General features: G+C 42.1%; 4 protein-coding genes and 1 pseudogene across 6 annotated transcripts; 2 read left to right on the forward strand and 3 right to left on the reverse strand.

Annotated features, from left to right (window-relative positions):
- Positions 1 to 3,343: 3,343 nt before the first annotated feature.
- On the reverse strand, positions 3,344 to 8,179 carry LOC120061575 (annotated as a pseudogene).
- Positions 8,180 to 8,623: 444 nt separating this feature from the next.
- Positions 8,624 to 12,936, reverse strand: LOC120060707 (transcription factor E2F1-like). The gene is made up of 7 exons (XM_039010110.1): positions 11,515 to 12,936; positions 11,260 to 11,362; positions 10,912 to 11,131; positions 10,570 to 10,722; positions 10,357 to 10,471; positions 9,986 to 10,214; positions 8,624 to 9,843 (listed from the first exon to the last, which is right to left on the reverse strand). Exons 1-7 carry the CDS (start codon positions 11,758 to 11,760, stop codon positions 9,608 to 9,610), a joined length of 1,302 nt encoding a protein of 433 aa, XP_038866038.1. The 5' UTR covers positions 11,761 to 12,936; the 3' UTR covers positions 8,624 to 9,607.
- Positions 12,937 to 13,400: 464 nt separating this feature from the next.
- On the forward strand, positions 13,401 to 21,968 carry LOC120061203 (zinc finger protein 341-like). The gene is made up of 15 exons (XM_039010828.1): positions 13,401 to 13,440; positions 13,899 to 14,009; positions 14,176 to 14,366; positions 14,592 to 14,741; positions 16,513 to 16,728; positions 16,971 to 17,154; positions 17,292 to 17,385; positions 17,508 to 17,746; positions 17,926 to 18,134; positions 19,770 to 19,978; positions 20,157 to 20,253; positions 20,349 to 20,481; positions 20,574 to 20,685; positions 20,844 to 20,914; positions 21,053 to 21,968. The coding sequence occupies exons 1-15, from the start codon at positions 13,410 to 13,412 to the stop codon at positions 21,430 to 21,432; spliced, it is 2,427 nt and encodes an 808-aa protein (XP_038866756.1). The 5' UTR covers positions 13,401 to 13,409; the 3' UTR covers positions 21,433 to 21,968.
- Positions 21,829 to 42,015, reverse strand: LOC120061202 (E3 ubiquitin-protein ligase Itchy-like). 3 transcript variants are annotated; one of them, XM_039010825.1, is made up of 24 exons: positions 41,852 to 42,015; positions 37,161 to 37,243; positions 36,677 to 36,818; positions 35,403 to 35,527; positions 33,173 to 33,310; positions 32,985 to 33,027; positions 32,676 to 32,878; positions 32,285 to 32,489; positions 31,880 to 31,975; positions 31,542 to 31,725; positions 30,669 to 30,738; positions 30,467 to 30,551; positions 30,112 to 30,240; positions 29,432 to 29,504; positions 29,166 to 29,237; positions 29,001 to 29,089; positions 24,711 to 24,870; positions 24,465 to 24,598; positions 24,146 to 24,286; positions 23,950 to 24,070; positions 23,718 to 23,822; positions 23,497 to 23,593; positions 23,321 to 23,393; positions 21,829 to 23,230 (listed from the first exon to the last, which is right to left on the reverse strand). In XM_039010825.1, exons 2-24 carry the CDS (start codon positions 37,228 to 37,230, stop codon positions 23,131 to 23,133), a joined length of 2,655 nt encoding a protein of 884 aa, XP_038866753.1. In that variant the 5' UTR covers positions 37,231 to 37,243; positions 41,852 to 42,015; the 3' UTR covers positions 21,829 to 23,130. The 3 variants fall into 3 exon arrangements, with proteins under 3 accessions (XP_038866753.1, XP_038866754.1, XP_038866752.1); XM_039010826.1 differs by having other exon boundaries at positions 32,285 to 32,486; positions 37,161 to 37,247; XM_039010824.1 differs by having other exon boundaries at positions 37,161 to 37,247.
- Positions 42,016 to 86,631: 44,616 nt separating this feature from the next.
- Positions 86,632 to 104,015, forward strand: LOC120061204 (calcitonin gene-related peptide type 1 receptor-like). The gene is made up of 13 exons (XM_039010829.1): positions 86,632 to 86,731; positions 96,578 to 96,632; positions 96,706 to 96,856; positions 97,483 to 97,590; positions 97,708 to 97,820; positions 100,450 to 100,541; positions 100,848 to 100,974; positions 101,157 to 101,310; positions 102,103 to 102,163; positions 102,330 to 102,396; positions 102,552 to 102,770; positions 102,955 to 102,996; positions 103,180 to 104,015. Exons 2-13 carry the CDS (start codon positions 96,582 to 96,584, stop codon positions 103,441 to 103,443), a joined length of 1,449 nt encoding a protein of 482 aa, XP_038866757.1. The 5' UTR covers positions 86,632 to 86,731; positions 96,578 to 96,581; the 3' UTR covers positions 103,444 to 104,015.
- The last annotated feature ends 40,164 nt before the right edge of the window (positions 104,016 to 144,179 follow it).

The raw sequence follows: 144,179 nt of genomic DNA on the forward strand, positions 1-144,179 counted from the left end.
TCAGGGCTGTTAGAGGACTATTATTACCACCCATGCAATAGCTTGAATAATTTCTCCCTGACTTCCCCATTATATGTCCATATTTGCAATAGGTAACACATCATTTGGCAGTGAACCTCTGCAAAGGCTTCAATAAAACAGTTTTTGGAAAGATAAGGCATACTTCAATCATACACTAGGCTACAGAATAATGAAAAGTGAAGACATATATCACTCTTTTTTATCCCAAGCTATGAAACCTAGCACCCTCTCTGCTTGTCCATTAGAGTTGTTGGACTGACATTTGACTTTGCAGCTGCGTCATTGTTAATTTTAATTAAAAAACTATCTATTTACTCTCTCACATTGTTTCCCCCCACTCCTCTGTGAAGTTCAACAACTTTACCTCTAGCCTATACAGTACCTCTTAAATCAAATTTGGTGTGACGCTCTTAAAAGCGGCAGAGGGAGGGAGAGAGAAGCCGTTAATAATTTATGATAGCCTCAGCTTTTTAAAGCACCGGAGCGGTCCTGCTCCCCAGACATTTCATTTGTCTGAAAATCAGCAACTGTGCAGTCTGATTATTGCTCGTGTCTGCCAATGTGACTGCATGTAAAAGCCCTCCACGGCACCAAAAGAGCGTTTGCAAGGATGTTCCATATATCAGTCAAACAATATGTAGGTAAGTATTGTTTTAATAGTCATCTTCTGATCCACCAGCCCCTTACTCACCATTTGGGTGAGGTTGTATTTGAAAAGCTAAATCTCAGGATCTTCATGTGTGATCTAGGTGTTACAGCTTGATGTTGACCAAAGAAGGCCCACTAGTGTTTCTTTTTATCAAGACACTCTCAGCACTGGTCAAATGTCAAGTGAAATAACTGAGGCAGATTAAATTAACTTTAGCAAAAATCATGCTTATTGTATTCTATGATACAGCAGAACATTTGTCAAAGCAATGGCAGCATTCAAAGAACTACAAACATCATAACTTGTCATATTCACACAGAAGGGATACAAGGCAAACACACACAGCTACAAGGGGGTGACATGAATTTTGAGGAACTTCAATGCTTCCATCTAGTGATGACTCAAGATCATAACAGGTAGGCCTACTACACAATAGGTGAGAGTGGGGTAAATTGAGCCATTCTTTACATTCAGCATCACTCTGTACAGGGAAATATATTATTTCCAAGATATCGACATATATTTCAGGATGTTGTGTATCCCTGGAAATAATCAGAATTAATCTAAACATTACAGTTTTGAAAATATTGCTTGTCCAAAGAAAGTGGTATCTTGGCACAATTTAAATATTAGCACTACCTTTTAAAACCATGTCCATCTTTATTTCCCAAACACAATTCAACACCATCGCGTTTTGTCTTTTAATCATTTTAAGCATCATTTAACACAGGCTTAACTCATAACAAACACTTTTACAAAAAAAAGGCCAGGCCCTGTTGTTACCTCATATGCCAGCCATAATTCTTTGCATTACGCCTGGGAAGAAAACAATTCAATTTGCTCAACTTGCCAAATTAGCACATGGCCATTGAATCAACTTACCCCAAGGCAAACATTTAGACTATATTAGCCCGCACACCTGAAAGGAAGCGCTTTCATGCTAAGTTTAGGATCTCATATTGAAGCTTATTGAGACCCCAAATGATGTACAGAACAATCTTAAAACGATCTACTTTGGTTTAGATACAAGCATCATGAAACCTCTTAACACAATAAATTATTTTGACTTGGTGAAAAGCAGTTTTTGGACCTAACTTGCCTACCACTTATTCCATGGTTCTTCCTTCACAGACTTCATGTACTGATGACCTCTTCCTAAATATTTGATCATATTGTTAATTTTGTGTATGGTTTCCTAGAAACAAGAGTGGCTCAACTTACCCCTCTCCCCTACACACAACCCAAGTCCTCTATAAGCTGATCTGTATCCCTGGTCCTTATAGGCTTGTTGAAGAGCACTGTCAAAATGTCCAATACACTCACCACCTACAAGAGCATGCCAGTGAGTTCCTCCTGCTGGAGAGCTGAATTTACAGAGCCTTCAAAAAGTATTCACACCCCTTCACTTTTTTCCTTGTTTTGTTGTGTTACAGCCTGAATTTAAAATTGATTAAATTGAGATTGGCATACACACGATACCCCATAATGTCAAAGTTAAATTATGTTTTTCATTAAAAGTGTCTTGAGTCAATAAGTATTCAACCCCTTTGTTATGGCAAGCCTAAATAAGTTCAGGAGTAAAAATTTGCTTAACAAGTCACATAATAAGTTGCATGGACTCACTTTGCGTACAATAATAGTGTCTAACATGATTTTTGAATGACTACCTCATCTCTGTACCCCACACATACAATTAATTATCTGTAAGGTCCCGCAGCTGAGCAATGAATTCAAACACAGATTCAACCACAAAGCAGGGAGGTTTTCCAATACCTCGCAAAGAAGGGCACCTATTGGTAGATGGGTAAAACAAAAAAGCAGACAACCTTTGAGCATGGTGAAGTTATTACTTATACTTTGGATGGTGTATCAACACACCCAGACACTACAAAGATACCGGGGTCCTTCCTAACTCAGTTGCCAGAGAGGAAGGACACCGCTCAGGGATTTCACCATGAAGCCAATAGTGACTTTAAAACAGTTAGAGTTATTAAATGGCTGTGATAGAAAACTGAGGATGAATTAACAACATTGTAGTTACTACACAATACTAACCTAACTGACAGAGTGAAAGTAAGAAAGCCTGTGCAGAAAAAAAATATTCCAAAACATGCATCCTGTCTGCAACAAGGCACTAAAGTAATACTGCACAAAATGCGGCAAAGCAATTGACCTTGTCCTGAATACAAAAAGTGTTATGTTTGGGGCAAATCCAATACAACACATTACTGAGTGCCACTCTCCATATTTTCAAGCATAGTGGTTGCTGCCTCATGTTATGGATATGCCTGTAATCGTTAAGGACTGGGGAAATTTTCAGGATAAAAAAGAAATGGAATGGAGCTAAGCACAGGCAAAATTCTAGAGGAAAACCTGGTTCAGTCTACTTTCCACTAGAGTCTGGAAGATAAATTCACCTTTCAGCAGGACAATAACCTAAAACATGAGGCCAAATATACACTGGAGTTGCTTACCAGGAAGACAGTGAATGTTCCAGAGTGTCCGGGATTGACACGGCCGTCAAAAGGAGGAGACCAAGGCGCAGCGTAGTATGCGTACATTCCTCTTTATTGTAAGAATGAACACTGAACAAAACGAACAAAATAACAAAACGAACCGTGAAGCTATACAAATGAGTGCTGACACAGATCTTAATGATCTAACAGAACGTGATTATTGAATAGAATGAGGTATTTGACCTCCACTTTTCTCCTGGGGAGTTGGATCCAATACCTGCCACCCATCAAACCCTGGGCCCAGGTTTGGTCGTGACATCCAGCCTTCAACCCACACATAGAAGTTCCTGGAAATAGACACAGACATCTATTTATTTATTTAGGACATAAACAATTGCACAAAATACTATAAATTGTTATGAAACCATCTCAGATGACTGAGAGAAAACAAAGTGTTCTTTGTTGCAGATCAAAACATATGACATGTAGAGATATTGAACACCAACCATATACTGTCCTTGGACATGCTGATTGTTCCCCCAGTGTTGGTGTAATATTCCTCGATGACCAGGCTTCTATTGGTGTCATGGGCGGAGTTAAAGATTGTGACAACTCTTGATGGGATCCCCAAAACTCTCATAACTGAAAAAAGAAAGAAGCACAGAAAGACAACTCAAGACAATGATATTTACTGTTGTATATTGCCACTGGAACAACCTCTAATGGTGAATAATTTTTAAATGGATAGTCAAATGTCAGTTACCTGTACACATGACTGAGGCAAAGACCCAGCACTGGCCGTACCGTACAGGGCTGAAATTGGATCAGCCCCAGAGCTTTAAGATGTCTGCGCTGCCCGTCCATTGCATCGGGTTAAATCCATATTTAAAGTTTCCTGACCAGTACCCCTTCAAGACCTCGATCATCTTCACAATTGACCTGGTTATAAACAGTTATAAACACAGACACTAAACAAAGAAAATAGGAGGGCATCACACAAAGTGATGCTGAGGGCAATTCCCTGATCCACCTCTACACAGACGACACCATTCTGTATACTTCTGGCCCTTCCTTGGACACTGTGCTAACTAACCTCCAAACGAGCTTCAATGCCATACAACACTCCTTCCGTGGCCTCCAACTGCTCTTAAACGCTAGTAAAACCAAATGCATGCTTTTCAACCGTTCGCTGCCCGCAGCCCGACTAGCATCACCACCCTGGACGGTTCCGACCTAGAATATGTAGACAACTATAAATACCTAGGTGTCTGGTTAGACTGTAAACTCTCCTTCCAGACTCATATTAAACATCTCCAATCCAAAATCAAATCTGGAATCGGCTTTCTATTTCGCAACAAAGCCTCCTTCACTCACGCCGCCAAACTTACCCTAGTAAAACTGACTATCCTACCGATCCTCGACTTCGGCGATGTCATCTACAAAATAGCTTCCAATACTCTACTCAGCAAACTGGATGCAGTCTATCACAGTGCCATCCGTTTTGTTACCAAATCACCTTATACCACCCACCACTGCGACCTGTATGCTCTCGTCGGCTAGCCATCGCTACATATTCGTCGCCAGACCCACTGGCTCCAGGTCATCTATAAGTCTATGCTAGGTAAAGCTCCGCCTTATCTCAGTTCAATGGTCACGATAACAACACCCACCCGTAGCACACGTTCCAGCAGGTATATCTCACTGATCATCCCCAAAGCCAACACCTCATTTGGCCGCCTTTCCTTCCAGTTCTCTGCTGCCAGTGACTGGAACGAATTGCAAAAATCGCTGAAGTTGGAGACTTTTATTTCCCTCACCAACTTTAAACATCAGCTATCTGAGCAGCTAACCGATCGCTGCAGCTGTACATAGCCCATCTGTAAATAGCCCATCCAATCTACCTACCTCATCTCCATATTGTTTTTATTTACTTTTCTGCTCTTTTGCACACCAGTATCTCTACTTGCACATCATCATCTGCTCATTTATCACTCCAGTGTTACTCTGCTAAATTGTAATTATTCGCTCCTATGGCCTATTTATTGCCTACCTCCTCATGCCTTTTGCACACACTGTATATAGACTTTCTTTTTTCTACTGTGTCATTGACTTGTTTATTGTGTTATTGGCTTGTTTATTGTTTATTCCATGTGTTGTTGTGTTGTTGTCTGTGTCACACTGCTTTGCTTTATCTTGGCCAGGTCGCAGTTGTAAATGAGAACTTGTTCTCAACTAGCCTACATGGTTAAATAAAGGTGAAATAAAAAATAAATCAAATTAAAAAAGTAATTGTGAGTGTGTGTGTCAAAGACAGAGGGTGGTGTGGTGAGAACACACTCAGGTATTTTGAACATAACTGACTAGTATCTGCGGATATTTGAGGTCTTGTAACTATCAAAGTGCATAAGAGTTTACACACCATGGCACACACAACTCTGCTGATGTAGACAGGGTCTGCACGGAGGAGGTAATCTCCCTGCTTGTCTTTGCTGTGCTGTGGGCTGACCTGGAGGATGTTAAGGCAAATCTCCAATATCCCCTGTTCATACTACACACAGGAGGAAGAGGTGATGGTGGGGATCGGGTTACTACTGTAAGTTCCTCAAGGAGACACAATGATTAACAATAAATGAAGGTTGGTTTTCTTTGCAGCTACTTACCTGGCCAAATGACCATGGTCTTGATATGACATTGTGAGGAGTGCCCATGTACAAAAATTCAATGTCATTTTTAACGTACTCATCTCTCTGGTCTTCAAAAGGGATGTACACTGTATCATCTGAAAAATACAAAATCCCAGTCAATGATGATAACAGTAGTGGTCATCACCATCATCACCACCACATGAACCTACACTGAAGCCAGGGGGTGCACAGCAGGACAACGCTTCCTATGGCGAAGCTGCGTTGCCCATCAAGACACACAATGTGGACTTGAAGGTCGTCGAGTCCCACAGGAGCCTTAGCAGGGGAACAGACGTGGACAGTAACCGACTGAGAATGCCTCTCCCCTGGGTGGATATGGGCACTCCACTGAGAAATAGACTCATCCTTTGACTACATGACAGGGATTTCAACAGACAGCCCACCTATACAGCAGAACAGTCAGAAAAGGTGAGAAATAGCCACAGGCAAAAACCGACAGAAAAAATATTTTCATCATATGTCCTGAACAGGTTTTAACAGAGGGGCGATAACAAACAACTGCTAGGAAAAGCGTAAAGAGTTCACATCAAATATTGGCCTGTAGCATACCTAGCAGGGCAGTAAAGATGAGTGTCTCCATCTGTGGGTTGAACACTCTTCCATGTAACAGCATGGTGACTTTGAAAGGCCTCCCGCGCCGTACCACCAGGTGCCTGGAGCTCAGGCCCAGTGTTTGGTGGGCCGTGTGTTTGTCATGGACCTCCAGATTGACATGCTTCAGCCTCAGATATGCTCATGGGAATAACCAGAGTGACACCAAGAAGATGAATCACGCAGACAAACAGTTTCTCTTATCAAACAGCATAGACATGTACACTCTGCAAGAAAATACACCGCTGGAGGGCAATGTGAGAGGGGTATGCACTGTATATTTGAAACAGAGTGTGTCCGTGTTTGTGGGAGAAAGATTATAGGCGACACTACACTGCACTTTTGATAGCTATTCCAACTTAAGACATCTTGTGACAAATGTCACATACTTCTCTGAAAACCTTTAGCTGCCTATAATTATAAAGGCCATTTAATGAATAACCTTCAGGCCTGTCAGAATAGTTTCTGGTGTAGTTAAGTTATTAGCATCTCTCAATAAGAAGAGACAGTGATGTTACCTCAAACAACAGCTGATACCTCCTTAAAAAAGTATTATTATTATTATTTTTTTAAACAGTTGCTCAATCATACTGTTGCTGAATGGCTATGACAACATTGTATGACAGGAATGCAGTACAGCCTTATCTAACAAGGAATTGTGTGTATCTGTCTGTGCTGTGTGCAATCAGAATCAAAGGACAGTAGTGTTGCTCCTACAATATGCCATTGCCAGCCCAATTTCCTTGTAAAAATTACATTTAATTGTAATCTCATGGATTTGTTATTTGTATATTGCCAAATGCTAATAGGTGAAATAAAAACAATGGCATAACAATGACATAAAGAAAATATATTACTAAATATTCAAAAGCATGGTTCCCTCATTGAACAGGATTTAACAGACTCAAAAGTGAATTAAACACAAAGCATGGATTTATGAGGATACATTTGATAAAGCACACCACGCTATCAATATATGCATTTATTTATCTACTTTACACTAAAGTTTCTGAACATATGAGAAAGACAAGTAGTATAGATGCACAGCAGGAAAATCAAAGGCAGAGTGTATTCAAGGTTTAAAGTAGCTGTCCAGTGAAAATCTCACATTAAAAGTTAATGGTCTGTTAACTCATACCTAAATAATGCTGTTGACTCGTCCTATACTCGTATTCGTGGCAAAAGCATAAATGGGAGAAAAAAAACACTTCAAAAAACCCACTTCAAACTTGTATCTCAAAGAGAAGGTTTAAAAAATCCTTGCTATTTCCTCATAGAATATGATGTCATTCTCCTGAGGATGAGCTGGCCAATCAGTGATTTAGGGGATGAGCTGGCCAATCAGCAGCCGACTTGCATTTTTAATGACCAGTATGCTTCCACACCATTCTGTTGGGGTACGCCTAGACCAATCCAACACAGAAAAGCTGCTTTTTGACACTAATTTAGCATTTTTTAAAAGGAAAACTATTTCACTTATATTGTAAGTAATAGGTAATATTTCATAGAAATTTGGAAACACTGGACAGTTAGTTTAGAAATGCTTCAACATTTTGTAATTCCACTTAAAAATGTCAGACGTGATTTGCCCTAATGAAAAATGTATCAACCTCTACAAAAATGTTGATGAATTATAATCCACATTTCCTGTTGCTGCAGGATTATTTTCCTGTTGTGAAAAACTGGTCAAATTAAGACAGTATATCTGTTAGTAAAAAAACAAACAGACCTGTTTGCTGCTGGTGTGTGTATCGCATGGTGAGCAAGTCTTAATTCCCCTCATTGCTTGAAAGTTCCAGGGACAGACTGCTCCTCCGAGAGTGAGAACCGGTCTGTGATGAGAGAGAACTATGTGCCAAGACACTGTAGGCTAATGAGACATGACCTGCTACAATCTTGGGAGGGGACAATGGCAGGGGACCAACATAGCATAGCATAGCAGAAGATAAGTTAACAGGTAGTGCACATCCCCTCATACAGATAAACATCTTTCTCAACTCTTAGAAACAGTCAACCGATGTTTGACGCATTGCTCAAGGCCTTGTGTGTTACTGATGTACATTTATGACAAGCCGTGTAGGAATGCTTGGGATGTACAGTCTTATCAGCACCTCTGCTTTGCCTCACTGAACTTCAGTCATATTTTAGTTTACATACCTATTCTCTGCAGAACTTGCTTTTAACACATTTTGTAGGGTCAAATCAAAATGTTTTTATTCTTTAAAAAACAAAGTTGAGGCAAAGAACACGCTTGAAACCATTTGTTAGATTGGTACAAGTAATTATTTTTTACCACGGAATTTGTGGCAAAAATGTTCATCTTGTAACATTGTTATAAAAATAAAGCGCCGAACAATGTGATTTTGACTGCAGCGTCAGTTTCCTTGTTTCCCTTACACGTTGTTAGCACAGTGGCTTAATTGTCAAGAACAGTAGCCTGACGCCCCCCCCAAATAGTAGTAATCCACAACTTGCCGTTAAAAAATTAAAATCTAACACTTTCATAAACATCTTAATTTTACACACAGCATAACACCTGAATTCAATCCATCCAACAGACATCCTGATTTTTTATTTTTATAAGGCACTACATGAGTCTTGCAGAAAAGAGTTGTGACGAGGTTCATGATAATGACAAAATAAACAAAACATCTCACATTAGGAACACCTTCCTAATTTTGCTTTAACCTGGATTCACCTATGTTACAGAAAGAGCAGGTGCTCTTAATGTTTTGTGCACTCAGTGTAGATCCTGCCATTACAATTTGCCAACATACTGCATGACTTTTTAAAATGCATCTGAAACCCAACTCTTACTGTAAAAGTCTGACTGTTCCTTACACCTGAGACTATGGCTAAAATGTCTAATATAACAAATTCATTATTAGCTTTACATGCTAATATTCCAGCTGATAATCACATCCATATCCCACAAATACGCCCGCACAAACCACTCAGAAAAAAAAGAAAAGCTGTACAAAAACATGATTTGTATATAAATAAATTAAATAGCCAACTAAAACAAAATTATTTTGCTAGGCAACCTAAGTGCTAGTACGGTCTGTGCTGTACAATTCTGTATTTTAACCACTTGGGTATGCTTCTTTGTTCTGAGATGGTATGGGGTGTTCCCATAGAAACAGAACCTCATTCTAGTTCTTTGGGTTTTCCTTTCCACCACATTGTCAGAACTCCAGTGGGGTCAGGTCCCCAAAGTCACAGTCAAACAGTTCGCTGATGCCCTCGTGCTCCTCTAGACCAAAGTGGTAGTCTTGGCTCTGTGGAGGGGACAGGTTGATGAAGCCATCCAGCGGGTTCCCAAAGCACTCCCCACCGAGGAAGTCAGAGGACGGCAGGGGTGAAAGGTCAAAGTCCGGCAGCACTCCCAGGTTGGGGAACGGGTCGCCTTCCAGGAATACTTCTGAAAGACAGAAATAAAGGGAATGCACTTTTAGTGACCACAGCAAATAGCCATTGGGGAATGTTAATGGATTTCTTGGCGAAATCTCAGACAATCTCCTGAATCTCAGGGTGACAGTGTGACAATAGTGAGAGCAGCTTACCCGCTTCACGACATAACGGCAGAGGGGAGGAATTCTGTTGGGACGGAGCTGTTGATGTAATTTCCTGTGTGGTGCTGCACTGTGGTTGTTCTGCATGGTGGGGCATTGTTTGGTCTGTGGCTTTAGTTGGGCTGATGCCTGTCACTGGGCTGCAGACACCAGAACTGTCCTCTGGACACAGGAAGACGTCAATGGGACCCTGAGTGCTCTTCAGGGAGACCTGATAGCCCTGCCAGAAGACGACAAAAGAATAACAGAAGACAAATCAACAGTTGTGGTTGAAGTTTAAACCACATTAACTGGAATACAGTATTTGGTCCAGAAAAAGAGTCTTGAGCAAGTGTCCATTGTTATTTTACCCTCCCACATACCTCACTGGGCTCTGAGACTTGCATCTGGGTCTCTGGAGGGGCTCTGATTACCATCACCAGCTGGTCAGGAGAGTCAAAAGACTTCCGCAGATCCTGGCACATGACATAACCCAGCGTGCCATTATGTTAAAGAAAAAACACTGCCCTATAATGCATATTCAAACACATACAGTAAAAAAAATAAAAAATAAAAAACAAGACACAAAAGGATATTTCTTGTTCTGGGTATCCTCAGTGAGGAGTCTCAGCTGAAGGTTACACTTGGTAATGAGCTCATCCAGTTTCTCCTCCGCCTGTGTGAAGTCAGAGACATCTTTCTGTAGGTCCTGGTAACGGGAAACAGACGCTCCATCAATGCGGTTCCCCCTGTGACAAATAGAATGACCTCATAGTTAGGATAATGGAAAAAAGTGTTTCTAATACAAATATCCTGTGGAATCACTGATGTATGCATTGACTCATATCTGTAGAGGCTAGCACAATAAGGATTGTAAGCCAGAAAGGCCAGAACACATATTGTCATACTGCATGTACAGTACAAGAGTTCAGACTTACAGCCATTGTATGTTGTTCTTTGATTTCTTGGAGATGAGCTGGATACCCTCCAGGACATTGGTGATGTCATAGATGCGCCTCTTCTGCACTTCCAGGACCTGCGAGGCCCAGTTGAGGTCCACGACCCCATCAGGAGACTGGGCTAGAAGGTCCAAGAAGCGCTTGGTAGTCAGGTTCAGAGACGTGTCATAGCGACACTTCTCTGTTGAAAGCTTTGGAACTGAGAGAAAGGGAGACAGGAATGAAAATACTTGTATTTATTACCTTTGGCCAAAATTATAATAGTTAAAACTGAATTAACATGAATAGTTATATTTAAATTGTGAATTGAAACAGGGGGTCTTGTACCTCTAGGAGGTGCTGGTGTGGATGTTGGGGCTCTCCCAAGAGAAGGGGGGCGAGAGGTGCTCACATATTGGTGATCACTGTCCAAGTCCAGCTTCCTCTTCACCTGAAACACAATTTATACAAGGTAAAAAGTTGGTATGGATGCACACAGATAATTATTTCTCACAGACACACTTTCTGTAGTCAGTGTACAGGGATAACCTCATCCTAGTCACACTCCGGCCAACACCCATATCAAAATGGTCAGTTAACTACCGGTGGTCGTCCCAGAGTTGGCCGTCGCTGGTCCTGGACCACATCTGCAGGGCCTTGGGGGGTGGCGAACAGAAGGATCTCCCCAGTGTTGCTGGGGACTGCAGAGTTGAAGCCCACATTGCTGGGAGTGGAGATTATGACTATTTGGTGGTCCTCTGAGGGGCCAATACTCCCAGCATTCAGAAGAGACTCAAAGTCTACCAATAGATCCTCCGACGTCTGACCTGATAGGAGCGTCTCTGACATCGCACACACAACTGGGGTGCTCTAGTCCCCTAGATTGTGTTGGGGCAGAATTCAAGTCCAATGGCTTGGTATGGTAGTATTAGCACCTTTTGACATATGTCATCTCTAATGTATGTGCATAATAGTGTAAATGTATTGAAAGAGTTGACTTTCAAATACTGAGGTTAAACATGTCTAATATTAAGAGTATCTTGCTGACAATCAAGATTCAACAAAGCTGACTCATTCGAGAATATATGGTCAAATAAAATATAGGGCGTGATTCCTACAAATTAGCCAGCTATAAAATAACGTTGAGACAGTGGTTGAGGTTTCTGACAGCTTCAGTCTAATATACAGTAGTTAGTCTGAAACCATACAATACAGCAACACTTATGGTATATTGATAGTTGAAAAAAGTGTAATAAACAAGCACCAACGTCAGCTAGCGTGCTAACTTGCTGCGAAGTTTTTCATCTTTCCAATGACTGCGGCGAGGCCACATCTAGCAACTCCTTCCCTTTGTCCATTGTTGTTAGCTAACTGGTTATTTACTGTAGCTAACGTTGATTTACATCAACGTTAGTTTAGAGCAAATTGTAAACATAATGATAATAATTTTCTTACTGTGTTGCTAGCGAAGAGTTAATTGAATACTGTATCCAACGACCTAGAAAAGTTGAGCGAGTTAGTTAACTAGTTGGCTTGCTAGTATTGTTAGCCAAGAAATTGGGTTGTGTTCACATTCAGGGTTAACTTTGAACACAACTCAGTTTCATACGAAACTCACAAGCAAAACATCAGCTACAACAAGTCAACAATCTAAATAGTTATTACTCTTCCAAACAAAATTGCACTACCCAGAACGTCTAGTTTCCCTTGGAAGAACAAATAACCGGATTTATATAATGCGTTCTTTCAAAATGACAAAATTTGGGCAAGTTAGCATGCTAGCGAGATACAGTACTAGCAAACTCAGTTCTTCACCCACTCGTTTTGGTCAACACACCCAGGAAGCAATACCGCAAAACTGAAATATTGACAAATATTCACACAAAAAATCTACATTTCCGATTAACGAATCATATGGATCGTTTCGATGAACACCTTGACTATAATCCGTGCACAAAATGTATCATCTGAGCCCCAAATCAACTATGATATTTGGTGCTATTATCCCAGCTGATCAGAACAAGAGTTGAGGTTTACCCGCCAAATCCTTTAGCCGCGAAACTGGCATATGCATGAATATCACGATTTCAATTGGCTGAGTGAATGCGTCCCGCTAAAGTCAGACTTGTCATTGGTTCCATGAAGTGCCACTCTCTGTGATACCACGCTTTTCGTTGTTTTGAATGGGAAAATATGTTTTTGTCAGATAAAATGTAAGAAAGTGTATATTCGACTATATCCTAACTCATTTGATTCACTTTATTCTTTGGTAACTATTTTGTGATGCAAATCAAGAGGGGGGCAGGAGTTACCGCCGAGTTACCATAGCCACTAACGTCTGACTTGGGATCAGCCTGTCCTACCCATATCCCAAAGTAAAAAGACAAGACAAATTCAGTTGGAACTGGTCCTGGAACAGCTGTTGGTAATCCGCCCACCTAACTTTGTCGGACACGCAGTCGTATTAATTGAGCGCCTACACACAGAAGAACTACAAGATGGCGCAGGCTATATTTGAAGTCCTGGAAGGTATCAATACATTTGATTATATTTACACTTTTATTTTAGCAAAATGCTAGTGGGTTTTAAGACAACGCTTTCTAGCAACAGTGCGGTTATTTTAGGTTATCTAGGAGGTGAAATTATGTCATTGTGGTATGATAAAGCCATTATAATCGATGCCAGACAGCTAGGTAGCTATTATTTCGTTGAGGAAATTTTTATAATTTTCCATGGATTCTTTAGATTTGCTTGTGGTAATGCATTGCTTTTCCCTTGGTTTGGTAATTCGTTGAGAATAAACAACTGCCACTTGAGCTAGCAATCATTTACCACCACCAGAAAATGGCAGGAATCGGCAGTCTTGTAGTCGGAAAGAGCAGTGGCGCACCAGTCCTATCACGCATTTTGATTTGTTCATGTCGTACTATGGTATATGCACCATGATTTGCACCGTTCTGACCCCCAGTTATATTATTCTGTTCCAGGGATGGACAACCAGACAGTCCTGGCTGTCCAGTCTCTGTTGGATGGCCAGGGAGGTGTCCCTGACCCAAACAGCCAGAACGTCTCAGGCTCATCTACCATTCAGTCAATGGGTGTGCACTTCTCTTCACTTCCCCTATATCCTCTTGATCAGTGCATGACTGCATTGTGTTGATCATAGAGAGGAACTACTCTAACACATCAAACATGCATTCTGCATCTCCATTTATTGCCATTGAAATACTGAAGTGTTGATATATCCCCAATTGTTCTCTACAGACGATGAAGATGTCTTTCTTTGTGGGAAGTGCAAGAAACAGTTCAATTCATTGCATGCCTTTATGGCCCACAAGAGAGAGCATTGCCAGTCCAATGCCCCCTCCCTGTCTACAGTATCACTGGCATCTAGTAATGCCTACACCCCTGTGCCCTCCATTAGCTCTGTGCCACAGACCCCCGCCAACAGACAGGTGGGTACTGGCTTGTTACTTATGTTTTTTATTGTTAGCTGAGATGTTTGTTATTAATTAGTCTCTTCCCAAAGTGGAGTGCCATGAGTGAGAAACTAGTTACTTATCTCCTGTATGGGCCAGTGCGTAGTACCATAGCATCCTGTCTAGAACAATAATTTGCTTGCATTGTAAATGTTAGCTAATGCAGTCTTCCTTTTTTCTTTGTTTTGCCATCCACATCAGGTATCCACATACATTACAGTGCCTCCATCTCCTCTTACTCACACACTTGTCCAAGGCAATGTTTTAGTGAGTGATGATGTTCTGATGTCTGCCATCTCCGCCTTCACGTCCATTGACCAACCCATGGCAGCTTTGCAGCCCCCTATTCAGGTAAGTGGTGTTCATTGAATTAAGCTATTCTTCTGGCTGTATTCACTATATACAGTTGAAGTCGGAAGTTTACATACACCTTAGCCAAATACATTTAAACTCAGTTTTTCACAATTCCTGACATTTAATCATAGTAAAAATTCCCTGTCTTAAGTCAGTTAGAATCACCACTTTATTTTAAGAATGTGAAATGTCAGAATAATAGTAGAGAGAATGATTTATTTCAGCTTTTATTTCTTTCATCACATTCCCAGTGGGTCAGAAGTTTACATACACTCAATTAGTATTTTATAGCATTGTCTTTAAAATTGTTTAACTTGGGTCAAACGTTTTGGGTAGCCTTCCACTAGCTTCCCACAATAAGTTGGGTGAATTTTGACCCATTCCTCCTGACAGAGTTGGTGTAACTAAGTCAGCTTTGTAGGCCTCCTTGCTCACACACACTTTCAGTTCTGCCCACAAATGTTCTATGGGATTGAGGTCAGGGCTTTGTGATGGCCACTCCAATACCTTGACTTTGTAGTCCTTAAGCCATTTTGCCACAACTTTGGAAGTATGCTGTGGGTCATTGTCCATTTGGAAGACCCATTTGCAACCAAGCTTTAACTTCCTGACTGATGTCTTGAGATGTTGCTTCAATATATCTACAGTCGTGGCCAAAAGTTTTGAGAATGACACAAATGACGCTTCAATATATCCACATAATTTTCCTCTCTCATGATGCCATTCATTTTGTGAAGTGCACCAGTCCCTCCTGCAGCAAAGCACCTCCACAACATGATGCTGCCACCCCCGTGCTTCACGGTTGAGATGATGTTCTTCGGCTTGCAAGCATCCCCCTTTTTCCTCCAAACATAACGATGGTCATTATGGCCAAACAGTTCTATTTTTGTTTCATCAGACTTGAGGACATTTCTCCAAAAAGTATGATCTTTGTCCCCATGTGCAGTTGCAATCCGTAGTCTGGGTTTTTTATAGCGGTTTTGGATCAGTGGCTTCTTCCTTGCTGAGCGGCCTTTCAGGTTATGTCGTTATGATCGTTTTACTGTGGATATAGACACTTTTGTACCGGTTTCCTCCAGCATCTTCACAAGGTCCTTTGTTGTTGTTCTGGGATTGAGTTGCACTTTTCGGCACCAAAGTACGTTCATCTCTAGGAGGCAGAATGTGTCTCCTTCCTGAGCGGTATGACGGCTGCGTGGTCCCATGGTGTTTATACTTGGTACTATTGTTTGTACAGATGAACGTGGCACCGTCAGGCATTTGGAAATTGCTCCCAAGGATGAACCAGACTTGTGGAGGTCTATAATATTTTTTTCTGAGGTCTTGGCTGATTTCTTTTGATTTTCCCATGATGTCAAGCAAAGAGGCACTGAGTTTGAAGGTAGGCCTTGAAATACATCCACAGGTACACCTCCAATTGACTCAAATGATGTCAATTAGCCTATCAGAAGCATCTAAAGCCATGACATCCTTTTCTGGAATTTTCCAAGCTGTTTAAAGGCACAGTCAGCTTAGTGTATGTAAACTTCTGACCCACTGGAATTGTGATATAATAATTCACTGTAAGTGAAATAATCTGTCTGTATACAATTGTTGGAAAAATTGCTTGTGTCATGCACAAAGTAGATGTCGTAACCGACTTGCCAAAACTATAGTTTGTTAACAAGAACTTTGTGGAGTGGTTGAAAAATGAGTTTTAATGACTCCAACCTAAGTGTATGTAAACGTCCGACTTCAACCGTAAATCTTGTTTACTTTCCCTTCTCAGAGTAACCTGAGTATGCACACAGGTGCATCCTACCTCCAGCACCATCAGCAGTCCTCCCACTCTCTCCCACCTGGACAGTCTCAGCCTCTGTCCTCCCAGGTGCTGTCCAGTATCAGCAACTCAGTGGTCCAGGTCTACAGCACAATGCCTCAAATGTCTGTGAGTGGTAGTGCAGAGATTCACACCCTGGGCTTGCAGCCGTTCCAATCTGTACAGGTGAGCTTTTACTAATGCAATCTGTAATTTGCACAGAATGAGGAGGAAGACAGAGTTGTTTATTTACATGTCTGTACTCTGCAGTGTTTGGGCAACATCCTAAAGATGTTGGACCATTAGTTCACGTTCGTGTGTTATACATGGCCAGGTTGCAGTTGTAAATGAGAACTTGTTCTCAACAGGCCTACCTGGTTAAATTAAGGTGAAATAATAAAATAAAATGTATTATTTATGCCCCACAGGTCCCCAGTCAGTGTGTGGAGAGCCAGTCATTCAACACTCCTCCAGTATACAGTCCTGGGAAGCAAGGCACCAAGACCAAAACCTGCAGCATCAATGCAAACCTAACTGAGCTTGAGGAGTTTGACAAGGTGATCATTCCTAAACAACCCAGAAATGGCAAGAAAGGCCAGGATGGAGCAGCAGGTATGATTTTAAGAAACAAATGTCAATTTACATATAGGTCTATATCCTAAGAAATGTTTCTTTATTTTTTATATTACATGTTTCTCATTATTGTCTAAATAAAATAATGTTGTCCGTTCTATGCATTGGCTTTTCAGCAGAACAAATGAAAGGAAAGTCCCAGAAGCTGAAGTGCAATTTCTGTGACAAAGTCTTCTCCAAAAACTTTGATCTCCAGCAACATATCAGAAGGTGAGTTTCACAAATCGAGTTCACCAATCAGCCCAAATAGAAAAGCACTATCCGTATGCATTGAAGCTACCCAGGATAAGAATATCACATGTTTTATATTATAATCTTGGATGTCTCCACAGTCATACAGGGGAAAAGCCTTTCCAGTGCATTGTATGCGGCCGGGCCTTTGCCCAGAAGTCTAATGTGAAGAAGCATATGCAGACACACAAAGTGTGGCCTTCGGGAGTGGCAAATTCAGTGTCCAGGCTGCCCATCACAGTCAAGGTGGTACCACTGTGTGCAGAGGAGGTCATGGAGCAACAGGAAGAACAGGAGGAACAACAACAACAGAATGAGGAGGAAGAGGAGGAGCAGCCAGGTAATCATCTCGCTGTCTAATCATGATCATTTCTCTATAGGCCACTAAGACCTTTTTAAGGATGACATAGTGCCAATAAGTAATGATTACCAAAATCCAAAGTCAATGAAATATGTAGTAATGTATAAGGGCTTAAGTATGTATTATAAATGTAGATTGTGTACTGAATGTGTGTCCAGAAGCCCCAGGTGAGCCCGAGGAGAGAGACTGTGACTCCCAGACTGATGTGGACAGCTTGGGAGATGGTTACAGCAAGCAGAAAGGCCAGCAGGCCCAGACCAAGCAGATTATCCTGATCGACAGCTCCTACCAGTGCCAGTTCTGTGCCGGCAAGTTCAGCACCTACTTCCAGCTCAAATCTCACATGACCCAGCACAAGGGGGAGCAGGTGAGTCCACATGGCCAGAGGGAAGGATCTACCGGGAACAATAATGAAGCGTTCATGCACAAGACTTATTATGCACAGGGGCAATCGGTGCTAATATTATTTGGCAAACTTTTTTTGTTCTCCGATGCACAGTTATTCAAAAATGAATCTCTCCATATCCCAGTCTGCTGTCCCCACTTGCTTCAAGATGTCCATCATTGTTGCTGTACCCAAGAAAGTGAAGGTAACTGAACTAAATGACTATCGCCCCGTAGCACTCACTTCTGTCATCATGAGGTGCTTTGAAATGCTACTTGAGGACCATATCACCACCTTACCTGACACCCTCGAGCATATCGTCCCAACATATCCACGGACGACACAATCGCCATTGCGCTGCTCTATCCCACCCGGACAAGATAAATACTTATGTAAGAATGCTGTTAATCGACTACAGCTCAGCCTTCAACACCATAGTGCCCCTCCAAGCTCATCACTAAGCTCAGGTCCCTGGGTCTGAACCACTCCCTGTGCAACTGGATCCTGGACTTCCTGACGGGCTGATCCCAAGTGGTGAAGTTGGGCAACAACTCCTCCGCCACGCTGATCCTCAACACGGGAGCCCCACCGGGTGTGCTTAGCCCCTTCTTCTACTCCCTGTTCACCCATGACTGCGTGGCCACGCACGTCTCCAACTCAATCATCAAGTTTGCTGAGAACACAATAGTGGTAGGCCTGATCACCAACAACGATGAGACAGCCTACAGGGAGGAGCTGAGAGCCCTGGTGGAGTGGTGCCAGGAAAATAACCTCTCCCTCAATGTCAACAAAACGAAGGAGCTGATCGTGGACTACAGGAGACAGCAGAGAGAGCATGCCCCCATCCACATCGACGGGTCGCAGTGGAGAGGGTCAAAAGCTTCAGGTTCCTTGGGGTGCTGACAACCTGAAATGGTCCCTTCACACAGACAGCGTAGTGAAGAATGTGCAACAATGCCTCTTCAACCTCAGGAGGCTGAAGAAATTCGGGCTTGGCCCCTAAGACCCTCACACACTTCTACAGATGCGTCTTTGAAGCTGGGCTCTCCAGAGGGTGGTGCTTTCAGCTCAACGCATCACCGAAGGCACACTGCTTGCCCTCTAGGACCTCTACAGCAACCGGTGTCACAGGAAGGCCAAGAAGATCATCAAGGACCTCAGCCACCCGAGCCACAGCCTGTTCACCCCACTACCATCTAGAAGATGGAGACATTACAGGTGCATCAAAGCTGGACCCAAGAGACTGAGGTTCTATCTCCAGGCCATCAGACTGCTAAAGAGTCACCACAAGCTGGCCTCCACCCAGTACCCGGTACTCAATGCTGCACCTTAACTGCTGCCCAATGTACATAGTCATGAACACTGGTCACTTTTTAATAATGTTTACATATTGTATTGTAATCATGGCTCATCCTATATAACTTATTTTAAAACATTTCTGGATTATGTGTGTATTGTTTAAAAAAATATATTGCTAGGTATTACTGCACTGTTGTGAGCTTGAAACCTGCGATAACATCTGTGTCCGCTACCAGTAAACTTTGATTTGTGTCAGATGTCTTAGAAGCTCTGTTCTCACCACTCATCCTTCTAATGTTCATTCCTGCTGTGTTACAGGTATATAAGTGTGTGGTGAAGACCTGTTCCCAGACGTTCCAGAAGCTGGATCTGTTCCTGGAGCACATCCGGACGCACCAGGAGCAGCTCACCTACCGCTGCCACCTGTGTGGCAAGGTGTTCCCCTCGCTGTTTGAGCTGGGGGTGCACCAGTACTCCCACTGCTTCTGTCCCCAGCAGAACCCACGCAAGGAGATCACTTTCTATAGGTCGGCTTCACCATCTCCACTCTTTTAATTAGGCCATCCTAATGCTTACAAAGTTCAGTCAGTGGCTTTGGTTAAAGCATTTTTATTTTCATTGTGATCACAACTTGACACAACTTGACTATGACCTTTAGTTTGACCCCATGGTTAGTGGTTTCACAAGTGTTTCTATCACACTCAGGTGCATGAAATGCCAAAGCCGGTACGCCACACAAGAGGCCTTGGAGCAGCATTTATTAACTGCCTCCCATAACTTCCCCTGCCCACATTGCCAAAAGGTATGGTCTAGAAGAAATGGTTGTCATTCACTGCTAGGTTAGCATCTACTTTCCATGCACAGTTAGACTCTAAAGAATGCTTTTCATTTTGTTAGGTTTTTCCTTGTGAGAGGTATTTCCGACGACACCTGCCCACACATGGTATCGGAGGGAGGTTCAAATGTCAGATATGTAAAAAGTTCTTCAAAACTGAGCACTACCTCAAACTGCACACTCGTATCCACTCAGGTAAGGCATGCAGACACATTAGCCCATGATGCAAATAACTTTCACTCAATTCTCTCTGCTGTGCTTATGGCAACACTGTCATTTCATTGCAGGAGAAAAGCCATACAAATGTTCTGTTTGTGAGGCCATGTTCAACAGGAAGGACAAGGTGAAGAGGCACATGCTCATTCATGAGCCCTTTAAGAAATACAAATGTCCATTTAGGTAAGTGAGACTTCTGTTCCAACAGGTCATAAGTGAGGCTATTTGGAAAGCTGAGCCACAAAGGATTCCAACAAAAAGCTGGGGATACCTTTGACTTCAATGTAACTAAGCTCTGCTTTATTTATTGGTGTATTCAAAACATTGTTTTGTTCTTTCAGGACACATGTTGGCTGCACTAAAGAGTTTAACAGACCAGACAAGCTGAAGGCGCACATATTGTCTCATTCTGGTGAGTGTTTCCTGTCTGTTGTTGTAAATGATTAATAGTCACAGCTGTAAACATAATAAACCCTGTTGCAAATCTTGACAGCCATTTTAAAGTTAGGGTTCAAAACAATAGAGCCATACCTTTTTCTGTCATCCCAAGGTATTAAGCCCTATAAATGTGGGTACTGCCAGAAAGCTTTCAGCAGAAGAGCCCACATGCTGGAGCACCAACGCTCGCACACAGACAACTATCGTTTCCGCTGTGCCACCTGCAACAAGGGCTTCACGCGACAGAAGTACTACAGAGACCACAAGTGCCCCGTGGCTGCGGTGGAGAAGGACAGGGCGGAAAAGAGTGCGAAGAGGCAGGGACACAGGACAGAGGGGAACCAGGAGTCGGAGATGGAACATAGCAGGGAAGAGGTGGATGAAAGGGGGGAAGAGAGGCTTGAGGACCCTCAGGCAGTGGAGTCAATTGTTCCAGTTGAGGATCAGTCGGAGGGAGGAGAGGCAGAGCAGGAGGAACACTTTGGAGACTGACTGACACTGGCTGTTTACAGCAGAGCACCCATGTTTAGAGACAATGGATTGTGGCCTGAGTTACATTCAAGCCAAATCTTGATATTGTCCTAAGACTACCTCTGCATGTGGAAGGGATTTGAATCTCACTATATCCCTCAAATTAAAAGGTGTTTTTATATGTTTTATATTAAAACATTGAAGCTTGGCACTTTTTTTCCTGTTAGTGATTGTTATTCAGAACAGTGAGTTGCCTCATCTGTGACCGGACAACAGGTGATAATGTTTTCATCCTTATAAAAGCACTTTGTTAAAAGGTATTTTTTCACCTGCCACATGTAGTCACTCTATTGTGGACATTCCTGAATACCTTAGGTACTGATTCTATTTTGTGAAACATTTTCTGTAATGTATGAATCTTAAGGCATGCACTTGATGTTTATTGAATAAATTAAGCTGCATCTATTCAAAATGGATAGTCATGACTACGGTAAGCAGTTTCACTCTACATGATTGGAACAGCCAAAGGAAACCCATTTCATTTGAGCAGAAATCTTTAGTACACAAGTTTATAAATGTACATAAATCAGAACAGCATTTCACCATAAACCCCTTTTCTAAAAGGAAATTCATTTGTTATTAACAATTTACAACTGTTTCATATACAGGGATAGCAGTTACGTTGCATAAAGATACATCTGGAGACAAAAATAAAAGGAGCTGGCTTTTTATTTGCAATGCAACAAATGATTATTTACACATTTACTTCCCTGGGATTTCCATTCATAATCTTCCAGGAAAAAAATATGTATTCCCATGCCTTTGCCACAGCCAGAAAAACATCTCCCATTAATATAAAAATCATTAAATTCATATGCTAAAAATCTCCCAGACTATTAAAAGCTACATGTATATCTAGTCTCCAATGTGGTTAAATCTCATATCACCGAAGACATCAAGGCAATATTCTAGACAAATATTTCACACTTCTTATTCCCCAGAATACTTTAAAAAATCATTTGATCATGTCACAATGCCCTATAAAACTAGGGCCATAGTAGATCCATGTACTCTTGTACCATAAATATAGGGGCCAATATTGTCCCTTGCAATATTTTATTGATTCACAGATAAATGCTAAGGAGCTTTGAACAGAAGGACTGTTCTATTTTGAAGCATGTGCATTGCAACTTCTGGATCTGGCCATTGCCTGAACAGAGGTCTTCATTTTCCTCAAAGTCAGCGTTGGGATTGTCAGAAATAGTGGTGGGTCAATCAAAGGATGATGGGACCGATGCTTCTGATGTCCCATATGTTATTGAGGGTGGGTTTCCAGCGTTCATGCATGATGTGGGGGACATTCTGAGAGAAGGGAGCAGCTTACTGTTGTGGATCAATACTCTCAAATATTCTTCCAGTATTTTAGAGCAAGTTTTCTCCCTTCAACAGCACGCAGTGTTTCCCCTAGGATTTGTTTCAGCAAAGGTGGCAGAGTTTGCAGGGGGGAGGGGTGGCGGTGAATGGGGTCTTCCTGGGGCATACATCTATACAGCCACATAAAACATTTTTTTTTTTTAAATGCAGGAGGTAGCGTCGGTGTGCCACTGCTAAATGCATATAGGGGAAACACTGGCAAGCACACACAAAAACACGCTGGTCTTCAAGAGGCTCCCTGACAAACGAAGACCACACTCCTCTGTCTATTGATCCGTTGCTGGATCACTCCTGCCCAAAGCCCTCAGTCTCTTCAATCGCAAACATCAATTTCTCCTTCAGCTGCTCGTAGCTTTTGTAAGGAGGAAGATCCAATCGATTGAAGCTAGAGAAGGGGAAAATAGAGGCATGTTAGTTATCTGTCGAGTGAAGCCTTGACTCGGTTTTAACCTTGACTCTTCCATACAGTACTCACCAGGTGTGACTTCTGGGTAGCCAGTTCTCCTTTCCCACCTTCTCGATGCAGAACTTCTGCGGGCCATTGCTCCCTACAAAACCAAATATGTAAGTCACTAACCCATCTACTTAGAGGTAAAAATGGCAAAATGTTATATTTCATGAACTTTTACCCTTACAGGTTAAATTCCTTACCCAATAGGTCAGCAAAGCCTCCGACAGGAAGGCGACAGGTTCCTGTAACGAACTGGAGGAGCCTCATCCGCTTCTCATTGTCCATCTCTTTGATGAGCTGGAAGGCAAGTCCAAGAGGGTACAGTATGTTCATAGATGTTCTTTGTTGCATGAATGTAATGATACTGAGGAGATGTGGCACCTGACTGTAGCACTGGTGAGGACAGATGTGTAACACTGACCTGCCAGAACCAGAGGACCTGCTTGCTGCTGCGTGCATAGTGTCTGTAGATGGTGTTCCTCTGCCAGTCTGCCAGGTCGATCTCCTGCATCCCACACAGCATGACCTGCAGAAAGTTGATAAGTAACAAATTGGCTCACTGGTACATGTAAGTTGGAACAACAGCTGTCATCTTTACCAGAGTGAATATGGTGAACCTGGTGTAAATAAATAGGCCAAACTAAGACTCGTACCTCAAGTTCTTTGGCATCAAAGTACTGCAGGTATTGCTGTGGGAGAACCTCGTTGAAGCCCTCAAAGAAGGCCTGGGTCTGCTCCTCCACACCTCTGGACAACCTCCACTCTGCTACAAGCCTGGGAGAGAAACATAGACCATCAAGGCACCACACACCAGGAGGGGAGGGGGGGGGGGCATATGCTGAGACAGACCTGATATACTCCTCCTTGTTCTCCTCAGTGACCAGGACCTCTCCTCCGTCCGGCTTGAGCTCATGAGTGGTGATTTCACCCAGAATCTCTTTGTCCACAGAGAAGTACATCTCCAGGCCACACTCCTCAATGTCGTTCTCCCTGAAGTGCACAACAGATGACAAAGACACGTATCAGTAACCCAAAATGGAAAACTCATGTTATCAAGGAAAGTGGGGCCATGAAGTTAAGTGTGTTCATCACAGCCACCAAAACATTAAAAAAACTATATTTACTACAACCAATGTTAATTTTAGTACAGCTTCCTCAGAAGACTCACTTAATCCAGATGAGAGAATTGTAGAATTCTGGGTCAATGGACTCTAGATCTTTCAGTGCCCATGGCTTGTTCAGCATGCGCTTGTAGAACGGTAGCGAAAAGCCTGTGTCAATGAACTTCCCGTGGAAAAGAGCCTGCGAAAAGAGATCAGGAGGTTAACATTTAAAAATGCAGAACTGCATCAGCAGATCTTTGCACTCGCAAATGTCACATTGCAGTTGAAAAACAGTGACTAAAAATAATCACCATGGCGATGAAGCGTCCGATGAATTTGAAGTACTTGAGGTGATCAGGGTTGATGTAGGAGGCAGGGTTGATCTGTAGGCAGTAGTTGTCCTTCCCAGCATACTCAAACAGGCAATACATGGGGTTCAGCACCTCGTGAGACAGCAGGAAGAACCACTCCCTACAAAGAGAGAAATATATAATATTTCATAACACTCATCACAATACAAAACCTCTCTGCAAGGATCCAGTTAACACCACACTTCATAACTGGGTAAAATATCAACTTGTAGACAAACAAACACTTATCTGGGATGTTTTAAAAGGTCATTCAAGTAGCTGAACCTTAGACCAGGGGGCACAGAAGGTTCCTTCACCACTACAATAACTTCGGTGGCGGCTCCTCAGAGGAGGACCATTTCATTAAAAAAAGTGAAACAAAGATGCACTATCCACAAATTGCTCCGCCATTTTCTGGTTGCTAAAATTCTAAAAAAGTTGACTTAATCTCAGTTTGTATGACAAAACAAGTATAGTGTAGAGCTTTCAAACTCAACTCTGGACCACGAAGTCATTTCCACTGCGTTTTTTCATTGTTCCCCTCTAATCAGGGACTGATTTAGACCTGGGATACCAGGTGTGTGCAATTAATGATCACTTAGAACAGAAATCCAGCAGCTCCGGACCTCGTAGGGTAAGAGTTGAGTACCCCTGGTGTAGAGAATAATTAAACAGCTGTCAAATATCTTTTCCATAACCAAAAATGTTGTATTTTCAGCTGTTTGAAGCTGGTGTACAAAACAAACCTTCACAATGGGAAGCATAGAAATAGCACACAGAACAGATCTACCGCTTCTTAGACATGTTTTCAATGAGAATTACAGATCTATAACGAACACTTCTATGTGAATTTTGTCAGGTTGCCCAACAAGTTACATATTGCAGCTTTAAAAAGGTATTTTTTAGGTAAAAACTATACTAAATATATTCACGTCACCACATAACTGATTAAACACAGTTTTGCAATGGTCTACAGTAGCCTCAACAGCAGTAGGGTAGCACCAAGGTTTAACCGGTGCTACCCCTGGCTACATTGACTTCAATACAAAACCTAAGAGGCTCATGGTTCTCACCCACATCTATAGACTTACACTATGACGACTTCCGGAGGACATCCCCCAACCTATCAGAGCTCTTGCAGCATGAACTGACATGTCCATCTAATCAAAGGACCAGAGAATGAATCTAGTACTGAAAGCATAAGCTACAGCTAGCTAGCACTGAAGGGCATAACATGTGGACAAAAAAAAGAATAGTGGAACAGTTTTGAACAAATTAATTTCTTAAAAAGTTATGGAGAAACAGCAGAGATATTTTGTAGTATGTTGCACTTTCACTTACGCTAGCTAATGCAGCTAATTTTGCCTACTCAACAACCTGACAAACAGAAAGGAATGGTATTCATGTTAGCTAGCTGGCTAAGGCTAGCCAACACATTCAAGGTAAGCTTTCGGTTTTATACTGTAAATGTATTGCCACTGGAGCCCGCCGGTGTAACTGCAAAACTGCTTGCTGTATGTACACTACTGCGTGATAGTAAACCCACAATCCAATCCATGTGTACAAACACATTAACTACTAGAACTATGTTGACAGCAAATATGGTGACATCGAAGTAGGTTGTGTGTAACGGTTATTGTATGAAGGTTTGGCTTGGAGAGTTTTTTTTGGTTGCCTGGTCACAGACAGCTATTGTGTTGTGCACTGAAGTCCACAAGCGAAGGGAAAATGTTTTAATGGCTGCTATGATAGGGAACTGTGGGTGCGGGTGATCAGTGGTGTATTCATTCCAGCCAATTCTGTTTCAAAACATTTCTTAAAAGAAGCAAACGGAACAAAAAGTGGATGGACTAGGGCTGTTACGGTGACCGTATTACCGCCACACCAGCGGTCACGAGTCATGACGGCAGTCATATTCCACGTGACTTTTTAGTCACGTTAATTAGGCTTCTCCAAGCTCTGATGGTCATTAGTAGCCTACCAAACTTGCTAACTGCCTGGTACTCAGCACTCTATTGTCTCTCTAATCACTCTGACATCTATGAACATTTTTCAAAAATGTAATCAAACTCTTCATGAGAGCCTATGAGCTCATGTTGCGCAACATTTCTATAGGCTATGCATTTGCGTGAGAATTGTGATGGCCTCTATTAAAAAGAGGAGTATCCCATCAGCTCTCTATAGGCTAGGCCTACTATATTTATTTCTCAACTTTCCTAATATTAAACACATTGCTTCTCTTTACAACAGGATTATAGCCCACCTGGCAGGCATGAAAACGAACCCTGCCCGTTTCGAGACAGGTGCATGATGATCCATTCTAAATTAAAACAAATTTCACACATATACTAAATAATATATGTAAAGACAAGACTAAACAAGAATAGTCTGATGGGTGACAATATTAGCCTATCACTTGTGAATTATATTATCACTTGTGAATGATGCCTAGCTTGTGTGCAGTAAGGAAAGAAACAGCGCAAACCTTTTCAAATCATAGTCGCACACCTCATGTAGCCTAGCCCAAAGCTTATATGTTTTGATAAGGTTTGTATCACAACTAAAGTGGCCAAATAACTTCTTAAAATGAAGCACATTAATCCGCTTTACAATGGGTGTAGAGCCTAACTGGCATACACACGCAGTTTGTGAATTTCAAGATTGGAGACGATCATTTCTCCCATAAAAATTCACTTTTATAATAAAATCATTACATGCATAATTGCGTTTGCGGTCACTTTTGAGAATGCCATTTTCCCGCTAACTGATTGTATTTTGGAACATTCACACCTATAGCCTACTGCCATGTGCGCATTGCTGTGCTTATAATGTGAAGAAATAACCTAATAGTTTATCGACATTTTAACCTAAACATTCTGATCGATTCTGTCTGCCTCATTGCTTGAAAAAGTTTTTGGGATGCTAGTGGTGGTATTAATTTCGGAACTATCGCATCCCACAACTGTCCCAGACTATGTTTGGAATATTTATGTCTCGCACAGAATAGGTCAACTTTCGTGCTATAGGGGACAGTAGACTGACATAAGCTAGTGCTTCTGCTGTTCGTTAGGCCTACTCATCTTGTTGAACAGTGTGGACAGTTCTTTCAATATGCGCCTCGGAATTGGATAAGGACGTACGCAGTTGCGTCCCCGATGTGTCCATCTTCACTTGTAGCCTGTGAGAAAGACCCGACCACGTGACGGCATTGGCTGATAAGAATTGAGCGACTGTATCTGAGAGCCATATGAGTGAGAGGTGCTTCGGCACGCAGCCGGGAGAAAGGAATTATAATATTCAGCCCAAGGGCACAACAGCCCTGGCCGCAAAAGGCAGGGATTTTTTTAGGGGGCCCTACAACCACACAAAGCAGATGCCGCCGGGAAATTCGAGGCATTATTAAGTAACTCTAAATTAAGCATATAGGAGGACCTGTTTCTTTGTTAACCACTCAACACAGAATAGCCGCATGTCCGCACTCCCTCAAATCGTTTGGAGAAAATATCCTTTCTATTTTATTCCTCTTTGTTCAATTGTATTCTTCATACTATAAAATAATGCCACAGAATTCTAAGAAAATCTTGCCTGCCAAATGAACTAGTGAAACCCACAGCCATATGGCATAGCCAGATCAGGGCCTAACATAAGGACAACTCAAGAGTATGCTATTCTGTTCCTCTGAAATAAACTACATTTTCTTCATATCATGTTTCTTTAGACCCTTCTAAAATAAATAATGGATTTATTGTGAAGTAGGCTATATAACATGGATTCATTTGACTTTTAAAATGTAGATGTTCCTAATATCTGCATCAGTGGCTTGTAGGCTGTGTGTCGAAGCCAGGAGATGCTAAATGTGTTTATGTTAAGTAACGGTCAATTACCATGAGTCCAGCAGTTATTTGCTCGGCAATCACCATTATTACTCCAGTTTGTCTCTCTACCGGTGCACCTACGTTGTAAACTTGAATTCGTAGGCTAGGTTATAGCAACCACATGATGGGTATAGGGAAAATTCTAGTATCATGTAGTAGCCTAAACCTATCACTGTTACATTGAACTGGGTGAATGGAAAATGAATGACAGTCATCCAATATGCTGTAATAGAAATAAGGCAATGCTCATAAAAAAATAAAAAACAATGTCCTAACCTAATCTTAAACGACACGGAATGCCACTGAATGACTTATTATTTATTGGGGTGCAATAACTGCATGGGATCACTTGGAAAAGAGTACATTATAACTTTACCTTGCCACCCCTCCATAATCAAGACCTTCTTCCCCGGGGAATATGATCCATAGTCTCCTGCGGAGGTCCTGTGCATTGAAGCTCATTATCTACAATGGAGAGTCAAATTAATATGGACAACATAGGTCAGTGTCAACATGCTCATTTGGGAGGATGTTTACTCACTTGTTGGAACGAGTCCTCGAACAGGGTTTTGCGGGTGACAGTGATCTTGACGTGCTGAGGCATTGACAATTGCTGGAGAAGAGGAAATCATAAGTGATTTTGAAGCATGTGATGTGATCCCCCCCCCCCCCCCAAACGTGCCAACAAAAATAGCAGGTCATCGTTCCTTTAATTATGTCACTGTGCATTGGAATTCATGTTGTTCTGTTGACCATAAAAACAATGTCACTGTTTAACCACTCAAACTCAGAAGGCATGAGACCTACCTGGCACCAGAATCTGAAGTACTGGACTTTGGCTTTAAAGTCTCGAACGTAAGTTATCTGGGGCCCATTTTCACTGTTGGAGAGAGAGAGGGAAGGAAAAGGCACATTCAGTCACGCATCATGGACCAAATACTGAATCAACTTTGTCAGATTACCTGGCTTTTACTATAGTGTATTAGAACTACACAAGAATGTCAAACCATAGACCCCAGACAGTCAAATGTTATGTTTTCACTACTCTGCACAGACTAAACTGACAATGATAAATGTTTAAGCCAAAGCAGGTTACAGGTGAGACAAATGAAACAGCATTCCTGTGAAAGGCACCAAACAGGTTATTCCTGTTAGTTGGGGAATAGAGCACAGCCAGAGCATAGTCACTGTTAAACAGAGAGCAGTCATGTTGACAGTACACCAATATCATCACTTAGGTGTGGCTCATTAGAATACTGAAAGATACAGACAGTACATTATCTGTTCAGCCCATATTAGTCATCCTAATTTGATGTTTTGGGTACAGAAAGAAAGCGTTATTATTAGCAACAGTTTCATTACTGGAATCAAACTAGTGCCTATGATACAGACCCGTGTTTGCTACATAGAGCCTCATTTTAGTCTATGATGCTTAGTCAGAGAGGTAGTCCAATGCTTTGATAAGTGACTGTAAAGTTGGGACGTACAGTGAGGATTTTCCAGTGCGAGGGTCGATGTACGTAGTGGCTCTCCTGTTGTGGTCCACAAAGTATGGGATGCCGTCGACTGTAAACCTCATCTCCCAGCCCTCTGGAAGAGGCTTCTCATTCAGCAGCCTGAGGGAAAGGGAGTGTCAACATAAAACAGGGACATACAGTAGGATACAGATCTGCACAATGTCTGAATTTACACAATTCCAGTGTATGGGCATGTGTAGAGTACTAGATCCAGGGGCCGCGCTAATCTTACCCTGTTCTAGGTGTTACAGGCTAGCACCCACTGATGTTAAAAGTAGCTGTTAAGATACATCTGTACTAAGAGTAGTACAGATTAACTTCTCACCCCTGAGTGCGAGGGTCCTCCCACTGTGTAGTTCGTGTGGTGTGTTGAACAAAGTACACTCTCCCGTTGCTGTCAGTTCTTTTCTCTGAGAATGTAAATGGAATGAAACAGAACAGTTTAAGTACAATCCTCAATTCATTCAAAAGTCTAGAAAACAGATTAATCTGTGACCTTTTCATGTGAGATGTGAGTGAGATCTTACCCCATCCATGTGGCAGCGGGCCCAGGGGATCAAACTGCTTATTCTCAGTGGCTGGAACCTGGTCCTGGAGCTTCAGTGCACAAGAGAAGATAAAGATAATAATTACCAAACAAAGTTAAAAATCAAATGATAAAGAGTGGTTAAATATCCCCAACTGAAAAAGGACAAACTGTTTACAGCCCAATATGTAAAACAGAGTTAAGAGAAGCAAAAAAATAAAATAAAGATGATTATATTGTCACATACACCAGATAGGTGCAGTGAACCTTTCGGGTTACTGACCAAACTCTCTAACCGCTAGGTTAACTGCATGGCCCATCTTAGAGAGAAGCTGATAAGGCTGACACCCAAATACTATAAAAGATTGTGTGGGCACTACACTAAGGCCCAATTAATTACATTTCAGAGTTATAATATAATTTTCCTACAACAGCTCTGTATGGCTTGCCAGCTAGCTAAATAAAGTGAGGGGTGAGGTAAAGTGTCCCTCTAGTTTCTTTGTTCCAAATAGACTTCCTGTAATTACCCAATCCATTTGATGGCATTATCATTTCACACAGCGCAAATAGCAGCTGACTGAGGTAGTTAGCACAATGACTGAGAGCAGTCTATGGATACCCATAGACTTCATCATTGCACTAATGCTAGTTAGCATTGGCTTGCGAAACTCTCTCTTACTTCCTTCATACTGGACACAATGGACATAAAAATTGTATCCACTAATTCATCTGACTCTGGGGAATTAAAGGGCCTCATTGCCAAAATCTCAAAGTATCCCATTAAACTCATCACCTGTTGAGTGTTTCACACCAGTTCAGTACTGTTATTTAAGGAGCTGAGCACTTGATTTGACCAGTCAGAGTTCCCACTTACCCCATTCACTCCAAATATGAAGCGCTGGTTGAACTGCTGCATGGCACCCTGTAGCTGGTTGCGTTGGTGCTGCCACTGTTCATAGTTCCGCACCGTCTCCATAGTGGGCCGTTGCCATGTGGTAGTTCTGGTGATGTGGTCTACAAAGTAGACCCTGCCCATGGGGTCCACTCGCCGCTCCCACCTACATACAGGGCAAAGAGGAACAGGGTAGACTATTAAAGAGCTTTGTCATTTAGTATCCTCTAGTAACAGACACACTATTCTCTGCTTGTCTTGTGAACTGGTGTAAATACGTGGATTGGAAAAAGACACAGGATATGTAAAGGGGGAGTTACCCAGAAGGTAGAGGCTCAGGCCGCTCCCATGTCGTCCTCTTTTCCACATGATCTACGAAATACAGCCTTCCGTTCTGATCCACCCTCTGCTCCCATCTTCACAGGAACATGTGATTCAAAGAAAATTAAAACATTTACAACATCAGTCAGCCAAATACAAAATTAAAAAATTCAAGTCACGGCAGGTAGGGTAAAGTTAAATTATAAAAGTGATGAGACTACGTAACCCTGGAGCAATAACAACAGGTCATTGCAGTCAAGACAATAGCCAAAGCCACATTCTAATCTCTTGAGTTTAACAAAGCATAACAGTAAGATGATCCTGAGGGTGGTTGTATTGACACCACAAACTGATTAACAGTGTGTTTCTGCCTGCCAGATCACCATGGACGGTTTGACCCTTACCCAGGAGGCAATGGGCCTGCGGCGACAGCGGGGGCTCTGGGGGGGCCTGGGGTTACACTGTCTGCTTGGCTGGCTGCTATTGCTTGGCTCTGGTCGTGTGTAGGGGGTGGGGCGTTGGGGTCTGGTACTGCAGGTGCACTGACTGGGGTCTCTGAGCTGGGGCCGTCGCTTTCTTCAGTTGGAATGGATCCATTAGAGGATGCTGCTGTGAACCAGTGAATGAGAAAAGAAAATTTAGTAAGTTTGAGAAAACAAAACCACCTAGTGTCATTTTCTGCCATTATCTGACAAACACTTTAATTGTGGACATATAAAGCTAAATATTATACCAATAAATCCCCAGGAGCATTGCTGTTGGTCTTAAGATGAGTTATGAGTTTGACCGCCTCACCTGGAGAGGAGGTTGGTCTGCGCGGGGTGGGTGGAGGGGGTCGGGAGGGCCTGGGGGGGCGTAGAGGATTACCCCTGGAGCCCCCTGCTGACAGAGCGGGAGACCCTTTGCAAGACTCTGTGCCATTCACTGCGACCGCACAACCATTTGGGGAAGCTCTGTGCTCCAAACCATCCACAGAAGGAGAGCTGTCTCTACTCCGCCTGCCACAATATCAACTATTAACTTTGGAGCACTGACAAGACAGTGTCCATATACAAATATAAGCAAGACTATCATTACCACAGTAACCATGAATAATATGCTTACTTCACGTCATCCCCGTTCTGTTGCGATTCCCCATTCGATGTACCTGAGATCCAGAAACACAGAGTTGGGAACTGGATGTACTGAGGGGAAGCTGGAGCTTATTTTCTGGGCAGGATGGGAAAACCATAACTCTCACTACAAATCAATACAGATAACACTGTGGATAACATCGCACAGAGCAGACTCACTTTGGGTGTTAGCAGAGGCAGCAGAGGCAAACATCTCTGGGTCCACTTGCATGCCATCCAGACAGACAGACAGGTCCCCCACAACATCGGTCTGGTCTCTGTCTGCACTCAGCTGCAGCGTCTGCACCACCTCAGAGACTGGGGGGGGGGGGGGGGGGGGGGGGGACATGGAACAAAAGCATTGGTTATGTAACAAAAGCCCTCCTTCCACTCAGCTCCTCGCCTGTCAGAAGCCGTTATCAGCCCTTTGAATCATCCTTCTCTGCCACTTTACACCAGGACTTGAACGAGTTTGGGACATGAGGGACAGTACTGCATGGATAGTACACCACAAAGACTATGACCAATGTTTCTCGCTGTTATCACCTTATCAATTATACCTTCAACAAACTAGTGGATGGAAAAAGTAATGGAGAGAGAATCCCCGTAAAAGGCAAGAAAACCAACCAATAAAAACAGAGGAGTTCTGTTAGCAAATATACAGCCATAAGAAACAGAGTAATTATCCTACTTCAAACCAAAGTTATCATTATTTACCGATCATCAAAATAGGAGAGTGATGTGATATTTTCTATCTGGTTTGGCTTAAATGTGTTTAGAAAATAAGGATAATACTGTCCCACCGTCGCGGCCCGCTAAGGACTTGGCGCCCCCCCCCCCCCCCCCCCTAGCCGACGTGAGTAAAACATTTAAATGTGTTAACCCTCACAAGGCTGCTGAACGAGACGGCATCCCTAGCCACGTCCTCAGAGTATGTGCAGACCAGCTGGCTGGTGTGTTTACGGACATATTCAATCGCTCACTATCCCAGTCTGTTGTCCCCACTTGATTCAAGATGTTCACCATTGTTCCTGTAACCAAGAGAGCAAAGGAAACTGAACTAAATGACTATCGCCCCATAGCACTCACTTATGTCATCATGAAGTGCTTTCGAGAGACTAGTCAAAGACCATATCACCTCCACCTTACCGGCCACCCTAGACCCACTTCAGTTTGCTTACCGCCCCAATATGTCCACAGACGACGCAATCACCATCACACTGCCCTATCCCATCTGGACAAAAGGAATATCTAAAGAATGCTGTTCATTGACTACAGCTCAGCATTCAACACCATAGTACCCTCCAAGCTCATCATCAAGCTGGAGGCCCTGGGTCTCAACCCTGCCCTGTGCAATTGGGTCCTGGACTTTGACGGGCCACCCCCAGGTGGTGAAGGTAGGAAACAACATCTCCACTTCGCTGACCCTCAACACTGGGGTCCCAAAAGGGTGCGTGCTCAGCCCCCTCCTGTACTTCCTGTTCACCCACGACTGTGGCCATGCACGCCTCCAACTCAATCATCAAGTTTGCAGACGACAACAGTAGTGGGCTTGATTACCAACAACGACGAGACAGCCTACAGGGAGGAGGTGAGGGCACTCGGGAGTGTGGTGTCAGGAAAATAACCTCACACTCAACGTCAACAAAACAAAGGAGATGATCGTGGACTTCAGGAAACAGCAGAAGGAGCACCCCCCTATCCACATCGAAGGGATAGCATTGGAGGTGGAAAGTTAAGTTCCTCGGTGTACACATCACAGACAAACTGAAATGGTCCACCCACATCCAGAAGGCCAGGTCAGTACAGGTGCATCAAAGCTGGGACCAAGAAACTGAAAAACAGCTTCTATCTCAAGACCATCAGACCGCTAAACAGCAATCACTAACTCAGAAAGGCTGCTGCCTACATTGAGACCCAATCAATGGCCACTTTAATAAATGGATCACTAGTCACTTTATACAATGCCACTCGAAATAATGCCACTTTAATAATGTTTACAAATCTTACATTACTCATATCACATGTATATACTGTATTTTATACCAACTATTGCACCTTGCCCATGTCGCTCGGCCATCGCTCAATCATTTAGTTATATGTACATATTCTCATTCACCACTTTAGATTTGTGTGTATTAGGTAGTTGTTGGGGAATTGTTAGATTACTTGTTAGATATTACTGCACTGTCGGAACTAGAAGCACAAGCATTTTGCTACACTCGCATTAACATCTGCTAACCATGTGTATGTGACCAATAACATTTGAAAATTGTCATTGGACTGAATTTACTCTTTATGAGGGGAAAGTGGTGCCTGTGCCGTGTGTGTGAAAGATAACTAGCACAGACAGGCCTTCATCACATAGCCAAGCAAGGTATGCATAACATGATACAAGGAAGGCACTCACTTTTCATGTCGTTGGCTTTGAGTGTTTCGCTGACCTCCAGAGTTGCCATGCCTAACAATATGTCCGACTTCAAGGTCTGGTGACTCCATACTCGGAAGATTAGCTTGCTAAAAGGAGTGACAATTCTATTGACAAGATGAAAGACAGACAATGAATATGACAGTTAATTCACTGTAAATATAGCAGATATTGTAGGTGAGAGGCAATATATGAAAGCATCTAAGATGATCGTCTATGATGAACATCTAATGATGTTATTTTTCTACATTTCTTGTATTTTTTGTTGCCTTAAAGCACTGAGATTCTTTATGTAATGAATAGCGCTATAAAGGCTGAATATATTACTATTATGATTATTATTCCATTTGAAGAAATGTTTCAACAGTGTTAGCGGGGAGACTAGAAGCAAGTGTCCATGCCTACTATAACAGCTGCTAGTTAAATCCTGAATGCTTGCAGGAAAATAGTTGTGGAAGCCCATCAGCTTACTACACCATAGTATGACTGCTTTGAATACACCACACCAAGACATACTGAAACAGGAGAGTGGCCCACTCTAAATTAAGAAGGGCCAGTAGAGTAAGAGTCCAAAGCAATAAAATGAAGGGATTGATTATGTGGATGTGTTGGCACTACTACAGGTAACTGCCAAAATAATGGAAACACTTGAGTAAATGAGGAACACAAAGTATATTGAAAGCAGGTGCATCCACACAGGTGTGGTTCCTGAGTTAATTAAGCAATGAACGTCCCATCATGCTTAGGGTCATGTATAAAAATGCTGGACATGCCATTATTTTGGCAACCATTGCTACGTCCCCAGGAGGTGACATCCACAGGGCACGAGTGGTCACTGAATGGTTTGATGAGAATGAAAATGATGCAAACCATATGCCAGTCACCAGATCTCAACCCAATTGAACACTTATGGGAGATTCTGGAGCAGTGCCCGAGACACCGTTTTCCACCACCATCAACAAAACACCAAATGATGGAATTTCTTGTGTAAGAATGGTGTGGCATCCCTCCAATAGTTCCAGACACTGTAGAATTTATGTCGAGGCGCATTGAAGCTGTTCTGGCTCGTGGTGCCCAACATCCTATTAAGACAGTATGTTGGTGTTTCCTTTATATTGGCAGTTACCTGTATATCATGAGTGGATCCTCAGTAAACCCTGTACACTTGCCACTTGTGTAAAGAATTTGTACTCAAATTAAGAGGAAGTTCCTTGTTCTCAACACTGACTGTCATCAAAAACACAACGACAACTTACACTGTGAGCGGCTGCTTCCATTTGGGACTGTGGGTGTTGTTGCATTTCTCTGTCTTTTTGGACTGTCCATCAACGGCCACTTCAACATATGGACTGGGGCCAAACCAATTCTTCCTGTTTTCTTTCAGTTTTGCTGACAGCACTGAGGGGATGTAAAAAGTGTTGTCAATTAGGGCAGAGCTAGAAGTTAGACTGTCTGGAGTTAGTTTGACAGTACTTCGGGTCAATTCTGTTTTTATGAGTGTAGACAATATAAACAGTCCACACCCTGAAAAACATAATTTACTATGGACTAAAACCTTACAATACAAAACATGGCTATGCAACGGACTTCAATACCAAAATAAAAGGGAAATATAAAATCAGACATTATTCGTGCATCCTAATTCTCCAAATGTCACCTTTTAATTTCCATTCTGAAGAAATCCAAAATATGACACGAATAGGCTACGTATTATGAAAATGACAGAGATCATAAACAAACCCATAATTTGCAGTTGTGCCTTCATGGGGTAGCCATTCCCAGGGCCTGGTTTAGCAACGCTGGAGGCCATGACATAGGGCTGGCTACCTGCAACAAACAAACACACATTCAGTAAACCATTCATTCAATGGCCCAAAGCACATTCCATACATTCCATACATAGCCTTTCCATCCTTACTTCTAGAAATTATATTTTTTGTTCAATGCATTGTGACAAACGCTTTACAATATTATAGACATTGGGCTATCTAATCTTTACAGGCGTAATGGAACAAGAACATAAAATATCATGGTCAGCATTACATTAGATAACCACCCAGCGACGAAAACACATTCACCTCTTTTGAATGGTAATAAAATTATATTGCTATAAAGCATAAAAGATTATGCAGGTACCAGGCATTATCCGACTAGTCCTCGCTATAAGATCATAGTCTGGGTGTCCAACTTATCCAGCGGAGTTAAGAAAAAATAAAAATGGATGAATAAATAATTTATATACAAAACAGTAACTAGATGTGTGATTGATACTATGATTCCTAACAACAAATAACTCTGCAGTCTGGGTTTACTTACACCTATTGACATCTACAGTGCATTTGACAAGTATTCAGACCACATCCCCCTTTTCACATTTTGTTACGTTACAGCCTTATTCTAAAATGCCGCCCCCCCCCCCAATCTACACACAATGACAAAGTGGAAAACATATATTTTTTTAAACGTTCGCAAACGTATATATATATATATATAAAAAACACTTATTTACATAAGTATTCAGACCCTTTGCTATGAAACTAGAAATTGAGCTCAGGTGCATCCCTCTTCCACTGATCATCTTTGGGATGTTTCTACAACTTGATTGGAGTCCACCTGTGGTAAATTCAATTGATTGGACATGATTTGGAAAGGCACACATCTGTTTATATAAAAAGGTCCAACAGTTGACAGTGCATGACAGAGCAAAAACCAAGCCATGAGGTTGAAGGAGTTGTCGGTGGAGCTCAGAGAGAGGATTGTCGAGGCACAGATCTGGGGAAGGTACCAAAAAATGTCTGCAGCATTGAAGGTCCCCAAGAACAACGTGTTCTCCATCAATTTTAAATGCAAGAAGTTTTTAACCACCAAGACTCTTCCTAGAGCTGGCCCCCTAGCAAAACTGAGCAATCGGGGGAGAAGGGCCTTGGTCAGGGAGGTGACCAAGAACCCGATGGTCACTGACAGAGCTCCAGAATTCCTCTGTGAAAATGGGAAAACCTTCCAGAAGGATAACCATCTCTGCAGCACGTCACCAAATCAGCCCTTTATGGTAGAGTGGCCAGAGGGAAGCCACTCCTCAGTAAAAGGTACATGACAGCCCGCTTGGAGTTGGCAAAAGTCACCTAAAGGACTGTCAGACCATGAGAAACAAGATTCTCTGGTCTGATGAAATACTTGGCACCATCCCTACGGTGAAGCGTGGTTGTAGCAGCATTATGCTGGGGTGATGTTTTTCAGCGCCAGGGACTGGGAGACTAGACAGGATCGAGGGAAAGATGAACAGAGCAAAGTACAGAGAGATCCTTGATGAAAACCTGCTCCAGAGCACTCAGGACCTCAGACTGGGGGCGAAGGTTCACCTTCCAACAGGACAACGACCCTATGCACACAGCCAAGACAACGCAGAAGTGGCTTCAGGACAAGTCTCTAAATGTTCTTGAGTGGCCGAGACAGAGCCCGGACTTGAACCCGATCGAACATCTCTGGAGAAACCTGAAAACAGCTGTACAACGATACTCCCCATCAGCTTGAGAGGATCTGCAAAGAATGGGAGAAACTCCCCAAATACTGGTGTGTCAAGCTTGAAGCGTCATACCCAAGAAGACTTGAGGCTGTAATCGCTGCCAAAGGTGCTTCAACAAATTACCGAGTACAAAATTATCAAATGTCTAAAAACCTGTTTTTGCTTTGTCATTATAGGGTATTGTGTGTATATTGATTAGAGGTCGACCGATTATGATTTTTCAACGCCAATACCAATTATTGGAATACCAAAAAAAGCCGATACCGATTAATTGGCCGATTTTTATATATATATTTGTAATAATGACAATTACAACAATACTGAATGAACATTTATTTTAACTAAAAATTAATTTAGTCTCAAATAATGAAACATGTTCAATTTGGTTTAAATAATGCAAAAACAGTGTTGGAGAAGAAAGTAAAAGTGCAATATGTGCCATGTAAAAAAGCTAACGTTTAAGTTCCTTGCTCAGAACATTTAAAGCTGGGGGTTCCTTTTAACCTTAGTCTTCAATATTCCCAGGTAAGAAGTTTTAGGTTGTAGTTATTATAGGACTATTTCTCTCTATACCATTTGTATTTCATATACCTTTGACTGTTGGATGTTCTATTAGGTACTTTAGTTGTGCCAGCCTAATCTCAGGAGTTCATAGGCTTGAAGTCATAAACAGCGCAATGCTTGAAACACAGCGAAGAGCTGCTGGCAAACGCAGGAAAGTGCTGTTTCAATGAATGCTTACGAGCCAGCTGCTGCCTACCACCGCTCAGTCAGACTGCTCTTATCAAATCATAGACTTAATTATAATATAATAACACAGAAATACGAGCCTTAGGTCATTAATATGGTCAAATCCGGAAACTATCATTTCGAAAACAAAACGTTTATTCTTTCAGTGAAATACGGAACCGTTCTGTATTTTATCTAACAGGTGGCATCCCTAAGTCTAAATATTACTGTTACATTGCACAACCTTCAATGTTATGTCATAATTACATACAATTCTGACAAATTAATTACAGTCTTAGTTAGGAAGAAATGGTCTTCACACAGTTCGCAACGAGCCAGGCGGCACAAACTGCTGCATATACCCTGACTCTGCTTGCACAGAACGCAAGAGAAGTGACACAATTTCCCTAGTTAAAAGAAATTTATGTTAGCAGGCAATACTAACTAAATATGCAGGTTTAAAAAATATATACTTGTGTATTGATTTTAAGAAAGGCATTCGTGTTTATGGTTAGGTACACATTGGTGCAACAACAGTGCTTTTTCGCGAATGGGCTTTTTAAATAATCCGTTTGGCGAAGTAGGCTGTGATTCAATGATAAATTAACAGGTACCGCATCGATTATATGCAATGCAGGACAAGCTAGATAAACTAGTAATATCATCAACCATGTGTAGTTAACTAGTGATTATGTTAAGATTGATTGTTTTTTATAAGATAAGTTTAATGCTAGCTAGCACCTTACCGTGGCGCCTTGCTGCACTCGCATAACAGGTAGTTAGCCTGCCACGCAGCCTCGTGGAGTGCAATGTAATCGGCCATAATCAGTGTCCAAAAATGCAGATTGTTATGAAAACTTGAAATCGTCCCCAATTAAATCGGCCATTCCGATTAATCGGTCGACCTCTAATATTGATGAGGGAAAAAATGATTGAATGTCAAAAAAGTCAAGGGGCCTGAATACTTTCTGAATGCACTGTATAATCATGCTTGCTCTCTGGAAAATGCCACGAGAGAATATTAAACAGGTGAAAATAGCACCAGGAAGCATAGCCTAGTCTTCTTTCCTGGTTTGTGGTTACTTCACTGTGCATAATGTATGTTCCCCCGCCTACTTCCCCTGTGCAAATGAGAGAAAGAGCTCTGGATAAACTTTCACTTTGACTGTACCCGGAGTAAATAATTTATCAGTACTGATTCTGTGGCCTACAGAGAAAGGATCTGTGACACAGATTCTGTGTGTTACTCACAGTGATGGACTGCTTTGCAAGCCAGCTAAATGACTCACAAGTCAGGAGCTCATCAGTTGAGACAAGGAAGAAAGATGCACCATCAGTCAATGACTGTGTTTTTGCGAAAGTGTTAGATATTCCATAAACGAATCAAAAGTGAATAAAATATGCTATTACACTTACACCACTGAACTGACAAAAATCTACTGATATACATACAGGCATGTTTAACTTTTAAAAACATGGAATGGTTACAGAGCAACATTAAAAAAGGAAGAGCTCTGAATCTTGAAGAATATAACTTATAAATGCTCTATGAACTAAATACTACTGTCTTAACCAACAGTGCATTCGTGAGAGGTTAACTACATTTAACCAGCCCCACCCCTCAGCTCACAAAACAAAGTGGAAAGGTCAGGCTGGTGAAATGACAGAGTATGCTGTTATTTACACAAATGTGACCAGATAACAGCAAGAGATACCCAACTGCATCTTACTCAATAACAATATTAGGGCTGGACAGTATAAACACAGAAAATAATGGCTGCAATTTGTTTGCCATCGTTAGGATTTGACGTTATCGTCAGGCGCATGACATTGGCAAAAGGCTTAGTGACGACCTGTTTGATTGACAAGGAAGGAGGCTAACGTTAGCTTAGCTAGCTGAGTAGCTAGCTCTGTCTCAAAATTAGTGAAATGACAACCATGAAACGCTCAAATCTGATAGCTAACTAAATGTTATTTACATATGCTGCATTCAACTCCGGGATGCAGAGTTTGTATTCAATATTTTTGAAACGGTGTTGTTGTTTACGTGTTAAATGTCATCTGGCACCTGATCGCAAAAAAAGCTAGCTAGCTCGTGTCATGGCTGGCTAGCCCAGTGGAAGAGTGAGTTTGCAAAATATTGTGGTTGAGGACTTTCCACCTCGGTCCTTTCGCTTACCCGAATCCAAGGGCAGAAGAAGTTCAAGACGTGACGTTACAGGCAACTTTCCCCAATATCCCTGTCTGTTTTGGGTTCTTTTGCGGCTTCACTTCAAGAAAGAAACTTCCACCATCTTCGTAATCGTCTCACGTGACCAAAACCATATCTATTCGAGGAGGACATAAATACCAGCGATAAATGAATAGAAACGTACAACGCTCCACCCGGAAAGACTGTCGACCAATCGCGTTCACGGTGTCATGCAGCGTCACGCGGTTGCTACGATAATCGTCAGGCAATCCCTTCTTAAAGTCAGGGTATGAGTCGAGAAACATGCCTATTTTCCTCGACAGTACGTAATGTCACGACTTCAAAGCTATACGATATTACAGAGAACAAGTTCATTATCTCACATTTGGGAAAACATTTGTAATGTTGTACATGTTGTTCACGTTATTCATGCTGATGTTGGGTTTTTCAACTAGCGCCCAATTGACTCCCATTCACTTCTTGAAGGACTGATCTCCTTGTCCTATATTCACCCAGAATGGACCTCGCCTCCCAATGACAACGCATTGGTAACACAATGGGCGTTATGTCACGTTCAAGTGTTAGTCGGAACTAGAAAATGTGGAAATGTCCGACTCCGACTTCCTTACTGCTTGTAATTAGTTATCCACGTGCCGCGTTAAACAAATCAGAAAGTCTGAAATGTTCGAGTTTCATAGTACCAACTAGTATATGAACGTGGCATTTATGAGATTCCAATGGAGTTCCCATCTCCTAAAAAAAAAAGGTCTTTTTTTTAAATGAACAACAAATCAATAAAGAAAGTACATGGGGGAACACAAGTATATAAACATTATATACAAAGGACAATTGGGCTAGGGGGTACAATTTCACATTACACAAGGACCTTAAGGGACCTTAAGGGATACACTTATAATTCTAACAGCTTTTTTGTTAGTAGAGTATTTAATTGTCTTAAAATATAGTTACATTTATTTTTGTAAGGTAAGAAAATGTAGTGTTTTGTTTGTAAATTTACATTTGTGAATATGAAATTTGGCCAAAAGATGAATGAAATTAATTACATAGAAATTAGTTGAAACAATTTTATTGTAGATAAAGCTTCCAAGCAGTACATCTCTCCACAATAGTGTAAAATCTTAATAAATGTGTTCAATTATAAATCTACTGATGTCTTGCCACAGTTTTCTTACATGAATACAATGCCAAAAAAAGATGCAACACTGTTTCTGGGTGGTCATTACAAAAGGAGCAATTTGAGTTGATGTTTTCCTTAAACTTCTTCATATAGTGGTTGACAGGATAATATTTATGAATAATTTTAAAGGAAACTTACTTAATTTTGTTAACAAGTAGGTATGTGTGTGGGAACATCCAAACTTTTTTCCAACAGATATTATCAATAAATCTGTTCCAATAAGGCATGACATAAGGTGTAGATACAACATCCTGCTGAAACAAGGTTCGTATCGCTCTGTTGTTGAATGGATCAAAAGAGAAGCAAATCTTTCCTACTGATGAGTCAACAGGGTCAATAGAAGGTAGGCTCTGAGGGTCAAGTCTTGACACGTTCCTGAATAATAAAGCAACACCTGAGGGAATGGCATCTATAACAATTGCAAAATCTTTAGGTGTTACAGGGACCTTGTAAATTGATAAGAATTCCTTATAACTAAGTTTTTTTTAAACTCTGCATTTACAAATTGGCTCACCAATAGGATATTATTTCGGAACCCATATTCTAAAAACAAAGAAGCATTTTTATACAATATATCCCAATTATTCCATATATAATATCTGTGTGGAGAAAAAGTATGCCTATAAATTAAGAACCATGACAAGAAAACCTGCTGATGAAAAGCAGAGAGTTTCACTGGAACTTTGTCAATATTATAATTGCAAAACAACATGAAGTTAAGGCCACCAAAAGTAGAGAAGACATGATGAGGAATAAAATTACACACAGAAGTGGGTCTTCTTAGGAATTGTTTTATCCAATTGATCTTAAAAGTATTATTGACGGTAGTAAAGTCCAGAAAACTCAGACCACCATACTCATAAGTGTTCATTGCAACAGTTTTCCTAATGTAATGTGTACGGTTTCTCCACAGAAAGTTGAAAAGCATCTGGTCTATCTCCTTGCTTATTTTACCGTCAAGATATAAAGATAGAGCGCCATATGTTAGCCTAGAGATACCTTCAGCCTTGGTTATTAGGACTCTTCCTTTTAAAGATAAGTCCCTCTGTAGCCATTGATTTAGCTTCTTCTGGGGTTTTTTAATAAGAGGGTTAAAATTTAGTAAGCCTCTAGACTTCTGCTCCTTAGTAATGGTTATGCATAAATATGTAAGTTCTTATTTCACTGAAATACCATAATATGAAGGTGTCACACAATCTTTGACAGACATTAGTTCACATTTATTAATGTTAAAATATAGACCAGATGCTTTGGAAAAGGATTGTATCACATTGATCAATACGGGAATTTGGTCTTTCAGAAAAATTGTAGTGTCGTCAACAAGCTGGCTTATAATCTTTTTTTTACCAGCTATGGAAATACCCTGTACAGGACTATTATTTAAATAATTTGTAAGAAGTTGGGTGATTAATAAAACAGATACGGAGAGATAGAGAGGAATTAGGCAAGGTTGTCCTAACTCAAATCTATGTGAAGTGCCATGTTTCAGTTTGATAGAGCTGTTACCATTTGTATAGAGTCTTAATAGCCTTACAGAAAAAATCCCCAAAGCCAAGTCTCTCAAGGGAGAGGAAGAGGAACTGATGCTCTACTGTGTCAAATTCTTTAGAAAAATCAAAAAAATAATATGAAGCTATCCTTTTATTGTTCTTTAGATGTTTTGATAGACTATAATCTCTTCAATTTTGATGGGTTCATCATACTGTTTAGATTCAGTATCACTGATAGAGTGAACATTATTCAGTGAGTCAAAAAACATCTGCGGATTCCTGAGAGTATGTAGAACTATCCAATTTTCTGTAAAAATTGCTACAGTATTTAGCGATACATTTTTGGTCATCTCTAATAACACCATTAATGTTTTACTTGTGGATAGTGTTATTTGTAGAGTGAAATTTCTCAAGTCTAAAGAAATAGGATGAATTCTGTTCTCCCTCAAGCCATTTTTTTTCATAGATCTAATAAAGGCTCCTTCTGCTTTTAATCTATCTATATATACAGTTGAAGTCGGAAGTTTACATGCACCTTAGCCAAATACATTTAAACTCAGTTTTTCACAATTCCTGACATTTAATCTTAGTAAAAATTCCCTGTCTTAGGTCAGTTAGGATCACCACTTTATTTTAAGAATGTGAAATGTCAGAATAATAGTAGAGAGAATGATTTATTTCCGCTTTTATTTATTTCATCACATTCCCAGTGGGTCAGAAGTTTACATACACTCAATTAGTATTGGGTAGAATTGCCTTTAAATTGTTTAACTTGGGTCAAACGTTTCGGGTAGCCTTCCACAAACTTCCCACAATAAGTTGCGTGAATTTTAGCCCATTCCTCCTGAAAGAGCTGGTGTAACTGAGTCAGGTTTGTAGGCCTCCTTGCTCGCACACACTTTTTCAGTTCTGCCCACAAACTTTCTATAGGATTGAGGTCAGGGCTTTGTGATGGCCACTCTAATACCTTGACTTTGTTGTCCTTAAGCCATTTTGCCACAACTTTGGAAGTATGCTTGGGGTCAATGTCCATTTGGAAGACCCATTTGCAACCAAGCTTTAACTTCCTGACTGATGTCTTGAGATGTTGCTTCAATATATCTACAGTCGTGGCCAAAAGTTTTGAGAATGACACAAATATAAATTTTCACAAAGTTTGCTGCTTCAGTGTCTTTAGATTTTTGTCAGATGTTACTATGGAATACTGAAGTATAATTACAAGTATTTCATAAGTGTCAACGGCTTTTATTGACAATTACATGAAGTTGATGCAAAGAGTCAATATTTGCAGTGTTGACCCTTCTTTTTCAAGACATCTGCAATCCGCCCTGGCATGCTGTCAATTAACTTCTGAGCCACATCCTGACTGATGGCAGCCCATTCTTGCATAATCAATGCTTGGAGTTTGTCAGAATTTGTGGGGTTTTGTTTGTCCACCCGCCTCTTGAGGATTGACCACAAGTTCTCAATGGTATTAAGGTCTGGGGAATTTCCTGGCCATGGACCCAAAATATCAATGTTCTGTTCCCCAGAGCCACATAGTTATCACTTTTGCCTTATGGCAAGGTGCTCCATCCTGCTGGAAAAGAGATTGTTCGTCACCAAACTGTTCCTGGATGGTTGGGAGAAGTTGCTCTCGGAGGATGTGTTGGTACCATTCTTTATTCATGGCTGTGTTCTTAGGCAAAACTGTGAGTGAGCCCACTCCCTTGGCTGAGAAGCAACCCCACACATGAATGGTCTCAGGATGCTTTACTGTTGGCATGACACAGGACTGATGGTAGCGCTCACCTTGTCTTCTCCGGACAAGCTTTTTTCCGGATTCCCCAAACAATAGGAAAGGGGATTCATCAGAGAAAATGACTTTACCCCAGTCCTCAGCAGTCCAATCCCTGTACCTTTTGCAGAATATCAGTCTGTCCCTGATGTTTTTCCTGGAGAGAAGTGGCTTCTTTGCTGCCCTTCTTGACACCAGGCCATCCTCCAAAAGTCTTCGCCTCACTGTGTGTGCAGATGCACTCACACCTGCCTGCTGCCATTCCTAAGCTAGCTCTGTACTGGTGGTGCCCTGATCCTGCAGCTGAATCAACTTTAGGAGACGGTCCTGACGCCTGCTGGACTTTCTTGGGCGCCCTGAAGCCTTCTTCACAACAATTGAACCGTTCTCCTTGGAAGTTCTTGATGATCCGATAAATGGTTGATTTAGGTGCAATCTTACTGGCAGCAATATCCTTGCCTGTGAAGCCCTTTTTGTGCAAAGCAATGATGACGGCACGTGTTTCCTTGCAGGTAACCATGATTGACAGAGGAAAAACAATGATTCCAAGCACCACCCTCCTTTTGAAGCTTCCAGTCTGTTATTCGAATTAAATCAGCATGACAGAGTGATCTCCAGCCTTGTCCTCGTCAACACTCACACCTGTGTTAACGAGAGAATCACTGAGATGATGTCAGCTGGTCCTTTTGTGGCAGGGCTGAAATGCAGTGGAAATGTTTTTGGGGGATTCAGTTCAGTTGCATGGCAAAGAGGGACTTTGCAATTAATTGCAATTCATCTGATTACTCTTCATATCATTCTGGAGTATATGCAAATTGCCATCATACAAACTGAGGCAGAAGACTTTGTGAAAATTAATATTTGTGTTATTCTCAAAACTTTTGGCCACGACTGTACATCATTTTCCTCCCTCATGATGCCATCTATTTTGTGAAGTGCACTAGTCCCTCCTGCAGAAAAGGATCCCCACAACATGATGTTGCCACCCCGTGCTTCACGGTTGGGATGGTGTTCTTCGGCTTGCAAGCCTCCCCCTTTTTCCTCCAAACATAACGATGGTCATTATGGCCAAACAGTTCTATTTTTGTTTCATCAGACCAGAGGACATCTCTCCAAAAAGTACGATCATTGTCCCCATGTGCAATTGCAAACCGTAGTCTGGCTTTTTTATGGCGGTTTTGGATCAGTTGCTTCTTCCTTGCTGAGCGGCCTTTCAGGTTATGTCGATATAGGACTCGTTTTACTGTGGATATAGATACTTTTGTACTCATTTCCTCCAGCATCTTCACAAGGTCCTTTGCTGTTGTTCTGGGATTGATTTGCACTTTTCGCACCAAAGTACGTTCATCTCTAGGAGACAGAACACGTCTCCTTCCTCAGCGGTGTGACGGCTGCGTGGTCCCATGGTGTTTATACTTGGTACTATTGTTTGTACAGATGAACGTTGTACCTTAGGGCGTTTGGAAATTGCTCCCAAGGATGAATCAGACTTGTGGAGGTCTACAATTTTTTTTCTGAGGTCTTGGCTGATTTCCCCATGATGTCATGCTAAGAGGCACTGAGTTTGAAGGTAGGCCTTGAAATACATCCACAGGTACACCTCCAATTGACTCAAATGATGTCAATTAGCCTATCAGAAGCTTCTAAAGCCCTGACATTTTCTGGAATTTTCCAAGCTGTTTAAAGGCACAGTCAACTTAGTGTATGTAAACTTCTGACCCACTGGAATTGTGATACAGTGAATTATAAGTGAAATGATCTGTCTGTAAACAATTGTTGGAAGAAGTACTTGTATCATGCAAAGTAGATGTCCTAACCGACTTGCCAAAACTATAGTTTGTTAACAAGAAATGTGTGGAGTGGTTGAAAAACTAGTTTTAATGACTCCAACCTAAGTGTATGTCCACTTCCGACTTCAACTGTATATATATTGTGGCAGACCAGGGGGTTTGGTCAAGACGTTTACATAGATCAGACACAGACAGAGTATGATTAGCTCGGGTTTCAAGGGTGTTTATTAAATAATAAATAAAAAAGAACAGGTCTCCCCATGAGACCCTCTCCGGGATACCTTCTCCTGGGCTCCGGTTCTTCCTGTATGGCACACAAACTCAACCCCCTCATCTTAGCTCGGGTAACCGTATCCAACCACCTGGAAGTCACTTCACTTCCCCTAGTCCTCCTTGTGTGCTGCCCTTTTGGCAGCTTTATGGGCCTCGCACAGCTGATGAGCAATCCGCCCTTGATTACTCACCAGCTCCCAATCAGCCCCAATTAGTCCTTTCTGGCGAGCCCGTCGAGACCTGGCACGTCCAGCAGATGGAGCCACCGTCTCGTTATGTATACTCCATCTGTTACCAGGCCTCGACGAGTCTTCCCCTGGTGGCTGACCTGCTGTACACCACTAAATATATATATATAATCCAGTTGATTTAATCCATATAAATTATCAAATTTATTTAATCTATATATGTTATCCAGTTTATTTTGTAACTCAATCAGTTCCATCTTCTCCTCCCCCGAAAGGCCGGCTGGGGACCTCTGAGAAAGGGAAGTTATCTTAATGATCACATTTTCCTCCTCAGCTCTTCTGGTCTTAACAAGATTACTACCATATTTTCAAAGATATATGGACTTCTCAAATTTAAATAGCTCCCAGTTCTTGCAATAAGATTTTTCTTCACAAGGCCTTTCCCAAAAGTATGAGAGCAGATCTTTAACCTCAAATTTAACTATATCATTATTTAATAATGAGCTATTTAGCTTCCAGTATCAAAATATTTACCCCTGATACTAACCTTGGTAGAGCATCCTACTGGAAGCTAAATAGCTCATTAGCTAGCTACTTCTGAAGAAGGAAAATGTTTTATTTCTACAATTTCCAAAAGCTAACCAAACAAAAACATTACTTTTATGAGACGTGTTTGTGCATTAGTAGAACAATTTCTAACTTACTTACATTCGTGTTTACTTACACTTGTATGTTGACTTTACATTTTGCCGGACTTGTTTTAGTGGATGAACAATCATCGCAAATTGAATTATGGGGCATTTCAGGCCCCGAGGTGAACATAATTGTACCCTCGCTAACTCCATTAAAAACGGGGGCTGAAGGGCTTATGTTGCAAACTTCCCTTGCTTGGCTAATCATTTGGACCGACGACAAATAAGGCCACCAATATGAAGAAAGGAATAAAGTAAAGTGAAAAGCAGTTATAGCACAAATATTATTATAGCGTAGACATTATTGTTGACAGCATTAAAAGTAATGATTACTAGATAGTTATCATGGTAACAACAGTAATACAAATAACAAAGTATTATTTATGATGCTACAATTAATAATAATAGTAATAACACTATTAATAAAATTATAATGATCAACTTTAGAAAACACTTGAATAATTATCCCATATCCCATCCCAATTATCCCGTTAATTATCCCATTTGTATTGCACAATGTTCAGTACGTTTTTCATATGGACATACTGCACCATAATACACAATTTCCTGTACATTGTGTCACCGTAAAAGTGGTGTCCATTCTACTCAGGAGCACTTCTAGTTCAAAATCCACAGAGTTTACACCCAGAGGAGCATCTCTGCACATTTGACGGCCCTTATAGGGTGGCCCATCAACTTCAATCCAATATTTTTTTCATATTGGACATACATATTGCACCGTACAAAATTATCTGTACATTGTCTCACAGTTAAAGGGGAGTCCATTCTATCAGGACTCAGGAGCACTTCTTGTTTACATATCCACAGAGTTTACGCCCAGAGGAGCGTCACTGCTCATTTGGCGGACCTTATAGTGTGGCCCATGAGATTAAATCCAATCGGTTTTCATATTGGACATACATATTGCACTGCATACTTTCCTGCACGTTGTGTTGCTGTAAAAGGGGGTCCATTCTACTCAGGAGCACTTCAGCTTTCCAAATCCACAGAGTTAACACCCAGTGTCGCTGCTCATTTTGCGGCCATATTTCATATCGGACATGCATATTGCACTATATACAATTTTCTGTATATTATGTTGCAGTTAAAGGGGGTCCATTCTACTCAGGAGCACCCGTAGTTTCCAAATCCACAAGAGTTTACACCCCCAAGGTATTCATTGCTATTATTGTTGTCCTTTAAGAGTTGGAAATCAGCTTACATCCAGATATTTGCATTTTAGATAGCTCAGTTTTATACAAATACATGTGCCATAATGTAACACTTTGGCAGTTTGCAATAAAACTGAAATGCAGTGCAGCTTACAGTGGTGTAAAGTACTTAAATGAAAATACATTAAAGTACTACTTAAGTCATTTTTGGGGGTATCTGTACTTTACTATTTGTGTTTTTGACAACTTTTCCTTTTACTTCACTACATTCATGAAGAAAATAATAATAATTCTTGCACGTTCAAGAGAAAATCCCTGGTCATCCCTACTGCCTCTGATCTGGTGGACTGACTAAACACAAATGCTTTGTTTGTAAATTATGTCTGAGTGTTGGAGTGTGCCCCTGGCTATCTGTAAATTAAAAAACAAGAAAATTGTGGATCTTTTTACTTGATATAGGGAATTTCAAATGAGTATATTTGAACAATTACTTTTGATACTTAAGTATATTTAAAACCAAATACTTTTAGACTTTTACTCCAGTTGTCACGATCGTTATGAGACGAATGAGTGGACCAAGGCGCAGCGTGGAAAAAAGACATATTCTTTTAATGAAGACAAACAAACACTACAAAACGAACAAAACAACGTGAAGCTAAAACAAACTACGTACACACATGCAACATAGACATAGACAATTACCCACAATCACCTAAAGCCTATGGCTGCCTTAAATATGGCTCCCAATCAGAGACAACAATAAACAGCTGTTTCTGATTGAGAACCAAACCAGGCAACCATAGACTTTCCTAAACCTCTATACTGAACACAACCCCATACACTATACACAACCCCCTAAACAATACACACACCCTAAACTAGACAAAACACACAAACATCCCATGTCACACCCTGACCTAACTAAACTAATAAAGAAAATCAATATAACAGAGGCCAGGGTGTGACAGTACCCCCCCCCAAAGGTGCGGACTCCGGCCGCAAAACCTGACACAGAAGGGGAGGGTCCGGGTGGGCCTTCCTATGGCGGCGGCTCGGGTGCGGGACGTGGACCCCCCTCCACCATAGTCACTACCGGCTCTGGCGGATCATGGCTGGCTGGCGACTCTGGCTGCTCATGGCTGGCTGGCTGCTCATGGCTGGCTGGCAACTCTGGCTGCTCATGGCTGGCTGGCGGCTCTGGCTGCTCATGGCTGGCTGGCGGCTCTGGCTGCTCATGGCTGGCTGGCGGCTCTGGCTGCTCATGGCTGGCTGGCGGCTCTGGCAGATCCTGGCTGGCTGGCGGCTCTGGCAGATCCTGGCTGGCTGGCGGCTCTGGCAGATCCTGGCTGGCTGGCGGCTCTGGCAGATCCTGGCTGGCTGGCGGCTCTGGAAGATCCTGGCTGGCTGGCGGCTCTGGAAGATCCTGGCTGGTTGGCGGCTCTGGCAGATCCTGGCTGGTTGGCGGCTCTGGCAGATCCTGGCTGGTTGGCGGTTCTGGCAGATCCTGGCTGACGGATGGCTCAGATGGCTCGGGACAGACGGATGGCTCAGATGGCGCTGGGCAGACGGATGGCTCAGATGGCGCTGGGCAGACGGATGGCTCAGATGGCTCAGATGGCGCTGGGCAGATGGATGGCTCAGATGGCGCTGGGCAGACGGATGGCTCAGATGGCGCTGGGCAGACGGATGGCTCAGATGGCGCTGGGCAGACGGATGGCTCAGATGGCGCTGGGCAGACGGATGGCTCAGACGGCGCTGGGCAGACGGATGGCTCAGACGGCGCTGGGCAGACGGATGGCTCAGACGGCGCTGGACAGGCAGGCGGCTCAGACGGCTCTGGGCAGACGAGCAGTGCAGGCGGCGTTGGGCAGACGGCCGACTGACCTGCTGAGGCGCACAGTAGGCCTGGTGCGTGGTGCCGGAACTGGTGGTACCGGACTGGAGACACGCACCTCAAGGCTAGTGCGGGGAGAAGGAACAGGGCATACTGGACCCTGGAGACGCACATTAGGCCTAGTGCGTGGTGCCGGAACTGGTGGTACCGGGCTGGGGACACGCACCTCAAGGCTAGTGCGGGGAGCAGCAACAGGACGCACAGGACTCTGGAGACGCACAGGAGGCTTGGTGCGTGGTGCCGGAACTGGTGGTACCGGGCTGGAGACACGCACCATAGGGCGAGTGCGTGGAGGAGGAACAGGGCTCTGGAGACACACTGGAAGCCTGGTGCGTGGTGTTGGCACTGGTGGTACTGGGCTGGGGCGGGGAGGTGGCGCCGGATATACCGGACCATGCAGGCGTACTGGCTCCCTTGAGCACTGAGCCTGCCCAACCTTACCTGGTTGTATGCTCCCCGTCGCCCGACCAATGCGGGGAGGTGGAATAACCCGCACTGGGCTGTGTAGGCGAACCGGGGACACCATGCGTAAGGCTGGTGCCATGTATGCCGGCCCGAGGAGACGCACTGGAGACCAGACGCGTTGAGCCGGCTTCATGGCACCTGGCTCAATACTCAATCTAGCCCTGCCAGTGCGGGGAGGTGGAATAACCCGCACCGGGCTATGCACACGTACAGGAGACACCATGCGCTCTACCGCATAACACGGTGTCTGCCCGTACTCTCGCACTCCACAGTAAGCATAGGGAGTTGGCGCAGGTCTCCTACCTGACTTCGCCACACTCCCTTGTAGCCCCCCCCCCCCCCAAGACATTTTTGGGTTTTACTCACGGGCTTCCAGCCTTGCTTCCGTGCTGCCTCCTCATATCGCCTCCTCTCGGCTTTAGCTGCCTCCAGCTCTTCACGAGGGAGGCGATATTCTCCCGGTTGTGCCCAAGGTCCCTTACCATCCAGTATCTCCTCCCAAGTCCAAGAATCCTGTGTATATAGCTCCTGCTGCTGCTTGACACGCTGCTTGGTCCTTTTTTGGTGGGTAATTCTGTCACGATCGTTATGAGACGAATGAGTGGACCAAGGCGCAGCGTGGAAAAAAGACATCTTTTAATGAAGACAAACAAACACTACAAAACGAACAAAACAACCGTGAAGCTAAAACAAACTACGTGCACACATGCAACATAGACATAGACAATTACCCACAATCACCTAAAGCCTATGGCTGCCTTAAATATGGCTCCCAATCAGAGACAACAATAAACAGCTGTCTCTGATTGAGAACCAAACCAGGCAACCATAGACTTTCCTAAACCTCTATACTGAACACAACCCCATACACTATACACAACCCCCTAAACAATACACACACCCTAAACTAGACAAAACACACAAACATCCCCCATGTCACACCCTGACCTAACTAAACTAATAAAGAAAATCAATATAACAGAGGCCAGGGTGTGACACAAGTAGTAATTTACTGGGTGACTTTCACTTTTACTTGAGTCATTTTCTATGAAGGTATCTTTACTTTTACTCAAGTATGAAATTTGGGTACTTTTTCCACCACTGAGCTTACATAAGACAAATAAGAAAATGAACATGGTTAAAAGAGAAACATATTCAAGAAAACGTTTCACTTTGAACAGCTACCCCATCTAGTGTCTGTTTAAAAGCCTGACTAACGATGGATATGGCCTTTTTGTAGTGTCAGTGTTACATTGAACATACACCGAGAATACCAAACATTAGGAACACTTTCCTAATGTACTCTACAAGGTGTCGAAAGAGTTCCACAGGGATGCTGGCCCGTTTTAAATCCAATGCTTCCCACAGTTGTGTCAAGTTGGCTGGATGTCCTTTGAGGGGTGGACCATTCTTGATACACACAGGAAACTGTTGAGCGTGAAAAACCCAGCACCATCGCGGTTCTTGACACAAGCCAGTGCGCCTGGCACTTACTACCATACCCCGTTCAAAGGCACTTGCATTTTTTGTCTTGCCCATTCACCCTCTGAATGGCACACATACACAATCCATTGTCTAAAGGCTTAAAAATTGTCTAAAGGCTTAAAAATATATTTTTTTTACCTGTCCCCTCCCCTTTATCTACACTGACTGAAGTGGATTTAACAAGTGACATCAATAAGGGATCATATATTTCAGCTGGATTCACCTGGTCAGTCTATGTCAAGGAAAGAGCAGGTGTCCTTAATGTTTTGTATGCTCAGTGTACATATTGCACTGTACACAATTCCTGCTATTATTGTGGCCCTTAATCTGTGGAAAAGTCATAGAAAACTGGTAATCAATGCATAGAGCTCCTTCAATGAGTTGCTGATGAAGATGAATGCAAAATGTAGGTAAGTTATGACACATGGAAACAGACATAACATCAATGCTAGTTTTTATTTGATGCTACTTTGAAATACCTATTTTCCAGAGGGAAGTTAAAAAACAGAAAACCATTTAAGCCAAAGTTGGAGAAACTAAAATAACGTCCCAAGCAAGCTCCTGGAAATACACAAATCATTAACAATAACTTAACTCTTTACACTGAAATGTGATTTAGAATACCTATAAAAATAGTGACTTACATGTATAAAAAAAAACATTTAACAGCCAAACCTACAATAATAAAATGTAGGAACTAGAACTTATTAATCAGGGCTGGTCCAGCCTGCTCTTAAGGACCCACAGGGTATGCAAGCCTTTGCTCAAGCCCTGTTCTACCACATATTTCTACTAATAAACTGATTAGTAGAATCAGGTGTGGTAGAACGGGACTTGAACATGAAGCCACCCCGATACAATTGATAGTTAATAAATCCGCATACAAACATGGTCTCTTTTTTGTTTTCTTGAGTAAGGCAGCTCCAAAATGCAGGTGTTTCAGCCTAGCTCAATGCTTTCTGTGGTGGTGGGGCAAGCCAGCAGGAAATATTGGCTCAGTGTTCAGTCACTCATGGGGACACTACGTCACCACCAAGTCTAAGGGTAGAGCTAGAAAATTCAAGCCCCTTGGATGCTGCCATAGAGTTACATTAGAAGTGCCCATCCAAGAAGGCTCAAGGTCATTGGCCACAGATAAAGTTGTGTCAAATCACATTATATCTACAGTAGCTTTGATTGGACTGATTATGTCAACATCATACTTTCAAAATCTTAGATAACAGTCATCATCATGAATCGAGTCGACAATCCACTGTCGACAATCACATGAAGATAAAGAATGAAGAGAAATTATAGATAAAACGTATTGGTGCTCATCGACCATTGGACATAAACATTACACAACAAGTTGGAAATCGCAAATTCAACAATGAGTGGTTTATAAGGAATCAGTGTCTAGCAATCATTAGCCTGCTATACAGGGGAGTGGCTGTGTGGTCCCAAGTCTAAGATTAAGGGTCTCTTTTCCTAGTTTAAAATTATAAACATTCAACATTGGCCATGCTGTCAATTAAGCATTATTTGTGCCGCGCTCAAAACAACTGTTAACTCGGAACTGCAAAATCGGACTTTAGTGAGTTCAAGACAACTGGTAACTCGGGAAAAACAAGCTACGTCTGGGAAAATACGTTTTAAACTTTCATCCAACTCGGTATTGTAAATTCGGAACTTGGGCCTCTTTCTAGAGCTACGACATGAAGATCACTGATGTCCTCATGATTCAACCTTTTTTTCCACTTGAGTTCCCAGTTGTCTTGAAAGCACCAGAGACTGCCAGACTTTGATGACAAAGTTTGATGACAAAATTTGCCCACGAAGGACCTTCCTGTTCAAGTGTGGACAAATATTGTAAGAGCTTTCATTGTCTGCTTATATGCCCCCTTAATTTATCCTACGGCACTGACTTGGTGTAGAGGGAGAACACTGTAAGAAAGGCCCATGTTCTGAATTTTGTCACTGTACATTTCAAAAGTGCTGAACAAATAGTTATATTGACTACATCCGTCCTGGCTCGCTCATTATGCCATAGTTTGTACACCTCAATTGTCAGTAGAAACCACATTTGTTTAAGCAAGTCAGCCATATCAGCTATGTTTTTTAAAAGGCAGTAAATGAGGCTGAATGAACTGTTTCGCTGCCAGACAAGGCTCTGCTGGTAGCCAGGTGTAGCAGTGGTAAGGTGTTGGGACTGCTGTTGGGACGCTGCTGTTGGGACAGCTTTATGTAGACCCAAACAGTTTGTGGGCACTATTTGTCACCTTTATAGTAAAATTAATGTATTGTTTAGTGTAGTTGCTTTGCAGGCATAAGTCCCACTTTTTTTTTGCCCCACCAAGATTTACATGCTAAAATCCCCACTGCATATGGCAACTCTGCAGGTGTAGCAGTTTTAAGAGGTGCATTTAAAGGGAAGGTCAGTAGTAAGACTGTTAATTTGAACAGTGAATTTGAACAGCAAAATGTTTTTATTGGGGAATATCTTTGCATCCAACAACAAACAAAACAATGTGATATTATTTTAAGAATTTGAAGAATAGATTAATATAGTTTAAGGTGTATTTCAGGATATCAAATTATCTTAGGTGGAGATTTTAATTCTGTATCTCAAATCAAATCAAATTGTATTTGTCACATGCGCCGAATACAACAGGTGTAGACCTTACAGTGAAATGCTTACTTACAAGCCCTTAACCAACAATGCAGTTTTTAGAAAAAGAAGTGTTAAGTAAAAAAATAGAAAATAAAGTACCAAATAATTAAACAGCAGCAGTAAAATAACAATAGCAAGGCTATATACAGGGGGTACCTGTACAGAGTCTATGTGCGGGTGCACCGGTTAGTCGAGGTAATTGAGGTAATACGTACATGTACAGTAGGTAGCGTTAAAGTGACTATGCATAGATAATAAACAGAGAGTAGCAGTGTAACAGTATAACTTTAGACCGTCCCCTCGCCCCGACCCAGGCGCGAACCAGGGACCCTCTGCACACATCAACAACTGACACCCACGAAGCGTCGTTACCCATCGCTCCACAAAAGCCACGGCCCTTGCAGAGCAAGGGGAACCACTACTTCAGGGTCTCAAACAGAGTGACGTAACCGATTGAAACGCTATTAGCGCGGACCACCGCTAACTAGCTAGCCATTTCACATCCGTTACACTCACCCCCCTTTCGACCTCCTCCTTTTCCGCAGCAACCAGTGATCCGGGTCAACAGCATCAATGTAACAGTATAACTTTAGTACGTCCCCTCGCCCTGACCTCGGGCGCGAACCAGGAACCTTCTGCACACATCAACAACAGTCACCCACGAAGCGTCATTACCCATCGCTCCACAAAAGCCGCAGCCCTTGCAGAGCAAGGGGAACCACTACTTCAGGGTCTCAAAGCGAGTGACATAACCGATTGAAACGCTATTAGTGCGGACCACCGCTAACTAGCTAGCCATTTCACATCCGTTACACTCACCCCCCTTCAATCTCCTCATTTTCCGCAGCAACCAGTGATCCGGGTCAACAGCATCAATATAACAGTATAACTTTAGACCGTCCCCTCGCCCCGATCCGTTACAGCAGCAGCGTAAAAAAAGGGGTCGGGTAGCCCTTTGATTAGCTGTTCAGGAGTTTGGGGGTAGAAGCTGTTAAGAAGTCTTTTGGACCTAGACTTGACGCTCCGGTACCACTTGCTGTGCGGTAGCAGAGAGAACAGTCTATGACTAGGGTGGCTGGAGTCTTTGACAATTTTTAGGTCCTTCCTAATGTGATCTAATGTGATGATTGACAGATATACCCCTCCTAACAGATCCAGCATTATTAATCCTGAGTTTACTAATCTATGTCTTGGTCTTGGATTTGTCGATATTTGGAGATCTAAATATCCTGATAAAAAGGACTTCACTTGGAGTAACAAGGACATGTCCAGACAGTGAAGAATTGACTTCTGGTTGATTTCTAATTCATTAGATAACACTGTTGTCAAGGTATCCATTAAACCATCAATTCTTACTGATCATAAAGTTATATTCTTATCTTTAAATATGAATAGCTCTGAAATGAATGACTCGAATTGGAGTTATTGGAAACTCAATAGTAGACTGTTGGAAGATGATAATTTCAAGATGGATGCCAAAGATATTATACAAGACAATTGGAGGAAAGCTCAACTATTTAAGTCTTATGGGAAATAAATTAAGGAGGAAATAAAACAAACAGTCACGAAGAGAGGTAAAGAAATTGCTTTACTTAAAAATTGAGGGAAGATTAACTTGTTAAGGAAATATCAGGATAAGGTAAGACCCAGATTCAGACCGTGTCGAAGTAACAATGTTTATTACAGCAACAGAGGCAAAGGTGAAGGACGGCAGGCAGGCTCAGGTCAGGCAGAGGTCGGGAATCCAGATAGGGGCAAAGGTACAGGATTGCTGTCACGGCCGTTTAAAGGAGTGGACCAAGGCCCAGCGTTTTGAGCGTACATACTTGTTTATTTACCGATGTCATCAACAAAACAATAAACAACCAACCGACACGTGAAGCCAACGTAGTGCTCACAGGCAACTAAACATGGACAACTACCCACAAAACCAAGATGGAAAATGGCAACCTAAATAGGCTCCCCAATCAGAGACAACGAAAAACAGCTGTCTCTGATTGGGAACACATTCAGGCCACCATAAACCTACATACCCCTAGACAATATAAAATCCCCTAGACAATACAAAAACTAAACAAACCACCCTTGTCACACCCTGACCTAACCAAATAATAAAGAAAGCAAATATAACTAAAGTCAGGGCGTGACAGTACCCCCCCCCCCCCCCAAAGGTGCGGACTCCCGGCCGCAAACCTAAACCTACATGGGGGGGTCTGGGTGGGCATTTCTCTGCGGTGGCGGCTCTGGTGCGGGACGTGGACCCCGCTCCACCTTAGGCTTGGCCCACTTAGGTGGCACCTCTGGAGCGGGGACCCTCACCGCCGACCCCGGACTGGGGACCCTCGCAGCGGGCCCCGGACAGGAGGGCGACTCTGGCAGCTCCGGACAGGAGGGCGACTCTGGCAGCTCCGGACAGGAGGGCGACTCTGGCAGCTCCGGACAGGAGGGCGACTCTGGCAGCTCCGGACAGGAGGGCGACTCTGGCAGCTCCGGACAGGAGGGCGACTCTGGCAGCTCCGGACAGGAGGGCGACTCTGGCAGCTCCGGACAGGAGGGCGACTCTGGCAGCTCCGGACAGGGCGCAGGCACAGGACTCACCAGGCTGGGGAGACCTACTGGAGGCCTGGTCCTTGGAGGAGGCACAGGATAGACCGGGCTGTGGGGGAGCACTGGAGATCTGGTGCGTAGCCTTGGCACCACTCTTCCAGGCTGAATGCCCAGTCTAGCCCGGCACATGCGGGGAGCTGGAACAGGCCGCACTGGGTTCTACTGGCGAACTGGGGAAACCGTGCTTAGAGCCGGCGCAGAATATCCTGGCCCGAGGAGACGCACTGGAGGTCTGGAGAGCAGGGCTGGCACAATCCTTCCTGGCTGGATCCTCACCCTAGCCCGGCAGATGCGGGGCGCACCGGGCTAAGAACGCGTACTGGAGACACCGTGCGCTCCACCGAATAACACGGTGCCTGACCAGTACGACGCCCGCCACGGTAAGCACGGGGGGTTGGTTCAGGTCTCCAACCTGACTCTGCCACACTCCCCGTGTGCCCCTCCAATTTTTTTGGGGGGGGGGCTGCCTCTCGGGCTTCCTTGCCAGCCGTGTTCCCTCGTAATGTTGCCGCTCAGCCTTAACTGCCTCCAGTTCCTCCTGTGGACGGCGATACTCCCCAGCCTGCCTCCAGGGTCCCTTCCTGTCCAGGATCACCTCCCATGTCCAGGAGTCCATTACACCGCGCTGCTTGGTCCTTTGGTGGTGGGTAGTTCTGTCACGGCCGTTTAAAGGAGTGGACCAAGGCGCAGCGTTTTGAGCGTACATACTTGTTTATTTACCGATGTCGTCAACAAAACAATAAACAACCAACCGACACGTGACGCCAACGTAGTTCTCACAGGCAACTAAACATGGACAACTACCCACAAAACCAAGATGGAAAATGGCAACCTAAATAGGCTCCCCAATCAGAGACAACGAAAAACAGCTGTCTCTGATTGGGAACCCATTCAGGCCACCATAAACCTACATACCCCTAGACAATATAAAATCCCCATAGATAACCAAAAACCCTAGACAAGACAAAAAACCTAGACAATACAAAAACTAAACAAACCACCCTTGTCACACCCTGACCTAACCAAATAATAAGGAAAGCAAATATAACTAAAGTCAGGGCGTGACAATGGCAGGCAGGCTCAGGGGCAGGCAGAGTGGTCAGGTGGGCAGGTTCAAGGTCAGGACAGGCAAGGGTCAAGAACCAGGAGGGCGGGAAAAAGAGAGACCTGGGAAAAGCAGGAGCTGACACAAAAACGCTGGTAAGCTTGACAAACAAGACGAACTGGCAACAGACAAACAGAAAACACAGGTATAAGTACACAGGGGATAATGGGGAAGATGGGCGACACCTGGAGGGGGATGGAGACAAGCACAAAGACGGGTGAAACAGATGAGGGCGTGACAGGAAATTCTTTCTCTAATCTCTATGGAGGACTTTGATGAAGAAGGAAAGGGTCAGTTATTTTCATTACAATTAGAAATGGACCGAATTTACGAAGAGAGAGCATGCGCCGAATACATACATCCTGTGGCGTACTGCATTAACATCGAATAGCCCCTGTGGTATGCAACTTTTCAGGGAAGTTAGGAACCAATATACACAGCCAGTTAGGAAAGCTAATGCTAGCTCAAAAAAGTTCTGGGACACTGTAAAGTCCATGGAGAATAAGAGTACCTCCTCCTAGCTGCCCACTACACTGAGGCTAGGAAACGCTGTCACCACCGATAAATCCACTATAATTGAGAATTTCAAGAATAATTTTTCTACGGCTGGACATGCTTTCCACCTGGCTATCCCTACGCCAGTCAACTGCCCAGCACCCCCCACAGCAACTCGCCCAAGCCTCCCCCATTTCTCCTTCACCCAAATCCAGATAGCTGATATTCCGAAAGAGCTGCAAAATCTGGACCCCTACAAATTAGCCGTGCTAGACAATCTGGACCCTCTCTTTTAAAATGATCTGCCGAAATTGTTGCAACCCCTACTACTAGCCTGTTCAACCTCTCTTTCGTATCGTCTGAGATTCCCAAAGATGGGAAAGCTTCCGCGATCATCCCCCTCTTCAAAGGGGGAGACACTCTAGACCCAACTGCTACAGACCTATATCTATCCTACCCTGCCTTTCTAAGGTCTTTCGAAAGCCAAGTTAACAAACAGATTACCGACCATTTCGAATCCCACCGTACCTTCTCCGCTATGCAATCTGGTTTCCGAGCTGGTCATGGGAGCAACTCAGCCACGCTCAAGGTCCTAAACGATATCATAAGTGCCATCGGTAAGAGACATTAGTGTGCAGCCGTATTTATTGACCTGCCTAAGGCTTTCGACTCTGTCAATCACCACATTCTTATTGGCAGACTCAACAGCCTTGGTTTCTCAAATGACTGCCTCGCCTGTTGTCCGGACCTCTGGCAGTCTCTATGGGGGTGCCACAGGGTTCAATTCTCGGGCTGACTCTCTTCTCTGTATACATCAATGATGTAGCTCTTGCTACTGGTGATTCTCTGATCCACCTCTACGCAGACGACACCATTCTGTATACTTCTGGCCCTTTTTTGGACACTGTGTTAACTAACCTCCAGACAAGCTTCAATGCCATACAACTCTCCTTCCGTGGCCTCCAACTGCTCTTAAATGCAAGTAAAACTAAATGCATGCTCTTCAACCGATCGCTGCCCGCACCTGCCCGCCCGTCCAGCATCACTACTCCGGACGGTTCTGACTTGTGGACAGAATATGTGGACAACTACAAATACCTAGGTGTTTGGCTAGACTGTCAACTCTCCTTCCAGACTCACATAAAGCATCCTTCACTCATGCTGCCAAACATACCCTCGTAAAACTGACCATCCTGACCGATCCTCGACTTCGGCGATGTCATTTACAAAATAGCCTCCAACACTCTACTCAACAAATTGGATGCAGTCTATCACAGTGCCATCCGTTATGTCATCAAAGCCCCATATACTACCCACCACTGCGACCTGTACGCTCTCGTTGGCTGGCCCTTGCTTCATACTCGTCGCCAAACCCATTGGCTCCAGGTCATCTACAAATCTCTGCTAGGTAAAGCCCCGCCTTATCTCAGCTCACTGGTCACCATAGCAGCACCCACCCATAGCACACGCTCCAGCAGGTATATCTCACTGGTCACCCCCGAAGCCAATACCTCTTTGGCCGCCTTTTCTTCCAGTTCTCTGCTGCTAATGACTGGAACAAACTGCAAAAATCACTGAAGCTGGAGACTCATATCTCCCTTACTAGCTTTAAGCACCAGCTGTCAGAGCAGCTCACAGATCACTGCACCTGGACATAGCACATCTGTAAACAGCCCATCCAACTACCTCATCCCCATACTGTATTTATTTATTTATCTTACTCCTTTGCAACCCAGTATCTCTACTTGCACATTCATCTTCTGCACATATATCACTCCAGTGTTTAATTGGTATATTGTAATTACTTCACCACCATGGTGTAATGATTCTCGTCTGGTGAAGGAGAAGAGGACCAAAATGCAGCGTGGTAAGTGTTGGTCATAATTTAATAACAACGAGGAGAAAACGAAACAGTTCTGCAAGGTGAACAGACACTAAAACAGAAAATAAACACCCACAACCAAAATGGGGATAACAGGCTATCTAAGTATGATTCTCAATCAGAGACAATGATCGACAGCTGCCTCTGATTGAGAACCATACCAGGCCAAACACAGAAATACAATAACATAGAAAAAAGAACATAGACTAACCACCCCAACTCACGCCCTGACCAACCTAACACAAAGACATAAAAAAGGAACTAAGGTCAGAACGTGACACGTGGCCTATTTATTGCCTTACCTCCCTTATCTTACCTCATTTGCACACACTGTATATAGATTTTTTCTACTGTATTATTGACTGTATGTTTGTTTATTCCATGTGTAACTCTGTGTTGTTGTATGTGTCGAACTGCTTTGCTTTATCTTGGCCAGGTCGCAGTTGTAAATGAGAACTTGTTCTCAACTAGCCTACCTGGTTAAATAAAGGTGAAATTAAAATAAAACATTTTTAAAAAGGGGCATTTGTATGATCAAGAAGGAGATGGTTGGAGGAAGGTGAAAAAAACACAAAATACTTAGAAAATTTTGAGAGAAAAAAATTCTGAATTTACCTCTATTCATAAACTTAATATAGATGGCATTGAAAATTAAAACCCCAAAGATATTTCAAAATATGTTTCAGAATTATGTGGTAATCTTTACACCGGTAATGCCTGTCCTACTAGTGACATGTCTGCCTTTCTAGACTCTGTCAAAGACTATGCAAAATTCATAGATGAAGACTTGTGATGAAATTATTTCTATCAATGAAATAAAACAATGTATCAGCAAGATAAAGAGAACAAATCTCCAGGGAATGATGGCCTTATTAGTGAATTCTATAAATATTTTCAGGAAGATATTGTTACATTTCTATTTAATGGTTTTAAGGAGGCAGTTGATTTAGGGCTCATGCCTGTTTCTATGACACAAGGCCTCATTTCTGTAATCCCCAAACCAAGCAAAGATCCTATGATGTTAGAAAATTGGAGACCAATCACATTAATGAACAATGATGGAAATCTACTTGCATCCAACTTTGCAGAAAGACTTAAACAGGTCTTGACCTTAATCATTGATGACACCCAGTCTGGTTTAATGACATATATGTAATAGTATTCGACTAGTAAGATAGCTTTATTTTATTTGTAGACTTTTACAAGGCTTTTGATACAGTTGAACATTATTTTCTGTCACACCCTGATCTGTTTCCCCCGTCTTTGTGCTTGTCTCCACCCCCCTCCAGGTGTCGCCCATTATCCCCAGTGTATTTACACCTGTGTTCTCTGTTTGTCTGTTGCCAGTTCAGTTCGTTTTGTCCGTCAAGCCTACCAGCATTTTTCCACTTGCTCCTGTCTTTTTCTATAGTTCCTGTTTTCTAGTTTTCCCGGTTTTGACTATTCTGCTTGCCCTGGCCCGGAGGCCTGCCTGCCGTTCTGTACCTTGTTACACCACCCTGGGTTATTGACCTCTGCCTGCCCTGACCCTGAGACTGCCTGCCGTTTTGTACCTTTTGACTCTGATCTGGATTACTGACCTCTGCCTGCCCCTGACCTGTCGTTTTGCCTGCCCCCTGTTCTAGTAATACACTTTTGTTACTTCAACACTGTCTGTATCTGGGTCTTCCCTAAAATGTGATATTTTATTTTTGAGACTCTTAGATTTTTTAGTTTTGGTTATTATTTTCAAAGTGTAATTAAGACACTTTACAATAATAGTAACAGCTCTGTTATCATATGGAACTTCACAGAGATTTGATATTAGATGTGGGATTAAACAAAGATGTCCAATTTCTCCTTTCTTATTTCTATTGGTCAGACAAGTTATGGCATTTCATATCAATAAGGATAGTTGTAGGTGTATTCAGATACAAGATAAAGAGATACAATTTCACAATTGGCTGAAGACGCCATCATAATGAAGTCAGGAAGGCTACTGAGTGTATTAATGCCTTCTCACATGTATCTGGTTTATCTCAGAATATTAGGAAATGTGAATTATTTGCATTGAAAAGATGTGACTAAAAACTCAGTATGTAATATCCCTGCAAAAAATGTGATCACATATCTTGGTATTAAAGTTAGCAAAGATCAGAAAGAAAGGGCCAACTTAAATTTTTCTCCTATTGTACAGAAAATTGGAAAGAGATTTCACTCCTGGTGATTAAGAGATCTTTCTTTATCTGGATGTTTACCTTTGTCAAAATCTGAAGGTCTGTCCAGATTAGTTTATACCTCCCTTGCCTTGGATGTTTCTCTGTCAGTAACTAAAATGGTTGATACTAAATTATTTAAATTCATAGGGAGGAATAAACCTAATTATTTAAGAAAAGCGGTAATACAGTGCTGTGAAAAAGTATTTGCCCCCTTCCTGATTTCTTATTTTTTTGCACATTTGTCACACTTAAATGTTTCAGGTCATCAAACACATTTTAATATTACACAAAAATAACCCAAGTAAACACAAAATGCAGTTTTTAAGTGATACTTTTATTTATTAATGGAAAAAAGCTATCCAAACCTTCATGGCCCTATGTGAAAAAGTAATTGCCCCCTAAATCTAAAAACTGGTTGTGCCACCCTCAGCAGCAACAACTGCAGTCAAGCATTTGCGGTAACTGACAATGAGTCTTTCACATCGCTGTGGAGGAATTTTGGCCCACTCTTCTTTGCAGAATTGTTTTAATTCAGCCACATTGGAGGGTTTTCGAGCATGAACCACCTTTTTAAGGTCACGCCACAGCATCTCAATCGAATTCAAGTCCGGACTTTGACTAGGCCACTCCAAAACCCTCATTTTGTTTTTTTAAGCCATTCAGAGGCGGACTTGCTGGTGTGTTTTGGATCATTGTCCTGCTGCAGAACCCAAGTGCGCTTCAGCCTGAGGTCACGAACTGATGGCCAGACATTCTCCTTCAGGATTCTTTGGTAGAGAGCAGAATTCATGGTTCCATCAATCACAGCAAGTCGTCCAGGTCCTGAAGCAGCAAAGCAGCCCCAGACCATCACACTACCACCACCATATTTGACTGTTGGTATGATGTTATTTTTCTGAAATGCTGTGTTACTTTTATGCCAGATGTAACGGGACGCACACCTTCCAAAAAGTTCTACTTTTGTCTCGTCAGTCCACAGAATATTTCCCAAAAGTCTTGGGGATCATCAAGATGTTTTTTTTGCCAAAAGTGAGACGAGCCTTTATGTTCTTTTTGGTCAGCAGTGGTTTTTGCCTTGGAACTCTGCCATGGATGCCATTTTTGCCCAGTCTCTTTCTTATGGTTGAGTCATGAACACTGACTTTAACTGAGGCAAGTGAGGCCTGCAGTTCTTTAGATGTTGTTGTGTTTTTTTGTGACCTCTTGGATGAGTCGTCGCTGCGCTCTTGGGGTAATTTTGGTAGGCCGGCCACTCCTGGGAAGGTTCACCACTGTTCCAAATGTTCTCCATTTGTGGATAATGGCTCTCACCGTGGTTCGCTGGAGTACCAAAGCTTTAGAAATGGCTTTGTAACCCTTTTCAGACTGATAGATGTCAATTACATTGTTTCTCATCTGTTCCTGAATTTCTTTGGATCGCGGCATGATGTCTTGCTTTTTGAGATCTTTTGGCCTACTTCACTTTGTCAGACAGGTTCTATTTAAGTGATTTCTTGATTCAACAGGTCTGGCAGTAATCAGGCCTGGGTGTGGCTAGTGAAATTGAACTCAGCTTTCCAAAAAATGTGATTAACCACAGTAAATTCATGATTTAACAAGGGGGGGCAATTACTTTGTCACATAGGGCCATGAATGTTCGGATAGCTTTTTTCCCTTAATAAATAAAAGTATCACTTAAAAACTGAATTTTGTGTTTACTTGGGTTATCTTTGTGTAATATTAACATTTGTTTGATGATCTGAAACATTTAAGTGTGACAAATGTGCAAAAAAATAAGAAATCAGGAAGGGGGCAAATACTTTTTCACAGCACTGTATGTAGCACCCAAAGTGAGGGAGGGTTGAATGCTTTGGATTTTAAAACCTACGGGATTGGTGACTCCTCCTAATGAGACAGCTGAGCTAACGTGCACTAATGTGATTAGCATGAAGTTTTAAGTTACAAGAAAATTTCCCAGGACATAGACATATCTGATATGGGCAGAAAGCTTAAATTCTTGTTATTCTTGTTGTTTAAAGTAAATCTCAGCACTGTTAAAAATACACTGAAGAAAAACTATTATATTTATAATATGCTCCAACAACATTAGACAACTAAGCTCAAAATGCTGAGATTAGTAAATGAAATAAATGAGAGAAAAGTGAGATTAACTGATCATTTAAACTCTAAAGGATCGGTGTGGGACTGTTGAGCTAACGTAGGCTAATGTGATTAGCATGAGATTTTAAGTAACAAGAACATTTCCCAGGACATAGACATATCTGATATGGGCAGAAAGCTTAAATTCTTGTTAATCTAACTGCACTGTCCAATTTACAGTAGCTATTACAGTGAAAGAATACCATGCTATTGTTTGAGGAGAGTGCACAGTTATGAACTTGAAAATGTATCAATAAACATTTTACATTTACATTTTAGTCATTTAGCAGACGCTCTTATCCAGAGCGACTTACAGTAGAGTGCATACATTTTTACATACTGAGACAAGGATATCCCTACCGGCCAAACCCTCCCTAACCCGGACGACGCTATGCCAATTGTGCGTCGCCCCACGGACCTCCCGGTTGCGGCCGGCTGCGACAGAGCCTGGGCGCGAACCCAGCCCAGCCTGGGCGCGAACCCAGAGACTCTGGTGGCGCAGCTAGCACTGCGATGCAGTGCCCTAGACCACTGCGCCACCCGGGAGGCCTAAACCAATTAGGCAGACTTGATACAACATTTTGAACAGTAATACAATGGTTCATTGGAGCAGTCTAAAACTTTACACAAATCTAAATTGCGCCTAAACTGGAATAATACATTGTGGCTTTTCTCTTGCATTTCAAAGATTATAAAAAATCTAATGTTATATTCTCCTACATTCATTTCACATTTCCACAAACTTCAAAGTGTTTACTTTCAAATGGTAACAAGAATATGCATATCGTGCTTCAGATCCTGAGCTACAGGCAGTTAGATTTGGGTATGTCATTTTAGGCCAAAATTGAAAAAAAGGGTCCGATCCTTTTTCAGATCAAATGGATACAAAACTATTTAAGAAATAAGGATTACATTTGGAATATAATCCCTAATTTAATATTTCAACAGATTGGTGGTCTAAAATTCTTACTCAAATGCAACTTTGATGTGGGTAAGGTCCCTATTAAGCTTGCTAACTTTCATAAACAAGTACTTCTAACGTGGAACCTCGTACAAACTTAATTTTCCCCCACATAGATATACAGTACAATCTGGAATAATGAAGAAATAAAATACAAAAACAAGTCTTTGTTTTTCCAGAACTGGTTTGACAACAGCATTATCTGGGGTAAACAATTATTGAATAATGATGGACAACTATATGATTATCCAGAATTCATGAGAACACACAATGTTACAGTCAATCCTGAGGAGATTCAAATAGTTGTTAGAGCTGTCCCTAAAGGTGCTATTCTTCTTTTAGGAGAATATAACAATACTCCAAGTGCAACTGTTGAGGATTTTGTGGCCTCAATACAGCTAGAAGGAATTGACATTTTAAACTATAAATGTAATAACATGTATATACTAAATAATGTATATAAATATATTTATATGTATATAATAAGAATAATAAGATGTTCCTATTCCCTCTCCTAGAATATACTGGAATGCAGCCCTAGGACAAGTGAACTGGAACAAAATCTTGTTGTTGTCTGGCAAATATTGTACATCTAATAAGGTGAAAGAAGTATCAAACAAACTCAGTCATAGAATCTACCCTGTAAAGACCTTTATTGAACACAGATTCAAAATAGCTATTTTGGAGTGAGTTAGAAGACTTTATTTTAAAATAAACTACTATTAATGTTAATTTGAAAGACTCTGATATTATGTTTTATTTTGATCCAAATGATATGGACCCTGATTTAACTTTCATTGTTAATTTGTTTATTTTTCATGGAAGATTCTTTATCCATAAAATGAAGGGGGTAGTGAACAAACCCCTGATCACATTGTTTAAAATAGAATTAAAATATTATTTTGAAATGATCAGTAAGTTTAAAAACAAAAAAGCAATGCCACCATAAAACTTTTTGACTAATTGAAAATGTATCTTTATTTGTAATACCCCTGTCTGTTAGGTTTATGTACTCATGTTTGTATGTTTCTGTTTTTGTATTTGTTTTATTGTTCATAATAATAATAAATAAATAAACAAAATAAATAACAAAATAAAATATATTTCTCTAAACAGGCTAAGGCTACATGTGCGCCACCAAGTCAGAACAGTCGGCTAAGTCATGAGGGGGAAAGGGACCACATTATTAGGGTGAGACACACAGGCTACTATCAGCTTACTACACAACACACACTTAGTATTACTTTCTTAGCTACAGTATACATATCTCCCTGGCATATTACATAATTTATGCAGCAGCATACAATATATTTTTGGACTCACCTTGTTGTGCTCAGGAAGGTGGCGCGGGGGTTCTTCTTGTGGGCATATTTTGTCATCAAACATCGTCATCAAAGTCTGGCATTCTCTGGATTTATAGTGCTTTCAAGACAACGTCAAATCATGACGTCAGTGATCTTCAGGTCGGAGCTCTAGATAGAGGCCCGAGTTTACCCTTCTTGGATGGGAACTTTTAATGTAAATCTATGGCAGCACTCAAGGGGCTTGAATTTTCTAGCTCTCCCCGTCGATTTTGCAGTGACGTAGTGTCCCCATGACTGACAGAACACTGAGCCAAGCCTGGTGCAACTAGAGAACATTACCAACCCCTACGCTCCATATTTTCCGCTGGCTGCCCCATCACCACAGAAAGCACTGAGCTAGGCTGAAACACCTGCATTTTGGAGCTGCCTTACTCAAGAAAGCAAAAAAGAAACCACGTTTGTATGGGACTTTATTAACTAAAATATTTTTCTTATACATTGTTTGCAAACTGATATGTGACACGTGTTAATGCCAAAATAACATGCTAAACAAGTGCGGCTCAAAACAGGTGGGACTCTGAATGACGAGTCGCCACCGTGTCCGGCTAAGAAAGAATGGGTAAAGCACAACCCTAAGCATGTTTGGAGTTGTAGGGGGTCTGAATGGAAGCAATATCTACATAACAGACCTCTTCTCCTTCAGTTTGTCCATGAGGCTCCTCTTTACTAATGTCATAAAAATAAATCACTCCATCTGTGTTTTCATTATTCTTGGGCATTTTTTAAATATGCAGGTCATCTGCCTTCAATTCAAAACCATAAAAAATCAACTGTGTGACCAGTAGTGCCCCTTTTTTGCGGCTTTGCCTGAGTGGCATATACCTGATCTCCATCTGTATGCCTGCCTGTTTTTGCCAACTGGAATGTCAATACTACGAAATTGGGATATCAGATCTCGCCTAACTGATTTACCATCTGAGGTAACACAGTTCACATGAAGGATAAGAATATCTGGATTGGCAGTCCACACTGTTTGTCTGCCTAGCACTAAATAACATTTTCTACATGTACTTGATGCATCCCCCTTGTGAATAAATGCTGGAAAGTGTCAGCAAAGGATTCTGTTATTAGACTAACTTTATAAACAGAAGTTGGAATGCCATTCTGCAAAAAACAGGTTTTACATTTCTCACAATTATCTATGTATTTGACATTGACAACAGTTTTAAGGCCCAAATCATGTAGTCACGACATTAACTTATCAATCAAATCTCGCAGATCATTACATCGATCTATTAACAAAGATGAAACAGTTGTATTGATCTCAGTCAAAACATTTCTCATCTCATCATGTTGGGCGGTGTGGCCAGGAGTCTGACTTGTAGACTGAAGTAAAAGAGCAAAGTTATCTTTTATCTGAGTTTTACTGGTAATGATCTGGTTGTCAATTTCTTTGAATGTTTTCTTCACTGCCTGGAGATGGAAAAAAGGACTGTAAAGATGAGTTTAGCCTACAGTTTAAGCTTGTTTGGTGGGATTTACGTATGTCTCATATAACCCCACTCACTGAATCCTGGGGTGATCCTAGATCATTTTGTACAGTAGGTTCATTCCTGTTCTATGCTTCTGGGTGTGTTTTGTGTAAACTCTGTGGATTTGGAAACTAGAAGTGCTCCTGAGTAGAATGGATGCCCCTTTTACTACGACACAACATACAGATAACTTTGTATGGTGCAATATGTATGTCCTATATGAAAAAACAATTGGATCTAAGTTAATGGGCCACTCTTTTGCAAAATGAGCAGTGTAGCTTCTCTGGGTGTAAGCTCCATGGATTGGGTAACTAGAAGTGGTCTTTTTACTGCGACACAATGTACAGGACATTGTGTACTACAGTGCAGCATGTCCAATGTGAAAAACGTACCAAACATCATGCAATATGAATGGGCTAATTAACAATGGGATGTAATAGTGTTTTCTAAAGTTGATTAGGCTATTATAATGATAATATTATTATTAATATTGTTATTACTATTATTATTAATAGTAGCATTATAAATAATATTTTGTTTCAGGTCGCCCTCGGCCTGTGCCGAGAGGGCAGAGTTCATTTGAGTGAGTGGTGAATGTGCTGCTAAAAAGGCAAATCCAGGAGGTAAATCCGGAGGACGCAGGCGAACATAACGAATCAAATCAAATCCAATTTGATGTCACACGCTTCATAGACCACATGTGTAGACTTAAAGCCAATTTATGCTTGATCCGCAATGTGGTCGGAGGTTTAGAATGGAGAGTGTGTGACGCAATGGCAGAGCCTCTGGAGACATGCAGAGACCAAATCGAAGGTTACGTATGTAACCACGGTCATGTGAGCTATTGGATCACTCCTATATGGTATCCTTCCGCGCGGCAGGATACATTCCAAGTAAGAATTTCTGATGTCCTGTGTACCGGGTAGTGCTGCGGCTGACCCCCATAAATAGCTACCTTCATAGATAGGTGCTTCAAAGTCATCGACTCTAGGGGCTCGAGGGCGGCTTAGCAAACGCTGACAGCACCACGTCAATGTTCCAGTTTGGTACCGAGCGAGCCATTGTTGGACACAGATGTCAAATTCCCTTCATAAATTTGGAGAGCAATGGGTAGCCAGCCATGGGTCCCTCTTGGCCACAGTCATGGAATGCCGAGATAGCAGCTAAATACACTCTCAATGTGGATGCCACTCGCCCCGTATTAAGCAGTGACTATGAAAACCGTAACTATGAAAACCGTAAAACAGGTACAGAATATGCTGCACCACATTTGATATGACGCATTGGTGGAAGAAACCATGGCACTCCGTGTTCACCACGTTGTCCTGAAGTCCTAGACTGGTCCACTAACGCCACTCAGAGGCCAAGCCCGAAGATGGAGGCAGTGCGAGTCCAAATGCTACAGTGTCCCCCCAGCCTGAAGAGAAGGTCGGGCCTCAGGGGCAGCTGCCATGGGGTCCCAGAGAAGAGAGACAACAGGAGGCTGAACCCTGGTGATCTTGGCCAGCATGGAGCTATCAAGATGACCCTGGCTAGCGTAGCTGTGATCAGGAGAAATGTTGGGAAAGCTTAAAGCGGTGTTGCCGGCCAATCGCGAGCGAAGGCGTCCAGACCTATAGGGTCCGACATTGAGAACCAGCTGGGGCAATGAGTGTTCTCCTGAAATGCAAACAGGTCCACCTGTGCTCTCCCAAACCTGTCCCAAAGCTGTAGCACCACCTGAGGGTGTAGACTCTAGTCCCCCCCCCCCCCCCCCCGAGATAGATCACCTTCCGTGAGGGGGTCAGGTGACTCTTCTCCTCATGTAGGGTGAGGCCCACTCAAATGTGGTTTAAGAGGGTCCTCGTGTCCGTTGTGGCCTGTTCCCTGGATGGTTCAAACTATCCAATCATCCAGGTAAGGCATTTACTCCTCCAGTAGAATATGCCACCACAGCAACAGACAAATGACAAAGCCCGGTGGGCCAGCTGAAATGCTGCAGTAACAGTGTCCACCATGCAACGTGAGAGTCTGGTCGGATAGGTCCTGGTCAAAAACTCTCTCACCATAGTTAACGAAAACGGATAAAACTTTCATATTGCCTGCATCTGTGAAAATTGTCAATTGCCGTAGCCTGGCACAACACACTGGGAGAAGCCCCTAGTTCACCCGCAACAGCGAGAGGGGTGTGTGTGAACAACTGTAATGGCCGGTTAACGTGTCTGTCAGACAAAACCTTTGGCCAGAATGAGGGGTTTGGATGTAGGTTGACACTCCTTCATCTGATCTCATTCGGAAACATTCAGTCAACCAGGGCGTCAGCAATAGAAGACCCTGCAACATTTGATGAGCCAGAACTATAGCATTAGCCAGCATCGGAGTTGGAGTTCATAGCCTTCCATCACTGTATTCAGTGCCCGTGGGGACTCAACTTGCCTCTTTTAGTTTGGCCTTTGGGCATGTGAGAAGCTGTCAATGCCAGCGGCAAGTACCTCAGGGTGACTGCAGAGTGCCATCCTTCTTAGACGCAGTCCGCTGCCTGTTGGCAGGGACACCTCACATTTATCAAAGCAAAAAGCTATATTGGAAAGGATAGTTTCTCTCTGTGGGAAGAAGAGATGGGTAGTATACTCTGCAGTATAACAAAATAATATGGCAACCCCAGCTACATACTGTGCAAGACCAGCAGTGTAATCTAGCTGTTATGTTCGTTTCTAAGGGAAACTAGGATAGATATCTTTACTGTAAACTAATGTAACAAAACTATAGTAAACCCAGCTATATACTGAAACCCTCAGTGTAATAGGGAGGAGGTGAGGGCCCTCGGAGTATGGTGTCAGGAAAATAACCTCTCACTCAATGTCAACAAAACAAAGGAGATGATCGTGGACTTTAGGAAACAGCAGAGGGAGCATCCCCCTATCCACATCGACAGGACCGTAGTAGAGAAGGTGGAAAGTTTTAAGTTCCTCGGCGTACACATCACGGACAAACTGAAGTGGTACACACACACAGACAGCGTCGTGAACTGCGCAATACTTTTCAATGGTATAGAATGGGACCTACAGAATCAGCCTTTGTCTCATACATTATCTGAATGAAGGAGAGGAGACATGAATGGCTGTAACTTTTCCTTGTGGAAAAATAATTAAGCCAACAGTGTAAACTGCTTGACAGTGAAGTGGCAGAGCAATCTACCTCACACACGTTTATAGCTCATTTCTTACTTTATACGTGTGGTTCGGCTGTATTTCACGCCATGTTTATAGCTTATCTCTTGCTATATATGTGGGTGTGCTAGTTGACAGGACTTAAGGGAAAGTGTGCTTAGAACCGTGCTTAGTCCTGCAATGGTCACCTCTCGTTAAGCTAGCTACTTTGCATAGCTCGTTCACAGTGGAACACACAAGAGTCTAGGCAAGATGGTTGTGCCCTGTGGGAGATGAAATGTGGTTCTCTCATTGGAGAACTGCAAGCCCGCCGGAGCTAAACATACACAGTCTCCTGATCTTGCGGGGTAGGCGTGGTCCCCGAACCCGAAGGCTATAACCGGGACGGTTCCGGTGGAAAGAAAGTCCAACAGACTATTAAGTGGAACCCTAAGCGCCGCAATACTGGTAGAGCAAACCGAGTATCGCCCAGGTTGGTACACTGTCCCAAGTAATAAAAACAAGGATGAAACCCAAACGAGATGGCACAAGCCAAACCGAGTGGGGGGACAGCAGAGCACCCTGATGGAGAAGCTAGCCAACTAGCAGCTCCAAGCTATTGAATAGCTGCGGGTATACTTCTGCGCTTATACACTCTAACATAGAGCTCTTACCAAGCAAATCCTCTCTGGAATGTACCGAGAAAAGGAAGAGGTGGAAGTTGTGTGGCGGCAGCTATTTAAGGGGGGTCAGCCGCAGCACTACCCGGTACACGGGACTAATCTGAAATTCTTACTGGCAATGTATCCTGCCGTGTGGAAGGATACCATATTGGAGTGATCTAATATAGTGCTGCATAACAAGTTGACTGTAGGTGAGGGCGGGAGGTCCTGTATAAACAGAAACTCACTTCCTTGACAACTTCCTTCACAACAGTTATGTGGCACTATATTGGATCACTCCAATATGGATACATTCCGAGTAAGAATGTCAGATTACAACACGGGAGCTTTTAGCGAGAGTGGCTGCCACCCTTGATATCAATCTGGAAGAAGCCACATCTGAGCAACTCCTTATCTCCATTCGATTTGGCTCTCCACAAATACTGGAGCAAGATGGGAGGGCGCTTCCATTGCAACAACCAGACCAGGCCGTGGACTCTCCTAATGGATGCAGAGTCCTTGGGGCTAGACCACTATCCGGTGATGGATGACATGCTGGCTGCCATGATCCTCCCTGACAAGGAGATCGTTGGCAAGGTGCCTTGCCTCAAAGCAGGACCTGAAAAAATAAGCGATGAACGGCTGCAAAGCACTTTCGGGTCCCTCTCCATCATGGTGCATCTTGTAAACGATGCTGCAATCCTACCTCTCCCTGCTTATCCCTTGCCTCCCAGGGGGTGGTGACTAACATAAGGAGGCCACAGAGGTGTCAATTGGTGACTTCACGCTGCCATCTTTGGCTGGCACAGTCTAAACTGCCACCCCCCCAGTTCAGAAAATATTCTTGGAGCTCCCCTTCACACCAGGTTTTACCTTTGAGCCAGGGGTCGACAACATCATAGAGCAAACTTCAAAACTGTGCAAAGACAGAGAGACTTTGCAGGGGTTCTTGGCAACTGCGCGTTCTACCGCCGCCCCTCAGAGGAGCTGGAAGACAGGGCAGGATGTCTCGAGGGTGCACCAGCAACTTCTTGGCCCCAGTCCTCCACCACCGAGACAGCAGGGGCAGGGAAATGGGAACCGCCGTTTTACAACCTGACAGCAGAAGGACAGGCGTCGTGATCACCCTTACAAGCAGCGGCATGCAGCTAAAAAGGATGGGCCCCGGCAGTCTTCCTGAGGTGCTGGTAGTCAGCCTTGGGCCGTCTCTCCCAGGCCCAAAAAGCAAACTGGGAGATGCAGGTGATCCCCCTGGGTACTGGGCACAGTCCTGGAGGGATACAAACTCCAGTTCTGATGCCAACCTCCATCTTACAGGGCATCTGGGTCACCTTGGTGGCAGATGGGATGAGGAAGGAGGTGCTCCAGTTGGAGATAGCCTCGCTCCTGAGCAATGATGCAATCAGGAAGGTAGAGCCGTTAGATCGGCTAAGTGGGTTCTACTCCAAGTATTTAATAGTTCCGAAAAAGGACGGTAACCTTTGGGCGATCCTGGACCTGCGCGGCCTCAACAAATGTTTAACCTTTCTAGCGCAGGCGTTCCGCTAGCGACCCACCTCGACAACATCCGGTGAAATTGCAGAGCGCCAAATTCAAACTACAGAAATATAAATATATAACATTCATATAAATACAAGTGTAATACATCAAAATAAAGCTTAACTTCTTGTTAATCCAGCCGCTGTGTCAGATTTCAAAAAGGCTTTACGCCGAAAGCACACCATGCGATTATCTGAGGACAGCGCCCCGCATACACAAACATGAAAACCATTTTTCAACCAGGCAGGTGCAACACAAAAGTCAGAAATAGCGATATAATAAATGCCTTACCTTTGAAGATCTTCATCTTTTTGCAATCCCAAATGTCTCAGTGACACAATGAATGGTCGTTTTGTTCGATAAATTCCTTCTTTATATCCCCAAAATGTCCATTTATTTGGAGCGTTTGATTCAGAAATACACCGGTTCGAACTCGCCCAACATGACTACAAAGTATCTAATAAGTTACCTGTAAACTTGGTCCAAACATTTCAAACGACGTTTCTAATCCAACCTCAGGTAACCTGAAATGTAAATAATCGGTAAAATGTAAGACGGAATAAACTGTTTCCAATACCGGAGAAAAAGTACGAGGAGCACCCTCCTGTTCACGCGCACCAAAAGACTAGAGTCCTTCTGAGTGACACATAGAAAGAATAGGACTACTTCTTCATTTTTCAAAAGAAAAACATTGAACATTTTCTACGGACTGTTGACATCTAGTGGAAGCCATAGGAACTGTAATCTGGGCCCTAATAAATCCGGTTTCCAATAGAAAGGCATTGGAAAACACAATGACCTGCAAAAAATGTTTCCCTGGATGGATTGTGCTCGGGGTTTCGCCTGCCAAATCAGTTCTGTTATACTTCACTGACATTATTTTAACAGTTTTAGGAACTTTAGAGTGTTTTCTATCCAATACTACCATGCATATGCATATCCTAGCTTTTGGACCTGAGTAACAGGCAGTTTACTTTGGGCACGCTTTCCATCCGGACATGAAAATACTTCCCCCTAGCCCAAAGAGGTTTTAAAGGAGCTCAAGTTCAAGATGCTCTCGCCAGCACGGGTGTTACAGGCAATCTCGAGCGGCCAATGGTTCACCAAGCTCGACCTGAAGGATGCGTATTTCAACGTTCCTGTTCATCGAGATCACTGGAAGTACCTCCGATTTGCCTTGGAAGGAGTGGCTTATGAATTCAAAGTCCTCCCATTCGGCCTCTCACTGGCGCCACGTACATTCACAAAGTGCATGGACGCAGTCCTAGTGCCTGTCATATCCCAGGGCATTCTAGTGCTATCTGGACAACTGGCTGGTGTGTGCTCAATCAAGAAAGCAAGCTACAGCAGACACAAGGATAATCTTGAAGCACATTCAAGACCTGGGCCTCACCCTAAACAGGGAGAAGAGCAACCTGACTCCCTCACAGATGGTGGTCTTCCTGGGGATGTTGATTGTCTCAACTCTTATGAGAGCACGTCTCCCTCAGGTGAGATTGGAGAAGATACAGACTTATCTAGACCGTTTCTGGCTTGGACGAGCCTTGTCCGTATTAGAGTTCTAGAAGTTATTCAGCCTACTCACGTTAGCTTCTCTGTTGATTCCTCTGGGCCTTCTTCACCTCAAGCCACTCCAGCGATGGTTCAACTCTCACCATCTACACCAGAGACGACACAGACATCGTCAGCTATCGGTGGCAAATGCATGTGTGAGGACATTGTTGAAATGGCACTCTCACTCATTCCTGTTGGAGGGAGTGATACCGAACAGAGTCCACCGCAGGGAGCTAGTGTGCACCAATGCCTCGCTAGCGGGTTGGGGGCGGTGTTCAGAGGCGTAGCTGTGAGCATACGCTGGAGCTCCACATGGAGTGGCAAGCACATCAATGTGCTGGAGCTCAGGGCAGTTCGCCTGGTACCACAACAGTTCCTGCCCTACTTGGAAGGGAAGCATGTCCTGGTCAGATCAGACAACACCATGGTAGTGGCGTATATCAATCACCAGAGGGGATTAAGATCACAGCACCTCCACGAAATGGCACGGGAGCTCTTGCTGTGTGCTCAGACCTGCTTAACATCACTGTGGGCAGAGCACATCCCCAGGGTCTTGAACCGGGCAGCAGAGACGCTTTCGAGAAAGGGACTGGAGTCTGCATCCTCAGGTTGTGTTACAGCTGTGGGAAAGGTTCGGGAGAGCGCAGGTGGACCTGTTTTGCATCTGTACAGATCAAACTAAATCAAGCATTATTCATACAGCACATTTCAGACATGGAATGCAACACAATGTGCTTCACAGAAAACAAAACAAAAAAACATTGAAAATAAAAACTGAAATATTTAACACGCAACAAACATGAGGATTAAAAAAAAGATTAACAACAAAAACGGAATGACTAAAAAGCACCCCAAGGAAAAGCAAAGCTAAAAAGATGTGTTTTAAGATCTCTGTTAAATATGTCCACAGTTTCAGCCCCCCTCAGGTTCTCTGGCAGGTTATTCCGGAGGCCCTGAGGGACCTACTGGGTACATAACTTAAAAGCATATCTGACATGTATTGGAGTGCACAGTTGTGGATGGATTTAAAAACCAAATGAATAATCTTAAAATTAATTCTAAAACTCACAGGCAGCCAGTGCAGAGACCTTAAAACCGGTGTAATGGGTGTTCTTCGTCTGGTCTTGGTCAGTACTCGTGCTGCAGCATTCTGTATGTTTTGCAGTTGACCAATGGCTTTCCTGGTTAGACCAGACAGGAGAGCATTACAGTAGTCTTTCTGTATCAGCCTGAGAGAGAAACGGCCGCACCTTGGCAATGTTCCTCAGGTGGTAAAAAGCTATTTTGGTCACAATCCTAGTGTACGATTCGAAATTGAGTTCAGAATCTAAAAAACACCTTGTTTTTTTTACCTGGCGTTTTATCTTTATTGCCCGTGAATTCAAATGTGCGGCCAGATTCTCTCTCTGTGCTTTGGCTCCAACAGTATGCTGGAGGAAGTTGTGAGCCATCCAAGTATTTACCTCACTACTACAGTCTAATAATTTATCTGTGGAGCTAAAATGACACAGAAATGGCAAGTTGTGTATCTTCTGCGTAGCAGTGAAAATTAATGCTGTGCTTTCTGATAACGCTGCCAAGGGATAACATGTATAAACTGAACAGTACTGTACCCTAAATCGAACCTTATGGAACGCCACATGTGATATGTATTTTCTTCTGTTCACCAAGGGTGACAAAAAACTCTACTCGTTAAATAGGTCCTAAACCAATTTAGAACTGGACCGGAGAGGCCAACCCACCTCTCAGTCCAGAAGGGTATCATGGTCAACAGTGTCGAAAGCAACATTTAAATCCAAGAGTACAAGGACAGACAGCTGTTTTGCATCTGTGTTGGCTCCAAGATCATTTATCACTTTAACTAAGGCTGTCTCTGTGCTGTGGTGGGCCCAAAAAACAGGTTAGAATTTTTCTAAAATACATTTAGCACTTCAAAAATAATTTAGCTGTTTGATAACCAGAATTTTGCTTAAGAATGGACGGTTGGAGATTAGCCGAAAATTGCTAAAAGCTGAAGAATCTAGATGACTTTTCTTCAAAAGGGGTTTGACCATAGCAGTTTTTAGTGCAGTGGGGAAAGTGCCTGTGAACAGGGAGTGATTAACAATAGCTTGCGCTTCTTTAGATATGCAATTAAAAACTGTTTTGAAGAAGGTGGTGTGGATAGGATCAAGAAGGCAGGTAGAAGGTTTAAATTGTGATATCACTTTCCTGAGCATGTCTGTGTCAAACAGGGAAAATAAATCCATAGTGCTTTTGTGTGGTAGGCTAGGGCACTGTAAGGGAATTTTTTTAATGTTTGTGCTATTCCTATTACTAATTTCTGTGTTCTATTCATGTGCTGTTCTAATAACCAATTTCTGTGTTCATGCAAGTGGCTGTGTCATACCACGCTGCGTTTTGGTCCATGCCTTCCGACGAGAGACGTTACAGAACTACCCACCACCAAATGACCAAGCAGCGTGGTCAGTAGGACTGGACCTGGGAGGAAATCCTAGACGGGAAAGGGCCCTGGAGGCAGGCCGGGGAGTATCGCCGTCCGAAGGAGGAGATAGAAGCAGCGAGAGCAGAGCGGCGACGTTACGAGGCGTTAAACCATCGAGGCAAGCACGAGAGGCAGCCCCAATTTTTTGGGGGGGGGAGGCACACGGGGAGATTGGCAGTGTCAGGGTTTAGACCTGAGCCAACTCCCCGTGCTTACCGTGGGGAGCGTGTGACTGGTCAGGCATCGTGTTATGCGGTGATGCGCACAGTGTCTCCAGTGAGCATTCACAGGCCGGTGCGCTCTGTGCCAGCACCCCGCATTTGCCGGGTGGAAGTGGGCATCCAGCCAGGACGGGTTGTGCCAGCTCTAAGCTCGAGACCTCCAGTGCGACTCCACGGCCCAGTGTATCCGGTGCCTGTTCCACGCACCAGGCTTCCAGTGCATCTCCCCAGTCCGGTGAGACCTGTTCCGGTTCCACGTACCAGGCCTCCAGTACGTCTCCTCAGTCCTGTGAGACCTGTTCCGGCTCCACGTACGAAGCCTCTAGTGATGATCCATGGCACGAAGCCTCCAGTGATGATCCATGGCACAAAGCCTCCAGTGATGATCCATTGCCCGGAGCCTGTAGTGATGATCCATGGCACGAAGCCTCCAGTGATGATCCATGGCCCGGAGCCTGTAGTGATGATCCATGGCACGAAGCCTCCAGTGATGATCCATGGCCCGGAGCCTGTAGTGATGATCCATGGCACGAAGCCTCCAGTGATAATCCATGGCACGAAGCCTCCAGTGATGATCCATGGCCCGGAGCCTGCAGTGAAAATCAAGGGCAAGGAGCCTCCAGCAACGGTCCCCAGTCCAGAGCCTCCAGCGACGGTCCCCAGTCCGGAGCTTCCAGCGACGGTCCGCAGTCCGGAGACTCCAGCAACGATCCGCAGTCCGGAGCCTCCGGCGACGATCTGTAGTCCGGAGCCTCCAGCGGTGGTCCCCAGTTCAGAGCCTCCGGCGATGATCCACGGTCCGGTTATGATCCACGGCCCGGCTCCTCCGGCAACGATTCACGGTCCGGAGTCTCCAGCGACGATCCACGGTCGGATTCCACAGAAGCGGAGGGATCAGCGTAGGGAGCGGGGGCTACGTCCCGAACCGGAGCCGCCACCGAGGGTAGATGCCCACCCGGACCCTCCCCTATAGGTTCAGGTTTGCGGCCGGGAGTCCGCACCTTTGGGGGTAGGGGTACTGTCACGCCCTGACCTTAGAAAGACATTTTATTTCTCTATTTGGTTCGGTCAGGGTGTGATTTGGGGTGGCATTCTATGTTTTCTATTTCTTTGTTTTGGCCGAGTGTGGTTCCCAATCAGAGGCAGCTGTCTATCGTTGTCTCTGATTGGGAATCATACTTAGGCAGCCTTTTTCCCACCTGTGTTTTGTGGGTAGTTATTTTCTGTTTAGTGTCTGCACCTGACAGAACTATTTCGTTTTTTCAGTTTGTTATTTTGTTCGAGTGTTTTTGAGTAACAAAGAATCATGAACACTTACCACGCTGCGTTTTGGTCCATGCCTTCCGACGAGAGACGTTACAGGCTGACTGTACAAATCACACCTATCAGTAGCTGCAATTTGGCAGTACGCCCAAACGTGGTTTTGAGATTGAACGACCGTGTTTTGAGAACAAACTAAAGATATCTCAGTTTCAAGATCTCAGCTTAGAGAGGGGAAGCCTCATGAAACAGTATTGGTCGGTCACATGAATGAAACAACACGGTAATGATTCATTAATTATGCAAAATCATGGAAATATAACTTGTCTGTGTATAGCCGTATATAAGACAACTGCTGGGTCTGCCCAGGGGGAGAGCTCCTGATTGACATGGTGCATTGAGTTGGTTGGAACCTCTCCAGCACACTGACAATAAACAATGAGTCATTTAAGATTGACTTCAAGTGTCAATGTGTAAGAATTTTTCCACAACAGCACATTTCATCAAACTTCTCATCAGGTCTTAGTTGACTGATACTTGATTGACCTCCCACCCTCACCTACCATCAACCAATCATGTCAATGCAAAGGTATACGGAGCCCTCCGCATTGTTAGAAAATTTGAGACGTGCACAGCGGAGCACAATTTGGCCTCTGCGTGCCTCTGGAGGCTCTGCATTTGCGTCACACCAGCCAGCATAAACTGTCTCTTACTGACAATGAGGGAGAGGTTGTTGTTTTGGCATCACACTGCCAGGTCTCTGACCGCATCATCTGTGGATCTGTTGGGGCAGTATACAAATTGGAGTGGATCCAAGGTGTCTGGGATGATGAGCCATGACCAGCCTTTCAAAGCATTTCATGGCTACAGATGTGAGTGCTACGGGGCGATAGTCATTTAGACAGGTTACCTGGGAACGATGGTGGTCTGCTTGAAACATGTAGGTATTACAGAATGGGTGAGGGAGAGGTTGAACATTTAAGTGAAACAGTTGCCAGCTGTCAGCGCATGCTCTGAGTACGCTTCCTGGTAATCCATCTGGCCCTGTGGCCTTGTAAATGTTAACCTGTTTAAAGGTCTTACTCACATCAGCTAAGGAGCGTGATCACACAGTCGTCAGGAACAGCTGGTGACCTCATGCATGATTCAGTGTTGCTTGCCTCGAAGCGAGCACAGAAGGTAGCTCGTCTGGTAGACTTGTGTTACTGAGCAGCTCATGGCTGGGTTTCCCTTTATAATCTTTGATAGCTTGCAAGCCCTGCTACACCCGACGAGCATCAGAGCCGGTGTAGTAGGATTCGATCTTGGTCCAGTATTGACTCTTTGCCTGTTTGTCCGAGAGTGTAGCAGGATAAGCGTCCGGGTTAATGTCTCGCTCCTTGAAAGCGGCAGCTCAAGCCTTTAGCTGAGTGCAGATGTTGCCTGTAGTCCATGGCTTCTGGTTGGGCTATGTACGTATGGTCACTGTTGCGACGACGTTGTCGATGCACTTATTAATGAAGCCGGTGACTGATGTGTTAAACTTCTCAATGCCATCAGATTAATCCCTGGAACATATTCCAGTCCAGAAGAGGTAGCGAGAGGAGTAACTCGGCGGAAAATCGGACCCCCTCCAGCAGGTGCCGTTTTTTCAGTGTTTCACCCACCAAGCAAGGAGTTTTTGTATGGAGGTCAATGAGAGAGTGTTGAATTTGGCAAAAAAAATGAATGGCTTATTCGCTACATGAGGTTTATTTGATCGAATATACGTTTTGTAATGCTTAAGTTGTTACGAGTGCAATGATATAAGAAGGACACTTGACATCCCGGCAAATGAGAAAAAACACTTTATATCGGAGTTGTCTCGAGATGGCTTTGCATATTCATGGCATGAGGCTAGTAGAATAGTATCTCTCTCCATTGAATACAAGCGGAAGATGTCAACAACCCTCATTGAATATTAAAAAAGGATTACAATAATGAGATGTATCCACTAATCCAAAGAAAGGATGGGTGGGAGCTAAAGAGCCCACCGTGCTGCTTGTAGACAACGACTCCCATTGTTAGGGCGGAGAGAAGTATCTTGTCAGTATCCATAATCTTTCGTAAAATGGATTGCAATTTTACTGAATTAAAATCACCGGCAACTAGGAGCGCTGCAGCTTGCTATTTATAATTCCACTCATTTGCAGAGGCAGGCGAGATTAGAACTCAGTCAGATCAAGAATATAATCGTTCTGAGCTTTGATCAACACTGGGAGCAATGTTTATATGTTGACCCATAATTGATTTTCTTTATTGTGTACAATATATATATGATTTTCTTTATTGTGTACATTGTATATATTCTTGATCTGACTGAATTATATATACAGTACCAGTCAAAAGTTTGGACATTGTAGAAAAATAATGAAGAGATCAAAACTATGAATAACACATATGGAATCATGTAGAAACCAAGAAAATTATATTTTAAATTCTTCAAAGTAGCCAACCTTTGCATTGATGACAGCTTTGCACCCTCTTGGCATTCCCTCAACCAGCTTCACCTAGAATGCTTTTCAGACAGTCTCGAAGTAGTTCCCACATACAGTATGCTGAGCACTTGTTGGCTGCTTTTCCTTCACTCTGCGGTCCAACTCATCCCAAATCATTTCAATTGGTTTGTGGTTGGGTGATTGTGGAGGCCAGGTCATCTGATGCAGCACTCCATCACTCTCCTTCTTGGTAAAATAGTCCTTACAGGCCTGGAGGTGTGTTTTGGGTCATTGTCCTGTTGAAATACAAATGATAGTCCCACTAAGCGCAAACCAGATGGTATGGCGTATGGCTGCAGAATGCCGTGGTAGTCATGCTGGTTAAGTGTGCCTTGAATTCTAAATAAATCACAGACAATGTCACCAGCAAAACATCGACCCACCATCAAAACTCCTCCTCCATGCTTCACGGTGGGAACTACACATGCAGAGATAATCTACTCTGCATCTCACAAAGACACGGCAGTTGGAACCAAAAATATCATATTTGGACTCATAGACCAAAGTACAAATTTGCACCGGTCTAATGTCCATTGCTCGTGCTGCTTGGCCCAAGCAAGTCTCTTCTTCTTACTGGTGTCCTTTAGTAATGGTTTCTTTGCAGCAATTCGACCATGAAGGCCTGATTCACGCAGTCTCCTCTGAACAGTTGATGTTGAGATGTGTCTGTTACTTGAACTCTGTGGAGCATTTATTTGTGCTGCAATTTCTGAGGCTGGTAACTCTAATGAACATATCCTCTGCAGCAGAGGTAACGCTGGGTCTTCCTTTCCTGTGGTGGTCCTCGTGTTAGCCAGTTTCATCATAGTGCTTGATGTTTTTTTGCGACTGCACTTGAAGAAACTTTCAAAGTTCTTGAAATTTTCCGGATTGACTGATCATCATGTCTTAATAAAGTAATGATGGACTGTCTTTTCACTTTGCTTATTTGAGCTGTTCTTGCCATAATATGGACTTGGTCTTTTGCCAAATAGGGCTATCTTCTGTATACCACCCCTACCTTGTCAGAACACAACTGATTGGCTCAAATGCATTAAGAAGGAAAGAAATTCCACAAATTAACTTTTAACAAGGAACACCTGTTAATTGAAATGCATTCCAGGTGACTACCTCATGAAGCTTGTTGAGAGAATGCCAAGAGTGTGCAAAGCTGTCATCAAGACACATGGTGGCTACTTTAAAGAATCTTAAATATAAATATATTTTGATTTGTTTAACACTTTTTTGGTTACTACGTGATTCGATATGTGTTATTTCATAGTTTTGATGTCTTCACTATAATTCTACAAAGTAAAAAATAGTAAAAACATATATTTTTTAATGGAATGAGTAGGTGTGTCCAAACGTTTGACTGGTACTGTATAGAAATATATATAGAAATGAAATGTAAAAAATGACCGAGGTCCGGACCACGGTGTCCTCAAATGTAGTTACGGACATTGGTTTTAGACAGACTAGTCTAGAATATTAATTAACGGTGGATAGTAAGACGTTGAATGAGTGACCAAAATGCGGGTTGTGCCGAGTTTGTGCCTTTTTATTAGTAGCCAATCACTAGTTACCACAGACACAAAGTCATAATTATGGCAAAACCCCGCCTATTTCTACAATTTATCTTCTTAAAATCTGATTTTAAACGTAACCCTAACCACTCTGTTAACCGTATGCTTAACCATAACCTTAAATTAAGACCAAAAATCAAATTTTTGTTTTCATGAATTTTTACAATATAGGCCTAGACAATCTTTACTCAGTGGCTGTGGTAACCAGTGACAACCAAGGCCTATATTGATGTAATTGGGAACGCATGAAATTGCTACAAAAAAATCACAGCCCCTCAGCAATAAATCATGCGTTTTCTATTTCATTTGAATGAAGCAGCAGCTTGCTAGACTAAAAGACTCATGTCATTAATGTCAACAGTCAGTTGCAGACTAACTAATTTACAGTGGTAGTAACAGTGTAAGCATTGCTTCAAAAAATGTAAACACTGATTCAATCATGGAAATAACCAATTAGGCTTTGAAATCCAAATTTCATGTTGATTATAAAAACCCTAAAACCCTGAGACGGACCGCCCCAAACAATCGCGGCTATCAATGCAATGCTTTGGTGCGGACTGGACACAGTGCCTGAGACGTTTACACTGGAACATGTGAAGGTGGGAAGATTTTGGAAAGTAGAGAGCATCCAACAAATTCTGAAGGTATGTGTATTTTTTAAACTTATTTTCCAAGAGGATGTCCATTGTAGCTGCAAATGTTTTTGCTTTAAACACTATAAGAGCATTTTTTTGTTGTTGCAAGCTACAGAATGTGACATCTAGGTTACTGTCATAGACGCGATTGTCTGTCATTAGCCTATGCATGCCCAGCGAAATAGAATTCCGTGTCATTTTAAGAAAATAAAAATGAATAGCCTATCAACTAAACAATATCAATTAGACAAATAAAATGCATTTGGTCATATGGGCACATTTTGGGCACTAATGCACGCGCAGTCTCCAAGTAACCCCACCCAAACAGGTTGCATGACAAACGCCCTGGCCAGTTGGTTGCCTTGTTTGGAGAATTTGGAGGGTATAAATTTAAGTTAAAAAAAATCTAAATGTGTGTGTGCTCGTATGTGCCTGCGTTCGTGCGGTCGTGGTTATTGCAACAAGTTGGCTTTCTAAGAACAAAGGATGGAAGTGAAATTAAATTACGAATATCCTTGACTGTTGTGCCTTCATAATTACATACTACACGTGACTGTTTTGTATGTCACTCAAATTTAACATTAAAGGCTTCACATCAAAGGCTATCAGTAAGTAAGCAACTTGAGGTGTTTCCAGGTCTGTTCTATTTGTGCATATTGTGTTGCTGGTTTTAATGGTTCTGTTCAGGAGTCCCAGCCCTCCAACATATCTTTGCCCTAGAACACACTGCCCCTGCCAGGCAGCTGTTGAGTGGTATGTGTTGTGCCTGCTACTTTAGTCCAAAACCCTTTTGCGATCATGCCAAGACCCTGTGCCGAACTAACTGCTTTTTCTGGGTAGTGGAAGGAAAGGGGACCAGGGGTTAATGTTACCTATGGATTATTTTGAGTAGCAGGATGGTATATAAACTGCCGGGGGCATGCATAAACCCTTTAAGTAATATAACCACAGGAGGTCTGAAACATGTCATACCTGCTCTGTCAGTGTTATGGATATCAGTACAGTGGGGGGATGGTTGGTGGCAAAATCTGGATCATAAAATAGGGATCATATTTTTGTATGTGTTGGAGTGGGTGCAGTATGTCCACCCAGTCCTACTGGCACCACGGCCAGTGGGAGAGTGTGTTTGTTTGGAGTATCACAGTGATGGGACAGTGTGGTTGTGGACGGTCTAATCTCTCTGTCTCTGTCTCTCTCTTTCTCTCTCTCTGGCAAAACAGTATGGCATGGCTCCAAGCTTCAAACTATTTCTGGATCCAGCTATGGGAAAAGTCCATAATCACTCACCAATAGAAAGCTTTATGAAAATTCCTGGAAAACAAAAGTTGACTGAGATTTATGGAATCAGAGTAAAAGTAAAGAATACTCTACCTACCGTATGTCATAGTAGACTTTTGACTGTGGTCCATACATTAGTTGAGGTTGGCCTACACACAGTATGTTGTTGACGTGTATAACATAACTGTTCTAGTTTTATCAAAGTCACATTTCCTGGCAGTTATATGTTTAAAAAAAGTTAAACGATATTACTGACGTCTAATGATGGAAGTTCAAAGTTTACTTCCCTCTAAAACCCTAGGCCTTGGTGTAAGCTAACAATGGCTTATTTTTAACCTGTGGTTGTTGGGCGAGGGGGGTGGAAGTGAGAGAGGCCTCCTCATACTTCATCCTTCCTGGGATTCGGAGAGGCTCTCCACAGCCCCTTTTGTAATACAAATAAACAGGCTTCTCCTCAGTGAGTTAGTCAGTGAGCTATGACAGCCTGACCTACAGTAAGCAAAAGAGGGGGGGAAATGATGTGGGGGGGGCCTAGGACCGGGTTTGGGAAACCCTGCTCTAAAGGACAGAAAGATGCATTGCTCTCAGGGGTCATGGGGTTGTCAGAAAGGAGCTGGGAAATCCAAATAATTTTCATAAAATATGGAATGCATGATTAGCATCTCTTCAAGTTAAATGGTTAAAGATGCTTCTAATGTGTGGGTGGAGATTCAGTACCCAAGTAGTCATCAAGGTCTGTCTCAGAGGAATTAATACATCTGAATGAAAGTTAGAAGAAAAAAACTGGAAAAGGAAACAGCAAACTGCTCAGGGAAATGTTGTTGACTGGTAGTTAAGTTGGAGACTAACAGTGAAATGCTTACTTACGGGTCCTTAAAGATATAGAAATAGTGACACAGGGAATAAATACACAGTGAATAACACTAATGAGTAAAAATAACATGGCTATGTACAGGGAGTACCAATACCGAGTCGATGTGCAGGGGTACAAGGTAATTGAGGTAGATATTCACATATACTGTAGATAGGGGTAAAGTGACTAGGCAACAGGATAGATAATAGACATCTGTAACAGCAGCATATGTGGAGCAGCAGCGTGTGTGTGGCGTCAGTATCCATGTGTGCGTATGTTGGGGTGTGTGTGCATAGTCAGTGCAAGAGTTTGTTAAAAAAAGGGTCAATGCAGATGGTCCGTGTAGCTATTTGATTAGCTATCTAGCCGCCTTGTTTAGCAGTCTTGTGGCTTGGGGTTAGAAGCTGTTCAGGGTCCTATTGGTTCCAGACTTGGTGCACTGGTACCACTTGCCGTGCGGTACCAGAGAGAACGGTCTATGGCTTGATTGGCTGGAGTTGGACAATTTTTTGGGGGGGCCTTCCTCTGACACCGTTTAATATATAGGTCCTGGATGGCAGGGAGCTCGACCCCGGTGGTGTACTGGGCCTTACTCACCACCCTCTGTAGTGCCTTGTGGTCGGGTGCCTTACAGTTGCCGTACCAAGCGTTGATGCAGCCAGTCAAGATGCTCTCAGTGGTGCAGCTGTAGAACTTTTTGAGGATCTGAAGGCCCATGCCAAATCTTTGTAGCCTCCCGAGGGAGAAGAGGCACTGTGTGTGTGGACCATGTTAATTCCTTAGTGATGTGGGCACCAAGCAACGTGAAGCCCTCGGCCCGCTCCACTACAGCCCCATCGTTTCCTGTTGTCCACAATCAGCTCCTTTGTCTTGCACACTGCCAGATCTCTGACCTCCTACCTATAGGCTGCCTCATCGTTCTTGGTGATCAGGCCTACCACCATCGTGTCATCAGCAAACTTAATGATGGTGTTGGAGTCGTGCACTGCCACGCAGTCGTGGGTGAACAGGGAGTACAGGAGGGGACTAATCACACACCACTGAGGGGCCCCTGTGTTGATGGTCAGCATGGCGGATGTGTTGCTTACCCTCACCGCCTGGGGACGGTCCATCAGGAAGTCCAGGATCCAGTAGCGTGGATATGTTCAGTACCAGGGTCATGAGCTTGGTGATGAGCTTGAAGGGAACTAAGGTGTTGAATGCTGAGCTGTAGTCAATGAACAGCATTCTCACATACAGTAGGTGTTCCTTTTGTCCATGTGGGAAAGGGCAGTGTGGAGTGCGATAGAGATTGTTGGGGCGGTATGTGAATTGGAGTGGCTCTAGGGTTTCTGGCATGATGGTGTTGATGTGAGCCATGACTAGCCTATCAAAGCACTTCATGGCTATAGATGTGAGTGCTATGGGACGATAGTCATTTAGGCAGGTTACCTTGATGTTCTTGGGCACGGGGACTATGGTGGTCTGCTTGAAACAAGTTGGTATTATTCAAGATGTTCAAGACACACTGTAGTCACATCTGTACTTTTCCAGTGGCAGGCCTCTTTGGTAGAAAATGATGTAAGGAAGGGTGAACTTGAAAATATCCATATACTGTAATGGTACATGGATAAAGAGGTTAGCAAAGAGCGCTTCAGTGTTACATGTAACACAAGAGGATATTTAAAACAAGTTAAAGTACTTTGATTTGATGGTCCTATATCAAAGATTAGAATAACTCTGAGTCCGCCTTAAAGAAGACTTGGACTGGAATGACAACTTCATGAATTTCCTTGAGTGGTTATGAAGAGCCTCCTGAGTGGTTGTCAAAGGACAGTTTCTAGCAGTAATTACATTTTTATATAGTCATACCTTAACTGTTTGTCCTGGTCTGCAAACCAGTGAATAAATACATCTAAATAGTGTAGAGCATTTATTTTTGCTTAACTACAGGTATTATAAGTACCAATTATATCTTGAATTAAGTGAACTACCTGGGATGCTGGTAGACCAATTATATTAATTCCTTGAAGCTAGAATCTGAAACAATAAGAAAGCTGTCACCTCATATTCATAGACGGCTAAAGATACAAGGAATGACCATGACCAATGATTGTAACCATAGCCATTTTGAGGATATACAGTGTTTGTTCCCATTCACGTTGTTTACAAACATTGGAGTAAAACAAGCTCATGTTTTAGGTTCTGATGTGGTATGACAGTTGAACTAAGCTGAGGCATTTAAGTTTATATTTTTTAAGAATCAATGGGCATACATATCATTAAATGGATGCAGCAACTAAGGAGTCGATCTTTAACACTGTCTTTTGTTTTGAGTTGACATTCTGCTGAACCTAGATTAGGGCTCAGGTTAAGGGGCCAATAGCCTCGCAAGGCGCCTGAGACGTATACTGCTAAGCTAGCCAGCTTCACTTAGCTTCCCATTCCAGCTCAGGCTTTATCCATACTACAGTACGACGGTGGATATTGTTCGTTCACCTGCCGTTAACTCTAACAGGCTTGTAACTGTATGTTGCTCATGGCTCGTCGATCCCCGAACTCTTCATTGAAACAATGCTGAAACATCAATCCGTGAACAAGTCAGTGCGACATTTTAATTTATGCCGAAATGAAAGAAAAGTTACCGCAAATTCAGCAGGCTATCGTGTGAAATAGACTTTTTGAAGTGCTGTCTTTATTTTATTAGTTTGTGCTTTGGTGTAGCTGTCAATGGACAAGCACCCCCCCCCCCCCCCCCCCCCCACTATTTTATTAAGTCATACAAACGTTTTACTGTGCGTGAAGTTTCAAATGTATTTGTCATTACTAAATGTCTCTCTCGCTCTCATGAGAAATAACAAACCACTATTACTACAAAAAGTTACGCTTCAACCACTTATATTTACACTATTACCACTACTAGCTATCATTTCTACCTACTAACACTATTACTACTATTATAATCGCCACTATATTAGTGATACAACTACCATCATTACCATTTGGGATAATAATCATGGAAATATTAATAATAGCGAGTGTTACTGTTTAATTTGGGAGGAGACTGTGGATCTGTCTCCGTCTGTACTTTCGTCACAAGCGATACCTCAGACAGCACTGTTCCGATTTTGACTCAACTTGGATGAATTATGCGTCTGGCCATAGAGATCCGGCATTTACAAAATGACACTGATTGGCCCAAGGGCGAGAGCTATAGTAATTAACTGAAATGTATTAGTCACGCGCAATATCTCAATTGGCCCAGTGTCAGGCAATGAGTGGCAAATACATATTTGGCTGCAAGAGGAGCCAACGCTCCTTCGTCATTGAGTATTTAAACATTTTCCTCTGGGTTTAATAATATATTTTTTTGAATAAATTGAGTATTTTCTTCGAAGAATGACTCTTTCTGAATAATATATTTTTAATGGCGGAGGAAATGCATCTATATCTTTACTTCCTCTGTCGTGCAGTGACGACATACACACTACTCTTTGGGTAGCCAAGTCTTTTTGTGTCTCCCTTTTTCTATAGCCAATAAAGCCCCACAGTGGAAGTGTCATAAAACCTAGCGGTCAAACAGGGAAATGGTTCCAATCTTTTTTCCACCAATAATTTTTCCCATAGGGAATTTTAGAAACACTTACAATTAGGTCTGTGTTGTGTAGGTTTACCCTGGCGTGACGTTTTGATAACCATGTAGATCTCTCTCGGACAAAGTGTCTTATCAATATATTCGGCTCTATTTACACTCAGATTTGAAAATGCTAATTAGATTAAAAGTAGACATCATGCAAGACTACAAATCCCTGCAAGCTCCTGCATGTCATCTCTAGCTGACACATTTGCTAACAGGTATTGTGTCAATTTAAAACTTGGACAAGACAGTTAAGACAATTGTCGATTTTTAAAGAAATGTTGCCAATTTATTAATGACTAAATGTAGTTAACATTAGAATCCAGAGATTCTTACATTTTCCTCGATTTGGCAGTCTCATCCAGATCATCATGGCATTTGTAGTTCTTTATGATAGCCACATTAGCAGCTAATTAGCTTTTAATTTTGGGGGGATAAATACAGACATATATATTGATAAAAGTCACCTTGTCCTAGAGATTTACAAGGTTATCAAAACATCACGCCATGGTAAGCCTACACGAAACAGCCCTTATTTGAAGTGTTTCTAAAATCTTCTATAGGAAAAATGAATGATGGAAAAACAATTGAAATCATTTCTTGTTTGACCCCTAGGTTTTATGGGTATTACTACTCATTCTGTGGTCCTGTATTGGTGGTCTCTGTTTTGTATTTCTGACAGAGTAGAGCTAATTTAGAGTAGAGTTATTTATAATCTCTTTTTGGGGCCAAATAGCAATTTAGTTTATTTTTTGTTTTTGTTTCATTTTCCCAATATGTCAAATAAGAGGTTTTAATTTCTGTAACAATCTGATTGATTTCCCTGTGTGCGTCTCACTCTCTCTCTCTAGGGCTCGACATTTTTTATATAGTGAATCAAGTCTGATTAATTGATATCATCAGGATGTAATATCCTGCTCATTACTATTCAGTTCATGATAACAACCAGACTGTAATTACAGTTCTCATTTCAGTTTGTTTTCCTTGGCATAGGAGGCAAATAGCAGTTTTACAGAGTGAAAGGGAATGGGAAGTTGCTTGATTGTGAAAAGGTGTTGTATAGCATTGAATGAGAACACTACTGAGCACTTGTGACAGGTGACAAGCCATTGAAGAGATATAGGATCCTATATATAGACTACACCAGCACACTGCCTGATGGAGAATGATTATGTAGTATTTACAGCCTTATCCATAGATTTGGTTTTACCTTCAAACATAAATGGATGTCAAATTGATACATTTGTGAAGTGAAACTATAGAAATTGACAGAGTTTAGCAGTTATCAAACTATAAACGTTAACTAGGCACTACATCATTTTGGTTCATTCGTTTTGAGCAGTTTGATTAAGTGATAGTTGTATTGTCAACAAATGACCCCAAAAATCATATTACTACTACAAATTATAAAATGTTAATACTCAGTGTGTTTGTTTTCCTTGGCATAGGAGGCAAATAGTAGTTTTACAGACTGAAAGGGAATGGGAACGTTGCTTGATTTTGAAAGGGTGTTGTATGAGAACACTACTGAACAAGTGTGACACCCGTGTCCGTCCTGGGACTTTGATCAGGTGACAAGCCATTGAAGAGAGAGGACCCTATATATAGACTACACCAGTGTATTGAGTTCGTGGGCCAACCGTGCGTCTCTGTGGATTGTCAGCCATGGGGCTTGTGTTCTGCCTCTGTCTTACCCTCTCTCTCTCTGTATTCCTCTCTCTTTTATCTCTCTATCCCACACCCATGGTCACAGATAAAAGGTCAAAGACAATTTACAAGAGATCTAGAGCAGAGCTGCAGTAAGATGCTGTGGCTCCCTTAGATTGTGATCCACACCCATCTCTGTGTGACCATTGACAGTTATGACATTTCCAAAGAACCCGGGGGTAAGGAGCGAGAGAGAGCTGGAAGTGTGTGACTCATCCTCCCTTACTAACAGTCTTCCCCAAAGCTCCAAAGCATTCCACATTCTATCCTCTTTTCCTCCTGTCTTTCTCTTCCTTTGCTCATGTTTTACACTCATCATTTTTTAATAACTCACTAAAAATATGTTTTCATGTCTCGTAGTACTCAAAGATCAATACTTCTATGTTCCTGTTCCAGCTGGAATTTGACTGTGCTTTATAATTCAAAAGGTTTCTTTTGCTGGGTTAGTGAATTAACATTTTGTAAGAAGAGTGTGGATTTCATGAGGGACAAGCTTTGTATACTTTTACATCAGATTTCAGCGATCTTCAAATAAACATCCTCGTCTTTCTTGGTATTGTAAATATGCATGTTCCCTGACCATGGGCGGAACGACTGCGGTGCTGTGACCTGTTTTGAGTGGACATCCTGTTCTGAGACCCTGCAATGTGTGTTCCGTCAGCACAAACACATAAACAAACATGTATTTTTGTTGTCTCCTCATATAGTATGGCCAATTACTGTTGAGTGGTCCATTCAAAGGGAGCTATTGCTGCAAATAATTTCTACCATGAACCAGGCCATAAAAGTATATCCCACAGTTAGAAATACAGCCGCTCCCCTCTACTATTTCCATGCTTGTGATTCCTCTCGTCATACAGTGCCTTGCAAAAGTATTCATCCCCCTTGGCGTTTTTACTACTTTGTTGCATTACAACCTGTAATTTAAATAGATTTTTATTTGTACTTCATGTAATGGACATACACAAAATAGTCCACATTGGTGTGATGGAAAAAAAGAACATGTTTAAAAAAACGGAAGTGGTGCGTGCATATGTATTCACACCCTTTGCCATGAAGCCCCTAAATAAGATCTATATATATAATCTCTCTCTGGTCTGAAAGGCCCCAGAGTCTGCAACACCACCAAGCAAGGGACACCACCAAGCAAGTGGCACCATGATGACCAAGGAGCTCGCCAAACAGGTTAGGGACAAAGTTGTGGAGAAGTACAGATCAGGGTTGGCTTATAAAAAAATATCAGACACTTTGAACATCCCACAGAGCACCATTAAATCCATTATTAAAAAATGGAAAGAATATGGCACCACAACAAACCTGCCAAGAGAGGGCCGCCCACAAACTCACAGACCAGGCAAGGAGGGCATTAATCAGAGAGGCAACAAAGAGACCAAAGATAACCCTGAAGGAGCTGCAAAGCTCCACAGCGGAGATTGGAGTATCTGTCCATAGGACCACTTTAAGCCGTACACTCCACAGAGCTGGGCTTTACGGAAGAGTGGACAGAAAAAAGACATTGCTTAAAGAAAAAAATAAGCAAACACATTTGGTGTTCGCCAAAAGGAATGTGGGAGACTCCCCAAACATTTGGAAGAAGGTACTCTGGTCAGATGAGACTAAAATGTAGTTTTTTGGCCATCAAGGAAGCCTCTGTCTGGCACAAACCCAACACCTCTCATCACCCTGAGAACACCATCCCCAAGGTGAAGCGTGCTGGTAGCATCATGCTGTGGTGATGTTTTTCATCGGCAGGGACTGAGAAACTCGTAAGGATTGACGGAATGATGGATGGTGTTAAATACAGGGAAATCCTTGAGGGGAAACCTGTTTCAGTCTTCCAGAGATTTGAGACTGGGACGGAGGTTCACCTTCCAGCAGGACAATAACCCTAAGCTTACTTCTAAAGCAACACTTGAGTGGTTTAAGGGGAACATTTAAATGTCCTAGTCAAAGCCCAGACCTCATTCCAATTGAGAATCTGTGTTAAGACTTAAAGATTGCTGTACACCAGCGGAACCCATCCAACTTGAAGGAGCTGGAGCAGTTTTGCCTTGTGGAATGGGCAAAAATCCCAGTGGCTAGATGTGCCAAGCGAGAGACATACCCCAAGAGACTTGGAGCAGTAATTGCTGCAAAAGGTGGCTCTACAAAGTATTGACTTTGGGGGGGTGAATAGTTATGCACGCTCAAGTGTTCAGGTTTTTTTTGTCTTGTTTCACAATATATATTTTGCATCTTCAAAGTGGTAGGCATGTTGTGTAAATCAAATTATACAAACCCCCCAAAAAATCAATTTTAATTCCAGGTTGTAAGGCAACAAAATAGGACAAATGCCAAAGGGGGTGACTACTTTCACAAGCCACTGTAGTTCACTGGCAACACCTTTCTTTGTCCCATATAGAACAATGTGGAGGATCCCAGCGCTATGGCTTCCGGTGCTACTACTGGCCGTTGAGGTGAGAGAGACTCCTGAATATGTGTGTTTTTGTCAGATTAGAATCTATAAAAGGGCTGTTAAACATCCAATAGGTATGCCACTGTGAAGATGTGGGGACCATGCTGTCATCCGAGGAGGTGCCCAACATCCCTTTGTCGACCACCGTGACCCGCAGCCAGATCCTCTCAGCTCAGTTTGAGTGCTACCTGAAGATCATCTATGACCCACCACGCACTGAAGCTGGTGAGGCACTACACACATGTGCGCACACATACAGTACAGCAGAGTGGAGGAGTGGTGCAGGTCAGGGGAGAAAGGTCTGAAAGGAGGGAAGTGGTCTTTGTCTCCAAGCTGCCCCTGTATCTCGACCTCACAAGGCTTTTGAAATGCTATTTTGCACTCTATTTCCGTACATACAACCTGGACACAGACTTCATTGTATTGTTCACTAGGACATCTTTGTTTGCACATGTTGCTGTTTCTCTCTGTTTTAAATGCATGTATACTATTTTCAATGTAGTAAATCATTAATTTTGAACAGACATTTTAAACATTTAACAGGTGTTTGCTTTTTTTAATCTGTTTCATTACTCTGCTTTCGCATGACATTCACAGGAAATAAGAGACCGTTTTCAGTTTGTCTTAAATGCCTCAACACTGTATTTTATGGTGACAGATTTAGCCCTAGGTTTTAGATGTTTTAGAAGTTCTAATATCACTAACAATGTCACTCTCTTTATATTATGTCCATGATATAACAAACAGTTCAGAGATAACAAAGGCAATGATCCTTAACATTTTAAACATGAAACAGTTGCATTACTATAATACACTGTACACAGCTACTCTTCTGTTGTCGCCCCTTGCAGGCACATTCTGTAACCGCACGTGGGACGGCTGGCTGTGTTGGGATGACTCTGCACCTGGCACGGCCATGCAGCTCTGCCCTGTGTACTTCCAGGACTTTGACCCCTCGGGTAAACCAGCCAGCCACACATCTAACAATCACAATTAAACTGACTTGATATTTAATAATGATGCCTAACCTGAAGTGTTTTGTGACATCCATCCTCTCCCTGTGTCCATTCAAACAGAGAAAGCGACTAAAGTATGCAACTCGGACGGACAGTGGTTTCGTCACCCTGAGAGCAACCGTATTTGGTCCAATTACACCCAGTGTCAGATGTACACTAAGGACAAACTGACGGTATACTTCTAAGCCAACTTGTTTAGTAATTTTGACAGTGGCTTAGACATTTTTGTTAGTCAATTTAGTGATTGTTTTTAAGTTCATCTCTCTCTATTGTGTTCATTTAGTTATTACCTGTTAAACACTGAGGGTTGTTTTGGGCCCACAGAGCTTAACTGCTACCCACTCTGTCAATTTCAGTCAGAAAATAGAAAGTGGCATATCTTTCGAAAGCTACAGCAGTTTTATTTTTGGAAATCTTACTGCTGGCGATGTCATAAGAATCCTCCCATAGGCCATAAATCATGTGCTATGCTATGGTCATAGTAATAGAGTATGTCATTTAGGTCAAGTCACCAGAAGTGCAAAAATGTTGTATGAATGGAAATGGTACACCCTGGTGGTCAGCGTAATGCAATTAATTTCTTATCCATCCACATTTAATATGTCATGACCTTGAATGCATCCTCCATATTCGCTGTTGATCTCTCGTTTCCAATGGGGAAAAATGAATCAGAAAATAACTTTGAAGTTCCTTCGCATGTCTGTGTGTTACATTTTTTTTTTTTATGATAACTTTTGGGTCATCTTAAGATGTCAGGCTTGAAAATCCGTTCAGCCATTTTCGCACTGTGAGGTACTACCCAAACCAGACGCCTCTAGTTTCAAGTGGTCATGTCATGTGATCTTCTAGTGGACGAACTGGGAATCTGACATGAGTTGATTACATCAGTGAAAATGTTATGACTTCAGCTTTCTCCTTATACAGTACCTTCAGCCTGAATTAAAAATAGATGAAATTGTTTTCTCACCCATTTGACACACAATACGCCATAATAACAATGTGAAAACATGTCTTTAGAAATGTTGGCAAATTTTATTTCAAATGAAATACTGAAATATCTCATTAACATAAGTATTCACACCCCTGAGTCAATACATGTTAGAATCACCTTTGGCAGTGATAACAGCTGAGTCTCTTTGGGTAAGTCTAAGAGCTTTGCACACCTGGATTGCACATTATTCTTTATAAAATTCTTCAAGCTCTGTCAAGTTGGTTGTTGATCATTGCTTGACAGCCATTTTCAAGACTTGCCATAGATTTTCAAGCTGATTTTAGGCAATTGTAACTAGGCCACAGGAACATTCAATATCCTCTTGGTGTATACTTGGCCTTGTGATTTAGGTTATTGTCCTGCTGAAAGGTACATTTGTCTACCAGTGTCTGTTGGAATGCAGACAACCAGGTTTTCCTCTATGATTTTGCCTGTGCTTAGCTGTATTTCTTTTCATCTTAAAAAACACCCTAGCCCTTGCCTATGACAAGCATACCCATAACATGATGCTGCCATCACCATGCTTGAAAATATGAAGTGTTACTCAGTGAGTTGTTGTATTTGCCCCAAACATCACGCTTTGTATTCAGGGCATAAAGTGAATTTCTTTGCCATATTTTTTCAGTTTTACTTGAGTGCCATATTCCAAACAGGATACATGTTTTGGCTTCCTCCTTTTCAATCTTTTCATTAAGTTTAGTATTGTGTAGTAACTACAATGTTGATCCATCCTCAGTTTTCTCCTATCACAGCCATTCAACTCTGTTTTTAACTGTTTTTAACTGTTTTAAAGTCACTATTGGCCTCATGGTGAAATTCCTGAGTGTTTTCCGTCCTCTCCGGCAACTGAGTTAGGAAGGACACCTGTATCTTTGTAGTGACTGGGTGTATTGATACACCATACAAAGTGTAACTAATAACTTCACCATGCTCAAAGATATTCAATGCCTGCTTTTTTTACCCATCTAGCAATAGGTGCCCTTTACGAGGCATTGAAAAACCTCCCTGGTCTTTGTGGTTGACTAAGTTTTAAATTCACTGCTCAACTGAGGGACCTTACAGATAATTGTATGTGTGGGGTACAGAGATGAGGTAGTCATTCAAGACTCCATGCAACTTATGTGACTTGTTAAGCAAATTTTTACTCCTGAACATATTTAGGCTTGCCATAACAAAGGGGTTGAAAGTTATTGACTAAAGACATTTCCGCACTTCATTTTTCATTAATTTGTAAACATTTCTAAACAACATAATTCCCCTTTGACATTATAGGGTAATGCCGTGTAGGCCAGTGACACAATCTCTATTTAATACATTTTAAATTCAGGTTGTAACACAACAAAATGTGGAAAAAGTCAAGGGGTGTGAATAACTTCTGAATGCACTGTATGCATAGCATTCCTGTAAGAAGGCATGGCATGTTGAATAAGGCCTGCACTTTTAAAATGGCTGTCTTACTATAGGAATTTGCACATGTTTTGAGTGCCAGCATTAGGAAAAAGATATGACAAAAAATGTATCCTTTTGGAATAGTAAGTGTAACATATTTTATTTCAAACCTAGACTTTCAAATCTCTTATTCCCTAACATGGGGACAATTTTGGGAACGTTGTTGCTGTACACCTGTATCAGAATCCCACGGTTCTTACCTTTTCTAACAATACTAGGCATGCGTTTCTTGGACTTTTTGAAGTCTAAATGTATCTAATGAAGGGATTTTACATGTTATGTGTCATTTAGAAAATACCACCAGATGGTGTCTGAGTTTACCAGGTTAAAGAAGGGAATTAATGCTTTCCCTTCTTGCCCAGTTTGCGTTTAGCTTGTACTACTTGGCCATTGTGGGACATGGATTGTCTGTGGTATCTCTCATCATCTCACTCTGCATCTTCTCCTACTTCAAGTGAGTCATGCATCGTTTCCTCTATGGACCCACCAGATAGACTGTGCTCTGAATGTCACTTTAGTGTACCTTTTCACTTTACACCCTCTAATCAAAGTGATTCTGTTTGTATTGCTCTTCCTACACCAGAGCCCTCTATTCTAAACAGAGGTCTTTGGTTGTTCCCTACATTGCCAACATTCATTCACATAGTCAAATGAAAGACTGAGCTTTCCTATGACCCTATACGAGCCAGTGTAGATACAGTTACACACTTGTTTGTTTCCTAAGTGTGCGCCTCCCTTTCTGTTCTAATCCTCCCATTAGGAGTCTGAGCTGCCAGAGGATCTCCCTCCATAAGAACATGTTCCTGTCCTTTATCTTCAACTCCATCTGCACCGTCATCTGGCTCTCTGCTGTAGCCAACAACCAGCAGCTGGGGGCCAGCAACCCTGTAAGTACTGTGCATCTCTGCCATCAGGGTGAATAGCTACTGGTTGAACTCGGTTGGTGAACCTCTTGAGGTGCTACACTCCACAATGTGTGGAAATGAGTGCCAGTGACAATTTAAAGTTAGCATTTTATATGTGCAAAAACAACCCCTGTCCTGAGGCTTCTCCCTGTGTTCTCTCTCAGATTGGATGCAAGATTCTGACAGTCTTGAACCAGTATACGTTTGGATCCAACTACTTCTGGATGCTGTGTGAGGGGATCTACCTGCACACTCTTATCATCGTGGCTGTGTTTGTGGGAGAGCAGCAGCTGGGCTGGTACTATGTCCTGGGTTGGGGTGAGTGACTGCATCTTTATTTTTCACTGTTCAAATTGCTGTGTCCTGCTCTGCTGTCTGATATTCATTGTTTGACCATCCTTTTCCCCTAGCACGTAATTTACTTACAATGCCATTTTAGTAAATGATCAGATGTCCGGGGTGCCGTGAGTTATCTAAGATACTAGAGGTAGGGTTTCAGACGTTTTCGCAAGATGGGCAGGGACTCCTCTGTCCTGACTTAAGGGGGAAGCTTGTTCCACCATTGGGCTGCCAGGACCGAGAATAGCTTTGACTGGGCGGGAGCCGCCTTCCCGTAGGGGTGGGAGGGGTAAGAGACCAGAGGTGGCAGAATGGTTGGGATGTAGTGTTTGGGCATAGCCTGAAGGTAAGGAGGTACAGTTCCCCTTACATAATGTGCAATGAGTCTTCTATGCTTTCATATCTCTATCACATTGAGTGAATGGATTGGTATCTAACACATGGAAACTGCGTGTTTGATATACCACTTATTCAGTTCCAGTCATTACCATGAGTCCGTCCTCCCCAAATAAGGTGCCACCAGCCGCCTGTGCGTTATCAGTTCTTGAACCTCTCCTCGGGTACCCCCAGTCGATCTATACCAGAGCTAGCACACCTGATTCAACTTGTCAACTAATCAAGCCCTTGAAAAGGTGAATCAGGTGAGCTAGTTCAGAGCTACAACAAAATTGTGAAATGTCTGGGGGTCCCCGATGAGAGCTCTATTTGTTATGTCATATCTATGAAGGCCTTATAGAAGCTCAACAGTCATGAACTCCGTCTCTCTCCCAGGCTTCCCCATCATTCCTGCCATCACACATGCTGTGGCCCGTGGGCTCTTCTATGATGACAGGTAATGTGTCACAACTCCCTCTGAATACAGTGCATATTAGTGGCAGAGATTGACATTTTGCACTGTATACTGCATTAGAACATTGTCAGTTACTGATATCTCAGTTAAACTCAGAATCAGATGTTTCTGTCTCAGTTGAGCTCAGGTTTGTCTCTTTGTCTCCCAGATGCTGGATCAGTTCTGACACACACCTGCTCTACATCATCCATGGGCCTGTCCATGCTGCCCTGCTGGTGATTCTGCACTACCAAAACAAACAAACATTTAGCAGAAATAGCAACCAAAGTGTTCTCAAACGCCAATTGCTCATGGAAAACAATCGATCACTGAATGCAATCACTCAATTCACTCACTCTATTCCTCTTCCTCTTCTACACTCTTTCTCCAGGTGAACCTGTTCTTCCTGCTCAATATAGTGCGTGTGTTGATCACCAAGCTGCAGGTGACCCACAGTGCAGAGTCTAATGCCTATATGAAGGTGGTGAGAGCTACTCTCATCCTGATCCCTCTGCTGGGAGCCCAGTTCATCCTGGTTCCCTGGAGGCCAGAGGGACGTAAGGCCAGGGCCATCTACGAGTTCATCATGAACATTTTTGCACATTTCCAGGTATGGATTGGATGGTGCTGCTCCCAGTTCCATTCTATACAAACCTAAATCGATGTTTGGTAGCATAGACAGTGCCTTACAAATGAATATAACTAGCCTACATACAGTATGTATCATGTATTCAAAACATTGTTATAACCTTTCCACACTCAATATTCACTGAATTACTTTTATTTTTATATAGGGACTGCTGGTCGCAATTATATTCTGCTTTTACAATGCAGAGGTAAGTGCCAGTATCTTAAATATGATTATTAAGCTCAGTATACCTATTACAATTTACATTTCTATTTAATAATATAATCATTATCATTCAGAAATTCTTATATATTTGTTTGCCAGTATTTACTGAGAATGTTCAAGCTAGCATTTATGTTGCTCTTAAACCACTCAGTGTCTGGTTCCATAGGTGCAGGCATGTCTTAGGAGGAAATGGTTACAGACTAAGCTGGTGTGGAAATGGACAGATTCCTACTCCCACTACCACACCAACTCCTCTGTGACCGAGACGAGTCGTGCTACAGTTAGCCTGGAGCTCACCGCTCCTGAGGGGAACACCATCATTAAGCCAGGTGGTAGTGTGCACTACCGAGCCAATGGACAGAGCAACGGCAAACGCTGCACCAACGGGGAGATGGACACGCCCAGGATCCTGGAGACCACGGACATCTGATAGCACAGCACTGTCACTTCCCATAGGCACCATCACATGATGCTGTGACAAACAGGCTCACTAAACTCACAGATTGGCCGCAGACAATTGATCAATGCAGAAAATGGGGTGCCATGACCTTTTGTGTTATTGTAAATGTTGGATCACACACGTGGTAAGAATATACACACACAAATGTGTACAAGATACACAAGATACACATGCAAACACAGACAAAAACACATATACAGACATCTGATAATGAATGAGCAGCTTACAGGGTCCAGTTGAAACCTTACAGACAATTATTTGCCACCAGATGTATATACATTTCATGGTAGCTTTTCATTGTTGCTGACTTTGGCCTTAGGCACGAGATATTATGGAACAATCCCAGTGATAACATGACCCAATAAAGAGGGTTATCTCTGGCAATGTTTATTGGCCTTCAGTGCCAATCAGTGTCTGATGTAATCAATTCCTGTGGGCCTATTGGACAGTATATACAGTGGCAAGAAAGTATGTGAACCCTATACGTTTGTCTTTATTTTACACACTGTGTAAACATTCACAGTGCAGGGTGGGAAAAGTATGTGATCCCTTGGATTTAATAACTGGTTTACCCTCCTTTGGCAGCAATAACCTCAACCAAACGTTTTCTGTAGTTGCGGATCAGATCTGCACAACAGTCAGAAGGAATTTTGGCCCATTCTTTACAGAACTGTTTCAGTTCAGCAATATTCTTGATGTCTGGTGTGAACTGCTCGAAGTCATGCCACAGCATCTCAATCGTGTTGAGGTCAGGACTTCTGTTGAAACCATTCTATTGCTGATTTACTTATGTTTTGGGTCAATGTCCTGTTTCATCACCCAACTTCTTCTATTGAGCTTCAATTGGCAGACATTTAGCTTTACATTCTCTGGCAAAATGTCTTGATAAACTTGGGAATACATTCTTCCGTCGACTATAGCAAGCTTTCCAGGCCCTGAGGCAGCAAAGCAGCCCCAACCATGATGCTCCCTCCACCATACTTTACAGTTGGGATGAGGTGTTGGTGTGCTGTGCCTTTATTTTCTCTCGACACAGTGGTGCATGTGTGTTCCTTCCAAACAACTCAACTGTAGTTTCATCTGTCCACAGAATATTTTGTCAGTAGCGCTGTGGAACATCCAGGTGCACTTTTGCAAACTTCAGACTTGCAGCAATGTTTTTTTTGGACAGCAGTGGCTTCTGCTGTGGTGTCCTCCCATGAACACCATCCTTGTTTAGTGTTTTACGTATCGTAGACTCGTCAACAGAGATGTTAGAGTATTCCAGAGATTTTTGTAAATCTTTAGCTGACTCTAGGATTCTTCTTAACCTCATTGAGCATTCTGTGGTGTGCTCTTGCAGTCATCTTTGCAGGATGGCCATTCCTAGGGAGAGTAGCAACAGTGCTGAACTTTCTCCATTTATAGACAATTTGTCTTACCGTGGACTGATGAACATCAAGGCTTTTAGAGATACTTTTGTAACCCTTTCCAACTTTATGTAAGTCAACAATTCTTAATATTAGGTCTTCTGAGATCTCTTTTGTTCGAGACATGGTTCACATCAGGCAATGCTTCTTTTGAGTAGCAAACTCAAAACACTATGTATGTATATTGTTAGGACTTAGATGAAGATCAGATCAAATTTGATGGCCAATTTATGGTGAAATCCAGGTAATTCCGAAGGGTTCACATACTTTTTCTTGCCACTGTAAGTGTTGGTATATTAGGCATTTTTGGTGTCGTTGAATTTTTTTATTTTATTACTCTGACACTGCTAAGGCTATATTGTAAAGGTTTGGATCAGTATTTTCTATGTCACTTTAATGATGTTGAACTTATTATATAAATGTGTTACATAATCTTGCCTTTTTAAAAACATGAAATGACTACTTAACTTGGCATAGTTCTGACTGCTGAATGTTAAGTTCTCTGAGGCAAGTAAGATGACAGTGTATAAGGAATACAACACAATGAGGAAAAGTCTGGCTGTGTCCTTTCAATCTCTAATAGGGCATCCCTCATCACAGGTTCTACTATGTCTGACACAACACTTTTTATCCAGTGTTACTTTCTTATGCTTTAGCAGATCTTGTATATTGAGTTGCTACACACAATCTTTGAAAAATCAAAGAGGATACATGTATTATACCGCTGAGCTGCAGTTGAACTGTGCATACTCTGTATGGGTGTAGTGGGGAGAATTTACTATGCAGTGTATGAAAAACATTCCACTTTAACTTCCAAATGACTTATGTTGTGTTTTAAGTGTAAAAAAATTTAAATAATAATTTAATAAATGTTTATTATTTTGGTTTGTGCCTGAGTTTTCTTGTCCATAGAATTATGGTTTTGGGGTTATTTTTTAATAATGTAGGTCTGACTCCCTCAGAATGTATTAAAATAAATACGACCACCAGGAGTGAAAAGCTTTAGATAAAAACGGACACTCATTAACTTTAGTTAACTTCTTATGGCTGAAGGGGCAGTATTGAGTAGCTTGGATGAAAGGTGCCCATATCAAACGGCCTGCTCCTCAGTCATAGTTGCTAATATTTGCATATTAGTATTGGATAGAAAACACTCTAAAGTTTCTAAAACTGTTTGAATTATGTCTGAGATTAACAGAACTCATATTGGCAGGCAAAATCCTGAGTTGAAATCAAAACAGGAAGTCAAAAATCTGAGCTTGTATGTATGAGTCCCTAATGAAATCCCCTTGAGATATGAATGATTGTGCACTGCCTAGGGGTTCCACTAGATGTCAACCATCAATATAAATTATGATGAGACTTCTATGATGTTGTGGGAGAGAATGATAGCAGAATCAGTCAGGTGTCCATCAAGCAGCCATTTTCTGATCATGCTTTTTCCTCATGGAAGTCACTTACGTTCCATTGCTCACGAAGACAAGAAAGAATACTCCGGTTGGAACTTTATTGAAGCTATATGTTAAAAACATCCTAATGATTGATTCTGTACTTAGTTTGAAATGTTTCTTCGACCGGTAATATCACTTTTTGAAGTTTTTGTCCGATATAACGGATATGTAAACCAGACGCGCTAACAAAAGAAGGTATTTGGACATAAATAACGGATTTTTTCTAACAAAACAAACATTTATTGTGGACATGGGATTCCTGGTGTGCTTTCTGATGTAGATCATCAAAGGTAAGGGAATATTTATCATATATTTTCTTGTTTATGCTGACGCCATCTTTGCGGCTGTGGTGTTTTACTTTTGAGCGCCGTCTCAGATTATAGCGTGGGTTTCTTTTTCCGTAAAGTTTTTTTGTAATCTGACACAGCGGTTGCATTAAGGAGAGGTATATCTATAATTCCATGTGTATAACTTGTATTATCATCTATATGAGTATTTCTGTTGAAACGATGTGGCTATGCAAAGTCACTTGATATTTTTGCCACTAGTGAATCTAGTCGCCTCAATGTAAACTCAGATTATTTTATATAAATATGAATTTAATCAAACAAAACATGCATGTATTGTGTAACATGAAGTCCTATGAGTGTCATCTGATGAAAATAATCGAAGGTTGGTGATTCATTTTATCTCTATTCTGGTTTTTGTGAAGCTATCTTTAGCTGGAAAAAATGGCTGTGATTATTGTGGTTTTGTGGTGACCTAACATAATCGTTTGTAGTGCTTTCGCTGAAAAGCCTATTTGAAATCGGACACTTTGGTGGGATTAACAACAAGATTACCTTTAAAATGATATACAGTGGGGCAAAAAAGTATTTAGTCAGCCACCAATTGTGCAAGTTCTCACAAAGTTCTCACAAAGTTCTCGCAACTTGCACAATTGGTGGCTGACTAAATACTTTTTTGCCCCACTGTAAGACACATGAATGTCTGAGGAATTTTAATTATGAGATTTGTTTTTTGAATTTGGCGCCCTGCACTTCGACTGGCTGTTGTCATATCGATCCCGTTAACGGGACTTCAGCCATAAGAAGTTTTAAACTTGCAAGTCGAAAGGGGATATTTCTTGCAAACCATAAAGATTGCTATTAAAAATGGGCTGGTGTATTTTCCAGACTCCTTTCATCTTAGGTGGATAAGGGACTGTGTCAATTCTGTATTGCTAGAAATTTTTTAGGGGTTACTTTTTAGGGGCTGGTGTTACTGCTCTGTGTCTTAGATTAGGCTTCTCTCCACATTAAAAAAAGCTACCTAAAGTAAATACTTGATCACATGAACCTTACATCCAATTTAGGCCAGCATTATTTGTAATGGCAATTCCCTATGATACGCTATTGGTACAGGTTGAGAGCAGTTCATGATGAGTCCACATAATGTAGGTAATTGACGTTCCAGACGTAGGTCTTTAGTTGGGTGATGTTCCATTTATTGCAGATATTGAAGATGATGAACATAAGGCCTACCGTGCAACGTGAAGAGTTGCACTCCATAATTGTTTGTGGGAATATTGTCACATCCTCTTCTGCTCCTCCCCTCAGGCGTACAACATCGCCAGAATACTAACCACCGGTCCTTGGATTCATCATTACGCACACCTGGCACTCATCATTATGCACACCTGTTCATCATGATTCACACCTGGACTTCATTACTGTCATAATTTCCTCCCCTTTATATGTCACTCCCTTATGTTTTCTCACCAGTTGTTATTGTTCTTGTTTACCGGCGTGTAGCCTTATGGAATTGTCTTGTTACTGGTTTCGCTGTTTTATTAAGTGTTTCACCTGCACGTGCTTCCCGACTCACAGCTCCGTTATTACAAATATTCTCTGAAAGTCGATTGACCAAAAACTTAGATTCTCTATTTAAATAAATTACCATCTGACTGTTTCTCCAGCTTAGCATTTTGCATCCAGCACCTTAGCTAATTGGTTTTGGTGTACAGTAGATTCTACCCATATATACAGTTGAAGTCGGAAGTTTACTTACACTTAGAAAAACACTCGTTTTTCAACCACTCCACAAATTTCTTGTTAACAAACTATAGTTTTGGCAAGTCGTTTAGGACATCTACTTTGTGCATGACACAAGCAATTTTTCCAACAATTGTTTATGGACAGATTATTTCACTTATAATTCACTGTATCACAATTCCAATGGGTCAGAAGTTTACATACACTAAGTTGACTGTGCCTTTAAACAGCTTGGAAAATTCCAGAAAATTATGTCATGGCTTTAGAAGCTTCTGATAGGCTAATTTACATCATTTGAGTCAATTGGAGGTGTACCTGTGGATGTATTTCAAGGCCTACCTTCAAACTCAGTGCCTCTTAGCATGACATCATGGGAAAATCAAAAGAAATCAGCCAAGACCTCAGAAAAAAAATTGTAGCCCTCCACAAGTCTGGTTCATCCTTGGGAGCAATTTCCAAATGCCTGAAGGTACCACGCTCATCTGTACAAACAATAGTACGCAAGTATAAACACAATGGTACCACGCAGCCGTCCTACCGCTCAGGAAGAGATTAACGTACTTTGGTGCGAAAAGTGCAAATCAATCCCAGAACAACAGCAAAGGACTTTGTGAAGATGCTGGAGGAAATGAGTACAAAAGTATCTATATCCACAGTAAAACGAGTCCTAATTCGACATAACCTGAAAGGCCGCTCAGCAAGGAAGAAGCCACTGCTCCAAAACTGCCATAAAAAAGCCAGACTACGGTTTGCAACTGCACATGGGGACAAAGATCATACTTTGGAGAGATGGGGATGGTCCTCTGGTCTGATGAAATAAAAATAGAACTGTTTGGCCATAATGACCATCGTTATGTTTGGAGGAAAAAGGGGGATGCTTGCAAGCCGAAGTACACCATCCCAACCATGAAGCACGGGGGTGGCAACATCATGTTGTGGGGATGCTTTGCTGCAGGAGGGACTGGAGCACTTCACAAAATAGATGGCATCATGAGGAGTAAAATTATGTGGATATATTGAAGCAACATCTCAAGACATTAGTCAGGGAGTTAAAGCTTGGTCGCAAATGGGTCTTCCAAATGGACAATGACCCCAAGCATACTTCCAAAGTTGTGGCAAAATGGCTTAAGGACAACAAAGTCAAGGTATTGGAGTGGCCATCACAAAGCCCTGACCTCAATCCTATAGAAAATTTGTGGGCTGAACTGAAAAAGCGTGTGCGAGCAAGGAGTCCTACAAACCTGACTCCGTTACACCAGCTCTGTCAGGAGGAATGGGCCAATATTCACCCAACTTATTGTGGGAAGTTTGTGGAAGGCTCCCCAAAACGTTTGACCAAAGTTAAACAATTTAAAGGCAATTCTACCAAATACTAATTGAGTGTATGTAAACTTCTGACCCACTGGGAATGTGATGAAAGAAATAAAAGCGGAAATAAATAATTCTCTCTACTATTATTCTGACATTTCACATTCTTAAAATAAAGTGGTGATCCTAAGTGACCTAAAACAGGGAATTTTTACCAGGATTAAATGTCCGAAATTGTGAAAAACTGAGGTTAAATGTATTTGGCTAAGGTGTATGTAAACTTCCGAATTCAACTGTCTATATATATATATATATTGAATTACAACGCTGTAAAACATTTTCCTAAATATAACACTTCAACTTAGCAAATACCATTGGTTTAATAAAAGGATTTCAGCATGAAAACTACTTTATATTTGTATGCACTTTTATTTATTTTACTATGTCAATGTCTATTGTAAATGTTTTTGCACAAAACTGGTGGCAGTGTTGAAAAAAAGTAAATAGTTGGTTGAGTTGCAGAGTTAATTGTTGAGATGCTTTTTGAATTAATTTGGCTATTTTCTTCTGATCCATATGGTCTAGAAACTCATGGATAGTATGGACACAGACACAGAATATAAAAAAAGTAAAACATTGTTTTTGTAATTACCAAAGTTACCATTTACCAAAATGACTGAATTCCTCTAACTTTTAATTACTGGCTTCTTCTACATTGTGGCTAGATGGAGAATTAAAAGATAGACTCAGCTCTGTGACATAGGCAAAGATATTTATAACTAAACTGAGAGTTTATCTGTTTTCTATGGGAGCAAATGAAGCATAGTGGGCATAACAAGCAAGGAGGTGGGCAGAGCTCAGCACAAGCTAGTGATAGCCTATTGGCGTTAGGGAACGCCTTCTCTGTAAAGTGTTCGTGAGCAATCATTCAATTATCCCTTGCACTCATTGCAAACGACACCATTGTTTTGAAACTGGCAAATTGTCAAGTCTACAAAACTTAGTGCACTCTGTTCATAAAATATTATAGTTTTGGGAACCGAGAACTGTATTGAGAACGGGCTTTTCTTCGAACAGAAAATCAGCAGAATGTCTGCCTGGCTCCATCTCCCTCCCTACTATCACAAGGCCAGCCACTGGGCTTCATATCCTTGCCATATTTGGTGGGGAGAGGAAATTCCAACCGGATGCTTCAGATTTATAAATCCGGTGACACATCAGGCTACTTGTTCCATCTGTGACGTAGGTGAGAAATAAACAACATAGTGGGTCAATTACCACAACTAAGAGCTTTGAAGCGCAAGCCTAAACTTCACTGTTTTGGTCCTGTACCTACCACAGTGGGAGCGAAGACTTGCATCTTGCTCATCGCAATGGGCTTGTTCGACATTGCCTCCGACAGTGCAGGCGACTGCCGACTGACTGATCTACAAATCACCTTGTATCATAAATAACGAATAATTATTATTTGTAGTTCAGTCAGTCAGCCACAATTTACCCATGATACATCACGGTTTTGATGCTCTCGAATATGGCTATCATCTGTGGTACTGCTATTTTCTGTGGTGCTGCTCGCAGCAACGTAATTTAGCTGAGTCTACCTTTAATGTAGCAGCTGGTTAGGAGAATGATCCTTGCTATCCGGTATACTTGGGACTTCCCAACTCTGACACTACCCCATTGAAGTTGAAATGTAAAGTGGTTAAAGTAAGGGTTAGGTTTAGGGTAACGGTAGGGGTTAAGGTTAGGGTTTAGGTTAGTGGCGTCCCAAGGATCATGTATAGCACTGACCTTTGGAGAATTAAAGTAGCAGGTTAGGATAATTAGGAAAAGGGTTAAGCTTAGCTGAAATGCTGTACTCCATCTAGCCACAACAGTAGAAGCCATCAGTGCAGAGAACCATCAGTATCACCACACCAGTAGTTTTGCAAACCTATGCAGGAATGAATCAATGCCGTTTGATCCACATTCACACAGTGTTAGCTTTTAGAATTTTCGCACAGTGATATCAGCACTCTGTGTGTCTCAAAAGGACAAGGTCCTACCGAGATTTGAACTCGGATCGCTGGATTCAAAGTCCAGAGTGCTATCCATTTCATCATAGGACAGGATGAAAACAGTTAAATAGGATTTTGCTGAGTAAAGGATGATCGCAGGAATATGCTATTTTCTGAATTAAATAAACTACTGACCTGCTTGACATTTTAATTAACCAGAAAAGTATTACCTCTCAAAGTACAAAGCAACGATGTACAGTAGCTCAATAGCTAAGCTATAGAATAGAATAGAATACAACTTTATTGTCCATCCAGGATGGACATTTTTCTTTGGCATCACCTTCATTAAAATAATCACATTACACATACAGTACATTCTCACATCATACACATTTAAACCAGTCAGTCCATAATTTTGCATACACTAACAACATAGAGGACATTAATACATTCACTCACAACTGATCACTGTCTCAACTGCACTAGATAGTACATATACCGCTACAATTTACTTTGCATTTAGTAGGCCAACAGCACAAGGAACGAATGAATGTTTTAACACGTTATTCTTGGCCATGAGCATTCTGAAGCGCCGGCCAGAGGGAAGCCTCTCGAACTGAGGGTGTAGAGGGTGGGAGGGGTCGCCAATGACAGCCAGTGCCTTCTTTATGGTTGCCTTGTGGAACAGAATGCTCAAATGTGCCTGTGGTCGACCAATTACTTTGCTGGCTGTGTTAACCTCACGCTCAGATTACCATACCAGACTGTCATATTGAACGTGAGGATGCTCTCCACCAAGCTGCTGTACACCCTCTCCAGAACATCCTGGCTGACCCCAAACCCCTTTAATTTCCTGAATAAGAACAGGCTTTGGCTTGCTTTAAAAAAAATACTGTCTGCATTCTCTGTAAAACTCAGCTTGTTATCAATTTGTGGCCCTAGGTATTTAAAACACTCAACCACCTCCACTGGTTGGTCATTCAGAGACAGTGGTTGGGACATTGGTAAGTTGTTGCTGTTGATGATCAGCTCCTTTGTCTTTTCCACATTGATGTGGAAGGCACTTGACCGACACCATTCTTGAAGGTTGTTGGTCTATTTAAAATAGCTGTCCACATCTGACGTAGCATCTTTAAAAAAGTGTCCTACCAGAGCCATGTCATCCACGAACTTGAAAAGGTTCACATTGTTTCCTCGGATCTTCATCTTTTTAGTGTAGATAGAGAACAACAACAGTGAAAGGACACACCCCTGGGGCGCCCCTGTGTTCAGGGTCAGTTCATCAGAGAGGGCCCCATTCATGAGGACCCTCTGTGGGCGTTCAGTTAAAAAGTCCTTGATCCAACCTGTGAGACCTCTGTTGACATTCAGGTCCATTAGTCGTTTCAGCAGTATGTGTATTTGCATTGTTTGAAAGCTGGAGGTACGGCAGGTGGAGCTGGATCAGCATGTGAACACACTCCAGTCAGCACAAAAAATAGTCCAGCTCAACAACACCCTCTCAACCAGACCCGGAGAGCTGGAGGTGGAGAGAGACATATCTTCACTGGACTGTGGTGAGACAACATGAACTGGAGAAAGAGCAGGAGCAGTAGAAGAACAAAGCACTAGAGGAGAAGGTGAAAGTGCTTGAGTAGAAGGTGAGAACGATGATGTGTGACAGAGGACAACCAATTAGAGAGCTGGCCACCCTCGCAGAGAAGCCAGTAGAACAGCTCACCTCAGACCCTGACCAAAGTCTCGACACCACAGCAGAACAGTCTACCCCAGACCATGACCATAGCCTCGACATCACAGCAGGACAGACAAATGAAGAACCCCAAGCCTTGGGGATCCCACCCCCTCTGAGCAGCCCCCCTGTCAGCCATCCTGATAGCGCTCCTGATAACCCACCCACTGAGGACATACACAAGCCACAGATTGTAATACTTATGGACTCAAATGGGAAATATATACAAGAAAATACACTTTTTCCCCAAACACAGTGTCTAAACTCTGGTGTCCAAAAACCTAACCTAAAAATGTCAAACAGAAAACCAAAGAAAATTAACACCAATGACAAATGGTTTGATGAAGAATGCAAAAACCTTAGAAAGAAATTGAGAAACTTATCCAACCAAAAACAAAGGGACCCAGAAAACCAGAGCCTACGCCTTCACTATTATTATTTGACCCTACTGGTCATCTATGAACATTTGAACATCTTGGCCATGTTCTGTTATAATCTCCACCCCGCACAGCCAGAAGAGGACTGGCCACCCCTCATAGCTTGGTTCCTCTCCAGGTTTCTTCCTAGGTTCTGGCCTTTCTAGGGAGTTTTTCCTAGCCACCGTGCTTCTACACCTACATTGCTTGCTGTTTGGGGTATTAGGCTGGGTTCCTGTACAGAACTTTGTGACATCAGCTGATGTAAGAAGGGCTTTATAAATACATTTGATTGATTGATTGATTGACTATGGTGAAACAAAGAATACAGAAATACACTACGGAAAAAGAAGGAACAGCACATCAGAAATCAGCTCAATGTCATTGAGAATCCATAGACTCTAACAACTTCTGGGAAAATTGGAAAACACCAAACAAACAACAATACGAAGAGTTATCAATCCATAATGGAGATGCATGGGTAAACCACTTATCCAATCTTTTTGGCCCTATAACAAAGAACAAACAGCAAAGACATATACATGATCAAATACAAATCTTAGAATCAACTATTAAAGACTACCAGAACCCACTGGATTCTACAATGACATTGAATGAACTACAGGACAAAATACAAACCCTCCAACCCAAAAAGGCCTGTGGTGTTGATAGTATCCTCAATGAAATTATCAAATATACAGTATCTGGCATCTTCCCCAATATTTGTAACCAAGGACTGATCACCCTAATCCACAAAAGTGGAGACAAATTTTATCCAAATAATTACCGTGGGATATGAGTCAACATCAACCTTGGGAAAATTCTCTGCATTAGCATTAACAGCAGACTCGTACATTTCCTCAGTGAAAACAATGTACTGAGGAAATGTCAAATTGGCTTTTTACCAAATTAACGTACGACAGACCACATATTCACCCTGCACACCCTAATTGACAAAAAAACAAAGACAAAGTCTTCTCAAACAAAGATAAAGTCTTCTTATTGATTTCAAAAACGCTTTTGACTCAATTTGGCATAAGGGTCTGCTATACAAATTGATGGAACGTGGTGTTTGGGGGAAAACATACAACAATATTAAACAACTTCTTCGGGATCGGTGTCCCTTCCACTGGATGGTTGAGCTAACGTAGGCTAATGCGATTAGCATGAGGTTGTAAGTAACAAGAACATTTCCCAGGACATAGACATATCTGATATTGGCAGAAAGCTTAAATTCTTGTTAATCTAACTGCACTGACCAATTTACAGTAGCTATTACAGTGAAATAATACCATGCTATTGTTTGAGAAGAGTGCACAATTTTGAACATGAAAAGTTATTAATAAACAAATTAGTCACATTTGGGCAGTCTTGATACAACGGTTTGAACTGAAATGCAATGGTTCAGTGGATCAGTCTAAAACGTTGCACATACACTGATGCCATTTAGTGGCCAAAATCTAAATTGCAACTGGGCTGGAATAACACATTATGGCCTTTCTCTTGCATTTCAAAGATTATGGTACAAAAAAAACCACAAAAGAATGGTTGTTTTTTTCTTTGTACTATCTTTTACCTGATCTATTGTGTTATATTCTACTACGTTCCTTCCACATTTTCATAAACTTCAAAGTGTTTCCTTTCAAATGGTACCAAGAATATGCATATCCTTGCTTCAGGGCCTGAGCTACAAGCAGTTAGATTTGGGTATGTCATTTTAGGCAAAAATTGAAAAAAAGGGGGTAATCATTTTAATCACATTTTTAAGCCCCACCCTATTCAACATATATATCTATGAATTGACGAGGGCACTAGAACAGTCAGCAGCATATGGCCTCACACACCTGAATCTTAAGTCAAATGTCTACTGTTTGCTGATGATCTGCTGTTTCTGTCTCCAACAGGAAGGCCTACAACAGCACCTAGATATTCTGCACAGATTCTGCCAGACCTGGGCCCTGACAGTAAATCTCATTATGACAAAAATAATGAAAAAGGTCCAGTTGCCAGGACCACAAATACAAATTTCATTTAGACCGTTGCCCTAGAGCACACAAAAAACTATACATACCTCGGCCTAAACATCAGCGCCACAGGTAACTTCCACAAAGCTGTGAACGATCTGAGAGACAAGGCAAGAAGGGCCTTCTGTGCCATCAAAAGGAACATGAAATTCGACATACCAATTAGGATCTGGCAAAAAATACTTGAATCAGTTATAGAACCCATTGCCCTTTATGGTTGTAAGGTCTGGGGTCCGCTCACCAGCCAAGAATTCACAAAATGGGACAAACACCAAATTGAGACTCTGCATGCAGAATTCTGCAAAATATCCACTGTGTACAACCTAAAACACCAAATAATGCATGCAGAGCAGAATTAGGCTGATACCCACTAATTATCAAAATCCAGAAAAGATTAGTTAAATTATACAACCACCTAAAAGGAAGTGATTCCCAAACCTTCCATAACGAAGCCATCACCTACAGAGAGATGAAGCTGGAGAATAGTCCCCGAAGCAAGTTGGTTCTGGGGCTATGTTCACAAACACAAACAGACCCCCAGGACAGAGCAAACTAGGATGCTATTTGGCCCTAAACAGAGAGTACACAGTGGCAGAATACCTGATCACTGTGACTGACCCAAACTTAAGGAAAGCTTTGACTATCAACAGACTCAGTGCGCATAGCCTTGCTATTGAGAAAGGCCGCCGTAGGCAGACCTGGCTCTCATGAGGTGGAAACTGAGCTGCACTTACTAACCTCATGCCAAATGTATGACCATATTAGAGACACTTATTTCCCTCAGATTACACAGATCCACAAAGAATTCGAAAACAAACACGAAACACGAAAACACAAGAGTCTTGGACCGCCGAGCAGGGACGTAAGTAGGACGTGGCGGACGTAAAGGTAATGGCGGACTGAGCGAAGTTATGTAGAGCACCTCAAGATAAAACGTAATATTCAATATCGGCAAGTTAGACTAAAATATTAGCACTACATAATCTGGTGGGTGATAACCTTCAATCTGGATAATAACACAAAACAAATCTTAAGACTAGAGACATTTATCGATAAATATTACGAAAACAAGCAACACCCAAACATGACGGAGTGTAAGACAGGGGAACCGATTTCAAAACGGAAACGTGACTCTTCTACAGACACAGACGATTTAATATTTTCACCACCGGGAATGGTAAAGGTCGAAACCGATCTGTTAAAATCAATAAATGACAAACTGGGTATACTTGAATTAGTTAGTAAGGATATAAATGAGTTGAAGGCAAGCCTCGAGATGAGTGATGAAAAAGCTGCGACATTTGGAGAAGGAAACACACAAGCTAAAAGGGACAGTCAATAAGATTGAAACCGAAATGAATGAAATTAAAAAGGAGAACACCGTTCTGAGGGAAGCCTTACTGGACATACAAACTAGATCAATGAGAGATAATCTGGTATTTACAGGTATCCAGGAGAAAGAAGGGGAAGTTCCTGAATCTGTAGTTAGAGAGTTCCTCCTTACAGCGCTTCAGATCCCACGCGAAGTTATCGACAAAATCCGACTTGAACGTGTACACCGCTTCGGACAGAGAGGCCAAAGGTATGAACGCCCAATCGTTGCCACATTTGCTTCATTTAAAGATCAAATAATGGTTAAAAGCCTGGGTAAAAGACTTGCTGGGACCAGAATTAGCATGAATGATCAGTTTCCGAAGGAAATTGCAGAACGGCGCAAAGTTCTGTATCCAATTTTCAAAGAAAATAGATTAAAAGCGAAATGAGTAGCTCTCGTCGTTGATAAACTATATATTGATAACCAGTTGTTCAGAGACACAAAGACTACTCCATGGTTATTTTAAAAATTACAAAGTTCTCATAGATGAGGAAAATAAACAATTCTAGCCCGGTTATGGATTGTAACAATACAATAAAAAAATATAGCTTTTCTATATATCTTCACATATAACTAATTGAACACACAAGCACTAATTCAACATAGTGAAGGTAAAAACTAAGAAAAACAGAAGGTACAGTATGTGTGGATGGTGTGGTGTGTGTTTATTTTTATTTGTTATGTTTGGAAAGTTGAGTGAGTAATGAAATGGTTGCATAGCCCAGAGCCAATGTATTGTTGTGAGCCAGGGTATGAGAGGGCTTTCAATGTTGTTCAGATGATGGATATACTTTTATAATGAATTATACGTCTTATTTATTTATTGTCCTATCATGGTGGAACAGTTTTAAAATAAATGATACATTTGATTTGTTATTGTCCTATCATGGGGAACTACATTTTTTAAATAAATTATATCTAATTATTTATTTATTATCCTATTTTAATGGTACGGTCCATGGCCCTATACCCTAGACACCCACCTGAATGACCCAGATACTAAGGAGAAGTCCCTAACTGTTTTATGTGCCTGCTGTAAGCGGTCTGTATGCAGCCAAAATGAGGTCAGAGACCAAGAGCAGCACTGCCCCCTCAAGATTCTGAGCCTGCTTGGCAGGGTTGGTCCTGCAAAGCCAAAGCCCCCTAAAGGGAGAGCATACTACACAAGGAAATTCTCAAAGCTGCTAATGAGAACCTTGACGACCTTGTACCTAGTCGGTGGGGATTCCGGTGGGGTGCCCCCACACAGGCAGTGGCAGTGCTGGCAACACTAGCTGCAGTAACCCATGGGGAGGGGGTAACACTCGGACATTCAGAGAGGGGGTATATTATTGTGACCCTGGTGGCACAAAATCAAAGTCGGACTGCATGGAATATTGGGAATATGGTCAATAGGGGTGACCGTATTGTGGGTGTTTCAGGAAGAAGGTGTACATTTGACCTCCATCATCTAGGATGTGACAATGGTAAATAAAATCTCTCAATTTTTGCCTATTTTTTGCGCGGTCTTGCAGGCCTTCTCATGCAGTTGCAACTGCAAGTGCATTTGTAAATCAAGACCTATCTTGAGTTGGGCTCTGGGTTGGTGCAATTGTTGAGTAAGTGAGCTTATGGTTGTGTGGGGGTATGGGTTGAGTGTGTGTGGGTATATGTGTGTATCCCACAACTGTTGCGAAGGAGCAAAATATGTTAGGGACAATAGAGGATGATCCACAGCTATATATAATACAAATCGAGGGGAGGGCGATGGAAATGCATTTGGCAGTTAATCTACTTCAATTCGGTAAATGGCACTGTGTGCTCTTTTCAAAGGATGGATCCCAGTCGGTTATGGGTTATGGGATACAGGGGGTCGAGGGTGGTCTGCCGGGCATTGGGATGACAACCCAACTCGGGATGAGGAGGGCTTTTAGCGGGTGGAATAGTAGGGACCAATTGAAGGTTTACTTAGTAGAAATGCAAATATCATGGTACAGCTATATAGACACTCAATCATCATGTTACTTTTTAATGGTACGTTTACAAACATATATTTTGATAAAAATAATTGAAAGTTGTGTCTCATTATGATAGGTGGTGAAATAAGTATAGCCAGTTACAATTGTAATGGCCTAGCAGATAATAAGAAAAGACAATCAGTATTTACCTGGCTAAAAGAGAAGGAATATAATATCTATTGTTTACAGGAAACCCATTCAACAGTTTTAGATGAAGTTTTGTGGAAAAAGAACTGGGGGGGGCGAAATATATTTCTCCCATGGGCAAAGAAATTCAAAAGGGGTGATGGTTTTAATTAACAATAATTTTGATCCAAATGTGCAAATTGTCCAAACAGATCCTCAAGGTAGATGGATTATTTTAAATATGTTATTGGACAATAAACAGATATGGCTTATTAACCTATACGGTCTGAATAATGATGATCCAAGCTTCTTTGAAAATATATATAAGAATTTATCAACTCTACAAGCAACACTAGACTCTATTATTATGGTGGGAGATTTTAATACGGTCTTAAACACCTCTATGGACCGGAAAGGAAATCACACTACAAACTATCACCCTCAGGCACTTAAGGAAATCATGAATGTCATGGATATATTGGAATTAGTGGATATATGGAGGCTTAAAGATCCTGACCTAGTGAGATATACATGGCCGAGGCTTAATCAAGCTAGTCGTCTTGACTACTTTCTTATACCATTCTCTCTGGCACCAAAAGTTTAAAAAGTGTTGATAGGGGACAGAATGCGGTCGGATCATCACATAATTGGCATATATATTACTCCTACAGAATTTCCACGTGGGCGAGGATATTGGAAATTTAATCAAAGCCTACTAGATGATAAATTGTTTAGAACTATGACAGAAGAATTTCTAACTGACTTTTTCAGACATAACATAGGTACAGCAGATCCCCTTATTGTATGGGACACTTTTAAATGTGCCTTTAGAGGCAATGTAATTCAGTACCCATCTATAAAACAAAAGCAATTTAGATCAAAAGAGTCCATATTAACAAAGGAAATTGAAGGACTAGCAGTACAGTTAGATAGCAATAAAAACGGTACTATAGAGGCACAGAATAAGTTAGAGGAAAAACAAAAAGAAATGGAGGAACTTATTCAAGAAAGATCCAGTGTAATATATTATACAAATAAAGCGAACTGGATGGAATATGGGGAAAAATGCACCAAATTCTTTTTCAATCTTCAATATAGAAATGCTACGAAAAATGTTTTATTAAAACTTGTTACAAATGATGGAGTCACGCATGATTCACCAAATGATATTTTGAAAGAGGAAGTACTTTAAGAATATGTTTTCGTTTCAGGCTCCTCCATCTCCACTAACTGAAACTAATTGTATGGATTTTTTCCCTAATAATAATGTAAAATTAACATCTGTACAGAAAGACTCATGTGAAAGCCAAATTACAGAGGAGGAACTGCTTGATGCAATTGGGGCCTTTAAGGATGGGAAAACTCCAGGGCTGGATGGCTGACCAGTGGAAGTATACAAAACTTTTTTTGATATACTCAAAAGGACCATTATTAGCTTGTTTTAACCACTCCTATATAAATGGTAGATTATCAGACACGCAACAAGAAGGTCTGATATCATTATTACTGAAACAGGACCCAAGTGGTATATATAAAGATCCAGTCCATTTAAAAAATTGGAGACCTCTTACACTTCAGTGTTGTGATGCAAAAATCCTAGCAAAATGCTTTGCGCATAGAATTAAAAAAGTATTGTCAGATATTATTCATCCTAATCAGACAGGTTTTTTACATGGACGATACATTGGAGATAATATAAGACAAGTACTGGAAACAATAGAACACTATGAAATATCGGGGACACCAGGCCTGGTTTTCATACAGTAGTTGATTTTGAAAAGGCTTTTGTTAAAGTACAACTGGAGTTTATATATAAATGCCTAGAACATTTCAATTTTGGGGAATCTCTTATAAACCTCCCGGGTGGCGCAGTGGTCTAGGGCACTGCATCGCAGTGCTAGCTGCGCCACCAGAGTCTCTGGGTTCGCGCCCAGGCTGGGCTGGGTTCGCGCCCAGGCTCTGTCGCAGCCGGCCGCAACCGGGAGGTCCGTGGGGCGACGCACAATTGGCATAGCGTCGTCCGGGTTAGGGAGGGTTTGGCCGGTAGGGATATCCTTGTCTCAGTATGTAAAAATGTAATAAAATGTATGCACTCTACTGTAAGTCGCTCTGGATAAGAGCGTCTGCTAAATGACTAAAATGTAAATGTAATAAAATGGGTTAAGGTTATGTATAGTAACCCTAGGTGTAAAATAGTAAATAATGGCTACATCTCAGAAAGTTTAAAACTATCTTGAGGAGTAAAACAAGGTTGTCCACTATCGGCATATCTATTTATTATTGCCATCGAAATGTTAGCTGCTAAGATTAGATCAAACAATAATATTAAGGGATTAGAAATCCGTGGCTTAAAAACGAAGGTGTCATTGTACGCTGACGATTCATGTTTTCTTTTAAAACCACAATTAGAGTCTCTCCACGGCCTCTTAGAGGATCTAGATACTTTTGCTATCCTCTCTGGATTTAAACCAAATTATGATAAATGTACCATATCACGTATTGGATCACAAAAAAATGCACATTTTACATTACCATGTAGTTTACCAATTAAATGGTCTGGCGGAGATGTGGACATACTCGGTATACAAATCCCAAAAGAAAGAAATGATCTCACTCCAATACATTTTTATAGAAAGTTAGCAAAACTAGATAAGATCTTGCTACCATGGAAAGGAAAATACCTGTCTATTTGTGGAAAAATCACCCTGATTAACGCTTTAGTTATATCACAGTTTACCTATTTGCTTATGGTTTTTCCTAAACCTAGTGACCTGCTTTTTAAATTATATAAACAAAAAATATTCACATTTATTTGGAACGGCAAGCCAGATAAAATTAAAAGGGCCTATTTATATAACGAATATGAATTCGGTGGGCAGAATTTATTAAATATTAAAGCATTAGACCTCTCACTAAAGGCAGTCATACAAAAGTTATACTAAAATCCAAACTGGTTCTCTAGTCAATTGGTACGAATGTCTCATCCTATATTCAGGAAGGGCCTTTTCCCCTTTATTCAGATTACACCTGCTCACTTTCGGTTGTTTGAAAGGGAAATAATCTCCAAAATATCTTTATTTTTTAAACAAGCTTTAGAAAGTTGGTTGCCATTTCAGTTTAATCCACCTGAAAGGACGGAACAAATAATAATATTGTGGTTAAAGTCAAATATAGTAATTGATAAAAACTGTATTTATCAAAGAAAGGTTTAAAAAATGTATAGTTTTTGTGAATATCATAAATAGGACTGGTGGAGTTATGTCACACATGCAGCTAACACAGACATATGGAAATGTCTGCTCTACCCAAAATTACAACCAATTAATTGCAGCATTACCATAAAAATGGAAGAGGCAAGTAGAAGGGGAAAAAAGGAACTTGTATGTCGAACCTATATTAAAGAACATAAATGGTTAAAGTGTGATAAATAAAAACATACACCAATTTCATTTAAAGACCAAAAAACTGACAGCTGTGCCATATAAATTGTAAAATAGTTGGGAAGAGATTTTCGATGTACCCATTCCATGGCACATGGTTTATGAATTGATACGCAAAACAACGCCGGATTCAAAACTTCGAATTTTTCAATTTAAATTACTATACAAAATTCTTCCAACTAATAGAATGTTATATACGGGGGATACAATCTTCCCAGCTCTGCAGATTCTGCTGTGAGGAGGCAGAGTCATTAGATCATTTATTTTGGTATTGTCCATATGTAGCTCCTTTTTGGTCACAGGTCCAGGAATGGCTGAAGAATTGCAACATTTGCCTAGAACTAACGCTACAGATAGCAATACTGGGGGATTTGAAAAGCCATAGTCAATCAATCAATAATATAATAATTATTTTAGCAAAAATGTTTATTTTTAATTTACAATCTGTAGAAGCTATGAGAATAGGAAGGTTCAATTCTTTTGTGAAGCATCACAGCACAGTTGAAAAATATATGGCAAATAGAAATCCGAAATGGATGATGTTGAGAGATAGATGGGAGGGGTTGAATGGGCTTGAAGGGTGGGACTAATAACAAGATAAACAATGTAAAGCATACGGGATCTGCAAAATGTATATAGGTTGGGAACTTTTGTCAAATAGCATAGTTACAAATAGTTACAAATAGAAATCAAACTGGATGGACATCAGAAATAGAGGCAGGACTAAGAACAAACAAGAGATAACTATTGTAAAGTAGACTGTGTCTGTAAAATGTGTATAAGATGTATAAATTGAAGGTAAAAGCAGAAGTGTTTATTAGTTTACTCCAATTGGGGGATTGGCGGTAGGGTTTGCGGGGAATAATAATAAAGGTATATTCTTTTTAAAAAGTATGTATGTCTATGTAGGTATGTGTATATGTGTATATGTATGCATGTGTGTATGGATATATATATTTACCCCAAAAATATGGGGGATTGGAAATGATGCAGACAATTACATTGGAAGAAACATTATTTCCGCAATATTAAGCTGATCCACCCCTTAAAAAAAAAAAAAAATTAGAAAACAAACCCAATTTTGATAAACTCCCATATCTATTGTGTGAAATACCACAGTGTGCCATCACAGTAGCAATATTTGTGACCTGTGGCCACAAGAAAAGGGCAACCAGAGAAGAACAAATACCATTGTAAATACAACCCATACTTAGGTTTATTTATCTTCCTTTTTGTACTTTAACTATTTGCACATAGTATGACATTTGAAATGTCTTTATTCTTTTGGAACTTTTGTTGAGTGCAATGTTTACTGTTCATTTGTATAGTTTATTTAACTTTTGTTAATTATCTACTTCACTTGCTTTGGCAATGTTAACATATGTTTCTCATGCCAATACAAGCCCTTAAATTGAATTGAAATTGATATTAGAGGAGATAAGAATCCCAGCGGGAACTGAATACTCATAGTCGATATAGACCCCTTTCTCTGTTTACAAACATTGCCGCACGAGGGTGATGAGCGCAAGTTGGTGGTAGAACAAAGGGGGGTTCTTATAGAACACCAGCAAAAAAAGCCTCTATTGTACAACTGAATGCCTTCAACTGAAATGTGTCTTCTGCATTGAACCCAACCCCTCTAAATCAGAGAGGTGTGGGGGGCTGGCTTAATCGACGTCTTCGGCGCCCAGTAGGTTAACTGGCTTGCTCAGGGACAGAACAACAGATTTTTACCTTGTCAGCTCGGGGATTCGATCCAGCAACCTTTCGGTTACAGGCCCAACGCTCTAACCACTATTACATGTTGCTTATGAGTACATTTCACACTACTTTTGGATTATAAATAGATTTTAAGGCTCGTATGAATGGCCTGCTTGTCCTGCTTAATATAATGTTTGTGTCATCATCACAAATAAACTGTATTATACTTAAAAAACACTTCAACTGCAAAAAGTTAAATGTCTCTTTAGCAAGATTTTGCTATAGCCTATATCAATGTGTTAGCATTCTAGCTAACAACTGCTGCATCCAAAATAGTTCATTTGCAAAGATCACAACCAAATATAATCTTAGAGACTGATCAAGCAAGAATAAAAACATAATTGTAAGTGTATGACAACCTAAAAAAGTTATTTTGTTTAGAAGTAATACAAAATTCAAAAGGCACTCGCACATCTGCGTAGACACCGGTCCTGGACAAGACAGATGTTTTTATTTCGTTTTTATTTCCTGCAGTGTCTATTAATTGCCCAAACGCTGTTTTCCCACTCTACAGTATATTGCTATAGAATTTTCCCAAATACCTTTGTATACGTCATTCCCAAACATTCTATGAATCTATAAAATGTCTAAAATGTTTGTTTAAAAAACAGACATTTTCTTGTTACTAAAATGCTGTCAGTGCCACTTCAGTGTTCCTTCACATGACTGCTAGCACCATCATAAACAGGGGCATAAAGAAAGCACTACAATATTATGTTTTTCTAAGTAGTGAGAACGTTCAGGAGCAGGCAATGTTGAAAAGTCATCTTTAGACATGTACTTTTCTGAAATCTAGTTTTGTAATTGACAAAAAAACTAAATTGCAAATGTGTGGGGCGGTAAGACACAAATGAACAAACTTAAGTCTATTGTGTGCACTTGCAATGCGAGCAGTACATCATGCACAGCGGAGGTGGATGATAAAGGACACTGGACAGTTCTGCAGGCTGCCCCTCAGGTAATTCAACTGGGGCTTTTAAATGCAAGATCCATGAACAACAAAGGCTTACTACTGAATGACATCATCAGTGATACAAGTCTAGACTTTCTCTGCCTCACTAAGCCTTGGCATCAGCCCAATGAGTATATATCAAATAAAATGTTATTGGTCACGTACACATATTTTGCAAATTTTATCGTGGGTAAGTCGAAATACTTATGTTCCTAACTCCAACAGTGTAGTAATATCTAACAAAACAACACACGCAAATACAAAAAAGAAATATAGAAGTATTAGAACAAGTAATGTCAGTCTGGAATTTACATTTATATGTATATGATGGTGTGTATAGAAATGATTGACAGTATATGAGTAGAAAATATGTGTACAGCAGTAGTTATATAGGATGAGCATTGAATAGAATACAGTATACATATTTGAAGTTGGTAAAACAGTATGTAAACATTAAAGTGACCAGTGTTCAATGAGTATGTACAGTACCGTCTTGACAGAGATGGCCAGTTTACAGAGGAGTATAGAGTGCAGTGATGTGTCCTATAAGGAGCATTGGTGTCCAATCTGATGGCTGAATGGTAAAGAACATTTAGCCACCCGAGAGCACCCTTACCTGCCAATCGATAAATTACGTCTCCGTAATCTAGCATGGGTAGGATGGTCATCTGAATCAAGGTTAATTTGGCAGCTGGGGTGAGAGAGGAATGATTACGATAGAGGAAATCAAGTCTCTGGGGAGGGGCCAGCTGAGTATAAGACTATCATCCGCATATAAATGGATGAGAGAGCTTCCTACTGCCTGAGCTATGTTGTTGACGTAATTTGAGAAGAACGTAGGACCTAGGATCGATCCTTAGAGTACTCCCTTGGTGACAGGCATTGGCTTTACAAAGTGCTCTCTTTGAGAGACGTAGTCAGCAAACCAGGCCAAAGACCCCTCAGAGACACCAATGCTCCTCAGCCGACCCACAAAAGCTTTGGCCAAGTCAATAGAAATAGCAGCACAACATTGCTTAGAATCAAGGGCAGTGGTGACATCATTTAGAACCTTTAAGGTAGTAGTGACACATCCACAACCTGAGCGGAAACCAGATTGCATACCAGAGAGAATACTATAGACATCAAGAAATCCCGTCAGTTGATTATTGACAAGATTTTCCAACACTTTTAATAAACAGGGCAAGATAGAAATTGGCCTGTAACAGTTAGGATTAGCTTGATCTCCCCCTTTAAATAAAATATGCACTGTGGCTGCCTTCCAAGCACTGGGAACCTTCCCAGAGAGGAGAGACAGGCTCGGCGATGATAGGTGCTGGGAAGGATCTAAACCATCTGACCCAGATGTTTTTTGGGGTTAAGTTTTAAGGAGCTCTTTTAGCACCTCAGACTCAGTGACTGCCTGCAGGGAGAAGCTGTGTAGCGGGGCAGGGGGAAAAGAGGCAGGCGCATCAGGGCTAGTTGCATTAGAAGGGCTGGGATAGGGGAAGTATTGGACAGGCAAGGAGGCATGGCTGAGTAAAATAGGAATTCTGACTTAGTGAAGTGGTAATTAAAGAGCTCAGCTATACACTCCTTGTCAGTAACAACCACATCATCAACATTAAGGGACATGGGTAGCTGTGAGGAGGATTGTTTATTCTTGTCACGTTCCTGACCTTATTTCCTTTGTTTAGTCTTGTTTAGTTGGTCAGGATGTGAGCTGGGTGGGCATTCTATGTTATGTGTTTCTATGTTTGGTTTAGGGTTGTCAACTAGCCTGATATGGTTCTCAATCAGGGGCAGGTGTTTTACGTTTCCTCTGATTGGGAACCATATTTAGGTAGGCTGTTCTCACTGTTTGTTTGTGGGTGATTGTTCCTGTTCATTGCGTTCTTCGTTGTCTGTATGTTCACATGTTCAGGTCTGTAGCGTCGTTAGTTTCATTTTCTGTTTATTGTTTTGTTCGTGTTGTTAAGTGTTTCCAATAAATATGGAAACATACCACGCTGCGCTTTGGTCCTCCTCTCTTCCACCTAACGACGAGCGTTACAATTCTCCAGGTCTTTCACTGTTTTCCAGAACTTCTTGGGGTTAGACCCAAAGAGAGAGAACTGCTCCTTAAAGTAAAAAAATGTGGCCTTCCATAGAGCCTGAGTGTGCTTATTTCTAATTTACCTGAACGACAGCCAGTCAGCCTAAGTATTTATGTGCCAAGTCTTTCGGAAAAACAAAGTAATATATGTGCCAAGCCTTTCGGAAAAACTAAGTAATATACACAAATTAAATATTTTATTATTTCATAGTCATTTCCTATTCTTCTATTGAGGTCTACTCAATGTGGACCTGACAGAGACAATAGAATGTTTTTCTATGTTCACTATTTTTGGCTTAGGAATTCCCATTAAAAAGCTCTAAAATCATTGTAACGTCATCCATACACTGGACATGGTCTGTACCACAGGTGTGGATCTCGCCAAAATGAAAAGAAATGTGTCAGGGCTGTCCGACCATAAACTCATCACCCTTACCTACCCACTCAGCCCAAGAAACGCTCCATTCAGTTTAGGAGTCTGAAAACAATAAACACTGCCCAGCTTACTGAATACATCTCCTACCTGCCAGCAACTGGGTGTCGTCTAGAACGACATTATAGGGAAACTGGGATAACTGTACATGCACAGATGTATGAGCAACGTCAGCAAGAATACAAACAGGCCATAAAACCAGCTCGTACATCCTACTACTCCCAACTGATCAGCAACGGCAGTGGTAACTACCTGTGAGCAAGCTCCTCCAACCTGTGAACAATTCTGCTATCTCAGCCTCTCCAGAACGGTTCAAACCCGGTGGTGGAGCTACCCAGTCCTACGCTCCCTGAGTCAAGGTTCTCCACCTTCACCACAGTCACTGCAGCTGAAGTAACCAAGCTGGTTAGGACAATGAGCCTCACGACTTGCTCACTTGATCCCATCACCAACTCCCTTGTCAAGACTTGCTTACCTGCTCTGGAGCCTTTCTTCACAGAAATGATCAAAAAGTCCCTCATCACTGGATCTGTCTCTTCTCAGCTCAAAATGGCTGCAGTCACACCAGTACTTACAAAGCCTGGATCTGACTCTGACAACCTCCAGAACTATAGGCCTATCTCCAACCTGCTCTTCCTGAGTAAGCTCCTCGTACGTGTGGTTTCTAGCCAACACCAAAACCATCTGGCCACTTACAACCTACTTGAGCCTTTCCAGTCGGGTTTCAGAACTAGACACAGCACTGAGACTGCCCTGGTGAGGGTCACCAATGACCTCCACATAAATGCTGACTCTGGGGCTGCCAGCATCCTCATACTGCTGGACCTAAGTGCTGCATTCGACACGGTCAGCCATGCCATACTGAAATTTGGGTCACGTGCAGCAACACTGCTTCTCCAATAGAAATCCCTGATCACACTTGTAACTCCACAAACTGCCGTGAAGAACTAGGATACCTCCTGCGCTCGACTTGTTGTTTCGGCCTGTTGTTTCCAAAGTTGTATTTTGTTTTATTTTTTATTTTGTTCATAAATGTTTGTGTCAACACCTGCTACCAACTAGCCAGCTAGCTAGGTTGCAATGGAGCCTGCTTAGCCTGGAATAGCTAATGAAAGTTTCCAACACTGTAGAAGCTGTGTTTATTACGCTCTTGTCCAGGTCAATATTGACAATCCAGAGTTCCAATGGGGCAATTGTTTGCTTGTGGAGGATTACAGGAATGTGCGAACTTATGGGGAAAACGCAAATGGGAACTTTGTCGTTCTCAACTCCTGTACCTGGACGCCGCTCGTGCCTGATACATGTATCCCCCCGCCTTGTCATTTGTCCCCATCCGAATGCCCTGTGCTACCTGGAACTTGCATTCCAAGAAAGTAATATCTATCTGCTTCTCCTCCATCTTGTAGTGGAGTAGACTGAGAACAGCAAGAGGATTGTTCCAATCAGCTCTGGTCCCATGTCACAAGTTGTGGAAACCGAAGGCAGCAGCATGCTGCTAAGTAGACTGGAGTGTCTGCGAGAGGTTTGGAGCAGATTGACATAAGGAATAGCTTTGTTGCACTGGTACCTGATCTACCTGCGCCTTCATCGCTGGGACTGCTTTTGTCTAAAGAGACAGAAATGTCAAAGGTGGGGGTGTTGCCGTTTATATTCAAAACCACATTCCTGTAAAGCTTAGAGATGATCTAATGTTAAATACTGTTGAAGTAATATGGCAACAGGCTCATCTGCCTCACCAAAAGCCCATGCTGGTGGGAAACTGCTATAGACCACCAACTGCTAACAGTCAGTATCTGGAGATCGTGTGAAATGCTTGATAATGTATGTGATATCAACAGAGATATCTTTTCTGGGTTATTTAAATATTGACTGGCTTTCATCAAGAAAACGCTTCAAACTGTAACTAGTGCCTGCAACCTGGTTCAGGTTATCAGTCAACCTACCTGGGTAGTTACAAACAGCACAGGAATTAAATCATCAACATGTATTGATCACATCTTTACTAATTCTGCAGATATTTGATTTAAAGCAGTATCCAAATCCATCGGATGTAGTGATCACAATATAGCCATATCTAGGAAAACCAAAGTTCCAAAGGCTGGGCCTAATATAGTGTATACATTTTGTAGTGATGTTACGTTCTGACCTTTATTTTCCTTTGTTTTGTCTTTATTTAGTATGGTCAGGGCGTGAGTTGGGGTGGGCAGTCTATGTTATTTGTTTCTATGTTTAGGTTTGTTCATTTAGCCTGATATGGTTCTCAATCAGAGGCAGGTGTTTTGCATTGTCTCTGATTGGGAGCCATATTTAGGTTGCCTGTTTTCACTGTTGGTTTGTGGGTGTTTGTCTTCCGTGTCAGTGTTTGTCGCCACACGGGACTGTTTCGGTTAGTTCTTTTGTTATTTTGTATTGTGTCTTGTTTTCGTGGATTATATTAAAACATGGAAACTTACCACTCTGCGTATTGGTCCTCCGATCCTTCTCGCCTCTCCTCGTCAGATGAGGAGGAAGAGATAGACAGCCGTTACAGAAACACCCACCAACAAAGGACCAAGCAGAGTGGTAAAGGACAGCAGCAGCAGCGGCAGAAGACACAGGACTCATGGACTTAGGAGGAGATTCTGGACGGCAAGGGACCCTGGGCTCAGCCAGGGGAATATCGCCGTCCCAAAGCAGAGTTGGAGGCAGCGAAGGCAGAGAGGCGCTGGTATGAGGAGGCAGCGCGGCGACGCGGTTGGAAGCCCGAGAGTCAGCCCCAAAGATTTCTTGGGGGGGGGGGGGCACACGGGGAGTGTGGCTAAGCCAGGTAGGAGACCTGAGCCAACTCCCCGTGCTTACCGTGGAGTGAGAGGGCGTCGTACTGGTCAGGCACCGTGTTATGCGGTGGAGCGCACGGTGTCCCCAGTATGCGTGCTTAGCCCGGTGCGATACATTCCAGCTCCTCATGTCGGCCGGGCTAGGTTGGGCATCGAGCCAGGTGCCATGAAGCCGGCTCAACGCATCTGGTCTCCAGTGCGTCTCCTCGGGCCGGCGTACATGGCACCAGCCTTACGCATGGTGTCCCCGGTTCGCCAGCACAGGCCAGTGCGGGCTATACCACCTCGCCGCACTGGTCGGGCTACGGGGAGTATTCAACCAGGTAAGGTTGGGCAGGCTCGGTGCTCAAGAGCTCCTGTACTCCTTCACGGTCCGGTATATCCGGTGCCACCTCCACGTACCAGTCCTCCGGTGGCAGCCCCCTGCACCAGGCTGTCTCTCCGGTTTCTCTCTACAGTTGCTCCCGCCTGTCCAGCGCTGCCAGAGCCTTCCTCTTCTCCAGCGCAGCCAGAGTCTCCCGTCTGTCCAGCGCCGTCTGAGCTGCCCGTCTGTCCAGCGCCGTCTGAGCTGCCCGTCTGTCCACCGCCGTCTGAGCTGCCCGTCTGTCCACCGCCGTCTGAGCTGCCCGTCTGCCCAGCGCCGTCTGAGCTGCCCGTCTGCCCAGCGCCGTCTGAGCTGCCCGTCTGCCCAGCGCCGTCTGAGCTGCCCGTCTGTCCAGCGCCATCTGAGCTGTCCGTCTGTCCCGAGCCGTCAGAGCCGCCTGTCTGTCCCGAGCCACTAGAGCCGTCCGTCAGTCAGGAGCCGCCAGAGCCGTCAGTCAGTCAGGAGCTGCCAGAGACGCCAGCCAGTCAGGAGCTGCCAGAGACGCCAGCCAGTCAGGAGCTGCCAGAGACGCCAGCCAGTCAGGAGCTGCCAGAGACGCCAGCCAGTCAGGAGCTGCCCTCCAGTCATGAGCTGCCCTTCAGTCATGAGCTGCCCTACAGTCATGAGCTGCCCTACAGTCATGAGCTGCCCTACAGTCATGAGCTGCCCTTTTGTCTGTTGTGTGTAATGAGGCGCAACCAGACGCTGCACTTGACACATTTACTGAAATTGCTTATTCCAGTTACTAATAAGCATGCACCCATTAGGAAATGACTGTAAAAACTTAAATCCCTGTGGATTTATGAGGAATTGAACAATTGTATGGTTGAGAGGGATGAGGCAAAAGGAATGGCAAATAAGTCTGGCTGCACAACTGATTGGCAAACGTACTGCAAATTGAGAAATCATGTGACTAAATTTAATAAAAAGAAGAACAAACTATACTATGAAACAAAGATATATGAGAATGAAAAAGTCTTTGGAGCTCCTTAGATGAAATTTGCGGCAAAAAGGCAAACTCAGCTCCATCATTCATTGAATCAGATGGCTCATTCATCACAAAACCCATGGATATTGCCAATTACTTTAATGATTTTTTCATTGGCAAGATTAGATCATTTAGGCATGACATGCCAGCAACAAACTCTGACACAACACATTCAAGTATAACTGATCAAATTCTGAAAGACAAGCATTGTAATTTTGAATTCTGTAAAGTGAGTGTGGAAGAAGTGAAAATATTATTGTTGTTTTTCAACAATGACAGGCTACGAGGGTCTGACATCCTGGATGGAAAATTACTGAGGATAATAGTGGACGATACAATGCTATTTTACTGTAAACAAATTGACAGACTTTCAGCAGGCTTACAGGGAAGGACGTTCAACAAGCTCAGCACTGAAATGACTGATGATTGGCTGAGAGAAATTGATGATAAAAAGATTGTGGGAGCTGTCTTGTTAGACTTCAGTGTGGCTTTTGACATTATCGATCATAGTCTGCTGATGGAAAAACATATGTGTAATGGCTTTACACCCCCTGCTATATTGGGGATAAAAAGGTACCTGTCTAACAGAACACAGATGGTGTTCTTTAATGGAAGTTTCTCCAATATAATCCAGGTAGAATCAGGAATTCCCCAGGGTAGCTGTCTAGGCCCCTTACTTTTTTCAATTTTTACTAATGACATGCCACTGGCCTTGAGTAAAGTCAGTGTGTCTTTGTATGCTGATGACCCAACACTATACACGTCAGCACTACAGCGAGTGAAATCACTGCAACACTCAACAAAGTGCTGGAGTTAGTTTCAGAATGGGTGACAAGGAATAAGTTAGTCCTAAATATTTCAATTTTTTTTAAGACAAATCATTAACTAAACCCTAAACCTCAACTAAATCTTGTAATAAATAATGTGGAAATTGAGGAAGTTGAGATGACTAAACTGTTTGGAGTAACCCTGGATTGTAACCTTGTGTTCAAAACATGTTGATACAACAGTAGCTAAGATAGGGAGAAGTCTGTCTATAACAAAGTGTTGCTCTGCCTTTTTTACAACACTATCAACAAGGCAGGTCCTACAGGCCCTAGTTTTGTCGCACCTGGACTACTGTTCAGTCGTGTGGTCAGGTGCCACAAAGAGGGACCTCAGAAAATTGCATTTGGCTCAGAACAGGGCAGCACGGCTGGCCATTACATGTACACAGAGAGCTAACATTAATAACATGCATGTAAATCTCTCATGGCTCAAAGTAAAGGAGAGATTGACTTCATCAGTACTTGCTTTTGTAAGAAGTGTTGACATGCTGAATGCACCAAGGTGTCTGTTTAAACTACAAGCATACAGCTCGGACACCCACGCATACCCCACAAGACATGCCACCAGAGGTCTCTTCACAGTCCCCAAGTCCAGAACAGACTATGGGAGGCACTGTCACGTTCCTGACCTGTTTTCTGTTGTTTTGTATGTGTTTAGTTGGTCAGGACGTGAGCTGGGTGGGAATTCTATGTTGTGTGTCTAGTTTGTCTGTTTCTATGTCCAGCCTAATATGGTTCTCAATCAGAGGCAGATGGTAATCGTTGTCCCTGATTGAGAATCATATATAGGAGGCTTGTTTTGTGTTGGGATTTTGTGGGTGGTTGTTTCCTGTCTCTGTGTTTGTGTTCTGCTCCAGATAGGACTGTATCGGTTTTCACGGTTTGTTGTTTTGTATTGTTGTAAGTGTTCACTGTTTACCGTCAAATTAAACATGTTGAACACTAACCGCGCTGCACTTTGGTCCTCTCCTTCACCCCTGGAAGAAAGGCGTTACAGGCACACAGTACTACATAGAGCCATGACTACATATAACTCTATTCCACATCAGGTAACTGATGCAAGCAGTAGAATCAGATTTAAAAAAACAGAGAAAAATACACCTTATGGAACAGCGGGGTCTGTGAAGAAACACACAGGTACAGACACAAATACACATGATAAGACACGCACTCTACACACACGTACACATGGATGTTGTATTATTAATATGTGATAGTGGAGTAGTGGCCTGAGGGAACACACTAAAATGTATTGGATAAAGTGTTATGAAATGTAATGTCATGTAATATTTTAAATTGTATATAACTGCCTTAATATTGCTGGACCCCAGGAAGAGTAGCTGCTGCCTTGGGGATCCTTAATCAATCCAAATCAAAATCCTGCTGCATCACATGGAGAAGCTCCTGGGCCTGTCAGACCCTGTCCAGGACAGTTTCAGGTCCTATTTCACTGATCGCTACTAGTTTGGAGCCATCGGTCCTAGTAGGTCAAACACACTTGTGGACCAACAGGAGATCACTCAAGGCTCGGTCCTGGGGCCACTACTCTTTTGTATCTACATGCTGCCACTGGGTAACATCTTGAGGAAATACAGACTGGGCTTTCACTTTTATGCTGATGACACTCAGGTGTATGTCTCCACAAACACTGACACAGCCAATGTCACTGCACTCCTGGTCACCTGCCTGCAGGACATCAAAGCGTGGATGCAGTTGTGTTTCCTGCAGTTAGACTGCAAAAAGACAGAGGTCGTCCTGATTGGCAGTAGCACCATCATAAACAACGTCAGCAGCTACAACCTCAATATTAATGGTGTCAAGGTCCTCCCCTCCAGTGAGGTTCGCAACCTGGGTGTGATATTTGACAGTCAGCTCTCATTTGATGTCCACGTCAAGAGTGTGACCAAAGTCACGTTTTCTACGGAACATTGTCAGGTTTCGACCTATGCTATCACAACCTGCAGCTGTCCGACTGATCCACACCTTTATTTCATCCCGTCCAGACTATTCTAACTCCCTTTTTGTTGGCGCATCTGCCAAGTGACTAAACAGGCTACAATATGTCCGTAACTTTGCTGCACGTGTTCTCATCCAGACCTCCCCCCGTGAGCACATCACTCCAGTGCTGTTCAACCTCCACTGGCTCCCCATATGCTCACGCATTGACTACAACTCTGGACCCAACAAAAAGGCAGAAACTGCTCATTTGGTCGAAAATGAGTTAATGTCATTTTTGCAACATTAGATAGATGTTTAATCATGTGGACAAGTATCCTGCCTCTATTGTATTGTGTTTTAGAGAAAATAGGGGTCATGTTAGCAGTAACTGCATAAAGTTACTGTGAAACCAAGGTAAATAAAAGCACATTTTCTCAGTTCCACACTATGAGCAGTTACTGCCTTTTTGCTTGGTAGGGCAGTGTACCTGTCTGACCTCAGTCTACCCCCCCTGCCCCGCACGCACCCTTTGCTCTTCTAGGTCTGTCTCCCTTCAGCAGCCCCGCAGCAGACTAAAAACTATGGGTGACAGGGCTTTCAGTTGCGCTGCTTCGCCGCTGTGGAACACACTTCCAGACACAATTAGGGCTGCAGAGTCTCTGTCCTCGTTGAAGGCACAGCTCAAGACCGTGCTATTCAGAAAAGCTTTCAAGGACCTCTGCCAATTCTGTTCTCCTGTCCTGGCGATACCTGTATATAGCTTTAATTGTTGTCTGTGTTCTGTGTTTTGGATTGTTTTTATTCTTTTATATATTTTTGGGGCGCCTTGGGTGTGAGAAAAGCTCTTTATAAATTAAATGAATTATTATTTATTTAAATAGGCCTACTGTTCACCTGTTTCTATAATAAATAAAAATAATCCTGCCATGAGGCCAGTGCAATGGATGCATGCCATTCATCATGGATAATTAACATTGGTTTCTGCATGCGTATTTTAACCAGTACAATGGCATAAATACTGTAAACCCAAAGCTTCATGTTTGAAGTGAGGTGTGAAAGTGATTGAATCCATTATTCATCATCCCTATTCCCTCTCAAGGAAATGTGTGCACACATAAGTGCCATTGCTCCTTTATTTGGCAAGCATTGCTGTAGACAATGTAAATATTATATCAGCTTTGAAGCAAACGTTAGCAATGGGAGAGAACAGAACTCAAACAGAAAACATCTTGTGTTTCCCTTATGGATTTATCTTAAGAAATAATGTCCCCTTACATAAGGGAATTGTTTAAGGGTGTTGCATAGAGCCCCACAAATGTTTTAAGTAAGGGTATACTTTAGGGTTTTTATGGTAGTTTGAAGGCATGTGTGCAGGCAGAAAGAGTCTCTGGTTACCATGGAGACCTGATTCACTGACTGAACAGCTCATCAAAGAGATTGCATTTATTTTGTGAGATTGCAAAATATTTATTCTACATTCAAGACAGGAGAAACACTTTTATTTTAGTTACTTGTTTTTTATTATAGCATGTCAAGTTAACTTACAGAGAAGGTAGCTAGCTAGCTTTGTAGCCATGGATTGTGCACAATTATGTATATATTGATTTTGCACCTTCTATTGTTTAGACAGTTAGCTAGCTGGTTGATGTTTTCCTTTTGCAAAAAGGACAGAGGAAAGCATCATTCACCTCCACAAATGCTGTTTACATTGATATCCATACTGAATGAAGCACATAAGGGACCTCATGGATACCCTTAACTTTTTCACTTCATTTAAGTGGGAAATTCGCCTTAAAATATTTAGTGTAACTGACTTTAAGTTAAGGAAACTTGAAGGAAAATGATAAGGGGAAAATGTACTTAAGTTGTTTTATGGAACCAGGCCCTGGGCATTATGAATGTATGTATACTTCTCTCCATAATGAGGCTTGCGTTATATGTAGTAAGTAGCTTGTTTGAAAATAATATCTATCAGTTTTCATGTTTTGCTTTACTCAATCGTACAGCCTAAACTGTAGAACAGTTACTGCCACTAGAGAGTGCTAGAGCATTACAGATCTGCTCTCAGCTTCCATACATAGCATGCTCTTGTCATCATGACAGGAATGATTGTCCACCTCCCCATATGGTACTACTTTGGGGCTTCTGCTGCATCAGTATGAAGATGTACCAGCTGATGGTACCTATGTCATGTGTGATAGTAGAAACCAGACAGTTTTGTCCATTTAGAGGTATATAATAGCATCATTTTGTCACTATATCCACATAAATTAGAAGAGGAACATGTTTTTCTAAAATTGTGACACAGACTGCCGGATGAGCACGGCTCTAAAGTGGACTAAGGATACAAATGACCTTGATGGATGAGGGCTTACCACCAGAGCCTTACTAGTTACCCCGTCATGAAAATCGTCTTATAGGAACAGCACCCGATGGTATGCAACTACGCGTGTCCATACCACCCAAACACATATGACATCTTCCATCATCCAGGTCAACCACATGGATGTAGCAACATGTGACAATTACTACAGTCTTCATAACTTTTTGGTCTTCACTATCTCCTGTGCATCAGGAATATAACTTTTTAGATGGAACATATTAGCATGTAAAATGTATCAAAACTGAGGAGGTCAATTTAAGGAATGACGCCGTTTACCTGGGACAATCCTTAATCCAGACTACCCCGTTTCAACTAAAACACTGATGTGTTAATCTCTTATTTTTAAAATATTTTTTGGGAGGGGGGTGGGGGCACCTACTACTAGACCCTTTGCTAGTCTAGATTTCCAACCACAGTCACCAGGATGCTGGACATGTAGCTTGCTAAGTGTGTATTGGTACTGATTAACCGGAACAGAGCTGTCTTGATCTGCCCCCACAGCCGACCTCTCGGAATCCCAGAGCTGTCCCTTACAAATCCCTCAGCCTCACAATAAGACAATCATACAAGGGCAAACCAATTCCACAATGGACCATAAGCAGACGACATAGAAAGACAGTTTTAGCATGTGCAGGATGAATGGCTTTCTGTCAGAAAACTTCAGGTCTAAGGTATACATTTATTTGTAGTGAAGAGTTGTATATCTATTGAACGTACTTAGACAAACACTTACTGTACATTAATCACATCAGTAAACTTCCAGTGATTAACAATGTCCTTAGACATGGCAATGAGGCCTCACGAGTGGCAAACCGCCGTTAAACTCCATAGAAGGAGGTCTCAACCATACAGAAAAGCAACAGCTATAGACCAGCACCCCTATCATACATTTATTTTGACAGTGTGCACATCCTGCACAGACTTATTCTGCATCTGCCACTAGAGTTTCTGGGTTCGAGTCCAGGCTCTGTCGCAGCCGGCCGCGACCGGGAGACCCATGGGGCGGCGCACAATTGGCCCAGATGTCCTTGTCCCATTGCGCACTAGTGCCTCCTGTGGCAGGCCGGGCACAGTGCACGCTCACACAGTTGCCAGGTGTACGATGTTTCCTCCGAAACATTAGAGCGGTTGGCTTCCGGGTTAAGTGGGCATAGTGTCAAGAAGCAGTGTGGCTTGGTTGGGTTGTTTCGGAGACGCACGGCTCTCGACCTTTGCCTCTCCCGAGTCCGTACGGGAGATGCAGTGATGAGACAAGACTGTAACTACCAATTGGATACCACGAAATTAGGGACAAAAAGGGTATAAAAAAAATGCAATAATAAAAAATACAATAAAAAGACATGGCAATGGAATTGTAGTTGCTGTCAGGAGAGATACATAAAGATTTAATATTAAAAATGTGGAAATTAATCTCGCTCTCTCTAAATTAAGTAATTTCTTCAAAGAATGACTTTCTGAAGAATATTTTTTGAAATGGAGGAGGAAGTGCATTTCTGTCATGCACTGACCACATGCATGTTTGCATGTTCCTCTTTGGGTAGCCAAGTCTTTTTGTCTCCCTTTTTCTGTAGCCAATTGGTGTTAACTGAGCCTGCATTTGGTCAGGTTCTGTCTCTGTTTTGTATCTTTGACAGAGTAGAGATATTCTGCCAATTGGTAATCTCTATTTAAGGCCAAATGGCAATTTAGTTTATCTTTGATTTTGTTTTCCCAATATGTCAATTAGGTTTTAATTTCTGTAACAATCTGATTGATTTCCCTGTGTGTTTGATTTCCCTCAGTTCACAAGTCTACAAACTATATCAAGTCAGGTCAAGAGCAAACCCAACAGCTTTACAGATTTAGTGCAAGCCCGGGCTTCATGAATGATTATTGGTCTCAATAGTGCTCTTGTCTAATGTATCAAGCCTATGTGGCCAGCAGGGACTACATACAGTATGAACCATTTCTAGCTTCTGTGGATAAGGGTGGTATGGTATCAGATTGTTTGTTTGTTGTTGACACTGTTATCTGATCCTTTGCGTAAGTGGCCATTGTGCATTTGGCTCTTGTTTCATCTAGTCTGTTGTAAATAGTGATCTGCAACAAGAGAGAGACTAGAGAATCAAAAGCATAGAACAAGAAAGAAAGAGAACCATTTCACACGCAAGTTAAAAAAAAGTTGTTTTATGTACAGGATACACATGGTATACACACTCCAAATAAATGCTTACTTGCAGGTTTCTCCTCAACAATGCAACAACAATACAAAATAATACAAGATATGGCTCAGTAGAATAGATTAAACATTTTAGCACAAGTATAATACAGGAAGGTACTATTTATAGTACAATATTTACACATGTATCAGGGTAGGGGGAATTGGGGGACAAGTGCTTAAATTGTGCAGTATTTGCAATAGTAAATAAGGGTGTGGTAGCAGCAGTTGTGATGTGTGTGTGTGTAGCATGAGTGTGTGTGTGTGTGTGTGTGTGTGTGTGTGTGTGTGTGTGTGTGTGTGTGTGTGTGTGTGTGTGTGTGTGTGTGTGTGTGTGTGTGTGTGTGTGTGTGTGTGATAACAGATGTATGTCTACCAAGGAACTCAACTATTACAAAACATTACTAGCAATCACTGTAAAAGGGAGGTTGTCAGAAGATGAGAAAGAGAGAGACGCGGAGGAAGAAAAGCCAATGGCCACCTGGGGGAGGAAGGGGGAGGGTAAAGGGAGAGCTAATCTGCAGGGTCTGTTACATAAGACCTACTGTAGTACTTGGGCACTGTAAATTATGCCAGAACTCTGGTAGATAGCAGTCATAAGGCGGCCACATCCAAAGGTCCCCCTGTGACACAATTAGCAATGAGCGACACACAATTAGTCAAACATTTACTCATCTCGGGCAAGAAGATAATAGCGTTGCCTGGAGAGTTTCACACAATGATTTATATTTACGCACTAGATGACAGCACGTGGCTGTTGAAGCCACCGTGCCTCCATCTTGGCGCTCCCCCACCATTGTAATTTTTTGGGGGAAGCTATAGAAATGCATTTCTTAATGTCTATATTCATTTTCCCCACATTTTATTCTATTAGACACTTTATTGCATACTTTTAAATTATATTATGTGAGCCAAACATGAAAATAAATAAATATATAAAAACATTTTCCTTGAAGTATCATTTTTAGAGATGACTAATGTTACTGTCCCCACTCCAACAACAAAAATACATGTAATTTTGTCCTTGAAACATTTCATTGAAATACTGTAGAATTCCATTCATTCCCATGGAGGACTGGAGTGCCAATATGGCCGACTGGCAGCTTCAAAGCCTCTCAATGGCCAAAACATAGCATAACCACCCCAGGGTTTATATACATCATTGGTTTCACAAGGCCTGTTCGCTCATTTTACAAACCGCAATTTAAAGACTGAATGAGCCGACATTTTATCACTGGTTTGGCAAAGAGGCCATCTCTCTCTACTGCACTGTAAACAACAGGGTAAAGTAAATAAGACAGCAGAGTGCCTATCATGTCGGTCTTGTGTTTGATCAAAGTGTGATGGGAGCCCTCTCGTTTTGCCTCGCCGTCACATCTTTCCCTGGTACTTTTAAAAGGGCAGTGTCAGAGGGGTTTGGCAAGGAAGTGTGCAATTTTCTAAGTATAACCCTGGCTAAGGTGGTAGATGGACATGGGTTGCCGGTTAATGTTTGCTTTTTTAAATTGGATCCAAACACTCAAATGGATAACCCAAAGTCCTCCTGTAGCAGCTCAACTCTTCCTTCCCACCTCTGTCTATTCTCTCTCTTTCTCTGTAGGAATGAAGTCTCAGGAGAAAACAAGACATTTGAAGCTGACCTCAGTGTTGGAAGGTGTAGGTGATCTCTGAGGGTCCAGCAGGGTGACATGCTGTGATGCCTCATCATTAGTCAACCCTGAGGAGAACATGGCTCACTATATCATATAATCTCATGTGCATAAATCAGGCAGTTCAAAGAGCCGGCCATCTACAATAACAAACATAATGTCCTGCATCTAACTGTGATACCATCTATGTGTTATTTCACCTGAAGTCTGGCTAATTACTGTTTAAACAAATGTTCTGTTCAACTGAGCCATATCAAACCATCCATTCAGGACATATTCAGATGTTCCATGATCACAGTTATGAGAGGTTATGTTGCTATGGTAACCAGAAACCATTTTTCTCAGTAGTTGGAGTATTTCTGAAAGTGCAGCTGACAGGATGAGGATAACCCACTCTGTTTCTGTTTCACAAATACAGTTAAAGTTAGAGGTGTTTGATTTACTAAACATTTGAACATGTACAGAGTTTGCACCTGTTGTTTTGAGAAGGAAATAAAATTCATAAATGCGGATTGAGTTACTGGGGTTCCGGGCGGGCAGGGCAATCCCATAACAAAATCAGGACACCCCCATGAGATATGCCCATTTCTTTCCACACGCCCATTATTCTCGGTGGCATAGGCCAAACGAAATACTGGCAGCTTCATTAACTAGTACCCACAAAACACCAGTCTCAACGTCAACAGTGAAGAGGCCACTCCGCGATAATGGCCTTTTTGGCAGAGGTCCTCTGTCCAGAGTCTGTGTTTTTTTGCCCATCTAAGTATTTTATTTTTATTGGCCAGTCTGAGATATGGATTTTTCTTCGCAACTCTGCCTAGAAGGCCAACATCGCCTCTTCACTGTTGACGTTGAGACTGGTGTTTTGTGTGTACTATTTAATGAAGCTGCGAGTTGAGGACTTATGAGGCGTCTGTTTCTTAAACTAGACACTCTAATGTACTTGTCCTCTTGATCAGTTGTGCACCGGGGCCTCCCACTCCTCTTTTTATTCTGGTTAGAGACAGTTTGCTCTGTTCTGTGAAGAGAGTAGTACACAGCGTTGTTCGAGATCTTCAGTTTCTTAGCAATTTCTCGCATGGAATAGCCTTCATTTCTCAGAACAAGAATAGACTGATGAGTTTCAGAAGAAAGGCCTTTGTTTCTAGCCATTTTGAGCCTGTAATCGAACTCACAAATGCTGATGCTCCAGATACTCAACTAGTCTAAAGAAGGCCAGTTTAATTGATGATTTAATCAGGACAACAGTTTCCAGCAGTGTTAACATAATTGCAAAAGGGTTTTCTAATGCTCAATTAGCCTTTTAATATAATAAACTTGGATTATCTAACACAACGTGCCATTGGAACACATGATTGATGGTTGCTGATAATGGGCCTCTGTACACCTATGTAGATATTCCATAAACAATCTGCTGTTTCCAGCTACAACAGTCATTTACAACATTAACAATGTCAACACTGTATTTCTGATCAATTTGATGTTATTTTAATGGACAAAAAAATTGCTTTTCTTTCAAAAACAAGGACATTTTGAAGTGACCCCAAACTTTTGAACTAGTGTATGTTTTTCCTTATAGAAAACAGCTAGTGCAAAATTACTTTCAACGTGCTGCCAACGTAAGAACATATGCAAACATACAGTAAATCAACATTTTCAAACATATATCAATATAAACATGTGCAAACATACAGTACATCAACATTTTCAAACATATATCAATATAAACATGTGCAAACATACAGTACATCAACATTTTCAAACATATATCAATATAAACATGTGCAAACATACAGTACATCAACATTTTCAAACATATATCAATATAAACATGTGCAAACATACAGTACATCAACCTCTACACCCAAGTGACAAGTAATCATGACGATCACATAAAGTAACATTTTTCATCAATTCAAAACAGCAGAGTACATTGTAAACAGTAGAGTCCAGTGGTGTAAAGTACTCAAGTAGTACTTTAAAGTAGTTTTACTTAAGTCGTTTTTTGGGGTATCTGTACATTACCATTGATATTTTTGACAACTTTTACTCCACTACATTCCTATAGAAAATAATGTACTTTTTACTGCATACACTTGCCCTGACAAGAAGATACTCTACAGGAATGACGGAGTCCATCCAAATCATCTTGGCTCCTGGACTCTGTCCACGCATTTCAAGGCTGCGTTGAAACAATGACTGGAAAATGTTCCAAGACCAGCTCAGTTAATCCCTAACATTGTGACAATGAGTCATCATAATGCTGCATCGAATGTACATGATCTTAGGGGCATTGGCAAACACGATGTAAGTAATTTAATTTATGTACCTCTAATTGCACCGAATACATCTGTTTATCCTCCAGCTATTGTAAGCAGTAATCATGAGCCTATAAACCAGAGCTGCACTGTTAGCACTGAGGCAGTGTGCAATAGTAGGAAGACCACTTTATGCTGCTCACCCTGCACTATCAGCTCCAATATAAATAACTTGAGTAAGTCTACCTCTGATAAGCTTCCCAGTAAAGCATTAAAAACAATCAAGCAACCCAGAAAAGTGCTAAAAATAGCCCATATTAACATATGTAGCCTAAGAAACAAGGTCCATGAAGTCAATAACTTGCTTGTAACAGATGACATTCATATTCTGACTATCTCTAAAACTTAACTTAGATAATACCTTTGATGATACAGTGGTAGCAATACATGGTTATAACATGTACCGAAAAGACAGACAGGCCAACTGAGGCGGTGTTGCGGTCTATATTCAGAACCACATTCCTGTAAAGCTTAGAGACGATCTAATGTTAAATACTGTTGAAGTAATATGGCTACAGGTTCATCTGCCTCACCTAAAGCCCATTCTTGTGGGAAGCTGCTATAGACCACCAAGTGCTAACAGTCGGTATCTGGATAATATGTGTGAAATGCTTGATAATGTATGTGATATCAACAGAAAAGTATATTTTCTGGGTAATTTAAATATTGACTGGCTATCATCAAGCTGCCCACTCAGGAAA

Source organism: Salvelinus namaycush, chromosome 16, assembly GCF_016432855.1.
Source record: "Salvelinus namaycush isolate Seneca chromosome 16, SaNama_1.0, whole genome shotgun sequence".
Lineage (NCBI taxonomy): Eukaryota > Metazoa > Chordata > Actinopteri > Salmoniformes > Salmonidae > Salvelinus > Salvelinus namaycush.

Coding starts and splice junctions, on each gene's coding strand:
- LOC120060707 (XM_039010110.1), bottom strand. CDS start 11,760: ATGTCAGAGACGCTCCTATCAGGTCAGACGTCGGAGGATCTATTGGTA. Junction 10,472..10,569: donor GAGGATACCCAGAACAAGAA/ATATCCTTTTGT, acceptor ACATAATGGCAC/GCTGGGTTATGTCATGTGCC. Junction 9,844..9,985: donor GCCGTTATGTCGTGAAGCGG/GTAAGCTGCTCT, acceptor TCTGTCTTTCAG/AAGTATTCCTGGAAGGCGAC.
- LOC120061204 (XM_039010829.1), top strand. CDS start 96,582: ATGTGGAGGATCCCAGCGCTATGGCTTCCGGTGCTACTACTGGCCGTT. Junction 100,975..101,156: donor AGCTGGGGGCCAGCAACCCT/GTAAGTACTGTG, acceptor GTTCTCTCTCAG/ATTGGATGCAAGATTCTGAC. Junction 102,771..102,954: donor ACATTTTTGCACATTTCCAG/GTATGGATTGGA, acceptor ATTTTTATATAG/GGACTGCTGGTCGCAATTAT.
- LOC120061203 (XM_039010828.1), top strand. CDS start 13,410: ATGGCGCAGGCTATATTTGAAGTCCTGGAAG. Junction 14,367..14,591: donor AGACCCCCGCCAACAGACAG/GTGGGTACTGGC, acceptor CATCCACATCAG/GTATCCACATACATTACAGT. Junction 16,729..16,970: donor AGCCGTTCCAATCTGTACAG/GTGAGCTTTTAC, acceptor TATGCCCCACAG/GTCCCCAGTCAGTGTGTGGA.
- LOC120061202 (XM_039010825.1), bottom strand. CDS start 37,230: ATGGCCTCCAGCGTTGCTAAACCAGGCCCTGGGAATGGCTACCCCATG. Junction 31,726..31,879: donor CCTGAGCCTCTACCTTCTGG/GTAACTCCCCCT, acceptor CCCTGTATGTAG/GTGGGAGCGGCGAGTGGACC. Junction 23,823..23,949: donor TTGATGCCAAAGAACTTGAG/GTACGAGTCTTA, acceptor AACTTTCTGCAG/GTCATGCTGTGTGGGATGCA.